The 144,179-nt window shown below is 49.2% G+C and overlaps 4 protein-coding genes across 4 annotated transcripts; 2 read left to right on the top strand and 2 right to left on the bottom strand.

Annotated features, from left to right (window-relative positions):
* Positions 1–43,145: 43,145 nt before the first annotated feature.
* LOC122373422 (glycine receptor subunit alphaZ1-like) lies at positions 43,146–117,392 on the top strand. Its single transcript, XM_043351448.1, has 11 exons — positions 43,146–43,216; positions 63,029–63,555; positions 67,725–67,778; positions 69,044–69,135; positions 69,823–69,890; positions 71,506–71,732; positions 78,941–79,023; positions 80,729–80,860; positions 109,101–109,330; positions 109,755–109,931; positions 115,973–117,392. Exons 2-11 carry the CDS (start codon positions 63,053–63,055, stop codon positions 116,330–116,332), a joined length of 1,926 nt encoding a protein of 641 aa, XP_043207383.1. The 5' UTR covers positions 43,146–43,216; positions 63,029–63,052; the 3' UTR covers positions 116,333–117,392.
* On the bottom strand, positions 83,587–88,901 carry LOC122373421. The gene is made up of 3 exons (XM_043351447.1): positions 86,058–88,901; positions 85,694–85,862; positions 83,587–85,318 (listed from the first exon to the last, which is right to left on the bottom strand). Exons 1-3 carry the CDS (start codon positions 88,698–88,700, stop codon positions 84,219–84,221), a joined length of 3,912 nt encoding a protein of 1,303 aa, XP_043207382.1. The 5' UTR covers positions 88,701–88,901; the 3' UTR covers positions 83,587–84,218.
* Positions 117,393–123,725: 6,333 nt separating the features above from the next.
* Positions 123,726–126,281, top strand: LOC122373420. The gene is made up of 4 exons (XM_043351445.1): positions 123,726–124,014; positions 124,422–124,559; positions 125,046–125,398; positions 125,677–126,281. Exons 1-4 carry the CDS (start codon positions 123,939–123,941, stop codon positions 125,929–125,931), a joined length of 822 nt encoding a protein of 273 aa, XP_043207380.1. The 5' UTR covers positions 123,726–123,938; the 3' UTR covers positions 125,932–126,281.
* Positions 126,282–129,164: 2,883 nt separating this feature from the next.
* LOC122373423 (glycine receptor subunit alpha-4-like) lies at positions 129,165–130,727 on the bottom strand. The gene is made up of 2 exons (XM_043351449.1): positions 130,549–130,727; positions 129,165–129,993 (listed from the first exon to the last, which is right to left on the bottom strand). The coding sequence occupies exons 1-2, from the start codon at positions 130,714–130,716 to the stop codon at positions 129,751–129,753; spliced, it is 411 nt and encodes a 136-aa protein (XP_043207384.1). The 5' UTR covers positions 130,717–130,727; the 3' UTR covers positions 129,165–129,750.
* Between the last annotated feature and the right edge of the window lie 13,452 nt (positions 130,728–144,179).

Here is a 144,179-nt window from a genome sequence, read left to right as displayed (position 1 = left end):
GGGGGGAGGGGGCTATTTTTTGCCCCCCTCGTATCTCCGAAACTACTGGACGGATCCGCAAAATTCAAACGGCGTTCGAAAGGCCTGTCAAATTTGTCGAAGGAAACAAAATTTCATTGACCTCGGGGTCACTGATGACGTCACAGGTCAGGTCAAAGATGAAATGTTTCACCGTTCTGTAACGTGGCGCCCCTCGTGCTTCTCGGTGTTGGTGAAGCAGACTTGGCTTCGAAGAAAACGCAGATGTCAGTTGTTCTTCTATTCAGCCAAGCAGGGGACACGCTAGCATTACGACCCGGTGGATCTTGCGCCGCCCTAGGACAGAGGTCTTGATGGTACAGTGCCTCGGTCCGAACTGAACTAACCTACCTTGCGACAGTCAGCTTTTATACGCGCGGGTCACGTTGCTGGCCTCGTGACTTCTTTGTGCGTACAGTGGGTCTATTTAAGATCTCCAGAGCCACCACGTGGCGCTACGGTCGGGGTAGGGCGAGTCCAAATCCCGAGGGAAGTGAGGTCACCGGTCATTGTGGGGGAAGGAGGGAGGGGGAGTGACGCGGTATCACGGCGCATGGGGCGTGCGTAGCACCGGGAGTGGGCCGCCCAGGGCCGCCCGCCACTGCGCCGAGGCTGAGGGGAGGGGATGATGGTTGCGGGTGCGTTCACTCCAGTATGGTGGTATGTCCTGTTCATGTGGAACCGGCAAGAACGCGACTGAAGGGAATCATTATCTCAAACAAACGGGCAAGCCAGAGGCAGCGTCAGTTCCAGCCAAAATCTTGAACAATGATAATTGAAACAATCTAGGACGTATTCATAGCATGCAACTTTTCAGTCGATAGTTGTATGATGCTTTTCATGATGCATGATGAGGCTTTTCTAAACTGTTATTTGAGTTAGATATTTTTCATTTGGCACGTTCAGTTTTGGTGGGTTTTATCGGGTCGAAAAGAATCAGAAAAGAAAAAAAGAGTTGAAATGGCCCCAGACAAATGACCAAGAATATTTTCAAAAAAAAAATGAAACTTAGCTATACGTTTATAAGCCATAATTTTGACTCTTGGGGAGGATATTGGGGAAAGATATTGGGGAAATATGTCATCGTGCTTAGCTGTGTTGCAGTAGAAGGAAAGGGTTTGGTTGTGTCTAGATAAAACCAGACCCGGGAGTGGGGCTCGAACTCACGACATCGCGTTCAGCTCACAGGTTACCCAACCTAAACGCTACGAGCACCTATCGCCCTGCGCAGCTTGCTCAGTGTTTCGGCTGAAGTTCGGCCAAAGTGTCTGACGTCTGTCAATGTCACGAGGCGAAACCCCAAGGTAAATGTCCGTCCCGGTAGCTCGGTCGGTAGAGCGTTGGACTCCATGTGCTATGTGGGAAGGCGCACGTCCGGTTGCAAAAGTCCGGGTTCGAAACACGACGTGTGCTTGACGTTTTTTAGCCTCCTGACGGGTATGGTTGTGGTTGGTGGCAGGCCGCTGCCAGGCGAAGTCAGCGAGGGGACCGGCCGTGCGCGGCTATGTGCGCACGTTAAAATTTGGACTCTAAACCACAGACCATTTTGCCATAGACTAAACCTCAAAACCATTAGTCTGCAATAGACCAGAATTGCTTGATCGGAGGGTAGATGGCAGGTTTCAACGCTTAATTAACACAGGCTCAGCTTAGCGGGGACTCATCGGGGCACCGTGCCCCCGTTTGATTTTGACATTTTAACATTAGCCCTATGGGCGTTGCATGGAAAGAATGGGACCAAAAGTCGGCAGTGCCCCCACTTCATTAAAGGTGTTCCGCCGCCACTGCTTGATTTGACCCTAAAGACGTCTTACCAGCAAAAAAAAAAATCACCTGCGTTATACCTAAATATTTGCCCAAGGGCAAGAAACGCCAGCCGGTCAAAAAACTGGCGAACGAATACGAGCTCTCTAGTGCTTGAATTATATTCAATGAAAATTTCAGGAGACATAAATAATCTTAATCCTTATAGCTAGGCGCTCGGATCATTCGCTAGCATTCCATTGCCAGCTGCATTATCAACGCCACATTTGCATTACTCTGGGTGCATCATAAGTAACACAGTAGGTGAACCGGCCACAGCAAAACCATGCCTCATTATCCATTCCTTCCAAGCTGCCAAGTTAACCGGCCACCCGGCCCACCACCGCGATATGGAACAACACTGGAGTGCGCCATTTGCCTACGGCAGTGCCCCACCGCGCCGGGGCTGTTTGACAGGTCACTCGCACCGTGACCTCGCCATCCCCCCCCTCCCCACCCACCTCCCCATCGGACCCAGCTCGGTAGTGACCTCTCCTTGAATTTGACATGGACTCGACTAAGGCTCAACGCCATCTAGTTACGTCTGGAGATCCTAATAAGATCCACTGTACATTGCTGATGCAATACCGTAGCCGCTTAACATAAACGCAACGCCGTCACTTATGCAAGAGGCGGATCTCGCCCGTCGTTGCACCAGTCGCGCACCATCAGTCTCCACGGATACTTTGCATACCCTTGTCACTGGTTGATAATAGCCAGATGTCCTGTGCTCGCTTTTTCCTATACAGATGTCACAGTCTGACGAGAGCCAACTACGAACCTGTCACAGAGTGATAAACCGTGTCGTATCGAGGGCTGGTCTCGGTGACAGTAGGTATGCGTCACTCGACTTGTTTACGAAAATAGCCAGATACAGGTGTCACAGTCTGACGAGAGCCAACTACGAACCTGTCACAGTGATAAACCGTGTCGTGTCGAGGGCTGGTCTCGGTGACAGTGGGTATGCGTCACTCGACTTGTTTATAGTTTCGGAGCGGGCTGGTCTCGGTGACAGCTGGTACGTGACTCGAATGTTTAGAGTTCGTGGCGCCGCGCACGGTCAGTGAGGCGAGCGATGGTTGAAAAAGTTAGGGGTGAGTACCGGGTCAGACGCTACAATACCTCCCCCCCTTATAAACAAAGCAATTTACGCGAAAATTGCGTCGAAACCGGAGCCTGAAGGGCACAGGATTAGCATAAAACAGACACCAGTAAACTTAATCTAACGCTAGGATAATATGTAGTAGAATACATCGAGTGTTGCATAAAACAGACGCCAGTAAACTTAATCTAACGCGAGGGTAACTACATTGAGAGAGTACATAAACAAAACACACGCGAAACGCTATCACGGTATCTAGCGCAAAACTATAATCTAAAACTTAACCTACCCGCATCTAGCGCAACTGGGCTAGACCACGTGCACACGGCGAAGGCCGAGGCACCTTGACCATGGCTGGAGGGCTGAGCCATGTCGGAAAGCAGCGATGGAAGAGCGGTAATTGTACCTCACACCAGAGGCGACAAAACAGTGGTCGGTCCAGTGCCCGGTGGCACGAACGCGACTCGGGTCAACGGTGAACTTGGAGCGGCACCTCGTTGCGGCGCTGCATCCTGGTTAACTGAATGCTCAAGCTCAAGCTGCTCAACAGGAACAGAGTCACTCTGTACGGACGAAACCATTGGCGGCGATTCCTGCAGCTCGAAGGTTGGCTCCGGGGGCTCTTGCGGGACAGTTCGGAATGTGCGGCGGGGAAAGTAGGTACCCCGTGAGGTGCAACAATGCTTAACGCAAAATGCTAGACAACAAAACGAGAGCACCCCACTGATGATCATCATGAGCATGGGACGTGAGAAAGCTGATGGGGAATCAATCGTGACCTGCTCCAGTGGTTGGGCTTCGATCGTGTTGAAGTATGAGTCGGCACGCATGCCATGAATATGCAAAGGAGGGAGCGACGAAAGATTGTAATGTGTGATGTTGGCAAGCGTGGCAGACCAGTGAGAGCGCCAGATGGGCAGCGAGGTGTTGTCGAACACGGACTCTGGCGTGAACTGGGGGAGTTCAAGGTGTGTTTCGCTAGCATAGTAGGGCGGAAGGTAAAAGGAGTCGCTCGAAGCAGCGCATTCCGGTTCGAGGGTTAGAATATCGATGGCACGAGTGAGGGATAAAGTGCGACTGAACGGGGTAGTCGAGGTAGAGCACATAATGGTGAGGCGTAGCGGTGGACGCGAAACAATGAGCCATTTGCCAGTGTTAAGATAATATGCTTTGGGAGAATCGTTGGACGGGAGGATGCGAGGAGAGCAGTAGCGTTGGGATTGTCGTCTGTCTTTTCGGAAGAGAGACACGACACAGGAGACCGAGCCAGCTGTGGAGTACGCTGGTTCGTGTAGGGAGCAAAAGGGTTGTTTGGCAAGTATACATGTTTCTATTTCGGACACTTCGGGTTGTATGTAGTGTTGTCTGTCCTCCGACATCAAGAGGTAACGGGGTTCATCAGGATAGTATGACAGGGACACGTTGTGCTCGTGCATGGGCACGTTGTATGGGAAGAAACGGTATACATCGAATGCATGGCGGGTATGCAGGAGTGGGATGTAAAAGAGGACATGATAGGTATCTCCGTCTTCGACAAGTTTGGTTTTAGCGATGCGAATAAATTCGCTGGGCTGATCAACTGGGTATGGTAGTTCAAAGTTGGAGGGGAGTTTCTTAGCTATCCGACGCAGGAGTTTTTGGAGGTCTCGTTTGGGAATGAGGTTTTTGTGAAGGATCCCTACCTGAGCCAAGGCAAATTGATGGGTCAAAGAGCTTAGCTCTGCGTACAAATATTGAACAGCCTGAGTTGCGCTGATAATGCTGTTGGTAAGTTCAAAAAGCTTGAATGACAGTCGGACATCGTCAGTGTCATTCTGGATTGAAGATATTGCGTCCGCATAGGCTGCGTTGAGGTGGCGAACTGCACTAGTAAGTGACTGGAGAGCTAAACGATTTTCTTTTACTGCTATTCTCGTGGAGTTCAGAACTTGTAGGGTACCGTTAAACTGATGTGCCATCGCCAAATTCTTCTGGTTTAAGAGGATCACGTTATTAGACAAGTGTTTAATTTCACTTTCGGTGGCTGTGCCAAACAGATAATTAAAGGCATTTCCTAATCCATCAATCAGACCGCGTTTTGCTCTACTTAATGGCTCATTGCCTATTTCAGGATTATCGGGTGTGTTCAACGGATGAAGGATGTCAAGGAATGTTCGTTTCAGTCCTGCTGTTTCACTATGGAGTTCTGTTAGGGCATCATGTAGGTGATTTACATACATGAGAAACATTACACGTTGGGTAGAATTATCTACTGATTGGTGTTCTCTGTTTGCTACCTCTGTGACTACTTTGACCAATTTGTCTAGGTTCGTTTGCGTGGAGTGAAGGTCTTCCGCATGCCTTTTGAATGGTGCGATGTTAATCGAAATTGTTATTGCCCAAGAGCTGTAGCTCGGATACGTTTTTCCTACTGGTATGAACAAATGACCGGGGTCGTTCGGGGTGGTGGTGGTTGTTACCACACTTACTGTCGTGAGCCAACCTAGGAGTGCGATCATCGCGGGTTGCCACATGGTTACGCCTGCAACGATAGAGAATGCATCATCAGCCAAAGCTGGGAAACATGAGTTCTATACAAAATATAAATAGCAACATATTTGATACCATCGAGTGCCAATTTCGGAACAGATCATAAGATTTGTCCTCTTTCACAACTGGTTGTTGGATCATGGCAACACTGGGGTTTGGTGTCTCGGTGGACACGCAATCCAAATCAAACTGGACTCGTGGTCTTTTGTCAGGGGTCCGCTCGGTCGATGGGTCACGTTGTCTCTTTGGTACGTACCGAGAAGTTGCATAACTAAAACCTTCTGGAGGAGGCTGAGTATCGACGGGGTCAGTGACCGGGCCCCGTGATCGTAGAGCATATCCATGCTGCAGCTGTCGTTCCTCCTGTGTACTCCTCTCTAACGATGGTGTCAGTTTACCGAAAGAGTGATGTTTTCCCCTAAGCCCCTGACGCCCCAGCTTCACTCTTTGTTTATCGAGTGTCCAATGGAAGCCTTACTGTGTTTAAAATTTCAGATGGCGGAGGCAGATCCCAGCGCGGAGGTAGCCGCGCTTCGAAGCGAGGTGGCTCAGCTACGAGCGGAGCTGGCCGCGGCCAAGGCGGAATGGGCCTGTCCCAGAAATGCAGCAGCGGCAGGGCCAAGCGAGCAACCAGCCGCCGACGAGGATGACATCCTCGGGCACCTTCTTCGTCCCGAGTCGCCGCTTCCGGACTGGGCTACAGGCGACGAAATAGACCGCCTGCTACAGGAGGCGACCCACGGCGGAAGCGCTATCTGGAGCGGAGCGGAAGAGGCGATGCGGGTGACCATCGCCCCCGGAAACCCGCTCGGGGGCGGGCTCGGACAGCAGGCGGCGGCGGGGGTCGGTCGATAAGGGCGACGGCCCCCGAGCCGTCATGGTCGTCCCGGGGTACCCGCTCGGAGGAGGGCGTGGAGGGCGGACGGCGGCAGGTGCGGTGACAGGATCGGCCGAGGATGGCACAGGCTCTGGAGTAGCTCCTGGCCACACGCAGTGCACGGTGCCGAGTGGCACGAGTCGCCGCGACGCGACCGGGGGGGCGTCGGGGTCGGTCGATTGGGCCGACGACCCTAGCGCAGCCCCGGGTCGCACACTGCATGTGATTTTGGGAGATTCCATCGCCCGGGACGCCCCATGGAGTGGTGGAGTCTTGTGCTTGGCGCGGGGTGGCAACACCTGGCGTCGGCAGGCAGACCGTCTAGAGAGAGACCTTGCGCGCTGGAAGGATGTCGCAGAGGCTGAGGGCCAGACCATGGGTTCTGTGCTGTTATGGCTCGGCAGCAACGACATGTACAAGAAGGACGGAGAACGGGTATCCGACCCAATGGACACCATCAAGGAGGTGCTCGAAGTCCTGGCCGAAAAGGACGTGATCATGATCGGACCCCTTCCACGAGCCTGCGACCGGGGGCGGCGGTGGGAAGACACAAGGGCGTACTGGTTCGAGAGGTCCCTAAAGCGTGCTCTCCCCAGCCGATGCCGCCTGTACAAGCCCGGCCACAGGCTAACCCACATGCTGCGGAGGCAGCGTGTCGTTGGAGACGGCACGCAAAGGGGACGGTCGCGTCATCCCATGGTACCGCCCAGACGGGGTCCATCTGACCCCAGAAGGCTACCGGAAGATAAGTGACCTGCTCCCACGGGGATACCTTGGAAGCGTTTAGGAGGACGGGACACCACCCCAGCAGCGGCACCACCACCACCACCACCACCAGCAGCAGCAGCAGCAGCAGCAGCAGCAGCAGCAGCAGCAGCAGCAGCAGCAGCGTAGCAGCGGTGGTAATGATGGGAGATGTTGTCATGAGTGCTGTGCGGTGGCTGCTCAGCGCGGGGAGAGTGTTGGAGTGATCTGGGGTTGCAGTGTGTTTTGTTTTGGAAGTTAACCGTTATGTTACTCAGGAGGGTCATAATAGTTTTCGCAACAAAAATGTACTGTCTTGCCGTGTATTGGCAGAACACACAAAGTCAAGACAGTTATTAGTAAAACGACATAACGCACAACAGCACCGCAGCCGAGCGTCCACCGCGAGCTCCGCACCAAGACTCCCTCGTCCCTGACCCCGGCCGCTCGGCCCTCCAAGGTCACCCGCCAGGCGGCAGCACTGACGGGTGACATAAGGCCACTAAATACTACATTTCCTCCTCCCCTACAACAAAAATAGTGACTTCATTTCACAGCTCATATTCGCCCGTGCCAGTAAAGTGCAAAGTAACTGAACTTCTAAGTACAGCAGACGCAAAAGCAGAACAACATCCGAGACCTCAGGCGATTATTACAGTACGACAACCGGTTAAGTATTGAATCCATAGTACACTGGAGCGCGAACAGCTCTTCCCGATCTCGTTGTCACTCCTGCGCCCGTCTCCGGCAGCCTTGGTCGGACGACACCAGACTCCTCCTCCGCCGTGCTCGTCTGCCCTTGCTGAAGGTTGGTTCGCGTCCGTCGCCCTCCAGTCCCTGTCGCCGTCCCAGTGTCAGGCTGCGTCGACGAGCGGCCGCTGGTCGTTTCGTCCGCCTCCAGGGCCGTCGGCGGCACGTCCAGCTGCTGCCCGTCCCGCCGGAGGTGACTGTCAGTTGTCTCTGGTTCCGGTCTCGCCTCCAGCCTGTCCTGCTCCTGCTGCTCCAGCCGGTCGCGGTCGCCAGACGACTCCAGCTCCGCGTCAGTCGGTCCCGTCCGGTCGGCTGCACCGTCCGGCTGCGCCGGCTCGCCTCTCCGGTCGTCGATCTCTGCTGGGCAGCTACCGGCGCTCCGCGTCAGGCGGTCAGCGTGGACGCGGGTGCCGTCATCCAGCAGATAGCTCGCTGGCCCCCGCTGCTGCACGATCCTTTTCGTCGCCGAAAACCGGAGCTGCCCCTTCCGCGCCTGCGGAGGAAGCCGGTGACGGACCTGGTCTCCCACAGAGAAGCTGGGCGTCTTGACTCCGTGGGAGCGTCTTGACTCCGTGACCCCATGTGAGCCATGGTCTAAACTGGGAATCGACTTCATCGGGCCAATGAGTGGAGGTCGACCCGGCCAGAGGTTTGCCGTCGTCGCTATCGACTACTATTCGAAATGGATCGAGGTGGGATTTTGCGAGCACCCAACATCAGAGGTGGTGATACAGTTTATGGAAAAGTTGGCGTGCCGGGAAGGGTACCCGAGAGAGATTGTATCTGACTGTGGGTCTGCATTTACGTCGGAACGATTCGCTTCTTACTTGCGGAATGTGGGTGTTGCCCATATCAAAGTGTCTCCCTACCACCCACAGTCATCAGGTCAAGTAGAGCGAGCCAACAAAACAGTGAAAGCGGCACTTCAGATAGCTGACCTGGAAAAGGCTGACCGGTCTCAATATCTGCAGATGTTCCTGTTCTCGTACCGGAGTACGGTGCAGGCGACCACTGGAAGGAGCCCGGCTGAGCTGCTTCACGGACGACCAATGAGGGGCAAACTCAGCGCGGCACTGGACGTCGGCGGACGTCATCCGGCGAGACCTGGTGACCTGCATGAGCACGTGAAGCGGAAACAAACCTACCAGAAGACGTACTTCGACCCGGCAGATGGGCTGTCTCGACTTCCATCATCAGTGCAGGAGGCGTCAGACGACGAACAGCTGGTGATTGCGGCCCTGACGGAGGAACGGGCCGCGGTGACCGGCGCGGAGCTGAGGGCGGCGTCACAGTCGGACCCGGTTCTCAGTAAGCTGAGGCAGCAGATACCGCGCCAGTGGCCCAGACGCTATGGTGAGTGCGTGCCAGATCTGACAGCCCTTTACCTGTTCCTCCACAGCCTGGTCCATGCCTGGCCACCAGTACAGGTCTCGCAGTCTTTGCTTTGTTCGGACGATGCCTTGGTGTCCTTCGTGTGCCAGTTCAACCAGTCTCGTCCGGAGCGCCGCAGGTACCAGGACTCGACCGCCACGCAGAATGACGTCATCTTCTACCGCCAGCTCGTCTCTGCAACGGAAGAAGGGCTGCAGTTCGGGCACGCACTCACCATAGCGTCTGGGCCACTGGCGCGGTATCTGCTGCCTCAGCTTACTGAGAACCGGGTCCGACTGTGACGCCGCCCTCAGCTCCGCGCCGGTCACCGCGGCCCGTTCCTCCGTCAGGGCCGCAATCACCAGCTGTTCGTCGTCTGACGCCTCCTGCACTGATGATGGAAGTCGAGACAGCCCATCTGCCGGGTTGATGCGCCCCTTGACGTGCTCCACTGTGAAAGAATATTCCATTAACCGACACGCCCAGCGAGATATGCGCATTCCTGCCCTGCCGATCCCACGTGATGTCATCAGGGTAGTCAGTGCCTGGTGATCGGTCCTCAAGACAAAGTCCCTGCCCCACAGATATCTGTGCCACTTCTCGATGGCCCAGACGCTGGCCAACGCTTCTCGTTCCGTGACACTATAGTTGCGTTGCGCAGTCGACAGCGTGCTGGATGCGAACGCAACCACTCTCTCACCCTCGGGGTGCATCTGCGTGAGCACCGCCCCGATGCCCACGTCACTGGCGTCTGTCGTCACCGCTGTGGAGAGGGTCGGGTCATACATGGCCAGGGCGGAGCTGCTCAGAATCGCTGCTCTGACGTCCTCGAACGCTTCGTTCATCTTCGGCGTCCACGCGAACGGCGGAGCGTTCTTCCTCAGGGGCTGCCGCAGCTCCTCCACCCTGGTGCTGTACCTGGGAATGAACCGACCGTAGAACCCAAACAATCCCAGGACTGCCTGCAGCTCCTTGACTGTACCTGGCGGCTTCATGTCTCTCAGGCCCTGCACACGGTCGGGGTTCACGGCGACACCCTCCCGGGACACTGAGAACCCCAGGAAGTCGATACGGCTCACCCCGAAGTGACACTTGTCCTTGTTCAAGGTCACATTGTACTCGCCGAGTCGTGCCATGACGTCACTCAGACGGCGGTCGTGCTCCTCCTTGGTCCGTCCCGACACGATGACGTCATCGAGGTAAACCTGAGCACCAGGTAACCCTCGCAGGATGGTCTCCATCATCTTCTGGAAGCAGCTGGGGAGTGATCGGAGACCAAAACAACACCTCAGATAGCGGAACACTCCCTCATGCGTTACAAACGCCGTCAACTGTCTGGACTCCTCATGAAGCAGCAGCTGGTGATAAGCAGCCTTCATATCGAGAGTCGAGAACACTTCAGCGCCAACCAAGTTGTCCAACATCTCCTGCATGTCAGGTAACGGGTAGCCACTGGTGCACACCGCCTTATTTACCACGCGCAAATCGACACATAGTCTCAGCTGACCTGATCGGCGCCTTGATACGACGATCGGAGAGATCCATGGCGACCCGTCGACCCTCTCGATGATCTGCTGCTTCTCGAGGTCTTGGAGGTGCTGCTTCACTTCCTCACGAATAGAGAACGGCAGCGGCCGGAGCTTCTGTTGAACGGGCACAGCACCGTCCCGTAGCTGTACTCTGTGGACAAAACCACGGATAGGTGGCAGCACACTCATAGCCTCATGACTCATAGGTGGCAGCACCACTGCGTTTGTCACTAACCTCTGTGTAGCGCTGTCCTGATCGTTGCCGGCCTCCACGTCACTGGATCGTCCCGGCTGCCGATCGACCTCATACACTGTGGAGCCGTGCCAGGTGGAGATGCAGAGACTCTTCTGGAGGTCCCTGCCGAGCAGTGGCGTGCCGCCGTCCACCACGTACAGGCGGCCCTGGCAGCTCCGCCCGTCCTCCGTCTCCACCGATGCTGTGATGACGCCCGTCACCACCAGCTGGCTGCCTCCGTACGCCCGGAGGTTCACTGTCGTGGGTAGCAGCGGCCTGTGGCTCAGCGCGGTCTCGTACAGCTGGCGAGGGATGATGGACACCGCCGCACCCGTGTCGACCAGCATCGTCACCCAGTTGCCGTCCAGCCGGACGTTAAACTGCAGAGCAGAGTCGTTTTGATTGACTGCCAGAACTTCCACTACGTCTGGCTCCACGGCTCTCACCTCCTTAGCAGGTTTCTGAGGGCACCGTACAGCGAAATGTCCAACAGTCCCACACCGTCGACACTTTTGGCCCTTGGCTGGACACCAGTCATCAGTAGACACGTGACCCCGGCGACCACAAGCATAGCAGAACTTGCCTTTTGTTTTGTCGATCGGCGGTCGTTGTGCTGGTGTCTTATCTCGCGCCGTGTAGGCCACCTCCAGCGGCTCGGTTGCCGCCGCCGCCCGGCTCGGCTGCCCGCCGTCATCTCCCCCGAACAGCCGCCGGCGCTCCACCGCCCGGTCGTCGGCCATGGCGATTGACTCCAGACGCTGCAGGGTCAGATGGTCCTCAGCGCACAGACGATTACGGAGATGGTCAGACGTGCATCCCTCGACAAACTGATCTCGAATCATCTCGTCTTCCAAGGCTCCAAATGCACAATATCTACTCTGCTCTCTTAATGTAGTTATGAACGAGGCAGTAGACTCCCCAGTCTTCTGCCGAAGCCTACGGAACTTGACTCTTTCTGACATGATATCCCGCGGCTTATCAAACAAATGCTGAAGGAGTGACAAACACTGTGCCATTCCCCCGTCTTCCGACTTCACCTGTACCCGGGAGTCCGTTCCCGAGTCCGTTCCTGTGCCGGTGTCACCTGGCAGCGGCGCGTCCTGAGGCTCCACCGCAGGCACCGCCGCAGGCACCGCCGCCGCCTCCGCCACCCGGTAGCGCCGCCGACCCTCCTGCCCGAGGCAGTGCAGCAGAAGCGCGCGCTGTCTGGCCTCATCCCACTGAGACCAGCCGATGGTCGTGGCGTACAGCTCAAAATCCGCATACCAAGCACTCCAAGGAACATTTCCAGCCGCGGCCGTGTCCATGAAGGGTCCCGGCGGACGAATCCCGTCCATGGTCGCCTCCGCTTGAGCGCACTCACTCGTCGCCAAAATGTACTGTCTTGCCGTGTATTGGCAGAACACACAAAGTCAAGACAGTTATTAGTAAAACGACATAACGCACAACAGCACCGCAGCCGAGCGTCCACCGCGAGCTCCGCACCAAGACTCCCTCGTCCCTGACCCCGGCCGCTCGGCCCTCCAAGGTCACCCGCCAGGCGGCAGCACTGACGGGTGACATAAGGCCACTAAATACTACAGCTCACCATTCTCCGGTAAGTATGGCGAGTTAACAGCGGGACTGGCGGTTATCGTCGAAGGTTGTAGCGGACCTTGTTGCTCTGCATTCTCTTCGTCCATTTGGGTTTCCACTTGTGGATTGGTGACGAGGGGTGTGTCCGGGAGTTCAACCGGTGTTGGCTCGTAACTTGCAAACCAATCTCGATCGCTGTAGGGAAGGCGAGCAGCGCGGAGAGGTTGTTGTCGAACTGGCTGTTCCTCCGGCATACTACTTACCTGAACAGGGCGTCTGATTGACTGATAAGACCTGTCCCATACATCGTTGGAATCCCTGATCCTCAAATTTTCTGAGTGCACTATTTTGGTTTTGCCCGTGATCATGTTCTTAATACAATAATTTTCAATTCCCAATTTGGAGATGACACGGTAGTGATTTTTCCATGGTAGTGATAGTTTAGACGAGTCACCTGGTGGTATCGAGGGGTCAAAATAGAATACCAGGTCACCGGGTTTAAAGTTAGAGGGGGTGGCTGAGCTGGCGATGAGTGACTTGTTGTGCTCCCTAGCCTGTTGGATGTTGCTAGCCACTTCTGTGTACGCGTTGTGTAAACGTTCAAACATGGCTGGCACGTACTCCTCTCCAGTATAGCGGTGACGAGGCTGAAGGAGTGTGTCAACAGGTAGTACAGGGTCACGGCCATACATAATGAAATACGGCGAGAATTTGGTTGATTCATTTTTGCTCATACGATACGCTCCTAAACATGGTTGTAATATCTCGTCCCACTTTGTCTGATCTTCACTGATTTGTTTTTGAATCATGTCATTCATGCAACGATGAAAGCGTTCGGTTTTCCCATTTGACTGTGGGTGATAGCTAGAAGTGTGGATCCTAGAAATGCCTAATTCTTTGTGAACTAAATCCACTAGTGCGTTGCAATATTCTGTACCTTGATCACTGATCACCAGGCGAGGGCATCCATGACGTGGAATGAATTGATCCAAAATGATACGTGCGATGGTATTTGCAGACTTGTCTGGGATGGCGTACGCCTCTGGCCATCCACTGAAATGATCCACAATCGTGCACACATATTTGTTTCCCTTTTCTGACACGGGAAAAGGTCCACACGTATCGATACCAATAATTTCCATTGGTGCTGAAGGCATAGGCATGTCCTGCATTGGTCGCCTTTCCTTCACCAGCTTTTTCCGTTGACAAATTTCGCATGACTGGACGTACTGTAAAACATCCTTCAAAACACTTGGCCAGTAGTATGACTTCAAGACTTTGTCTGTGGGGGCATTCCACGTCAAATCGAACAAAAATCGGCTGTTTTGCACCTTACCATCAGCGATTTCATTATAAATTTGTGAGCGAGTTCCTGTTTGGCCCCGGACATTACATTGATGTTTTTTGCACATTCTGACCACAGGTCTTCTAAATATAGGGCATCAAATTTTTACAAAATGTTGCATCTTTATATTTTTGAACGACCATAACTTTGGTTGTACTTGTTTGATTTGAATGAAATAAACCTTACTGTTTAGGTAATTTCTTAAGCATTTGTTTAGAATTGTACCTACTTAAATATATGACCTTGAAATTTGCTTAACTCTGTTCTTAAGCACAAATATTGAAATAGCAAAAAACACGTCACCTTCGATTTGGCTCATTTTCATATATTTTATTGCCTACCATATTCTTAACAACCTGTGAAAAAATTAGAGTGGGCCATGCATAAGTTTTGAAGAAAATGGCACATATGCAAACGTATGTTAGCACGCGCAGTGGAGGGGGAAGAGCGAAGTTCGCCCACCCCTCCTGTTTTTCGCCAATATCTCATAAGATTAATGCGAAATTAATTATGGCTTCCTGTCCAAAATTGAATTGGACATCTCATCGTGCAAGCAATAAGAAAATCGGTTCACAACTGTTCTAGTAATTGCGGTGTAAAGTGAACATCCTGTCGCCGCAGCGACGCGGCGACTCGGCAGCCGGCGCCCGACCGCTACGCGCCGCCTGAATTGTAGACTGTGCCGGGACGGAACGGAACGGTTCCGTCTTTACATCGCGCTCCCTACCGCTGATTACGTTCGATTCGCGTCAAATTTTGTGAGAAGACTAAAAAATGTACAGGCAATCTTATGGTGCAAGAATTTTGAAAATCGGTTGGTAAACAATTGAAATATGAACGTGTAAACACAAAATTGTGATTGCTGCGTTTTCCGCATCGGCCGAGCCCGCCTTGCAGCCGGCGACATGTTACACACATAAAAATATTAACACCGTTAGCGGTGTAATTGCACAGTACATATCTGAGCACTTGAGGAAAGTTAATTTAGTCCCTTCCCCGCTTAAATTACTCGCGCTTCTAAATGAACACCAGGAAGAAGGTAATAGAACACTGTTAGGAGGATTGGGTGTTTTGCTACATGTAGTAAAACACCCACCCCTCCTAACAGTGTTCTATTACCTTCTTCCTGGTGTTCATTTAGAAGCGCGAGTAATTTAAGCGGGGAAGGGACTAAATTAACTTTCCTCAAGTGCTCAGATATGTACTGTGCAATTACACCGCTAACGGTGTCAATATTTTTATGTGTGTACTCTAAGCAGGCCTTTAACTGCCATATTTATTATTGGATTAACTAGAAATTCCCCATACATACTAAAAATGTATGTTCTTTCGTATAGTGAAGATCAAAAGACGTGAAGATATCGTTGCGTGATAATGTTTTCGTTGAATTTACTTCATGATGCATTTCCACACGGCTCAAAATTCACCGCAAAATACAGTTTGCCTGAGACACTTTTACTATGGAACGTGAATGCTTGACTACGATGACTATGCATTTCCATTCTCGCAGAGTTTGGGATATCACTAATCAGCAATCATCCATTTCAGAAAGTGTACACAAGCATGTCTTGACTCTGTCTTTCAAGGTCACGCGCGGTTGCGTGATGTTGATGCATGAAAACGGCGTTTGCCGTGAAAGTTATGAATGGCCCACTCCAATTTTTTCACAGATGGTTAGGAACATTGTGACGGACATAATATGTAAAAATTACCCAAATCGAAGGTGACGTGTTTTTTGCTATTTAATTTTTTCTGTTTTAATTCAAGGTCAAAAGCATTTCAAGGTCACTTCAATTTATTTCTATAATTAAAAATCAAAGCCTTATCAATTGCCTATAAGACCCTGTTAATATCATTTTGATACCAGAAAAGGAACCAGAATTATAGCCATTTAAAAAATTGATGTGTGGCATTTTTCGCTATATTCGATGACCTATATCTCAGCGATACGTTATCAAATTTCGAAAATATTATACGTAACTCAGTTTTGAGCCATGCCCAGTCTGCCTACAAATTTTCAGAAAAATCGAAGGGGATGACGGATTTCGGTGTTTGATTTGACGTGGAATGCCCCTGTGGTCTTTTCAATGCCTAAATGACCACCGAGATACCCGTCGTGGGCTCCTTCCAAGACAGTTTTTCTCAGAATTAACGGAATGACAAGCTGCTTTTTAGCGAGGGGTCGTGTTTTTGTGCCTTTCTCCAGGTGGTATAATAAGCCATTTTCAACAAAGTACTGGGTATTTTGTGGTTTAGCTGCGTCATTTTCTAGTTGACCGAGGATATCCTGCAGTTCTTTGTCTTTCTTTTGAGCTTTTCGCAATGATTCCATACTAAAATTGTGATAGTCTAGTGGTTCAGGTTTTTCGTTGTCAATGGCAATCTCAGTACTTTCATGACTGGCGGCATTGTCTACCACATTTACATCAGCTTGACCTCCTTGCCAATCTAAGTGACAGTTGTCGTTTAATTCGCCGGCTACTGGGGTATGGTGGAGTCTAGAAAGCATGTCTGCGGCTGCATTTTTCGGACCAGAAATATACTCGATTTTACAAGCATATTCTCCAAGAATGATAGCCCATCTTTGAATGCGCGGATTTTTCATTTCACTTGTGAACAAATGCTTCAGAGGTTTGTGATCAGTATATACCGTGATGTCGGTTCCAATCAGAATAGGGCGTAATTTTTCCAAGCTATAAATGATAGCGAACGCCTCGCGTTCTATAGTGGGCCACTTCTGTTTTTGATCTGAAAATTGATGGGAGATGTATTGGATGACTCGATCCATGCCTTCTTGCTCTTGAACTAAAACAGCACCCATCGCATACTGTGATGCGTCGGTGTATAATTTGAAGGGTTTGGTGATGTCTGGAAACGCGAGAACTGGAGCTTGAAGCAAGGCTTCTTTCAATGTTTCAAACGCATTTTGGGCTTCGTCCGACCACTTGAAACGAGCGTTTTTCTTGGTGAGGGATGTCAATGGTCGTGCGATCTTACTGAAATTTTGTACATACTTGCGATAGTACGATGCCATTCCAAGAAAACTGCGAACTTCGCGGATATTTTCGGGCGCTTTGAGATTTTTCATGACCGCGACTTTTTCAGCATCCACTGAGATGCCTTGATCTGAAATGACATGACCTAAATAATTTAGTTCCTTTTTAATGAATTCGCATTTAGAGATTTTGAGTTTGAGGTTGGCCTTTCGTAGGCGATTCAGAACTTCCTGCAGATGCGTGATATGTTCTTCAAACGTTTCGCTAAAGACAATGATGTCATCAACAAACGCTAGGGCAAAATGACGAACGTCTCCTAGTACAGCATTCATGCAATTTTGAAAGATTGCAGGCGCTCCCGTAGTTCCAAATGGCATCTTGTTGAACTCATATACGCCTGATGCTGTTCCAAAAGCTGTCTTTTCTTTGTCTTCTTCTTTAATGGGAATCTGCCAAAAACCTTGTTTCATATCCAAACACGTCCGGAACTTAGATTTGCCTAGTGCATAAAAGATATCCTCTGCTGACGGTATACTAGCTGCGGGTCGCACTGTGATAGCATTGATTTTGCGAAAATCTACACAAAGTCTCATTGTTCCATCTTTCTTGGGGACCATGATAACTGGTGATAGCCAAGGAGAGTTACTTCGCCTGATTACGTTAGCTTTCAACATTTCCTGAATTTGGTCTTCCAAAATATCTCGGTAGGCTAGTGGCGGCCTACGTGGAGCTTGATATGAAGGTGGGTGATTTTGAGTGTTGATCGTCATTTCCGTTACGTTAGTAGTTGTTAATTCTGAATCTTTTTGCACAAACACATCTAGGTTCCTTTTCAAAAGTTCTGTGAGAGGTTCGCGTTGATCCTCCGGAATATGGTTCAGATTGAAAGTTGAAAGAATGTCTGAAGGACTTTCTTTTGGTTGTGACGACCCGGTTTCCTCATCTGATATTGTAGAGATGTTGGGTACTGGGTCCTGGGCTGTTGTAGCAGTTCCTAGCACTTGCCCTTTTCGGAAATGGACTTGTCTACCTGTTTCATTTACTATAACCCATGGGACATGGTTGCTTTTTGAAACTTTCACTAACGCATTGGGGAGCAGAAGACCTGGTTCGTTTTCGAAGCACGGTGATGAAACTAGTTGCGAGACCACAAAATTTTTGTCTGACTGCTTCCTTTTTGACATGAAGCACTTCACTTGTACCCCTGAACGTGGGAAGACGTCTACGTCCTCCGCCAGTCTCACAAGGTTGGTTTCTGGTTTGCTTGGATCTGGTTTTTGCTTCAACGGTTGCACGACTTTTCCCATTTTGAGGATTTGAGTTTCGAAATCAATGACAGCTTTGCGGGCTTTCAAAAAGTCTACGCCAAGGATCATATCATGCTTGAAATCTTTGACCACGATGAAGTCATGATACATTCTGACCTTGCCTAACGTAACACGGATTTTGACGCTTTCTGCTGCTTCTAATACATGTCCGGTTGCGGATCGAAGAGAGACATTGGGTGCGTTTTGGGAAGATTTGATAAGTTTTGGGTCGCATAACTCTAGGAATTCTTTGCTTACCAGGGAGAGTTGTGCACCAGTGTCCAAAAGAGTCCTAAATGGGTGTGTACCTATGTGAATGTCTATGTAGGGGCAATCCTGGCTTACCTGTAGTACTTGAATTTCCTGCTTTGTTTCTTGAGTTTTCTGTTTTGTCTCCCGAGGGTGAGGTTTTGCTAGTTTCCCTGCTGCTGACGGGGTGCTTCGTTGTCAGCCCTCCTTTTGCGACACATACGCTGGGTGTGTCCGGCTATTCCGCAGAAATAGCAGATGGGTCTGTCGTCGTCGGTCCAACGGTACTCTGGACGTTGTGACCGTCCATTAGGTCCTGCTACATTTCTGTTGGCGTTACGGGGTCGCTGCGGGGTCTGGAAACGTGGAGGCGTTTGCTGGTACTGTTGCCTTACCTGGGGCTGGACTTGAAACTGGTTAGCTGTCGGTGGTGGTGGACCTGTTGTTGGTATCGGTGGCCTCATCTGTGCTGAGATTTGGGCCATGAGGACGTCGGAGATGCGTTTAACGTCACTGTCCGTGAGTCTGCTGGTTTCTTTGGACACAATGTCGCAGTCCATGGTTTCTGGTTCCTGTACCGTCGAGTGATTTTTGAAGAGGGAGAGATGGTCCCTTACCTGTTGTTCGTGAATGGCTAGTTTGAAGGCGTCGTCTAAAGTTTTCGGCATCTTTCTCGCTACATTTTCTTGGATACGGCGATCACGGAGTCCGTTGATAAAAGCATTGGTCAGAGTTTCGATTACCTCTTTCTCCTCCAGTCGGTCTGAATAGGCCTGTTGTCCTAGCTTTTTGATCCTTTCGGCAAAGTCTGACACGGTCTCGTTTGTTTGTTGGACGGCAGTCTTAATCCTTTGTTTTGAACGGGGCGCGAGATTAAGGTGGGAATAGCGAGCGGTAAGAGCGTCTTTGAGCTGGGACCATGTCGTGCACTGTCTTTTGATATCGCGAAAGAAGTCATGAGCGGTGCCTTTCAGAGTGAGGGATGCGGCTTTTAGGATCCTAACGTCATCATGCTCTAATTCGTCACACACTTCTTCCATCATCGCTAACCATTTTGCGAAAGTATCGGCACTCGATCCATCAAATATGACTTTTCCGATGTCCAATGCATCTCTGATAGTTTGACTGTTTCCCAACCGCTGAACTGATCGTGCAAGCTCTACGAATGTTGCCTGTTCCATGTTGATATTTTGCTTGAACTTTTCTATATCTGACTTTGACAAAATTATTTCTGACTGAATTTTACGTTTTGTTGCTGTTGGTGTGAGGCACGTACCTGCTCTGTGGCGATCGGTGCTTTGCGACGGCGTCGTCTCCCTCACTGGCCGGTTCTCTCGGGGAATGGTGGAACTATAGCCACCGGTGTTGGCGGCTGTACAGTGGTACCCTCGCTGTCAGATACTATGACGTCGTCGATGTCGTAGTCGTCTCCGATGTCGGCTGCAGTGGAGTTGATCTCGATGTCTTCGTTGGTCGTCGTTGAATGGTCCTCAGGCTGGGCTTGTTGCGGTGCCCCGAGGCCTGTTTCGGTACGGTCCTCCTCCACCAGAGTGGCGCAGTTGAAGCGGCTGGGCCAGCGGTTGTTGACTGGCGGCTTTAGGGGCTGGTTGATGTTGGTACGTAGTTCCAGCCGGGTTACAGGGGCCTCGACGGATGCACGATATCCGTAGATTCTCGGTGAGGGTGGCGTGTTTGGAGGGCAGCGGATGGCGGCGTGCCGGTTGCTTTTGACCAGGTGGGTCAGGTACACTGCTCGCGACAAGAAGATGTGCTGCGATGGATGTCGTGGGCAACACCTCTCCAGGCAGTAGGTGCAAGAACAGCGATGGAAGCCGGGTGCTGATGTTGTCACCAGGTCACAACCGCAGTGGTGACAGTACCCGCAATCGAGGCACCTGTGCACGTCTGGGTGGTAGTGGCACTGGCACTCGTGGGTCTGGCTGAGGTGGTAGCGTCTCGCAAGGTACTGCTTGTGATAGTCGCAGACTTTAGCTGATGTTAGGTCTGGGCCTTGTAGTAAGTAGATCGATTGGATGATCGTATCCCAGCAAAGACACTGGCCGTTGGGGTTATCAATATCGTTGAATCCAGTTCCCAGGTTTGGTCTTCTAAGCCCGTTATTCGGCGGTGCTGGTAGCACGGGGATGGTAAAACGTACCTCAGGGCTGGGCGGCGGCAGTGACATCAAAGTCGTTGACGTCACTTGATCCGGGTCACGGCACCAATGTAACGTGGCGCCCCTCGTGCTTCTCGGTGTTGGTGAAGCAGACTTGGCTTCGAAGAAAACGCAGATGTCAGTTGTTCTTCTATTCAGCCAAGCAGGGGACACGCTAGCATTACGACCCGGTGGATCTTGCGCCGCCCTAGGACAGAGGTCTTGATGGTACAGTGCCTCGGTCCGAACTGAACTAACCTACCTTGCGACAGTCAGCTTTTATACGCGCGGGTCACGTTGCTGGCCTCGTGACTTCTTTGTGCGTACATTGCTGATGCAATACCGTAGCCGCTTAACATAAACGCAACGCCGTCACTTATGCAAGAGGCGGATCTCGCCCGTCGTTGCACCAGTCGCGCACCATCAGTCTCCACGGATACTTTGCATACCCTTGTCACTGGTTGATAATAGCCAGATGTCCTGTGCTCGCTTTTTCCTATACAGATGTCACAGTCTGACGAGAGCCAACTACGAACCTGTCACAGAGTGATAAACCGTGTCGTATCGAGGGCTGGTCTCGGTGACAGTAGGTATGCGTCACTCGACTTGTTTACGAAAATAGCCAGATACAGGTGTCACAGTCTGACGAGAGCCAACTACGAACCTGTCACAGTGATAAACCGTGTCGTGTCGAGGGCTGGTCTCGGTGACAGTGGGTATGCGTCACTCGACTTGTTTATAGTTTCGGAGCGGGCTGGTCTCGGTGACAGCTGGTACGTGACTCGAATGTTTAGAGTTCGTGGCGCCGCGCACGGTCAGTGAGGCGAGCGATGGTTGAAAAAGTTAGGGGTGAGTACCGGGTCAGACGCTACAGTTCACGGGTCTTCTAGGGAATGCGCTATAACACCGAGGAAAACGCATTTTGTCGAGAATCAGCGGTAGGGCGTCAGTTGCCTAGTAGATATGTTGCTATTAGAGGTCACTAGCAATACCAGGTCAGGTCACAGGTCAGGTCACCAAGGGTCACAGGTCAGGTCACATGAGCCCAACCTTACTAAGTTTGTGTGATACATGTTTTATGGCCAATTTTTCATTTCCAACTCAATGGTGTTGGTTATAAGACTATCAGGTACGGCTTAGGTCACTTTCTGGTGAAGTTCAGGTCAAGGTCAGGTCAAGGTCAGACCAAAAAAGGTCAAATTTTAAAGTTGATATTTTTGCATAAATTGGGTATTGATTCGATGCAGCTCGTCACGGGGAGTCTAACGGTGGTCTTTGTTTTGCGCTACGGGATCTAGAATTGCTAAAAATTGAGTTTGAAAATTTGACGTCATCAATTTTGAACAGTTTTTTCGCTATAACTTCGCCAAAAAAGGAGGTATCAATCTCAAATTTGGTATGTGGATGGAAGGCGGTAAGGACTATCACATTTATCACATATATTCTGTGGTAAGCATGTCCCAGTAGTGGCTTACGCTGATGACCTCCTAGTCATGTCGGGGAACGCACTTGACCTGCAAAAGCTATTGGATTCTGTCTCAGAACTCTCAGTTAGCTGGAGGCTCGAAGTTGTTAATCCGGTCCCGAGCGCAACCAAAAGTCACTGTTTCATTTTCGGTGCTGGTCTTTTAGCCCAGCGACCTGAGTGGCACTTATGCAACCAGTTGCTCACGTGTAAGGAATACACTGAGCACCTTGGTGTTCAGCTGCACCCGAATCTTCAGGGCCGAGTGCACGTAGATGCACGCGTGTTCCGTGGACGAGGCGCCTATTTCGGTCTCTCCCGAGCGGGTTTGTTCAGCTCGCAGCTCCCTGGCCCTGACAAAGCTTTCCTTTGGCGAGCCATAGTATCCCCGACCCTGTTATTTGGTTGTGCTCTGTGCCCTCTGGGACCCGCCGACATCTCTCGTCTCGAGTCCTGGCAAGCAGCAACAGTCAAAGCTGCCTTACGTTTGCCATCCAGAGCCCACCACACAGCTTTGCTCGCTGCTCTGCACATACCGAAGGTACAGGAGACTCTACGTCGCTCCATCATCGCGTGCTTCCGTGATGCGTTCCGCGAAAATCACCGCCTACGCCAAATTCTGGTTGCCAGCCTGGCCACTCTTGTTCTTGGGGATGCCTCATCGGGACACTGCGCGCCTATCGTTAGATTTATGTTCATCGTATGTGGGGCCAATATGAGTGTGCTTCTACAGGTTGCTGGAGGTCATATCCCACCTGAGATTATGTACACCCCAAGACCCCCCTGTGGAGTCACCGACTCGCTCAGTTGGCTCCTGGCTCAGAACACTGGGGAGGCATGGGCACTAATACAAATGATATTAGCGCCACCCATATGATAGTGTTATGTTGTTTTTGGTATGCCTATGTTTTGGTGTAGGTAGGTATGATTGTGCATAGGTATGTTTTCTGACGTATGTCTTGTGTGCATTGTGTATGTTTGTTATGCCCATGCTTGTCTTGTCTCTAGACGTAATACAATTGATGATGATGATGATGATGATTCCGGTTTTTGCGAAATTCAAAAAACTTTTTGGATTTTTCGATTAGTATATCCAAAAAATCTATTTTTTGATTTTTGGGGGTCAAAATCCAAAAATTTCAAAAATCCGAGATAGCAGTTTTGTAGCCCTGTCCAATCTACAGCTTTTATGTCTTTATCATTTTTCTGTATTTGCAAAGCTATAGGCCTGACAGCTTTTCCCGCGAAACCCTTTTTTGGGTCGAAAACGGCAGAACATGACGTCACTCTGACGTCATTTCCGGCCAACCTATCATAGCCTTTGGAAAAATTTTTGGTCACAATGTGTAAAATTGATGTCCGGGAGGGTACTGAAAGTTTGGTGACGATCGGCGCAGCGGTTCTGGAGATATATCGAAAAGTCTGGAGGGGGGGCAAAAAATAGCCCCCCCCACCAGGGCGCGGGTTAATGCCGGGTTCACACCGGATTCCGGACCGGCAAAATTCCGTCTGCCGGGCCGGAAAAATGGCCAATTCCGTGCCGGAAAATTGAAAACTGGTGTGAACCGGCAAATCTGGCAACTTCTTTTGACCGGTCCGGCAGGCCGGAGAGCCAGATTTTCCGGTCCGGCAAAAAGTTGAAATCATCTCAACTTTTGCCTTGCCGGATAGCCACCGTTTGTGATATGAAATTAAGGCACGAGGGAAATAATGTTATGTTTCAGCGCTACAGGACCAATTTAACCAACGGTGCCCTAATAGTCTCGCAATTTTTCACGAGAATATAAAATTCAAGCGTAAATTTGACGGCGTTTCTTTTTTATTTCAAAACATTTGCAATTGCATCTCAAACGGAGTGATAGCTACATTTCTGTTTTTGTATTTCACATGACTCATGGCATTTTCAAATTATAAATTAATTTCATTGGTTGGAAAATATCCATGACTTTATAATAAAAAAGATAAATGTTATAAGGAAGCGGTGAAAAGGGCGAATTTGTGGAACAACATTGCGGACGCGCTGGTTGTAGAAGGAGCGGAGCCAGTATCTGCAGAAGAGATTATCAAGCGCTGGAGCCGGCCGCAGGACAGGTAGCACAATGTACCTACGTATTGCTAACTTCCGTCGTCTACGAAGTGGAGCCAGCCGAGCAGATTCTGAAATCTACATTCTACAAGACGCGCTGACAACACTTCTCTGCCCTCGATGCCCTCCTACACAAGCACATAGCAGCTCGGGAGGGTGGAGGCAGTTTTGCCACTAAATCGCAAGTACATAGAAGATTCAGGAAATACGATGGTACTGAATGCCAAGGATATTATCCCGCGCCCTGCTGGGGTTGGGGGTGAGGGGGGGGATATTTGAACCCTCCCTGTGGTTTTTCGCGAATATCTAAAAAACGGCGGCTGTTTTTGGCACACCTTATCATGCATCTTTTCTGCACATGTAAAAATTGTAGACCAAGGTCACTTAAGGTCAGGTCACCAGGTCACTTCAAGTGACCTCACCTCATACAAAGTTTCAACGTCTTCCATATGCTACATCGAGCGACCGACCTCTTTGAAACTCTCAGCGATTGATAAGGGCAACAATATGTACACAATTTAAATAAATAACTATCTCGGAATTTTGATATCGGTGACCTAAGGTCAGGTCAATTTTGTGACCCCCCCCCCATTATAAGTCAATGGGAGAAAATTGATGCCAAGTTATGCGTTGGCCTGTTGTAAATCGTCGACATTCGACCTGAAAATCGGTGAAATTCGGCTTTCCATTACCTCTGTGACCTGACCTTTGATTTGACCAAAAAAAAGTGACCGAATTAATTTCGTCATTAATTTTGACACTCTTTCGAACGCCGCCTTCCTCGTATCGCTACGTGGCCCAGGAGCCGAGTTAAAAGGGGGATGTTAACCCGCGCACCGACGGGGGGGGGCGGATATCCGCCCCCCCCTGAGGTTTTTCGCGAATAGCGGGAAAACCGCGGCGCGTAGCGCCGCGAAATTTGGTATGACTATTCCCTTATCAATTTTACACATGGTGTGCAAGTTTGAACCTCCTACCTTTCAAGGTCAGGTCACCAGGTCACTTTGAATGACCCAACCTCAAGTCACTTTTTTGCAACTTTGTCACCGTGCCAGAGCTACAGTAGATGTCGGAGGCCTTTGAAAGTCGCAGGATGTTATTAGGTCATTAGTAGCTACAATTTGTATATCTCGGAATTTTGATATCGGTGACCTAAGGTCAGGTCAATTTCGCGACCTCCCCATTATAAGTCAATGGGGGAAAAATCAACTCCCTGTTTTTACCACTAAAACGGGTCGGAATGGCCCCATATACCATACATGACTTCATATACGATCAACCTTCACTACCTTGAGGTCTGTTTTGCTGTTGGGCAGCTGTGAGGTCATGTGACGTCATCAAAGGTCACCAAAGGTTTTTGGCCAATAACTCCGTACAGGAACAAGATACAGACGCGTGGATGGTCTCATTGTGTTCAGCTCGTCAAGACGCATCGAATGATATACATGATGACCTCGAGGTCACGTGACCTGAGGTCAACCTTTGACCTTGACCTTTCGAGGTCAACATATATATCATTCGATGCGGATTGACGAGAGGATCACGATGATGCCCTTAGTTTGTTCCTATCTTGACTAATTCGAAAGTTATTCGAGAAAAACTCTCTCCATATTTAGCGCCGCCATTTTGACTTTTTCGACCCCTGTGACGTCATCTTTGACCTGACCTGAAAATGACCTTAGTAAAAATTGTAGATCTTGACCGTGCGTATCCGATGCCGTTTACCGCTTGTCGCTATCTTGCTTCGTTCTCGAGATCTCAGGGGGGGGCGGTCATCCGCCCCCCCCCCGTCGGTACTAAGTTGGCGCAGACCCCCGTCGGTGCGCGGGTTAAACACCCTCACCAGCAAGGCGTGGAAATTTAGGATCCCCAGTGGGGCGCGGGTTATGGCAGTAGAGTTCAGTGACGGTCAGATGACCGATTTTGAGACCCAGCCATCTACATCAGCAAGCGTAATATCAAGCTCGCCGTCTCTAATGCGCCCTGCCCAGCCCTCAATTCCTCTTTGTTCGCAAGTGTTTTTAAACCAACAACAGCCAAAGCGCGATTGAAATTTATTTGTGTCTCTTTGTCGATACCCAGCCCGCATGCTGTAAATGTTAAATTGTATTAATCTTGCTAATATACCTACCAGTGAAGTATGGATGATTTTCGGTTGGGTGGAACTGCATCAGGGACTTATAAAGCCGTCACACAAGTATGTTCGATTTCAAAATAATTCGCGAGATTGCTTGGTACCACTTATCGTAGGGGAGAGTGGGGAAAGATGCCCAGGGTTTTACTTTGTCATATATTATTCGAAAATGACGATAGGAAAGCAAAAACTTGGAGTTTCAACAGAAGCCGACATCATTTTTCTCCAAAAATATCACAATTTCGTGCCTGAAATATGATAACTTTTTTTGCTATTAAGCATTTTCCTAAAGAAGTGAAAGGGGGCATCTTACCCCACAGGGTGGGAAAGACGCCCCCTGGCGTTGGGTAAGATGCCCCCTGCACTATAAGTGACATAAATGGGCACGTGAATCGCCTGAACGAATCAGTAGTCCCTTCGAACCTGCAGTAGACACCAAACGTCATCGAAGGGCCCTCAAAAGTAGTCGTAAGGGGCTTCAGAGGTCATCGTTAGGGCTAGCTTAGTTCAGCGCGGCCAAACAAGCCTCCGTGGTGGCGTTCGGAGACCGCTGTGGGGCCCTTATAGGTCTTCATGATGCTTGAGGGCCCTCGAGCCCATCGTGGGGACCTCAGATGCCTGCGCGGCCCGTGGAGCCAACGTGGGAGCCCTCAAAGGATGTCGTGAGGGGCCTTGGAGCCAATAATGGGGCCCACAGAGGCCGTCGTGAGGGCTCTCAGAGTCAGATGCCGCCCAAAAAGTCGCTGTGTGGGCCGAGAGACCGGCATGGGGAGCACCCGACCGTACTGGACTCTCAATAGTCCCAGATCGGCTTTTGTCTCTTATCACAAGTATGTAATAAATGATTTGACGGGCTGCTTGAAGGACAGCCTACGGATTTAGGGGGGCGTCTTTCCCCATCAGGACAGGGGGCATCTTACCCCAAGGTACCGAAGTAACATTAAATCAGTACAATTTGTTAGCCATAAAACTACACCCTGAAACAAACTGTTTGGGACACAGTACACGCATGTTAATGTATCACGACTATAGCAAGGGACGCAAAAATTATCTACCTTTTTTGATATTTACAATGTTTTGACACCAAAATATTTGTTGAAAGCAGCAAATAAAAAACATGCAATCACCAGCCAGCCGTTGCCCAACTGAGCTTCGCAAATTTTTGTGCAGTTAACAAGGCAGGCTTCCGCTTTACGCTAAGAACATAAATTTCCAGGTTCGATTCTTTGTTTCGCCGCTAGAGGGGGTGGGGCGTCTTTCCCACCCTGGGCATCTTACCCCACTCTCCCCTACTTGATGGTTGATGATTATGACATTTCCGGCTCGACTTTCCGGTTTTCCGGTTCTAGCGACTTTTTTGACATCTAGCGACAATTTCAACATTTTGGTGCCGGCCCGGCAGACGGAATTTTTCCGGACCGGAAAACCGGTGTGAACCCGGCTTAAGTGTTGAAGATGCGATCGATTTGTTCGTTCACAAGCCTGCCATTATCGTATAAAATGGCTTCATCGTAGATCGATTATTTTCTGAGATATAACCGGAAATGTAAAAGGGCAAATCCTGCCGCTTAATCTCGCGAGAGCCGTCTAATCGTTGCTGCAGCTCTAAAACACAAATTATGATAATGAAATCACTATCGTATTTAATCTTCTAAGGGGTTGCATCTGACATCATATTGACGAATAGTTACGCATCTGACATCATAGTTACGCATCGTATTGACGAACATTCCTCGTGGTGGCATTTGATAGTTATAGTTATAGATCCTAAATCTATGTAGACTCCTAAGCAGTTCACTTTTGTGTGTGTGTGAGTTTTGGTGAGCCTCCACGGCTGATAACTAGCTTTTCATCCACATGGCTTTGATTTTGTCATGGGACTAGTGACGTGACTCATAATAATATCAGCAATTCATTTTCATTAAAGTAAAGAAAACGGAATGGCACTAGGACTTTGGCCCTACTGAACACAAATCAAATAAAGGTCGTTGAATAAATAACAGTTTGATTATGAACCCCACCGAGCGTCAATACGGCAAACAAGAGAATGGAAAATAATACAAAACTGCTTTGATGCCTAGGAATGGGCGGACCCTGGTCAGAATAGCGACGCATTGTGTTATGTGTAGTGAATGTTGGATAGCGAACAAATGGCCGTTACTTTTTCAGGAACTTTTATTACATTTTGCTAGTGAATGCTTGCTTACTTTTCTTTGAAAATTCATGCACATTAAGCTAAGGACGCTTATCACGCCCGGCATCGGCGCAGGCAGCGAGCTTATGGCTCTCCGTCTCAGAAACGGTCATTGGTCATTAGAACGTTAAGCTGTTGCATTTAGGTGAACGGAAAAGTTACAAAGCTGCATATTATTTCTGTCGGCCAGATAGGTCTCATCATATTGCTTGGAAATCAGTACTTCAAAGCAGACAGTAGCTTTTCGCTTTACTGAAGACCGCAGGCACTGTATTCAGCATCTTACTGATGAAAATAGGTCTCCAGAAACCGACAACTCACCCACAAAATGCACGCACTTTCCCATTTCAGCCCATTCAAGAACCCCAAAATATCTTGAGGAGCGTCCATGGTGAAATTATCAGCTCTGGTGGCAATATATGGCACCCATGGGAGTTTGACGGCTCTTAGAAATCGGCGTCTTATCTGGCCGTTATATTGTCTAATGCTTTTCGGGCTCGTGGCGGGCTGAATTCGCTGCCGCCGGAGAAACCAACGGTCCATGAATCTTCGGAAGGGTTGGCCTGCTGGCGCTGTGAGAACTGATGGCCGCTGTTGAGCTCGGACGTGTCCGGCCTCGAAGACGGACACACAGAACGCTGACGGTAGGGGCGAGGACGCCGACGGAAACGGCGGCTTCTTCAGACAGAGACGCCACGTCGGGGATGGTGGGATGCCATTTCGTACACTCACTATCGTACACAACCGATTGTATTGACTTGGAATGGCTATCGCGTCGATGAAGCGGTAAATATCCCGCGAGTTGCTGGGGGGGGGGGGGGCGTTAAACGCCCCCACTTTTTTCGCCGGGCCATAGCATAAAAACGGCGCGCCGCAGGCGCGCCAAATTTTGGGTACCTGTAGGGAATTGATTGAAGTTTATTGTGACAAAGTTTCAAAAAAATAGGTTGGAAAATTTTTGAGATATCGAGGTTTTAGTGACGTCATGATTTCTGAGTTTTCGACCAAAAACGGCATATGTTCCAAAAATCATATAAAATCACAGAATAGACATACAGACATGCCGTTAACGCCATTAGACTGCCAATACCATGATCAATAAAATGGCTATCTTCGATTATTGATTATCGTTCCGCATTTTCCATAATCTTGAACTGAATCTTGGCAATTTTTCGTGACTACTTCACGACCATGATACATGCATTTCTTAAATTGAACTTTTTGAGCCAATCACGTACACATATGATAAAATGAATGTCACCATCGTGTTCTACGCCCCAAATTACCTATAAAACATGTGTCATAGGCTGCGAATATCAGTTTTGATTTTCGGGGATATGTGCCTACCCGGTTGACCTGACCTTGACCCTGACCTATGCTTGACCGACCCCGACATGGAGCTGACACTCTTGTAGGCCTTATATGATGGATTGTGCACCATTTGGACAGAGTTTATGACGAGAGGCGCCCATTGCGAAGTCCTGAAGTCCATGCTACTGAAAGCCCGATTTCAGGTGTTTGACCTGACCTTGACCCGACCTGTGACCTCAAAATTCAACTTTAAAGTAGGGGAGAGCGGGGTCAAATGTAACACGGGGCAATTGTAACAGTGTTAATAATTCATAAACTTACCAATAGAATGCGCTTATGTTAAGACCGAAAATGCGTAATTCTATACTGCCTTTCCCAACGAAGTTTGAAGCGAAAGTGCTGGGTATGTCGATGGCTGTGCACAGTAATGTGTTTTTGAGTGCATTTTATAAATTTTTATACCGTTATATTTGATTAGCTAATTCCCGCCATTGAAAAGATATCGACTTCAGACTTTGTGTAAGCGTTGGCAGGCTTGTTGTCCATAAATTGAAAGCATTAAATGCTGTACATGCAACATCTTTATGCGCCAGTTTCGTCTAAAATATGTCAAGGCGCGACGGGGAAAATTGTAACATTTTTGCAGGGGTCAAATGTAACAGGTTATAGGTCAGTGGCCATTATGTCAAAGTCGTCAAATTTTCAAGGGAGATGAAACATTGCTAGAATTAAGAGAGCTGTAAGTTTTGTCGCAATCGGCAGCTTTTTACGCGATTTATTTGCGAAAAATCGAGGGAAAGGAGGTCCATCCAACCCCTGTATAAGTGCGAGGTTTTAAGCCTATTTTCCTGAGAAGAACCGTCTCTACCAAGTCTGGGAAGATGAACAAGTGTTCAATACTTTTGTTAAATCAAAGTTTTGGGAAAAATTGTGTTGCTGTAGCCTGTAAATTAGCATGTTACAATTGTCCCCGGGTGGTGTTACTTTTGACCCCGTATCTAGGGTAAATTGTAACAGATGAATTGACTTTTTCGGACAACAATTTTGACCCAAAAAATAAGTTATTTCGGAAATGTTTTAACAGCATTTTAAAGACAAAACATCATAGTTTCTGAAAATAAAAGAAAGAGTTTTATAACTGCAAACGTGTTTGCACCAGATGATAAAATGCAAAAAAATGTTACAATTAACCCCGTTCTCCCCTACTCATCTGAAGCGTCTCGTCGCGCTCTTTCGTTTGCCGCCTGGTGCGTTTCGCTGCGCCTATTGGTTCTCGAGTTATCGGCTGGGGGCGTTTAACGCCCCCCCCCCAGCAAACGGTGGGTGGCGAAATACCCCAGCAACTGCCGGGATATGGGTCGTTCTTTCGATTATTAATTAAAACAAATAATTTTGCCGTTAACCCGCGCCCCGCTGGGGGTCCTGGATTTCCACGCCCTGCTGGGGGGGGGGGGTGTTTGAACACCCCCCTTGTAACTCGGCTCCTGGGCCACGTAGCGATACGCGGAAGGCGGCGTTCGAAAGAGCGTCAAAAATAATGACGAAATCACTTCGGTCAATTTTTTTGGTCAGGTCAAATGTCAGGTCACTAGAGGTCATTGAAGGCAAAATTTCGCCGATTTCCAGGTCGAATGTCGACAATTTCCAAGAAGCAAACGCATAACTCGGGAACCAATAGAGCTACAGCGCCGTAGAAAAACGCGTTCGATAGCCCTATTAACGCCCTTTCTGAGTAATTGTCTCAGATTTGACCTAACGTCAACGGTTTTGCCTGCAGGGGGCAGAAACTGCAAAAAAAGCCGATTTTTTTTTCGGAAACAGTTTTTCTGCAATAACTTTTGACCCAAGCCTTGTACGAGCTTACTTTCACCGGCATCGTGTTCCTCTCGTCAAGACGCATCGAATGAACTATAACTTGACCTTGAAAGGTCAACTTGAAAATTTGACCTCAGTTCAAGGTCATGACCTGACCGAAAAGGGTCATGTTGCATATCAGTCGATCCGTATCGTCGAGCTGAACACATCTAAGGCGTTTTCATCGCTCTAGCATGCCTCTATCAAAAGTTATTTGCGAAAAAACTGTTAGATACCATTCGTGACCTAAGATGACCTCAGGGCATAAACAAGGGTCACGGACACCATTTTCATGTTCAGTGTGTCTAAACCACTTGTAATTCAGTGTTTGGGAGTGTTTATAATGTCTTTCATCCAAAAGAGGCGCATTTCAATTTTCTCCCGTTGACTTATAATGGGGAGGTCGCAAAATTGACCTGACCTTAGGTCATCGATATCAAAATTCTGAGATATACATTTTGTACATGCTATTGCTCTTAGCAATCGCTGAAAGTTTCAAAGTGATCGGTCACTCGGTGTAGCTAGGAGAGACATTGAAACTTTTTATGAGGTGAGGTTATTCCAAGTGACCTGGTGACCTGACCTTGAATGACCTTGGTCTGAAATTTTCAGAAGATGTATAGAATTGATGTATGATAAGGTGTACCAAAAACGGCGGCGCTCCGCGCCGCCGTTCGTTGAGATATTCGCGAAAAACCACAAGGGGGGGGGGGGTGTTCAAACACCCCCCCCCCAGCAGGGCGCGGGTTAATTATGTAGGTACTCATTTACACATTACATGCACTGTTCTTAACCAAATCGTATTCACTTATAGTCGCCTTGTCAATTCCGGTGTTGCCCATAATCGCAGGAATTTCCAAACAATGCTCACATCAAATGGCAATCTTCGAGTGAACAAAAGCTCTCACTTTCGCTAGCTTCGTGCCTAGCCTTCTGAAACCCCAGTTTGAATAGCCTAGCAGATATAAAACCTCTCCGAGTTAATGGCGACCTCTGGCGTCCACGTGACTGGCACAGGAAGAGGAAATAGAGGCTGGGCGCCGTTTTCACCCTTGTCTTTCTGAATTCGCTGTCCGCCCCGCGACTATTGGCCTTCCGCTCACAGCCCCAGCGCTGCGCCATTGTTGCTGATTGCTGATTGTCTCGCACTGCGCACCCATGCTCGATTGGTATTCTGACGCCTGTCCGGTTGGCAGCCGCTCCTACCGGAGAGACTGGCTGCCGAGTCGACGGAAAAAGGAAACACTTAAAACGTCGGCTTCGATATGGCGGACCACGCCCGCTGCCAGCGGGTTCGGCTGCGTTTTGATTTACATCTCAAAATGGAGTTGATCTTCTGGTTTGATTCTATGGTTTGCTAAAACGACCTGCTGTAAATAGTTACGCTTCCAGAGCGTTGATGAAATGAATGTTTCTTATTTGTTTCTACATGGATTGAGGTTGCTCTTAAATATTCTAAATATGTTTTAAGCTTAGGATTTAAAATTTTAAAAGAAATAATGAACAATATACCTGAGAAAAGTTACAACGTTTTCCTAACCATAAGAATTATTGCAAAATAAAGGCTAAATTTGACATACAAATTACGGTAATTTTTGACGAAGAGATAAAAATGTTCGACCCTTTTTTGTCTTGCATCGGTGAGAAGCGGCATTGCTATTGCATTGTCGTTGCTGTGTAAGGTGCATACATCACACAATACATCACACTACATCACAATTCACGTGCATGCATATCTACATGTTTACATACATACATACATACATACATACATACATACATACATACATACATACTTTCTTACTTACAAACCTGCATACATACACAGTTCACATACATTTTTTTGTACATCATTACACAATTTAAAGAGGAACGCTTTTCTATAAGTTACTTCATATCTTTGTAAAACAATTCTTGGCAGAGTTTTCAAAGGCATGCCTATTGCCTCTGAAATACTGTCCCCGCATGATGTCATGACATCCGGGGGGGGGGGGGAGCGGCACGATTTTCATTCCATGGAAGTTAAAGCCTAAGGCCGGCTGTTCAGTGCTCATACCGTTATTCATCCTTATCCTGTAAGGGAATTCTGCAACACTGCTTCCATATTGAATGACAAGAGCCGACTTAGAAATGCTGTATGTTGCATGGTCTTCTTGCAGCACAGTTTTCCTATGAATTCTTTTGAAGTTCTATTTTATTTTTAATTAACGAAAGCGCATTCATGCCATTCCCTGCTGGTACAATATTTACATACTATCCTTATTATCACTTCTAAGCATAATTCATTTTTGCACATTGTTTCATATTTCGAGGCCCTACACAACTGCCGAACTAATGAAGGCGCAACATCCGCCGAGGGAATATAAGGAGAAATATACCATTCTCCTCCCATTCACCGACAAGATTAAAGCAACACGCCAACAACATCGGAATACCTTCACAAGTGGGAGCGCACAGTCGACCGGTAAACACTGTTCACTGTCAAAATGAAGATCACTGGAAGCAGCGTGGTGGAGTAAAGCCTCTCATCTGCTTCCTGGTATAGGCACTGGCACAGTGCGCACACATGTTTTTTTTTTAGAGAGAGAGAGAGAGAGAGAGAGAGAGAGAGAGAGAGAGAGAGAGAGAGAGAGAGAGAGAGAGAGAGAGAGAGAGAGAGAGAGAGAGGAGGGGGGGGAGAGGGAGGGAGGGAGGGAGGGAGATTGAGAGGGAGAGAGAGAAAAGAGAGGGAGAGAGAGAGAGAGAGGGAGAGAGAGGGAGGGAGGGAGGCAGAGGGAGGGAGGGAGGGAGGGAGATTGAGAGAGAGGAGAGAGAGATAGGGAGAGAGAGGAGAGAGAGATAGGGAGAGAGAGAGAGAGAGAGAGAAGAGAGAGAGGAGAGAGAGGAGAGAGAGAGAGGAGAGAGAGAGAGAGAGAGAGAGAGAGAGAGAGAGAGAGAGAGAGAGAGAGAGAGAGAGAGAGAGAGAGAGAGAGGGAGAGAGAGAGCCCTGCACTCGAAATTTACATGTGTCATCTGACGCTCAATTACCAGTTCTAACTATAAAGTCGTTCTTTATGATTGTTTATTTTTTCTTTCATGTCATGCTGCTACTCACTTCTCTCTTTCAATTAACTTACGGTGCCAGCTTCTCTTTGCCCTCTTTGGTACGCTCGATCGTTAGGACAGTTATTATTTTGCCAGTGTTTCTCGATCGTGGTCAAGTGCTTTGTCCCACAATATTTTCTTTGGTTATTACAGACCAGCACAAATGTACATTCAGATGGAAAGCAAGCAAAAAAAAAGCAGCATCAAATGATCAAGCGTTACCGGTAGAGCCTGAAAGGATGCTTATTAATTGACTTTTTTATAAATTACAGGTAAGTATTGAAAAGATCTCACTAATTCAAGTCTTCGGAGTCACGCTCAGCAATTTACACATGCATTTTCAGCCAGCCTTGCCCCGGCTGAATCAGTACGAGCAGACTCACATTCAGGTCCGTAAACAGCGTTTACAGTCAGTGGTCGAAGCGCATCTATCGATTGTGGACTCACGATGCGGGCGGCCGTTCTGCAGCACGATCTTCGTGACAAAACGTGTGAGGGAGGTGTAAGGAAAGTTCCGAAACAGCCTTCAAGTAAACCTTGCTTGTGCACAATGTTTACCTCGCTTTTTGTAAAGATCGCTCCATTGAACGTTGATCATTGACCAATGGCCCCGGACCAGCACTATTGAATGGTGAAAAGGAACGTAAGGCTCAAGACTCAATGCAGACTTGCAACCGTGTGCATCGGTACGTAAAGTAAAGCATTGGTTACGAGTACATATGGCTTATGTTGTAAATACTTACCAATGAGCGGAACAATTCGATGTCATAACTGAAGTCAACCACAGTCAAGGCTTTAACCTGCAAGCCTTTTAGCTATGCTGTTAATTACATTTCACGTCCGTTTTTTGATTCGGATACCTTTTATATCTTCAGCAATGAAGTCAAAAGCATTTATGTAGTCTTGTAGCCTATCACTTCATGGAAAGGAATAAAGACAGTCGTAGTTATAAGTTATGAACTTTTTCATCAGTTTTACAGGAAAAAAAAAAACAGTAACAACCAGACTAAAGACCGTATGCTCCGACTCGCCCTCCCACCACGCCGCCGCGATTATCCCCGCCCCTCTTCCTCTCCTCAGCTCTCTCCCCATCCTGTCGATAGCCGAGTTCAGTGCGGCGCGGCCGACAAGTCTGGCCAAATCAAATCGGCCGCGGCCGGCCAGATTGGCACCGATGACGTCTGGCCGTCGGCGGCGTCGCCTCCGCCGTCCACTCGGGGCCGACCGCATTGATCAGCGCCTCCGTCCTCCGTGATAATGACGCCTAATGTGGGCAGAGCGGTCGCGGCGGCCCGGCGCGGTGTCGTCTCCAGCCCCTCTACCCCCGCCGTCGGTCCCGGAGCTATCCTCCGGCCCCACCCTGGCGCTCTACCCCCGCTGCCGGCCCCGGCAGCTAACCTGGCGTTAGTCCAGCGGCCCCAGCTGAGACACGGCCATATGGTCTGTCCGTGTCCTAATACCGGCGACAGCGGGACACTCGGAGGCCCATCTGTACCCGGGATGGAGACGCCACTAGCCGCCGCCCAGATGGGACCGAACGATGGGACGCTCGGCTGCTCAGAGACGGCCCACATTTCACGTTCGGCGAGATACTCATGGCCTGTCAGCGGGGCTGATGGTGCACCTCGTGAATTCACTGGGCCACGAGATGCAGCGAACTTCAGCGCAGCTGCTTGTTAGGAGGCGCATGTACGGCGCGTTTTATCTTTCCCTGGACGCCAGATCGACGCGACTGCCCCCGAATGACACAGGGGCGGGCGCCGCGGGGCACTGCATCCCGTGATGGTCTGCTTCCTCCGGATAGACGATCGACCCAGCGGATATTGGCTAAGTGCGCCCGTCCGACTGGAGTCCCCCCCGCCGACCCGAGCGGCCGCTAGTTCAGTGGCTCGTCATTAGCAGTTGCCAACGATGCGCGCATGCCGGAGATAATGATAGCTGAGGCGGAGTGGCTGCGCCCACATCAGGGATCAGGGAGAGGGAGACATGCAGAGGCCGTCCTCAGCTTCTGGTGGCGCAGTAAGAAACTACAAACAAAAACAGCTGTAAAACGTGGCAATTGACAAAGCTCTTCTAAACGCCGATATAACAGACATTAGGCGAGTTAAGCGTTACAGAACATCTTCCCCATTCGTGTTCGGTGAGCCAGTTTACCTCCAGTCGTTTGTGTGCACCGCGGCAGCTAGCATTGCAGTCGTGTTCGGTGGGTCAGCCTATACCTTCAGTTGTGTACGGCGGGTCAGCCTATCTTCAGTCACGTTCAGTGGCTGGCGCACAATAAACCAGGGCTGCGGAGTCGATGGATTTACAGTGACTCCGACTCCGACTCCGACTCCAGCTTTCAAAAACCAACTCCGACTCCGACTCCGACTCCGGGCAGAAATGTCGACTCCGATCGACTCCAACTCCCGACTCCGACTCCGCACACCTGGCAGGGCTGCGGAGTCGACAGATTTTCGGTGACTCCGACTCCGACTCCAGCTGGGGTTTCCAATATCGACTCCGACTCCGACTCCGACTCCGACTCCGGTCACAGCTGTCGACTCCGACCGACTCCGACTCCGACTCCGACTCCGACTCCGCAGCCCTGCAATAAACCCTCGACCTGTGCTCCAACGTATTTTGAGCTCAGCTGCAAGACAGCCTGTAACTTCAAAACAGTCACTTCTTTACGTTCGCTGCTCACCAAAGTCAGGAAACACCACCAGTATCAATGAGCCAGAGCCGGTAGAGACGTAAGTATCATGCACGGTTTATCCCAATGACATCCAAAAGCGAACTCTGTCTGTTTTGCCAATAAGCAAAAGTTGCATGCAATGTTGTATGCGGCTGACGCACCAACTATCACATTCAAGCACTAAATAACTCTAAATGTCGAGGGATCTCACACATCCGTTTTCCGCTGAAAATCCATTATAAAGGCGGATGCTGTTACCTACCCTTTGATACGCAAAGCCGACGACAAATTTGTCTGATACACAGCTCAGTGCTCGGAAATTCAATCCTACGTCAGCAAATTGAATTGGACAACTGAAACCGACCACCTAAAAGCCACTGAAATTGGCTTACTTATACTGCACACAATGGAACCGGTTGACAATATATCGTCAGGAAATCACCGAGTAACCTAACTCTGACCAAAGATTACCGCGACTGGCTCGGGAGTACGAACTCCAGCGGATGACGCCGTCCGTGCCGCCCCACATTCCGAGCAGCGTCTCGTCAGCAGCTGTGCGCGCTGTCCATGACGACACGTCTCCGGCCGTGGCAGTGATGACCCGGCTCCGGGGGATGGACCCAGGGGCAGGGAGGGGGGGGGGCACGGGCCGTTTATCTATTCGCCTCAGGCAGCGGCGTGCGGTGCTACCGACCGGCTATAACTGCGCTCCAAGGGCCGATGAGGGCGCGTGGACCGAGCCCTGCGGGCAATCATCACCCACGGCTCACCAATAACCGGCCGGCTGGCCGCGCACGGACGGAACGGAGACGGAGACGGAGACGGAGACGGAGAGGGGGAGGGGAGGAGGCGGCAACGGGAACGGAGACGGAGACGGAGACGGAGAGGAGGAGGGGAGGAGGCGGAGACGTGAACGGAGATGGAGACTGAGATGGGGTGGAGGCGGAGACGGAGACGGAGACGGAGACGGAGACGGAGACCGGGAACGGAGACGGGACGGAGACGGAGACAGATATGGAACGGAGACGGAGACGGAGACGGAGGCGGAGACGGAGACCGGGGACGGAGACGGGACGGAGACGGAGACAGAGATGGGACGGAGATGGAGATGGAGACGGAGACGAATACAGAGGCGGAGACGGAGAGGGGAACGGAGACGGAGGCGGAGACGGAGATGGGACGTAGACGGGACGAACTAGTCGGAAGTGGGATGGAGACGGAGACGTAGATAGAGATAGAAATTGAGATGAAGATAGAGATGGAGATTGAGATTGAGATTGAGATGAAGATGAAGATGAAGATGAAGATGAAGATGAAGATGGAGATGGAGGTGGAGACTGAGACGGTGACGGAGACGATGACGGAGGCGGAGACGAAGGCGGCGACGGAGAAGGGAATGGAGACGGAGGCGGAGACGGGGATGGAGACAGAAACGGAGACAGAGGTGGGGTCGGAGACGTAGACGGGGACAGGGACGGAGACAGAGCTGGGGTCGGAGACGGAGACGCACGCGGAGACGGGAACGAGGACGGGCACGGGGAAAGGGAGGAGACGGAGGCGGATACTTAGTCTTGCTTTTTGGCTACTATTATCGTACTCCCAACTATTCCTTTTCTGGGAACGGAAAACAGTTAAATTAAAGACATCCCGACGCCAGAAGAATACTATGCATAAGTGAGCCGTTTGGTTGGGAACGAGAGACAGAGATTACTAAGAAAATAGGAAAAGGACGCTGTTACTTTCGGAGGATGGAGAAAGTCAACCGAATGTGGACGGCGCCATTCTAAATAAATACGGAGACGGATGCTCTATACGGAGACACAAACAGCACAGCACAGCCCACTTACAACAGAGGCTATAAAAATGCACGTTAGCTTAAGCAAATTGGAACGAAGAACTTTGAAAAGAAACAAACATCGGGATTTGGAGAAGAATGGGAAAGCCTGAAATAGGCAACAATAAGGCTAGAGTGCATTACCTGGAAGGATAGGAAAGAACATGTCAGCCTCGTACAGCAATGCCTGATCTATCCCAATTCGTTTAGACCGATTGCACAACTACATGAGTGACGCTGAACACGACTCTACCTTGACAAAGAAGACATTAGACAGGCAGTATGACTGGTGACAAAGACACCTGCAAAAACTAGCGACAATACGAGCTGCACGCACGCCACTCTTCTAGGTAGTCTGTGCCCACGGGAAACGAGCGTCTTTGGGCGAATCACCGACCTTGTTCTCCCCTCAGCAGTCCCGTGCTCTCCCCACCTCGATGTCCCTTTGCCCGTCCCGAGGGGTTAGCAGACCACACCAGGGCCGCGCCACAGCCGCCCGACCGATTCCCACCGGATGACCGCCAACGGCGTATCGACGAACGAGTAACGCGCGCAACGAGACCCTAATGAAATGAGAGGCGGCAAAAAGGATTTCCCAGGGAGGTGCTGGATAAATTTCTGCTGTCGGCGACGAGGCATATCACTTTCTCGCCTTTCCTTGTCAGTTCTTTTCTTACCTTGTTTTATACCTTAGCTGTCCTACCGCAATTATTTATTTTGGCTTTGGCTTTTCGTGTTTGTAATTCCCTTGTCCTTCCTCTCTCATCCCATTCCGCAGGACTATCCGCATGACACGAGCTCTAAAAATTGTCCCTTCACTGTAAAAAATATTGACTAGCCCCTCGTCAAATGATTCTCAACGCTAAATGTCGGGGGTACAGACTAGTTTTGCATCCTACTTTTGACACACGCTGCGAGCCCCTGGCTTGTTTTGTGTTTGTCAGATGACAGTTACCAGGTGTCGGTTAGTTTTTACCACGTCCCAAAAATATCTGGAGCGTTTCTGCCTTGTTTTGGAAGCAGGTCCTCGTTAATGCTGTGTATGATAACAAAGTACCTAGTAACAATAATAACGAAAAACAATGTCAAAACGAGGGCGGCTTGTTTAGTGACGATGGTCAAAAGAAGCATCGTCTTGTTCCTACTTAACGAATGAAGCTCAAACTAGGTCAAAACTAGGGGCCCAACTAGGCCCTAATCAACCCATAGTCAGTTGACCAGCAGATCCTACGCCGCCCAATCCAGTCATCGAATTTGCCAGCAAATTCGTTTGAAGACCATCATAATATTAAATATCGGTGGTCTTCAAACGAAATCCCTTACCAGTTTGATGACGAATTCATCCGGCCCATTCCAAAAACGCTCAAGATAAAATGAAAGTGTATTTCTGAAATAATGTGCTTTCTTGCAATGCACCTTTCGTATATCAAGCGAACCTTTCACTTCCAGCGCCCGTTTACAGTTATCAATCGAATCAGAAGCATGCACATACCTATCGATAGATCTGAACCTAAGAACACAGAAGACATTTTGTAGAGTACCTGTCTGAGCCTATGCAATGGAGCCCGTGAGCCACCCAACCGCAGCTGCCTCATGAACTTGATGATAGCTCTGAACCTCAGATTGGCCAGAGCTTGGCCGTCAATAACCAGCTTATTTATATCCACAGTTGTAGTGACTTAGGGTTTGGAATTTGCCAAACCTCAGTTTTGATTACCAAGAGAAGTTTTGTACTTCTTGCACTTGCCTTTTCTTCATAAATTTGGCGGAAATCGTCGTAGTGAAACTTCAGTGTTCCGTTAGCTGTCGGTTCTTGAGAGAGTTGGCCAGGCCGGACACCGGGGGCGGCTCCACAACTTTCGAAAAATTAAACCTAAGTCCTATTGCACTGCATGGAGAGCAATTCATTTAAAATCGCTCTTGTCCCCCCCCCCCCCTCGACAACTTTACAAACGTCTCTGCGCGATTTGGTTGAGAATAATGGCTTATGGCAAGTTATTGAATCAGAACGTCGATCACTGCAGGTCATATATCGGCAAGCAATTCTTCATAACTAGACACTGCACAAATGGAAACGATACAGGTTTGACCAGTGATAAACACTCGCACTTCACAGACGCTTGCACCCCCGACCGAACGCGGCACGGCACAGCGCAACTGGCGCCGGGAAGCCGGGAACGCATTATGTGAAGGATTCACAGGTGCGCAACTTTATTGCGAACAATAAAAACCTACCGCAAACGATTAAAAAAAAAGTTTTAGGTCAATCGGAAATACAAATGTATTGACTTATAGAAATAAAATTGTCATTCACCTTCCAAATAACCCAACAATTTATTTGCCGTAAAAGTGTCTGGAAATGGAAAGTTGTTAACATGATTCAGCAAGTAGGGAAACGCAGCAGCTACCTGGCGAATAATCTCAGGCTGGTTTAGTGACGAGTGCATTGCTACGGCTTGTTCCTCACCCTTCACAGATTACTATGACAAAACTACCCCTAGTATTTTGATCATCCTGAGGCTGGCTTTCACCTAATAATTTGATGAGGGTCTTCCTCGTCTCGGATTGAGGCGAAAACAAACGTCAAACAACCTTGATAGTTAATTCAGCACTTCAAAACAAAGGTACACCTAGGGTATCATTACAATACCGGATCATAACGATCTGGATAGTTCTCAGCCTGTAAGCTAACTAAGCGGTAACTGGTCAAGTGGTAGGTACCGGAAGCATTGACAACCTGGTGACTGTTTCGAGACCCTTGTTTTGACACATAGCTCGTCAATATTTTTTACAAAGAATTTGCTAATATTTAATTGCAGTTGAAATCAGACGCATTTAAAACTCATTTTGCCTGCAAAGTGCTGCGTTTTCAACCCATTGAAAAATGCTGCCGAGCATTGATCCCCAGGCTAGTGTAATTGCCTGCGGCTCCCTTTCACCTCGCAGATCATTTATATCGTGACTTTTGTTTTTGTCCACTACCCCTCTTGTTAGACGTTTTCACGACGGGCTGTCCGGCGAATGCATCTAATTTGACCAAATTTGCGCCTAATCTCTTTTACAGTGCAAATATCTTCATTTTATGAATTTATTTCAGTGTTTTAATCGATGACGCTCTCTGATAATATGACAAAGTAGGCATATAAGCAATAAGTGCAACCCTAGATGATAGCTACTAAGAGACACATTTGACCAAATCTGCACCCAGTCTGCACCAGATACGCACCAAATGTGTACCAGGTGGCCGTCGTGAAAACGGCTATTGGCTACTTTTTGCACCTTCCTCGTCTGATATTATCTAATTTCCATACCATCCGCCGCACGTCCTCCGATCCCCCTGCGCCATATCCTCTTCCCCTCTCTTCAGCTGTGTATGCATGCTAGTCTGCCCGGCGGCCCCGCCACCACCGTCGACCGGCTCGTGAGTGAGTCGGGTCGCGTCGCCTCCATTTGGCCGACGCCAGTCCTCATTACCTGACGACTGAGGCGGCCGGCCGGGCCCGCCGCGGCCTATTCTCACCGCCTTCGGTACTGCCAGGGCACACAACGGCTGCCCAGGGACGCACAACGCCGCCGACCTGCGAAAAACGAGATACATTTCCGCCACATTATAGCGACAGCTGGGTGATGTGTGCCGCTAAAAGCAAAGCTCATCATCTTGTTTTTTTGTTTCTTAGAAGAAAAAAATTGTTGGAGCTGACCAAAAAAGTGAAAAGCCGAGAGAAAGTCCAGCCCATCTGCTTCTCGTCTCTGCATTCCTTGCAGCAATATTTCACCCAACATGTCTAGTTTCGGCGGCTTTTTCTCGACTCGCAGCACCTGCGGAGAGCCGGGGCGGAGGGCGCGTGCGTGGCGCCGCCGGAAGCTCTGTCACTGTCGGCCCCGACGAACCGCCCCGGGCATCGTCGGGGCCGACGCAGACGGAGGAGGAGCGACGACAGTGCCGCCGCACCAGTGGTCAGTGGTCACCAGCGGGCGACAGACGGCCAAAGGTCAGTGCTCCTCTCGGTGGATTACTGATAGAGGGTATTTAGTAGTGACACATCTAGAGCGAATGGTGGACTTAAAACTGCCGTTTATGCAGCATAAATCTGCCTTACTTCATTATTTTCTGTGAATAGGGCTTCCGAACCCGTTTCTTGGGGCACTTAACCTGGCCTCAGAGGTCACCGGTTGACCCGAGACCTTTAAATTGGGTATAAGTCACTGCATCTTGTAACGGTGCAAACGGTCATTTTTTTTTTTTCGCGAGGCTCTTGCTCACAATTAGGGGCGAAATCTTGAGGGGGTCGTATGCCGGCACACTCCCTCGGCCGGGACTGGTTTAGAAAACCAATACAGACCAGGTCCGGCGGGGTCTGTACACCTTGGACCTCACACCTTGCCGCTGTGGGGCCCAAGAACCAGTGTGCTACAGGGTGACACAAAAAAAGCGGTCATCACCAAAATTCGAATAACTTCGGAAGTTTTATTCAGATCATCACCAAACTTCGGCCACTTTAGGTCACACCTATGTAGCAGACATCCACCAAGTTTCAAATCTTCACTACGAATACTTTTAGTACAGTGTGTGTTTTACGGAAGCTCCACAATGTGCTCCAGGTGAGCGCCCCGGCGCTGCAGGGCGTAGGCACACCTGCATCCGGCGGGCAAAGTTGCCGATAACCCGATAAGAATAACGTTTCAGGGGTAGCACACCCCCTGAGCACTGTCTCCAGAGGCCACTGCACTCTGTAAAGTGCACAGCCATCGGGTTATCGACAACTTTGCCCGCCGGATGCAAGTGTGCCTACGCCCTGCAGCGCCGTGGCGCTCACCTGGAGCACATTGTGGAGCGTCAGTAAAACACACACTGTACTAAAAGTATTCGTAGTGAAGACTTGAAACTTAGTGGATGTATGCTACATAGGTGTGACCTTAACCCTATTCCTGGCGGGCTCCGCCGGGACAAGAAACTGGCGGGGGGGGGGGGGCCGATTCGGCCCCCCCCTGAGATCTCGAGAACGAAGCAAGATAGCGACAAGCGATAAACGACATCGGATACGCACGGCCAAAATCTACAATTTTTACTAAGGTCATTTTCAGGTCAGGTCAAAGATGACGTCACAGGGGTCGAAAAAGTCAAAATGGCGGAGCTAGATATGGAGAGAGTTTTTCTCGAATAACTTTCGAATTAGTCAAGATAGGAACAAACTAAGGGCATCATCGTGATCCTCTCGTCAATCCGCATCGAATGATATATATGTTGACCTCGAAAGGTCAAGGTCAAAGGTTGACCTCAGGTCACGTGACCTCGAGGTCATCATGTATATCATTCGATGCGTCTTGACGAGCTGAACACAATGAGACCATCCACGCGTCTGTATCTTGTTCCTGTACGGAGTTATTGGCCAAAAACCTTTGGTGACCTTTGATGACGTCACATGACCTCACAGCTGCCCAACAGCAAAACAGACCTCAAGGTAGTGAAGGTTGATCGTATATGAAGTCATGTATGGTATATGGGGCCATTCCGACCCGTTTTAGTGGTAAAAACAGGGAGTTGATTTTTCCCCCATTGACTTATAATGGGGAGGTCGCGAAATTGACCTGACCTTAGGTCACCGATATCAAAATTCCGAGATATACAAATTGCACATACTGGTACCCTAACTAAACCCTGAAGAGAAGAAATTGATCGGTCAAAAACTCTAGCTCTGGCGTGATTGCAAACTTTTCTGAGGTAGCGTCACCAAACCGCCTCTGGTGACCTGACCTGAGGTCAGATCAACTCAAAATTTTCAGACATGTTGCGTAGAAGCCTTTTAGGAAAAGTCAGAAAATTTGAGCTTCCTAGCTCAACGCGTTTGGGAGATATAACCAAAAAACCTCAGGGGGGGCTCCTGAGGCCCCCCCCGCCAGGAATAGGGTTAAGTGGCCGAAGTTTGGTGATGCTCTGAATAAAACTTCCGAAGTTATTCGAAATTTGGTGATGACAGTTTTTTTGTGTCACCCTACTTTTTTAGGTCTGCGTGGGTCCCTTAGAGGCCGCAATGGGGCCCTCAGAGGCCGTCGTTAAGACCTTAGAGGCTTAAGAGGGGGCTCCATGTGTAGGCATGGTGCATCAGGGACTCCCCACCACACTCAAGCAATTAATGCCGGAAAGTAGCTATTTCAATGTATCCTGAGATATTTATGTGAAGTTCGGGTAAAAATGTTGCGATAAACGTGTCAGGATAATCATGAGCACAACAAACAGGCTCGGATAAACCTGAAAAGTGGGTATGCATGTAAATAATGTTTAAATGTTGGCAGTAACGAGCGCCAGCGATATACACACTGTCAGGGCATCTGTGAAAATAGTTCCGCTCAGTTTTCGGGCAAAAGCAGCATATGTTTTTAAAATCATATAGACACACAGAATAGAAGTACACACATGCCAAAAATGCCATTAGGCTGTGAAAGCCATGAAATATGTATATAGTTATAGTTTCGATATTTGGTTAGTGCTAATATTTTTAGAATTTTAAAACCCGCGCCGGGCCGGGGGTGTTTTAACACCCATTTGCGGTTTTCGCAGATATCTAAAAAACGGCGTTGCGGAGCTCCGCCGTTTTTAATACACCTGTTCATGCATCTTTTCCGCATATCTTGTGCTTATTTCAGATCCAAGGCTTTCAAGGTCAGGTCACCAGGTCACGTCAAGTAACCTAACCTCAGAAAAGGTTTGAATCCTCGTCATAGCTACACCGACTGAATGATCGCCCTGAAACTATCAGCGATCAAGTAACAGTATGTACAAAATGTATATCTCATCGGTGACCTAAGGTCAGGTCAATTTTGCGACCTCTCCATTATACTCGTAAGTTAATGGGAGAAAGTTGAAAAGAGACTCTTCTGGACGAACGTCATTTCAAACGCTCTCTAACATCGATTTACAGGTAAACTTGACAAATAGTAAGAAAATTAACCTCACTCTCATTCTATCTAAAAGTAAATTCCGGATTCGAAATAAAACAAACTTTTTGAGAAGCTTTCGGCATTGCGCCATCATCAGCTCTGGAGTTTTATTCGCAAACATTTGAGAAAATATGCATTCGGGCTGATAGTTGGCGCAATGCCGAAAGAGCTGATGATGGCGCAATGCCGAAAGCTTCTCAAAAAGTTTGTTTTATTTCGAATCCGGAATTTACTTTTAGATAGAATGAGAGTGAGGTTACGTTTTTCTCACAGACAATGACAATAGGTACAAAATCTGTGAGAAAAACTTGTTGGTTGTCTGTGAGAAAAACGAAATGTCTGACTCTTCTAATCTGAGAGTGAGGTTAATTTTCTTACTATTTGTTACAATGTCTCTCAAGTTAGCGTTGAAACATATTCAAGACTGTAAACTTGACAAGATCAATCGAAAAATAGCACCCGTGGTGACTTCTCCTTATGTCCCTGAGCTGAGGTCTTGAAAAGTCCAAAGCAGTTTTTGACAATAAATTTTGATAGAGACATACTAGAGCGACGGAAACACCTACGATGTGTTCAGCTCGACGATACGGATCGACTGATATGCAACATGACCCTTTCCAGTCAGGTCATGACCTTGACCTGAGGTTAAATTTTCAAAATGACCTTTCAAGGTCGAAGTATAGTTCATTCAACGCGTCTCGACGAGAGGAACACGATGCTGGCAAAATCAATACCGTTGTTCTCCTGCGCCAAACGTTATTACCGATAAACTTGTTCGTGAAAATTGCTATTTTCAGAGTTTTTGCCTTCTGGAGGCTAAATCGTTGATCTGAGGTCAAATCTGAGACAATGTTCAGAAAGGTCTGTAAAAAGGCTATCGAATGCGCTTTTCCGCGGAACTGTAGCTCTATTGGTTCCCGAGTTAGCCGTTGGCAGTTTCCAAAATTATTGAAATGGACTGGGCAATTTCTCGTTGAGGTTTCACGCTGAGGTGAAAAAAGCTGAAAACTGTCACTTACGCGATGGCTAGCTGTGAACAGCTTTTTGTACAATGTTCACCTTGGAACAGTATCACAATTGTCAATCTCTGCGCCGTTTTTTTTTTTTTGTCACTTCTGTACAAAGGTAGACATTTGAAAATGAGGCTAGAATTCAGTAAAAAGAAACTGGCTTTCTAAATGTCTGCCTCTTCTGAGAAATCCTTTCCTCCACCGTGACAAAGCATTGTCCACATTTATGCAACATGTACGCTGCTTTAATGCCACAATTTACAGTTAAGAGCCGTAAGTGGTTAATTAAGCACAGACTGGCAATCCCAGAACGCAGTAACATCCTTTATTGATCAGTTAAGCTACCTTATGAAGCGAGGTCGGCTGAATTTCGATGTAGTGCTGCTAATTAAGTAATCTCAGTCTGTCTCTAACAGGTAATCCTTTCATAGCATAGCAGCCGTCAGAGACACGCCGCCAGCTCGTCAGTTCTCTTTGATCAGAGATCAGCTGCAGAAATTGTGTTGTTCAGTCTTAGCTGGAATCAAATGTTCCGGCACGTATAGTAGATCGTACAAAGTGATATCATGTGGAACATTCACCGAAAACTCGATATGAAAATTCCGCGATAGATTTTCTTATTAGTTATTCCACTGCATGAATCGACTGATGAGAACTTTCAAGTGAGTTAGGTATATGTAATGTATGCACAGCCTAAAACCTTTTATTGATTGAAAGATTTATTTCAATTACGCAAACAAGTGCGATTATAACAATTTGGGTCTGTTTGGACTATAAATCACGTGTCTCGTGCAATACAAGTAAAGAGCATTAATTTGGCCTATTACTCTACATAGATCGATATTCTTACATCTTCTCTTTTTTTAGTAGCGTCTTCGCCCACGCCTTGCAGCCATATAGCTGATATCACGCACACCTATTGCTCAACGACTTAACTAAGCTTTACAACCCAATAGCTGGAGGGTTCTGAGTTAGCGTCGTGAATTAACCCGGCAGTTGCTGGGGTATTTCGCCACCCACCGTTTGCTGGGGGGGGGCGTTAAACGCCCCCAGCCGATAACTCGAGAACCAATAGGCGCAGCGAAACGCACGAGGCGGCAAACGAAAGAGCGCGACGAGACGCTTCGGATGAGTACTTTAAAGTTGAATTTTGAGGTCACAGGTCGGGTCAAGGTCAGGTCAAACACCTGAAATCGGGCTTTCAGTAGCATGGACTTCAGGACTTCGCAATGGGCGCCTCTCGCCATAAACTCTGTCAATACGGTGCACAATCCATCTTATAAGGCCTACAAGAGTGTTAGCTCCATGCAGGGGTCAGTCAAGCATAGGTCAGGGTCAAGGTCAGGTCAACCGGGTAGGCACATATCCCCGAAAATCAAAACTGATATTTGCAGCCTGTGACACATGTTTTATAGGTAATTTGGGGCGTAGAACACGATGGTGACATTCATTTTATTATATGTGTACGTTTTTGGCTCAAAAAGTTCAATTTAATAAATTCATGTATCATGGTCGTGAAGTAGTCACGAAAAATTGCCAAGATTCAGTTCAAGATTATGGAAAATGCGGAACGATAATCAATAATCGAAGATAGCCATTTGATTGACCATGGAATTGGCAGTCTAATGGCGTTTACGGCATGTCTGTTTGTTTATTCTGTGATTTTATATGATTTTTTGAACATATGCCGTTTTTGGTCGAAAACTCAGAAATCATGACGTCACTAAAACCTAGATATCTCAAAAATTTTCCAAACAATTTTTTTGAAACTTTGTCACAATAAACTTCAATCAATTCCCTACAGGTACCCAAAATTTGGCGCGCCTGCGGCGCGCCGTTTTTATGCTATGGCCCGGCGAAAAAAGTGGGGGCGTTTAACGCCCCCCCCCAGCAACTCGCGGGTTAAGGCCGCCTGCCGATTAAATCATAAATAAGGCAAAATTAAGCTACCGCTCGTTTTGAACTTCTATATTAAATTTTAGTCGCACGCTCCATTCATTCACCATGATCTGTTTTCTTCCGTTCCCCATCCATACTGATAATCCCTGAAGCCACACATCTCCTCACCTTCACATAAATTACTCCGGGCCAACATATGACCGCCGGCCTGCACGGCAAAATTATTCGGTCGCCAGTCTGTCCGGCGGCGTCCCCACCGCAGAACATCCGGGCTGCCGCGGCTCGTCTCCGGGTGGCTCCGGAGGCGGCTCCGGGTGGCTCCGGAGGCGGCTCCGGGCGGCTCCGGGCGGCGGCTGATACCGGCCCGGCGGCGGTGCCCGCCGCTGGCACGGGCCGGCGCGGCACTTGTCGTGTCATTGATCGTCCAGCCGGTTCACTGTGGTCGCCCCAGCACAGCGCCTGTGCCCGCCGGCGCACTTACCTTGCTCGCAGCGGCCGCCGCGGAGGGCTGACTTCAGTTGTTGCGTTGTGGGAGGGGAGGAGTCCACTCCTTGGATCCAGATGTGGGGATGTAGGGATATTGGGGACCGCTAGATATACGAAGGAAAGATGTGGGGTTATTTTATGGATGTTGAAATTGGAGGGAGGCCGGGAGAGGCCATTTTGAGGCCCTATTTCCACACGAATTTCAGAGACGTTTAAAATCATGTATGGATTGGACAAAGCGACAATCAGAGTTTCAAAGTTGACATCTTTCTCTAGATCGATAGTGTGGAAGAAGTAGAACATTCATAAGTTACAGCAGACAGCTTTGTTTATTTGTAATGAAGAATATGTATGTATTTATCATTGAGATTCTTGCTTACCCATAGATGGTAGGTATGGATCATAGAACCCAAAGAATATGAACAATGGTCTTCTTCGTCAGCGAAGTCATTTTTAGCAATGTAAAATCAATCATGGAAAATGGAATTTAACCAGAAAGAGAAATGTCTTTTATATTTATTTTCTAGGATGCTCTGACAGTGTAGACCTTTGATGCTCGTAAATTCTGCCTGAAAGTGTTGGCGATAGCTTCGCGAAATCTGACAAAGGCGCTTAGATACTGACTCTGCCTCCAATGCTCCTGAAGTTAGATGCCTAAAGTATACCCATAAACAAACAAAGCGTCTCATATATTTGGTACCCTCTGACAGCAACCCTGCTATCAACGAAAAAGTCCACTGTTGCCGATGCACTTACAATAGCGCATAAAGGCGCCATTGTGATGATTTTTCTCGGCGTTCCAGGGATTGAGCCAGCTGAGTCGAATAATGTTATCGCCTGTCGAGTGTGCTTCCTGAAATCTGAGAGCCGGGAGCAATTTAGCACGGTTTGAATAGTGTAATTGGGAACACACAGTCATATCAGCACATTTATTGCTTGCTATCGCTTTAATTAAGACAGCCTTTTATACCATTAGATATTTGCTTTTAATTAGCATTGGCAACATAAAGCAAAGCTGCGGAAGCTTGTTCTAGCTATAGGGGAGAGTGAGGCACACTCGTGCAAAAAAAATGGGTAAATCCATATATCTGTTCTTTGGTTGGTGCAAGGGTAAAATTGTTGAATGTAGCATAAAAAGGAGCTATTGCGGATATCTTTCCTCTTTAAAAGTTTTCCTTTAAAATTATCCTGTCTATTAGAAAAAATAGCTTTTAATAAATCTGAACGTTTGCACGAAACTGCCCCAGGTATGGGGCACTTTCGTGCAAGGGTGGGACACTTCCGTGCACCCTGCAAATTTCGAGGAATTACCGGGCATTAGCAAAAAATTACCGAAAGAAATTGGCAGGGGGCCATTTCACTCGATTCCCTTCAACAAGAATGTATTGCCCAACAAATGTAGACAGATTTGACTGGCCAACGAGAATGTGCCAACTGCCGGCCATCGACCTGCCCCGTGACCTCGCCAAGGTCGCGCGAATTACTTGTCACGACGTCGCAATCAGCCGAGACTGAATCAGGCGAGCGTCATAAGTGAAACCCACTACAGGTAAAGTCATAAATCGCAAAACCGGAAAAAATATGCACGAATGTGCCCCTAGGCAGTGCGTGCACCAACCTGCCCCACAACGGTATTTGTAATATATTTCAAAATTTCTTGTTGAAAAATGGCACTTTTGCAACACACAAGTTTGCAGCAGTTCGGTGAATAGAGTGAGCTTCTTCCCCGCCAATTTAAAAAAAAAAACTAAACCGCATTTCGGAGTCAGGATCACGAAAATAGATGCCATGGAGAAAGTTGGGAAAGTGCCCGAATAATTAATACAACTTTGTGTTTTTATCAAGCATGATAGCAGATAAAATGTTGTCTTCTGTACACGAATTGGGTGGCTATATTTTCGTAATTTACCTCGAGCTCGGGCAGTCACTCGTGTTCCCATAAACTGCTGAAAACGAATGTGCCCCATGCACGAAAGTGCCCTACTCTCCCCTATACCTGGTACTTACGATATGTTTATGTATCTAAAGATGCATGAAATAAAATTCGATGCGAAACTGGGTAACTGATTCTTGAAACTGATTCTTGAAAAAATTGCAGATATTTTGGCGATATTTTTGAAAAACCAATAGAAAGATAACACTTTTGCTTATTCCAAGTATTCCATTCATTGCAAAAAAGCTCATCAATAATTATCCGTCCATTCATTGATGAAGTAGAAAGGATCATATCAACGAAGGTAATCAGCATCAGCAGCATGAGCAGGTACGGCATACAGCATATAGGATTAGGATCCGGATCTTTGCATCGGCTTTCTAGCGGTCATTCAAAGTTTGCCTTATTTTCTCTAAAGACTGCTGAAAAAATCAGATACGATTGGAACATTCAATTTAACTTGAGGTATAAGAGTGATATGAGATACATTAAGTGAGACTGAAGAGTCATGTCTTAATAGTTAATACCCAGGTAAATGCTTAATTATAAGTCCCGGTACTCCGACTTGTATTGAAAAGTCTTCGATGGGGCACACATAGGTTTTAAACCTATGTGTGCCCCATCGAAGACTTTTCAATACAAGTCGGAGTACCGGGACTTATAATAACTTTTACCCACTACCCAGTGAAAGTCCGTTAAAACAATTTCAAATGAGATACATTAACTTCTATCGCAATACCTAAATCAGTATCTTACTTATTTCATTCATACTGAAATAGGTTTTTATGCCGTTTTTTATACATTAGACATGGTATAAGACTACTAAAAATGAACCAGCACGAAAGAGTGCACCTCCTAAAGCGCTTATTCAACGAAACTCATTCGGTTATAAATAAGAAATAGGTTCTAAAATATAAATAAGTTATAAAATATATAAATATAATATACAAATAAGTTATAATATATAAATAAGTTAAGAAATAAATACTCATTCGTACTTCCTCTAATATACTTATATACCTTCGATTGATAAATTTGTTCGGCACTTCTCCTTTACTTGGAAACATTATTTTGGACCTGACAACGTTGTATCATGTGTCTCGAAGTTGGTTGCGAGCTATGGGAAAGTGACATAAATTCTGAATACCAGCATGATATGTGACATTTACATTAGGATAGCAATGTTCCTTATCCGAGTCCATTACCCACTGCACAAAGCTGTCATAGCTGGTATTTCAATGGGCTTCCTCGAGACTTTATACACACGTTCGACAAATATGACCTGATCAGCTAGTATCATAAACTAAGGGAACAGTTACCTATCAAGTTACCTTGCTCTTCGCGAAGCTATTCGCGTAGCTCATGAATGGAGGAAGTTATTGAGCGTGCCAGCATGTCAGAACTGCTTACACATTATGGCACAGTGTCGCTGAGCAGAGAACGCTTATGCGAAAATGAAAGATCCAGTGAAATATTGTTGAATTATAAGTGATATCTTTTTAGAGAAATTTATGCAGGACAGACACACGCAATCAATCTACTTACATGCAATCCTTCTCAGCATATGCAAAGGGGTTAACCCGCGCACCGACGGGGGTCTGCGCCAACTTAGAAACGACGGGGGGAGGGGGCGGATGACCGCCCCCCCCCCGAGATTTCGAGAACGAAGCAAGATAGCGACAAGCGATAAGCGGCATGGGATACGCACGGACAAGGTCTACAATTTTTACAAAGGTCATTTTCAGATCAGGTCAAAGATGACGTCACAGGGGTCAAAAAAGTCAAAATGGCGGCGCTATATAGGGAGAGTTTTTCTCGAATAACTTTCGAACTAGTCAAGATAGGAACAAACTAAGGCATAATCGTGATCATCTCGTCAATCCGCATCGAATGATATATATGTTGACCTCGAAAGGTCAAGTTCAAAGGTTGACCTCAGGTCACGTGAACTCGAGGTCATCATGTATATCATTCGCCGATGCGTCTTGACGAGCTGAACACAATGAGACCATCTGCGTGGCTGTATCTTGCTCCTGTACGGAGTTATTGGCAAACAACCTTTGGTGACCTTTTATGACGTCACATTACCTTACAGCTGCCCAACAGCAAAACAGACCTCAAGGTAGTGAAGGTTGATCGTATATGAAGTCATGTATGGTTTATGGGGCCATTCCGACCCGTTTTAGTGGTAAAAACAGGGAGTTGATTTTTCCCCCATTGATTGGGAGGTCGAGAAATTGACCTGACCTTAGGTCATCGATATCCAAATTCCGAGATATACAAATTGTAGCTACTAATGACCTCATAACATCCTGCGACTTTCAAAGGCCTCCGACATCTACTGTATCTCTGGCACGGTGACAAAATTGCAAAAAATTGACTTGAGGCTTGGTCATTCAAAGTGACCTGGTGACCTGACCTTAAAAGTTAGGAGGTTCAAACTTGCACATCATGTGTAAAATTGATGAAAGAATAGTCGTATCAAATTTCTAGCGCCGCAGTATTCCCGCTATCTACGAAAAAACTCGGGATATCCGCCCCCCCCCCCCCCCCCGGCAGTGCGCGGGTTAAACTCTGACCATGAAATCACCTGGGAAATTTTAATCCAGCATATTTCGGAACATCTGCATGCTGAGAATAAGCAAACATGACAATGTTTGATACGATTAGAGCTGACAATATGAATAAGCCTGGGTAAGCACTAATCAGAGGACAGGATCTTGCAGCCACCAGTCCAACTAGCTCCTCGTCACAATAAATATTGATGCCTTGATAAGGCCCATAAAAGTACATTATGGCTGTCTATGGTAATTGGCTTTGGGGAGAAGGCATAAACTATGAATCATGGTCCAAAACAAACATACATACGCAATGAAGGCGAGAAAAAATGCAGAATTGATAAAAAACAAAATCGTCAGTAAAACAACAGCTTGCCTTACTGAATGCCGCCCACCATTCACCGCCCTCTTGCATTTTCCAGCTAACGATGTCATTATTTCTTTTTGATGAAACTTTCATAAGAAAACAACCCTATAAGCAGACATGTGCTTGGATCCGAGAGCTGGATCTATGATCTCAGTGGATCTCTCGACAAAATAGAGGGGTTGGATCTATGATCCGAGTGGATCTCTCGACAAAATTCAGGGGTTGGATCTATGATCCGAATGGATCTCTCGACAAAATTTAGGGGTCGGATCTATGATCTCTGTGGATCCAGCGGGCAAAAATTTGTGGAGGACCTATGATCTGTATGGATCTCACGACAACATGTAGCCAATGAAACCCTTATCCTACATAATTGTACACCTTACAGTGCAATACAATTGAGAATTATCACTTGTGGACATGGTTATTGGTTAAGACCACTTGTAATCATTAGGTATCATCATTAAATTTGAATTTAAATAAACAACGTTTGTACTAGGTACATTTAAAATAAACCAAGAACATGCATATTGCTACTTTTTGTGACCAATTGTAACTTTTTCATGACAGCACTGATGACAATCTTATCAACAAGCTACAGCCACTTTAACCCTATTCCTGGCGGGCTCCGCCGGGACAAGAAACTGGCGGGGGGGGGGGGGCCGATTCGGCCCCCCCTGAGATCTCGAGAACGAAGCAAGATAGCGACAAGCGGTAAACGGCATCGGATACGCACGGCCAAGATCTACAATTTTTACTGGGGTCATTTTCAGGTCAGGTCAAAGATGACGTCACAGGGGTCGAAAAAGTCAAAATGGCGGCACTAGATATGGAGAGAGTTTTTCTCGAATAACTTTCGAATTAGTCAAGATAGGAACAAACTAAGGGCATCATCGTGATCCTCTCGTCAATCCGCATCGAATGATATATATGTTGACCTCGAAAGGTCAAGGTCAAAGGTTGACCTCAGGTCACGTGACCTCGAGGTCATCATGTATATCATTCGATGCGTCTTGACGAGCTGAACACAATGAGACCATCCACGCGTCTGTATCTTGTTCCTGTACGGAGTTATTGGCCAAAAACCTTTGGTGACCTTTGATGACGTCACATGACCTCACAGCTGCCCAACAGCAAAACAGACCTCAAGGTAGTGAAGGTTGATCGTATATGAAGTCATGTATGGTATATGGGGCCATTCTGACCCGTTTTAGTGGTAAAAACAGGGAGTTGATTTTTCCCCCATTGACTTATAATGGGGAGGTCGCGAAATTGACCTGACCTTAGGTCACCGATATCAAAATTCCGAGATATATAAATTGCACATACTGGTACCCTAACTAAACCCTGAAGAGAAGAAATTGATCGGTCAAAAACTCTAGCTCTGGCGTGATTGCAAACTTTTCTGAGGTAGCGTCACCAAACCGCCTCTGGTGACCTGACCTGAGGTCAGATCAACTCAAAATTTTCAGACATGTTGCGTAGAAGCCTTTTAGGAAAAGTCAGAAAATTTGAGCTTCCTAGCTCAACGCGTTTGGGAGATATAACCAAAAAACCTCAGGGGGGGGGGCTCCTGAGGCCCCCCCCGCCAGGAATAGGGTTAATTCAATGAACAAACAGTACAGACAGATGCAGTGGCAGCAGGGCACTGCAGATTTTGATTTTGGTCCCATTCTTTCCATGCAACGCCAGTAGGGCTAATGTTAACCCTCGCATGTGTGCGGCGTTTTCCAGCTTCTAATGTGTAGGGGGGGGGGGTCGGTTGGACCCCCCCCTTGCCGTTTGGCCCCTGATCGAGCTAGAGCTTCGCGGAAAAAACGAGCGTGTTGCCCGTGACGAGAGGAAGCCGATGATACCCAATTTTAAGGTCCTAGGTCATTGGTTGACCTTCCAGGTCAGGTCAATGACCCAAAGTCGGGAAAATCGGGATCTGTTAGAAAGTCGTAAAGTGTGGCTGCTAAGGGGTTTTTCGGGGTGCTGATCACGAATATCGTGTTAGTTTTGATCACAGATGATGTCTTGAAGCATTTAGACCAGGTCGGGTCAGGTCAGGTCAGGTCAACCAGTAGGCGTCGTGACGGGTATTCGTAGTACGTGTCAACCGCCTCTGACAGCTTCGTAACATGTTACGAAGGCACCAAAACTACTTCGTAAATGTTCAAATGGTTGCTAAATTCGAATTCAGCTCCAAAAACTAGCCTAGAAACATGTAAAACTCAAAAAAGTGACCCGAGGTCACCCGAGGTCACCAAAGGTCAATGACCTGACCTGACCTTCAGGTGACCTTGACACACACGGGAGTAACATCAAATCACATGTTTGAACGTTTGAAACCACGAAAAGCTTGCAAACGCGCGGCTAGTGCGAGCCGACATACGCGAAATCGCGATTCCGGCCAAACATGGTCTCGGAAAAGAGGTCACAGGTCAAAGGTCATTAGGGTCAGGGTCATGAAATTTTCAGGGTAGGTGTAAAATTGATCAATGCGAGGGTACTGAAAGTTTCGTCGCGATCGGCCGCTTTTTACGCGAGTTATTCGCGAAAAACCATGGGGGGGGGTCCATCCGACCCCCCCCCCTACACATGCGAGGGTTAAAATGCCAAAATCTATGGGGGCACTGTACCCTGGTGCCACCCCCCCCCCCTGTTCTGCCGCCTATGGACAGATGTTAGGAAATCAAACCTGGAAGCCAAATAGGTCAGTTTTGTTCAAAATAATCCAGCAATCCACTTCTGCCAGGTATGAAATCCCAATCCAGAATGTTCGTATGAGCTATTAGTATGTGCAACACAATTTCGATTTAGTAAGAATAGCAACCAACCTCTAATACTTTCCTAATAAAATTACAAGTTCAAAAATGGCATCAACTTCTTCAGATTACCTACACGTGTGAGAGCCTCCCAAAAAAAAGACAAACGAAATTCATAGCTCACGTTTTGGAAATATGGTTTTATTACGTCATTATCGTTTGACCAATGAAAAATCTTAATTTGACCAAAACCGTAATGATTCCAAAAGATTCCCTGTAATAGGCCCTTTAAACTAATGACGTAAGATATTATTATTCTTTTGAAAAGTGAATAAAATAAAGATGCAAGGCTCACACCGCTCAGGCCCATGTAATACCGTTTCAACTTACGTTTACGTCATTAAATTCAACGCTTCAAAGATGATATTCACAAACAATCGTATCGTAAAATTATGTGAGGCAGAAAAAATGAACATTTTTTTAAAAAGAACTCCAGACTTTTGAAAATCCAGTTTTATTTTTTATTTATTTTCATTATACTCGAAGGTAGAACGCCTAACTCATTTGTTATTTGAAATGACGTCACGAATTCTATTTAGATACTGAATAATCATTTTACGGTAAATATCCAAGGCCATTACAATTGATATTTCGCTTCCCATCACCATCGTTTCCGCAGGCTGTTGAATATTTTTATACTTTTGTTTATATCTCAGTTTATTTTTTCAATAATTCTTTCAATAGATTGAACTACCTTTACCTAACCAAGCCACATGTGTCAGTATCATCTTTTATTGTTTATCAATCAATTTTGGTAGCTGGAAACTGGAAAGCCTCATGGTTGTCTAATGCAAGATTGTCTTATCAATATCATTATGTAGATTCTAACATAAATTGTGATGTGGTAGGTACCTAGTTATGTATTGTTCATTAGTCATTACTTTGACTTACCTCTATGTTAATTGTTAATGCAAACTTTTCTGTTGGTATGTGAACTGTGAACAATCTTCATGTCACTCAATTCTCTCAAGTTGTGTCCGTCATGAGCCTCCTTTATTTTGTATTCTGTATAATGTAACTGGATGCTTTTACTGATATGGCCTTTGTATAAGATTGTTTGTTTCTAACCATACTTTGGTATTCATAACTTCTTATGAAAGAAAGTTGTTCACATTTTGAGCACCTATGAGCTATGATCCCAATGGATCTCACGACAAAATTGGGGAGCCAGATCTATGATCCGAGTGGATCTAGCGACAAAATTGAAGAGTCAGATCTATGATCCCAGTAGATCTCTCGAAAAAATTGAGGGGCTGGATCTATGATCTGAATGGATCTCGGATCGGGATCCATGGGATCGGATCTCAGATTCATTTTTCCGGATCCAAGCACATGTCTGCCTATAAGTGATCAGGATTCAGACCATCAGCAAAATCGACTGAAAAATGTCAAAACATCCAGGCATGTAACAAAACAAAACACATGCATTTTCTCCAGCATCACGTTTTAGTATCAAGAAGGCACTAGCAAAAAAACAAAAACAAAAAAACCTGCAACCACTGCAACCACTTTCCCTCTGATCCCTGTGTGTGTGTGAGTGCGGGGGGGGGGGGGGGGGGGTTGGGTGGTGCAACTGCTGGTGCGCGATACCGGGTGCAGTCGTCGCACCAGTCACAGCGCACTGACCCGGTTCGCACCATTGGCGATCGCTGATGTAGCGCCGGCCGACACGTCAATGTATTTCCTCGCGCGGGCCGCTGATATTGCCGGCCCGGTGACGACGTGGCCCTCTGATATTGTGCCGTAGCCACCGGTTATTGCGTGGACGGAGAGTGATCTGCCCCGGCCGCCCGCCCCCGGCGCTGGGTGACCCCGGTCAGTACACACAACACATTTCCCCTTACTCATACCGTCCCTCTTCCTCTTTTCCTTCCTTCCTTTCCCGCTCCTCTCCTTTTCTGTGTTTATGTTCAATTGTTCATAGTCCAAGCAGCATGTGGTAAGGAGCATGTGGTCAATACGCAATCCCAGAACAGTGAACATCCAACGCAAAGTCGTCAAAAGCGTAATGATAAAAAGCGCCATGAAGAAGCACCTGTCGTGCTCAATGCAGTGCTTATTACCAGGAACTCGACACCTATTCAGAAGAAGCATTTTTTCTTGTCACAAAAAGTGGCGCCGCCCGTTGTGATTACGTTTTTGCCGTGGCGTGCTGCCCGCTGCCGTGTGGCGTCGGCCGCGGCTGGTACACGGCGCAGTGTCCGGCGGTGGGAGCAGAGACGTGCCGGCCAGCTGCGGCCCATCGTGGCGTCGGCACCGACCACGCCCCGTGGAGCCATCACCACCCAGAATAGAGGCCCGTAACGCCGCCGGGCCGGCCGGCCGCCGCTGATGGCCATTCAATAAGGCAGGCCGTGCGCCGTGGCGGGCTGCGACCGGCCGCCGATGGGGCGTTACGGCTCAAACCGGTCACCGCAGCGGGGCAGGGCACAGCTGCCGCCTTAGCACTCAATCGGGGTGAACCGATCCGCGACCGGTGTGAGGTTCGAGTTTCTCCAGCAGACGGAGATGAGGGCAACTAAGTTTTGGTCGACAAGTTGGCTACGTTTCCGGTCATTTAAACCCTCAGACCTTCCTCAAGATATTGGCTTTTACGGAGGAAGAAGTATGACACGCGATGTCGTGAATCTGTCATTGCTATTCTGAACAGCGTTGTCATTATTGCATCATAAACTAGTTTCAGTTCATATAGCCCGCGCCGAGTCTGGAGTTGGCTCCTGTCACAGGGTGCGTCAGAGTGGGATATGTAGGGTAGAGGCTTTCCATATTCTTGTTACTTTCCTTCTGGAATGCGCAGCAGAAAGAGCGGACCTTAGAAAGTTATAAAATCTAGAGGTAAAAAACAGTCTTTTAAAACATGCACAATGAAAAGAAAAAATGAGATTGAGGCTCTAATGGCGTTTTGGGTGATCTCTTGTAAAAAACAGTCTTTTAAAACATGCACAATGAAAAGAAAAAATGAGATTGAGGCTCTAATGGCGTTTTGGGTGATCTCTTGACATAAGTTCAATCAAGGCAATGCCGACAACGATGCTGGCAAAATGTTTTGTGCGGTTCAACGAAAAATGCATGGTTTGATTCTAGCAAGATACCATGAATTATTGCGCTTAGCTCATGATCAATCACGACGACAAAGAGTTTCCCTTTCATATGCACGGGTTGTTGCATAGACTCCATTCGTCGGTCGCTCATTTTTCTTTTAGATAGCACCTTGGCTTTGTGCGCCCATGCAGTTATGTGCTGTTTTCTATAGCATGAGCCCTCTTAGCAGACAGTTTTCCACCTCGCTCTTCCATCATTCACATTATCAAAGAGACGCGGTCTTGGTGTTCGGTCTCCAATGGCAGCCATTTTATTTCTGGAAGAGCAGCCCGTTACTGCTCAGGACGCGTGAAGAACAGACTGGCGTTTCCATGACAGTTGCCTGGCGGGCAGGCGTCACAGCGTCTTATCAGTCTGGTAATCATACGGCGGCTGTAATCGTCCGTGAGGCTATTGTGCCGCGACAACAATGGCGCACGTCGTCGCGCGGTGACAATGGTGGCGCGCCAGGATGACAGCCCGGGACAGAAAGGGGGAGGGGCGCCGCACGAAACGCGAGCACCGGAAGTGTATTCTTTGCAGAACATTTCGAGTCAGCCGCCTTAGCTGTCAGATTCAGGGAGCCTTATGAGCTCAGCGGATATGTGGATTTCCTTAGCTGTCATCCAGCATCTTTACGAATCTATTTTTGTAGTTGACTCGTGACCATGTAGTACTTTAGCAGTGAGCTGCAAAAATCATTTTATAAACCATTGTTACTACTTTGCGCGCTCTTCATTCCTTCGGTAGCCCATGACTATTTGTACTTACAATTATGTGCATTACGTGTTATCTCATCCATCACGCTGCCGACCTCTGCGTGTTTAGCCCTGATGAATGCAACATTATGGTGTCGGCGGGTCAATGAATTATTGGCCGGGGCGAGCACGCCAGCACCTGGCCCGTGTTTGCCCCAGCTGATGTATTGCCAAATAATGGTGCGAACGACGCATACCTACCGTAATTATTGACTGCTGCTGCAGCGTTACCCACGGCAGCGCCATTGATTCATTTGATTGTTAAATTTTGAACGTCTGATGGGCTCCAGCGCATAGTCGATCCAAGGTTCTGCTCAGGATCTCTTCTCTAGGACACCATCTCTACTGAACTTTGCTAAGGTCGTGACCGAAAGTTTATGTAGGCATTCCTAAGGGGAAGTAAGAACGAGAGGCAATACATACTACACAATATTTTAACTTTGTTGGGTTCTCAACTCACGTAAATACGGCGTAGCTGTTTCGAATGTCTACCGCCGAAGCAAACAATTACTGCGTAAACCTAGATAATGAAAATATGTTTTGATGTTACCACGAAGGAATTTGTTAAACGAACATAAATGACATTCTGCCACATGCTTATCATATAAGCTACCAACAGCTGAATTATCATTTGCTAGCTTTGTTTTCCTATTGAAACAATAACGGCGCTGGTCCCATAAAAGTTTCCTGAACTCCCGTCAGCTACAAGCTCCGGTGGAACCGCTATCTATAGTAAAGTTTGACTTTCTTGATATCCGCTAACTTTCTGAAATGTTGAAGATAGCAGGAATGCCCCCGACACCAAAGGCCAGCTCTACATCCGTCACATCTTTCGGAGTTTGAATAACATTCAAAAGTTGAACTGGCCCGGACCTTGAACGAGCGCCGACGCTGAAAGTTATTTTCGTCGCTAAGTAATGCATTGCTCAATGCTCATGTTAAGTGGTGAACAATTATTTTAACCATTTTAAACATACTTTTCAAATATTTCTATTGACGTACGATTGAAGATGGTCCTAGTGAAAATGTTTAGGGGAGAGTGGGGCAAAGCGGCCACCCGGGGCAAAGCGGCCACCCATCGTTTTAGCCCTTCATGACTGGCGTCAGTTCCAATTTATGGTTTCCAATTATACTTCTCTTCACGATCGTTCGAATGAGCCAGACCGGGGTTTCAGGCCCATCACCATTGTTCTGTGAAACACGGAAAAGCATTTCTTGCCAGGTTACCAACTATGTTTACAATTTTTAAATGTTATGTTATTCCATAACCGTTTGGAATTTTTATAAGCGTTCTTGTCCATGCATTGCATGGTTATCGTACATGTATTCTACCAATTTTAATGTTTTTTACCCCACTAATAGCTAAGCTGGAATATTTTTGTCTCGGACGGTATGCGCGGGGCAAAGTGGCCGGGGCAAAGTGGCCACCCCCCAATTGGCCATAAGTTGTTTCCATCTGGATAAAAAACATAATTTATATTCAAATGTGTCGTCATGCAATTATCTTGGCTAGTTTTCAGTTGCATGAGTTACCAAATAATGCAATTCAATGTTTATTTTAATGAAAATCCTTTCTTTGTTTACCTACGGGTGGAAGATGATAAAGTAAACATCCATCCTCGCTTAACCTTGTCACCATCAAATACCGTAGTCGTACACAAGACAACTATTTTGTTTCTCATATCGGGACTTGAGAAGACGCCGGTGGCCGCTTTGCCCCTGGGTATGGGGCAAAGTGGCCAATATGCATAGGTTTAAAGTTTTGTCAATATCTTTCATATGTGAACGCCTTTGGAAATAAAACGCAGTTGAAATAAAAGGCAACTTAATAGGGAGCACGTTGGTATAGAAAGAATCTTTCCAAGTTTAAAAATCAAGCGTTGGCATCGTGAGAAGCGTTAGGGTGGCCGCTTTGCCCCACTCTCCCCTACACCATCTGTAACCTTTTCTCCGTCTTTTTCAGTGGTGTTTACCAAGGGACGCTGCGATGCTGCTTTTTCTCCTGACGCTGACCCTGGCTCTGACTGCGGCATCCGTGGCGCCGGCTGCTCAGTATCCAACTCCTGGCACGGATCACTACGGCGCCCAGGGCCCGGAGCAGCCGCCATTTACGGACATGGAGCGCCCTCGAACACCAGTTTACCGCGAGCCGCCGCCGCCGTCATCGGTCTACAAAGAACCGGTGCCGCCGTCCAGGGGCGCAGAGACGCCATCCCTATATGAAGACGTGTCTCGTGGATCATCGATAGACGAGGACCTAGGATCCCCGATATCGGAGCATGACCACTTAGCTCTGCCGGCTGCCGAATATGGCGAGCCTGCGGCTCCGCTGGGTGAATACGATGGTAGCTGGCCGCCGCCGCCTGGCGAGCGACCCGCCGCTGGCGCTCTTCCGGAACAGGACACACACGTCGGCGAGGAGCCCGTGCCGCCCAGGGAGGATACGGAGTCGTCGGGGGGTGACGCCCATCCGCCAGAAAATGGAGACAGGTGAGCGCTCCGCTGCGAGGGGAGTGAAATTGTCGAGAGGAAAACTTTGGGTACTAATAGGACATAAACATCAGGGGAATGGATACATACAGTATGTCACAAATCGAGCATTCGTACGGTAGCGTAGGAAGCTAGTGCTTGAAAGAGTCACCGTCTTCCCGCCTCTGCTCAGAGCCTCGCCGCCTCAGCGTTTCACTGTTTGATGCTGTTCCGCAATACATCCGTGCGCTGCGGCACAGCCTATCCTGACTCGAATCAAGCGAGTGGCCCCCGTCGCGTGCTGTCTGTCGGCCCGAGTAGTTGGGAAAGTTTCCCGTGGGAACGTCCAGTTAAAATTCAGCAATCAGGCCGGCTAATCAGATTCCATCATCATATTCACAACTTTGGGTTGATGAGCCACACAAAGGTAAAATAAAACAATTTGTCTTAATCAGCGGTAGGCATCTGGCGTCAAAGCCTGCTACAGCCGCGCTCATCTGACCCTCATACTGGTAGACCTGGCAGAGGCACTGACCCAGCGGCTCACGGAGTTCATTAGATATTCATGAGATTGCTTGTGCGATCCAAGTTGGCGACAGTTTGTGTCTATTTTTTATTGTTCCTGGGGCTAGTGCAGCTGCGTTCTGCTGGCGTAGTGGCGTAGACAACAAGCTGGAGCTCCACGACAAGGACAGATAGTTTGAGATTAGGGACATTGTTTCCGAGTACAGCGGTTCAAGTAATATCCGCTCCTTGTGTCTCAGAGCTGACGCTTGTTTTGCATTTGTCATTCCTGACTGCCTGTGGCATAAGTAGGAGCTTGAAGCAACAGCTGGTGCTTCAGAATTCAGAGTTTCAATGCAGGATCTTTGAAACAAGGTTCTGCATAATTTGCCTTGCGATGGGGAACTTTTGTATTTTCGTTTGTAGTTTTTTTTTTAGTTTTGCATCGTTTGTAGCAAAACTTGTATGTGATAATATGCAATTTATTTCACAAACGGATGGTTAATTGTACTTTAAATTGTTTTTATTCATCCATTCAACAGCTTGGTATTATTTACGAACTTTGGCCGGTCTGTGACATGTTTACAAGGAGTTGTTCGCTCAAAAAGTATTTGGTCAGAAGACGGGCACTTCAGAGCTCTAGAAGTCCTGTTTTGCACAATCCCAACTGAAGCTTTAATTGGATAGGTTGGGGAAAAGCTATAGTTTAATGAAAGAATGTTGTCCTTTTCCGGAAAACGAAATCAGCTTTGTGTATTTTGACGTTCCACCACAACCATTGAGAAGCTCCACCTCAAAAGACAAAAAGTAACTGTTCGATGTAGGAGCTCTGGTTTTGCCGTAAGGGTTGTTTAGGCGTTGTACTGGGTGTTTTTAGTGAAGCAAAATAACTTTGCTCAGCCAACATCTTCATGAAAAACAGCGCGGAACATCCACAAAAAATAAAACATATAGGCATTCCTTTTTCCCTTGCAACGATCTGACCGCCACTTTGTTTTTAAGTACACACTACACATGCGTAGGTAGGAGTAGTCTGACCTTAATCCGTTTTCCTGCTTGGTAACCGTTGCGATGTGATTTAAGTGGTTGGCGTTCGTATGCCGGTCAGCGAAGTTCTCGGAAGACATTAGTGCAAGGGCACATTAGTAACAATAAAAGTTGAGCTGTCATTTCAGATAATTGGATAACATTCAGGTAAGGACCACCATTTTGAGCTGTTTCGGCAGTCTTTTTTGGTTCCTAATGGTCAATTAAAGACACCTGAATGACCATTAGCAAAACAAGCCTGCGGCTTAAACGCTTGATATGGCTAATTTATGGCTGAGTGCACGGTGGATTATGAAAACACGTATGTCGTATACCGCTCGTTCAAGAAAAAGTTGCATTAATTTCTTATGCAAAGGTTATCAAGAAACTTCAATAACTCAATTTAAAGTTGTCAAGTTCGGAAGCAAACAAGGTGCCTACTGCATCATCCTACGCACAAAGAATATTAGCGGGGCTAATGATTACCGGTAAGCTTCTTACCGGCGGCGACTTGTGTGTATGGTAATGCCAGAAAACTAATCCTCGACCTGGAGCTCTGTTTGCCGGGTCAGACCGCCGCGGTGCTCGGACAGACGTCGTGTCGGACGTGCGCCATTTCCTCCGTCGGTGCCGACGACCAGCTGCGTCGGTACCGACGACCAGCTCCTCGGCATCCTGCCGCCCCCGCCCCCGCCCCCGGCCCCGCCCGGGCTGCGGCCGCGGCCTGGCCGGCATTATGGCTGACCCAGTAACATGGCACTTATCAGCGGTCTTCACAATGGTTCCCGGACGGGCCGGCGTGCTCGTCGCTTTGTGTCCGCCCTGATGGGGTATCGGGGAGGGTCGTGATCGCGCCACTCAGCCCACTGCCCGGCCGGTCAGCCGGCGAGCCGGGCACTCATCTAAACAGACAGGCACTCATCCAGTCAGCCGGGCACTCATCCAGAGAACGATAGGGCGCGTTCATGGTCCAGGACGGTAGCTGGAAGATCATGCTGCTTACGAGTCAGACAGTTGTATTTTTTGTATTAAGGGTTTGTCAATCCCATGTAAACGGTGATAAATTCGTATAGCAAAAGTTAAAGCGATGGAATTCATAGCGCGGTTCCTGCGTAATAGCTGTAAACTTATCTGGCAGCTCAGTTAGCCGCGGTACTTGCCATCCAAATGGCCATCTCACGCGCCGATCTGGACCAATCACCGCTCCGATCGTCGCCCCACCAGGAACACTAGCAGTCGATTTGGCGGATCATATATCGAAGAGCGACCGACCAGATATATCGGGATGATCGGCGGCGGAGCAACCACCGCTGGTAGCCGGGTGGTTTTTGCGGCCAGCAGGTCTCCTCTGGAGCCACAAACAGTAGCGGCCGTCCAGATACGATCGATGGTCGGAGAGAGTGCCAGCTCGCGTGCCATTGACAGCCTGCACAGCGGCCCAGACAGCCTACAGACAGGCTACAAAACGGTGCCGTGCGCAAAAAACGGGGTGGAAGGGAGCGATTACCTACTCAAGAACAACTGAAGTGGAAATACGATGAAAATCCTGAAGTGTTATCGTCTGTAAAATGGAAGTGGAAGCTCCGTATAGGGCCTCAGCGTCGAGTGCGAGCCAGTTCAAACAACTGTTAATTCCAGAACACCATTCCTGGAACATCTTTCAAAACGAATCGCTGCATCCGCTTTCTTGCTTACATTCATTATATCTCCAGCTTTTGGTAATGGAGGTGGAGAGTTTACATTCACTGCACTCTACTCTGCAAGATTATATGCAAACTGGAATCTTTGCGAAGGATGGACGGATCCGACAAGGTAGACTTAACTACTTTGGCTGGGAGCCAGTTGAGCACCGGTTTATATTCAGGCTGAAACCTGTAGGAAGTGCCAGAGGATCAACCAGAGGCGAACAAAGCCAGTTTACTGCCTCAGCGCCCTGTTCGGCGGAAGCGCGCAGTTTCAGCATCAAAGTGAATCACTCGCTCCAGCTGGTATATGTCGGCCAGTCACGCAGGTGTATTAGCTTCACAGCCGAAAGGATGGACGCAGGGAAGACGTTGAGAGGAAAACCTACAAATTATTCATTTTTTCTGGTATGTTTTATCCGACTTTATGTTTAACCAGACATTCGCAGTTATATGTGAGCTGGGGTGTACGACCTTGTTCATTTTTTTCAGAGAACTGCCAGCGCGTGGCTCAATAACAGAAGCAGCTAATGCATGCATTTATACTGATTGATTAGCCACAACCACATGACAAAACCTACCATGTATTTAGTTGACCACACACTGTCCTGGCGTAACACCATACACCGCGGTCTACCGGTACAGCCAGAGGAGAGCAGATGGGGAGCAGCGTTATCAATATTGTAGCCTGTCGAACGATGGGGGTACCATATGGTGACACCAGAAGGTCGCATCAAAGATGTATCCATGGGGACCGATCGTGGGCCAATTACACTTTGATTAACCGGCCAGGCGCTGGGGCTGGCTGGATGGACGAGGGTAAAGGATGATATGAGAAAGGGATGGGGTCTTTCACAGTCGATATTTTTGCTAAAGACTAGCTTGCATACTATGGTGTTTTTTTTTGGGGGGGGGGGACATGTCCACACCCAGCCTCTAGTACTTAAATGTTGACATCTGCATCTTTCTGTTTTGCAGTGAAGATGAAAAATGTGTGATATGCAGGAAATCCGGCAACCTGAATCAGAACAGGTAAGAATACAATCCTATTTTATATATTGAGTCAAAATTACCCAATGAAACGATATCTGGTCGATCAGAACTTAACACGCGCACTGCAGCGGGTCTGAGCCGAACACGAACTGCAGGGGGGGGGGGGTTGAAAACAACCCCCCCTGAGATCTCGAAAACGGCGCAACGTAGCGACAAGCGGTAAACGGCGTTGGATAGGTTGAGATAAGATCTACAAGAAATACAAAAATCATTTTTGGGTCAGGTCAAAAACGAGGTCACCAGAGGTCACCGAAGACAAAATGTTACGATTTTCACAACAGGAATTTCGCGGTAGTTTTTCCTTAATAACTTGTCTTGCACACAAGACAGAGGATCGATTCGAACGCCATCGTTCTTAGCTCGTCAAGGCGCATCGAATGATATATAATATGACCTCGAAAGGTCAAGTTGAAAAATTGACCTCAGGTCAAGGTCATGACCTGACCGAAATAGGTCATGTTGCATATCATTCGATCCGCATTGACGAGAAAAACACGATAAACGTCGAACGGAGTCTCTATCTCTATTCAATCACAAGTTATTGAAGAAAAGCCGCTGGTGACCTCAGGTGACCTAAGATGACCTTGAGATCACCTTCCAAAGGTCATAAGTGATATGTTTCGGTGAAATCACCAACAGGGACCTGTAATACTATGATCCTGAGTGTATTGAAGTCATAGGATGGCATTCAGAGTAAGTTGAAATTTCTCCCATTGACTTATAATGGGCCGGTCGCAGAAATGACCTGACCTTAGGTCATCGATATAAAAATTCCGAGATATACAAGTTGTAGCTCGTGATGACTTTACTATTTCCTATGGGTTTCAAGATCATAACTCAACAACTGTGGGCTTGGTGGGATTGCAAACTTCGAAATTTACGTTTCGAGGTAGGGTCACTTGACCTGACCTGGTGACCTGACCATAGGTCACCTGGGGTCAAAATTTTTACTCAAGGTGTGCAAAAGTTGGGAGAACAGGTATGCAAAATTTGGCGGCGCTACGCGCCGCCGTTTTCTCGCGATTTGCGAAAAACCACAGGGGGGGTTGAAAACAACCCCCCTGCAGTGCGCGTGTTAAAAGTAATAATGAATCAGATGAAAAGTTTTTAGCATTTCCCTTACCTCATTTACGTCATATGTAGGCATGTGGATTTTGGAGTGTAGAGCAACCAGCGAACCATGGTTGCCCATGTATGCTATCCAAAACTGCATCCGATGATAACTGTTTCGGTTTCTTCTTCAGCGCTGAAGAGGAAGATTCGGTTCTCGTATTTGAAGATATTCTGCCGGAGCCCCCCAAGCAATACGATCGGATGGCACCTCCGAAAACAAAAGGTTATCGGTGGAAGGAAAACGTGCCTAATTTTGTGTGTGTTTTTTATTAGAAGTTATTTGCAGGTGCAGCACATTCTATTTTAAAAAAATGGTCAGTGCGGATAATAGAGCGCAAACCTTTGCTTATGTTTCAAAGGGAAACTTCAGAGGTATTTTATTTTTACATCATTATCGGCAATTTTTATGAAGGTTCACATAAAAGTTCAGCTAGTTTACCTCACTCGAAGCACAAAGCCATTATATAAGGCCAACATTATGGTTGTCTGACGTCTGTCTGTAATTGTGTTTCCCTGAATGAACCCAACTCTGGGTTCATTGCACACTGGTCATTTAGGTATAGTGCTGAAGCATCAATGGTGCTCTGCTGTCACTGAGCCGCAGCAAGAAGACAAGTTTATGTAAATATTATATGATCGTGGCCGTTGGTCTATTACCACTTGGACTAATAAATGCCACATACACACATCATTCCTGGAAAACATCATAATCAACAAACGTAATCGCATTCGCATGGGGATGCTTTAGTGCGAATGCAATTACATTTCTGCCTCAGTAATTTACTCTGCCAATTTCAACTGATCCTGATGTTGAATATTCAGCACTAATGCACGGTGGGGACCCTATTCTGTTGCCCTTCCAATCGGGAGTGATGTGATGGGGAATGTTTCAGAATGTCCTATTTTGCAGGCCATCCGACTGTCGTCTATTTCCACGTCACGGTGATGACTTTGGACTCCATCAACGAGGAGTCAATGGTGCGTAAACTATTGTTACTATGTTGATGTTTTCTGATTCATTCACTCATTGCTATACACAATCGGACGTTCCGCGACTGCAAAACCATCAATAAGGCGATGGATTCCTATTGATCTTTGGTATTGATATTGATATTAGTTGTATAAAAGCGATATCGATTTTGATTTATTTTGTATTTTAACCCGCGCCCCACTGGGGGGGGGGGCTATTTATAGCCCCCCTCCCGTTTTTCTGCAATAACTTCCAAACCGCTTGACGTATCGACGCCAAACTTTCAGTACCTTCGTCTGCATCAATTTGACACCTTGTGTCACAATTTTATGTTCGTAGCTGCCACAGTTCGGCCGGAAATGACGTCAGAGTGACGTCATGTTCGGCCGATTTCGACGCAAAACATTGAACCACGGCAATCGCTCCCAAGAGCTCAGTTTTTAAGCTAGATCCAATTTCTTTGCATGAAAGGACTCAGAATAGACTGCGCTATCAAACTGCTATCTCGGATTTTCGAAATTTTGAAAATTTCGAAAATTTGATATAATAAAATCCAAAATTTATATTTTTACATTTTTTTTCAAAAAGTTTTTGACTTTTCGAAAAAACCGGAATATATGTGATAGAACGCATTATCATGACTAACCCTAGCCTAGCAAGTTTTAGCTAAATATCTTCAAAAATGGCCAAGTTTTACGCATTATTGCAAAAAATTCACAATTATTAATCTTTCAAATCAATTTTTCAGCACGTATTTGACATCGTACGCCAATATAAATAGCACCATCGTGTTCCTGAGCTCAAACTGCATCCAATAGACACCTTTTTTGTTGAAAAATTTTAACTTCAAAATTTGACCTTTTTTGACCTGAAAGTGACCTGACCTAAGCTAAATTCGACTCAAAATGACCTCGAATGACACAGTCGACATCACATTCGAAATCTCTGGACTAAATGGACCATAAAACATGTGTCACGTGACCGACGCATGATATAATATTTTCGTGACCTGTGATGACCTGACCTTGACCTGAAAATCAAAGTACAAGTTTGGTACCCTCGGGGTATCTAGAGCATCTGTTCACGAGTGTGTGATCCAAAAATGAGCCTGATCTGCCTTGTAAGACGGCGGCCAGAGCCCAAAACGTGAACAAGCAAAATGCTAATAATTTTTACTTTGACCTGACCTGTGACGTCATCGGTGACCTCGAGGTCAATGAAATTAGGTTTCGCTCGACAGTTTTTCCGGGGCTATCAGACGCCATTTGAATTTTGACGATCGGCCCAGTAGTTTCGGAGTTAGGAGGGGGGGCTATGAATAGCCCCCCCCCCCCCAGTAGGGCGTGTTATACGCAGACCCCAGTGGGGCGCGGGTTAATTCCTCGTATTCTAGCGAAAATTGTGTTTTAACTGTGCCCATGACATAATGCCAAAATAATTGGATAACACCAAAAAGGCAAAAACTTGCATTTCTGGACCACACTGACAAAAACGTCCAGAGAATCAAATGCATCTAAATGTCCTTGTTCGACCCAATACCATCTTATAAATCACCCAGCTGTACCCTATCGTTGCTCTGCAATCAGCCACTTAAGAAGCTGACGCCTATCTGTTTGTCTTCAGACGTACGCGGCGGACATATTTTTCGCCCAGAGCTGGATGGAGCACCGCCTTCGGTTTCCGAGCAACATGAGCTCCGACTATCGGCTCCTGCCCGTCTCCTGGCTAAACAACATCTGGCAGCCCGACTCCTACTTCAAGAACGCCAAGCAGGTCACTTTCCAGGAGATGACGATCCCGAATCATTACATCTGGCTCCATCACGACAAAACCATCCTCTACATGGTCAAGTGAGTGAGGGATAACAAAAGAGACTGTAGAGATGTTTGAAATAACTCATTAGCTTTTTAAATGGTTTTGCTGGGGAATGTATGAGGCCTTATTTGATTGGTCTTTTAAATACTAATCAAACACAAAAATGTCTAAGAATTTTGATGAATAAGCATTCCTATAGACTCCTGATAACCCGGTCCAAAACATTTCAAAAACTTTTTATTTTCATTGGATGTTTCTAGTGTTGTTTGCTCATTTGTGTGACCATTCGTTACGGGATGATCCAAAAACACAGGAAATCAATAATGTAATGTCTACGGGCTGAGACCCCACCGACCACATGGGGGAGCTCATATGGATCTGTCATGTCGACTTCCATTGCATCTGCGGCTGATTCGTTATGCGCCAGGCGCGGCCATAGCGCGGGACGCGACGCCAGCGCCGCCTATCGGCAACGCCAGAGAACTAAGGTCGGTGAGAGCACGGATTTTGATGGGTGATAGCGCAGTGTGAAAAAATAGGAAAGTTACATGAAAATGTCGCTATGCTACGGTATAGTTCACCATCTGAGCGACATATTTATGTATTTTTTATCCATGGCGGATAAAAATTGGACCCGGGATCTGGCCATGGAAGAAAAAAATGTTGGTCAGTGTAAGCACGGATTTTCGTGGAAATGAGCACAGTGCACTGAGAAAAAAATTGACTCCATATGGGTCAAAACTCTTGAAAATGCTCCCCTGAAAACTCCTGAAAACCATCGATAACACCCTTTCCAGCAGAGTTATTGAGTGTGTTCTAGGGTAACTTTGAGCCTTCCTCATTTTGCGAAAGAGTTTTCAAGAGTTCTTAATGGATGACGAAATGACTCCATGTGTGACACTCCATAACTCTGTGACGCAGCTCTCCATTACTCCCGAAAAACTTTTCCCGAACGTTCCGACAGGAGTAAAAGGGGAGTTACGAAGGGGTTTCAGCATACGTCGCGCGAGGCTGCCGGTGGCCGCCATCTTTTGCGCGTGTAAGTAGTATACAGCACGTTGTGCGGGGCGGCGGGCGAGGTGTTAGTGAAGAACGTGTTGCCTTCGACGGACCTGACCTATACAGTGACGGATAATTGGACCTTTCTTTGGATTTAAAGGTAAGCTTAGCTGTATTTCTCATCATGCTTTTATAGTGCAAAGTGTTGTAATGCTGTGATGAGAACATATGGTAACCCCATGTTCTTGATGAGCTGGAATGGTCTCAGTAAGGGTAATTGATTTGTTTCGTTCCTGAGTGAGATAAAGATCGGAAACAGCATGCTCTGAGTTTCTAGGTATTGGCAAATATCATACATTATTTCCCTCGAATAAATTGGAAAGTAAGGATTACACAAGTTTTACACGTCATGGATCCTTTGTTATTGTCCGATTGTTTTAATATCCATGTCAATGACAATTATCAAATTTGAAGGGCTTTCAAAGCAGAGCCAGAAAATTAAACTATCTTGGCATAAAAGCCTTGATTTTCCTAGCCCCTATAACTTGCCCTTTAGACTTTCACTGAAACTTAACTTTATCAAAATTGTAGTCCATAAAAAGTATTCTAACTTTGCAATCTCTTGTTTTCATTATTTTGACATTATGTGCCGAAATGCAGTATCAGTGCCAACACGTCAGGTTGCGTGTGTCTCGTCTCGTCCATCTTGTCTCATCTGCCTACCTCTCAGTCTCCTCCCTGATTTCTTCCTTCCATCTTTCCTCGCTTCCTTCCTCACTCCCTCCTTCCTCTCCCCTCTCTCCCTTTCTTTCTCCCTCTCTCCCTCCCTCCCTCCCTCCCTCCCTTCCTTCCTTCCTTCCTTCCTTCCTTCCTTCCTTCCTTCCTTCCTTCCTTCCTTCCTTCCTTCCTTCCTTCCTTCCTTCCTTCCTTCCTTCCTTCCTTCCCTCCCTCCCTCCCTCCCTCCCTCCTTCCTTCCTTCCTTCCTTCCTTCCTTCCTTCCTTCCTTCCTTCCTTCCTTCCTTCCTTCCTTCCTTCCTTCCTTCCTTCATCCCTCCCCTCCTTCCCTCCCTCCCTCCTTCATTATTTCCCTCCTTCTCTTTTTTCTTTCTAACCCATTTCCTCCCCTCCCACGCAATGTTAAGTGTACGTATAATTTCATGGTTATTAACATTTTGCAGGGGATGAGCTGGAGAGCCTGCAGTGCATCCCGCAAGACACGTCGGAAGCCAACGGAGGCCCGCAAAATATCCATCCCACCATCGTGAAAGGAGAGCCGGACGAAGAAGACGCATTATTCGTCGAGGCCCAGGAGGTGGTAGCGGCACCACCAGACCAAGCATTCCTGCTGTGGTAGGCCGCCTTTTGGATTTTTTACATCAAAACTCGCGACCGTGTAGCATATGAAGTGAGATCCCCGGAGAGCGTGCCGCGGCGGGATGTCGGAAGCGTTTGTCAATTTTTCAAGCCTCCCACCGCCCCGGACTATGAATACACATTTCTTGAAATATATTTTTTATCTGTGCTTCGGTACACGAGCTTTGGGTGGTTACGCTATTCGTCCAATATTTATTTTCGGGGGGGGGGCTGGAGTGGAGTGATGGGAAGTTTGGGTGAGTTTGATGGGGACTAACTAGAGGTATACCATGAAGCTGTAAACGGAGTTTTGGGGAATAATGGAATGGAGTAATCAGGAGTAATTTTGAGGCAGTAAGAGAGTCATTGAGAGTAATGGAAGGGAGTTTCAGGGAGTATGTTGTTTGTTTTGATAGGATAAAGGAGAGAAATGAAGAGTTTTCTAAAACGGTAGGGAGAGTTACAGAGAGTTTCTCGAGGGAAGTTTTGGGGTGTAATGGAGAGTTTTGGAGGGGGTGTAATGAGGAGTACCACCTGGGAGTTTTGGGGTGTCGTTTTGGTGAACTCCCCCTGGGGGTGTCATGCGGAGTCAGGATTTTTCTCAGTGTGTGAGAAAATAGGGAAGTTACATAAAAATGTCGCTATACTACGTTGTAGTTCGCTATCTGAGCAACATATCTATGTATTTGTTATCCATGACGGATAAAAATTGGACCTGGGATCTGGCCATGGAAGAGAAAAATGTTGGTCAGCGTAAGCACGGATTTTCGTGGAAATGAGCACAATATGAAAAAATAGGGTAGTTACATAAAAATGTCGCTATACTACGCTGTAGATAACCATCTGAGCAACATATTTATGCATTTTTTATCCATAGCGGATAAAAATTGGACCTGGGATCTGGCCATGGAAGAAAAAAATACTGGTCAGTGTATGCACGGATTTTCGTGGAAACTAGCACAGTATGAAAAAATAGGCAGCTTACATAAAAATGTCGCTATACTACGCTGTAGCTCACTAACTGAGCAACACATCTCTGCACTTTTTATCCATAGGAGAGAAAAATTCGACCCGGGATCGGGACATGGAAGAAAAAAATATTTGCACCACCAAATGAAATTAAGATACATCACTCCCGTTATATTCGTATTGAGTCTTTCATGAAACAATTTCGCTATACTACGGCAAACAGCATGACCTCTCGCATATATTGAGACATATTTTGACAATGCAATGTAGGTATAATACAATTTGGAATGTTCATAAACATTTTATATTCTCCTGCCAAATCCCGGTGCCAATTCTCCCCGAATACCTATTGGTAAAAAATACGTCAGGGTAAACGCATATTACTGAATTTAATTGCATTATATCGCATTTTTCAGTTTATCATTAAGTCTCCACACAGGGACGTTTTCATCTGAAGTTTGGCCGCCGGAGCCACCGCGAGGCCTAGTTGCACGAGTAGCCGATAGTCGGCGCCACCGTCGCACTCGGCCGCAGCCAGTATACTGCCAAAAATGGAGCTATTATGATATCGCTCGTTGGTAACTAAGTGTGGCGTGCTTCATAAATGATCGCTGCATAGAGAAACAACCGTTTAATGAAGAAAATGACTTATATTTTACTCATAATAACAATCTGAACCCCAATGTCCGCTTCTATATGGAGTTTGGCGCATAACGTGTTGGCTGCGATATGTAACGTACCTAATCCATTATCTGACTATTGTCTGATGAGTGCAGTAATCACCAAATTGCACAGTATATGTAAGCCACAGCATTTCTTGGCATATTTATAGGTAAAAAATAAATTCATCACCAGCTGAAATACAGTCAAGCCCCAACTGTGCACTGAAAGAAAAAATGACACCCTGTACGGGGTATTGACGGTCATGTCAAAAATAACACCCGAGTGGGGTGTTTTGAGGGGAGTCGCTGAGCTATTAAAAATGGGGTGTTTGGCGTACACCCCAGGAGGGTTTCGACGCATAGTGGGGAGTCGCAGCCGCTAAAGGGGGGTCAGCGCCGGCCCACATGGGGTTCCGTTAGACTGCAGGTGACACCCCTCAAATTTCAGCCGAGCACCCCTTTTTGGTCCCTAAGCACCCGACATTGTGTCAAACTCCCAAATTAGGGTGTAAAATATAGCAGCTCAACTCCCCTATTTTTCTGATATAACTCCCCATATTGTTCCTGACCCCCACGCGGGGAACCGCGCGCCTTCAGCAGGGAATCTCTCAGAGAAGTTTCACTCCCCTAAACTTCCGAAAAACTCCCGGCGAGGATTAAATGTCCTTCGGATTGTTTGTTTGTTTTGTTGGGTTAGGCCCTTTCGGTCGACAAGACCATTGCAGAGCCGGAAGGATGATAGGAATTAGGGGGAGACATTGGTCTGGGCAGGCACCCTAGTGAGTCGCCGGGGCCGAGCCCGTCCAGAGGACAGGCCACCCAGCCCCAAGGCACTCACTGCACCCGGCTACGGGGTGCGCTCCCTCAGGAGCAGCGGTGCCGCTCCAAGGGAGCAGCCCGCATGAGATAAAGTTGCATGTCCAGCCCGGAGGAGGGTTGTGGCGTGGAGGAGAAAGATTTCAGTATCCTGAGGATAGAAGCACGGATATGTGAAATGTCCTTCGGAACGAGAATCTCAGACTATATTTATAACCGGGTGAGGAGTTACTCTTTCCGTTCGCGGCCTTGCGGCGCCCTGTAGTGTGCACGACCAACGTATGACACGGTAATCAGTCTAGATATCATCATGATATAGTTGGCCACTCTACGCTATGCACGCTTTTGCCTTAGCTCCAAACATGCACCAGCCATTCGTGAAAAACAGGTCCCGATTTTACCAACTTTAGTTTGCGCCATCTATCGGTAGGATTTGAAGCTGAAAACACGGGGTGTCACTCCAGGATAATGACACCCCAGAGGGGTTTCAACGGGGGTGTCTCAGCGACACTCCAATTTTTTGGCCTGCAATTTTTGGGGAGTTCGCTAGCCGAACCTCTCCCAAGGGGGTCATGTACATTTTTGCGGCGTCAAAAGGTAATGGGGCTCCCGTGTCGGGTGTCACAACACCCATGACATCCTAAAATCATGAAAACGGAGCCTAATTTAGGAGTATTTTGGAGTATGTGGTGTCAGATTGTAAGAAATGGGGTTCCCCGATTTTTTTCAGTGTGTGAGCAGTTTTGGCTCCAACCCTCCAGCTAACGACCTCTCCGTCAGTTGGGCAGATTCCGTGCCCAGGTCACGCAGGCGATCAGTGGAGGCTTTCAGGGTAGTGAGCCGTTTAAAAGCCGTGGGAGGCCTTCATAGGAAGGTATTAACGACACCATCGGCTCCTAAATGATGGATTTGGAGAAAGGCGAACTTTTAATCCTGTGCTAAGGGTGTCTGGGCCGAGATGGCAAGTTCAGGTATGATGTAGGTAACGTTTTTTATCTCTTCTATCACTACAGTCTCTTACCCTTTTGTGTTATTTGAATATAAGCATGGCTAAACATGCAAATAATCTGTAGTTTTTGTTTTGCATCAAGTCCCGCTCTCATTTACCTACATTGTCGTGCTTACAACTTTGTAATAAAACATGAAATAAGCAAGACAGAGTTGAGAGTAGTGTAAAACCGAAACCTGCCGCATCTAGTCCTCAGCGAAATCATTCCAATACGAAATAAACGTCTAAAAAGAGTTAACATGCTCGCCTCCCAAAAAACAACAAGAAATATTAGTTGTCGACCTAATTATTCCACAATCTCCCGTAGCAACTCAATTTCATCAGTGTTTTTTATTATTCTGAACTGATGATGGTACTGATGATGAAAAATAATGCTTTCATCAATCTCTGTTACAATGGTGATGGGTTCCTAGATTGAGGATTAATGAAACTCTTGCTAAAATACAGCCATTCTAGGTTATTAACTGGACATCACTTGCGAATAAAGTGGAAAGTGAGTAGCAGCGAAAAAATCAACCGTGATACGAGTTCATCTTAGGAGAACGCTTACTCATATCGTGGATGCAAACAGTGTTACAGTTGTTTACGAAATAGCAGAATTATACGCAGGAAACGGGTGCCATTTTGAGATCACTTGAACGTGGTTTAATTTGTTTTTAAATAAAAGCCTAGTTTAACGCAAGATTGGAGATTAGGTATTATGAAATAATATTGATCATGAACTGAATTGTCTACGGACCTTTTTCTTTAATCAATCACCACTGCAACTGACCTCCATGAACAAGCGGCATGTTTTTACGTCTCCTCACAAAGCTTGCTAAGCTGAGCGTGGTACTCATCGATTGAATCGACGTTCATGGATAGTGAAAATCATTTCTCAACTAACTACCTTTTTCGAAAATACATCCGAATCGATCGTCAAGTTTGTTTCGATTGGTCATTTCCCGTCTGATCATGTGGTGCTAATGCCAATCTAGCCGGTCCCAGACAGCGCTAACAAGGCTGGTAGACCGCCTTTCCGGGCGACAGCTCAGGCCGGCTTTCCATGAAGGCCCCGCGGTGCGGTAATGACCTTCCGGTGACGTATGTCGCGCATCAGCGCCCTGATTGGTCGAACGCTCAGCGATACTGACAGGGCAGCGGCCCGGCGTCGCACTGATTCGGACGAGCGAGACGCGACGAACGAGAATTGGATTGGCAATCATTTCATTTGCGTCGTTCATGTGTGCTTTTATGTTCACCCTTGTAATTCTTATAGTTCTCTAAGTTTTACCATATTTTTTTTTAGCATTGCCTGCACTTTTTATAAAAAAATGCAAGTGTCTACTCTACGGGCGATACCTAAGCATTGCGTTCCCGCTGTTGCGCATTTTGAGGTATCAAATAATTGAAACCTTGAGATGCGAAAACTGTGCATAATGTTTGCTTGTTCCAGGCTGACTCTGGTGTTGTCATGCGCGATGAACTTCAAGAGATACCCTCACGACACTCAGAAATGTGCGATGAAGATTGAGAGCAGTAAGTAGCAACTGCAGTGTGCCATTTTTGCTCCGGTGGGGATGGGGTGGGAGACGGGGATAGCGGTCTTAGTATTGTGAATGCTCGCTCCCCTTGGAACACATAAACATAGCACTGGCAAGTAACCTAGGATCAACAAAGTGCACGTTCTATAGCCAGTATCTGTATCTGAATGTGGGCACTGCATTCTGCAGCACCCAGTCTCTGCACCCTTCACCCAGTCTCCCTACACCCAGCCTCTCATGCTCGTACACCCAGCTTCCTTACACCCGGCGCCCCCCTGGCCGCCCGCGCGATGTCGTCACAGCGCGTCCGGCCTCGCCTTGTATGCTCCGGAGACGCGGCCGCTTGCTGGCGACAGTGATGCATGAGCGTGATTGGACGGGAGCGCCCGGGCGCCCCCACCTACACTCGGCGCGCACCCAGACACACAACCCTTTCTGAGCGCTCAGATAATTCACGAGTCATTACATCGCCCGCCGCGTCTCGGGGAGCTGATATCAGAGGTGTTGGTGCTGGTGGTGCTGGTGCCGGTGCTGGTAATGGTGATGTTGATGACGGTTGTGGTGGCGGTAGTGGTGATGGGTTTGGTGAAAGAGAGGCGGATCACAACGAGCGCATCGGGCTGATCTGTGCGATGTTCATGATAACTTCATACCTAGGGGAGAGTGGGGCACATTCGTGCAAAAAATGGATAAATCCGTATATCTGTTCTTTGGTTAGTGCAACGGCAAAATTGTTGATTGTAGTATGGAAAGGAACTATTGCAGATATTTTTCCTCTTAAAAGTTATCCTCTAAAATTATTGCTTCTTTTAGAAAAAAAAAATGGCTTTCAATAACTCAAAACATTTGCACGAAACTGCCCCACCTATGGGGCACATTCGTGCAAGGGATGGGGCACTTCCGTGCACCCTGCAAAGTTCGAGAAATTACTGGGCATTGCCAGAAATTTACCAAAGGAAATTGGCAGGGGGTCATTTCACTTGATTTCTTTCGACAAAAATGCATTGCACAACATATGTAGAAGGAATGGGCTGGCCAACAAGAATGTGCCAACTGCCGGCCTCCGTGACCTCGCCAAGTTCGCGTGAATTACTCGTCACGACGTCGCAAGCAGCCGAGACTGAGTCAGGCGAGCGTCATTAGTGAAACCTACTACAGATAAAGTCATAAATCGCAAAAACTATAAAAAAAATATGCACGTATGTGCCCCCAGGCAGTGCGTACACGAACCTGCCCCATAGCGTTATTTGTAATATATTTCAAAATTTCTTGTTGAAAAAATGACACTTTTACAACAAACAAGTTTGCAGCAATTCCGTGACTAGAGTGAGCTTCTTCGCCCCCAATTTTGAAAAGCTGAACCACATTTCCGAGTCAGGATCACGAAAATGGATGACATGAGAACAGTTTGGAAAGCTCACGAATATTACAAATTTGCGTTTTTATCAAGCATAACAGCAGGTACAGTGTTGTCTTCTACGGTGAACAAAGGGAGGCAATGATACACATATTTCCATAATTTACCTTGAGCTCGTGCAGTCACTCGTGTTCCCATAAACTGCTGAAAACGAATGCGCCCCATGCACGAATGTGCCCAACTCCCCTATACTGCCTGACACGTTTGATTTATTATGCCCCGCCCCGGCCTCGGATAGTGATTGGTGAAACTCCTCTGATTTGTATTGTCTCCTTTTCGCCAGTTTCATACACGACCGACGACCTGATTTTCGTCTGGGACCCGAAGGTTCCCCTGGTCGTGGACCATATAGAGCTTCCACAGCTCGACCTGGTGAAGAACACCACTGGAGACTGCACCCAGCAGTACGCCACAGGTCAGTCACCCCTGCAACCAGCAGTGCGACATAGGTCAGTCGCCCCTGCACCCAGCAGTACGCCACAGGTCAGTCGCCCCTGCACCCAGCAGTACGCCACAGGTCAGTCGCCCCTGCACCCAGCAGTACGCTGTACGCCACAGGTCAGTCACCCCTGCACCCAGCAGTACGCCACAGGTCAGTCACCCCTGCACCCAGCAGTACGCCACAGGTCAGTCGCCCCTGCACCCAGCAGTATGTATGTACATACGTCACAGGTTACTTCTGACCAAGCACCATGGCACAGACCAGAACAGACACAGAAGTATGTATGCTAACCCTGCGTCGGCCAGTGATAGGCACGGGTCAAGCATCTCTTCGCCAATCAGTGTGAAATGTGAATGGTCTAAGTGAGCAACAAGCACCCGTTTTCGACCTATGTGACATATTGAAATTATTTATCTGAATTCTGAGTTAGGTCCAAGATCACCTTATCTGAACTATTGCAAATGTGCAATTAGAGACCAATGCATTTACGTAGCAAAGAAAATAAGTTCTAGACTGTGCGCTAGAAGATAAATATTGCTAGACCTCTTTAGCAAAAGATAGGTTATCGCAATACAAAACATGTGGGTCCGCCGTTCCGAAAGTTAAAACAGCGAAACTCAATTCAATAAAGACCAAGTTTGAGAGCATCCATTTCTAATCTTGATTACGGACTGAGCGGTAAACAAGCCGGGAGCAGGGCACGATAAAGTTAAAATTCATTCAGGCACGCGTCGTTAATGGGAGCCGAGCTGGGGGCTGCGAATTCGATGAGCCCGGCTGTCGGAAGCAATCAGCCAGAGCTCCGGCGCCGGCAGTAAAGGTGTTTGCCGGCTTGTTTTTGGTGCGGTGGTGGGGGCGCACTGGCCCGGCTCCGTGAGCCTTCGCGCCGGGTAAAGGGCGCACAACTCGGGGAGACGCTCGCTAAGACGCAAACGCCCCTCCATAAAACGTCTGCAATATACTTTTATGGGAGCGCCTCCTGTAGCATGCAGGCAGCACTTCTGACCTTTATAAGGGTTTTCTGTTTAAAGCAATATCTCAGTTGATTATTGCACGAAAACAAAATCGTACTTCATCAACCGGCTTGTTAGCTTGATAGAAAGTGCACTATGATGTGAATGTACTAAAGGGCGAATAAGGATAATAATTCGTTATAAGCTTAAAATATGACTGTGCTGTTCGAATTGTGCATTATGTTACAAACATTTAAACCTATAACCAATCAACTCAGGTCACCAATATCATAACGATAACGTTGCGATGTGCGTAGCCTGTGACTTTATACCAGATTGCCGCCGACTGCGCGATCGCAGACGTCAGCAGCGGTGTCGCCTTTCTTTGATATTAGAGCCGCCCCGCCATTCGGTCTAAAGCCAGTGAAAGACCGACTGCTATTGAATGCCGAAATGTGAAGCAACTGGCGGCGAAAAACATTTACCGTGTTCAGTCGGCTTTACGAGCCGGGCTCATAGGTCGTTTGCGAGCGGGGTGCCACCTGAGTGGTAACGGCTGATAAAGGGGACCCGCCACCTCCCGCCGAGCTAAACTGCTGCCATATTTCTGTGGCTATTCATTTCGATTATTCAGCGGACGTGAGTGTTTTCGCTCATACAAAATTGTTGACGTAAAAAGTTTTGCATCGTAGTTCTTTTGGTTCGGCAGATCAAAACATAAAACATATAATAACTTGCGTAACATTTTGAATCAACTTTTTCAATGTAACCAAACATCGTATTGAGGTCTAAAAATGTACAAAAAGTTTGTCGTGCCAAGGCGGCAGCCTTTATTTATCAATAGTTTAGCATGTTGTTGACTAGAGGTAAAGATTCATGAAGTTTCGCCTGAATGGCTTGAAATTATCAATTTGAGATGCATAATCGCCGTTTTCAAGACGGTTATCTGGCACACATTAGCCGCTTTCACGACGGGCTATCCGGGGAATGCACCTGATTTGACCAAATCTGCACCTAATTTCTTTTACAGCAAATATCTTCATTTTGGCCGTTTTCACGACGGAATAGCAGGCATCTATTTAATCCCCATTTGATCCTTTGGTTCCTCAGGAATTTTAGTAGTTCTTTTTAGTAGGTTCCCCAGCTTTCGAATGAATGGTGCGTTAGTTTGCTATTTTTCTATTAAATATCACATCGATTTACTTTATCTAAGGATTTATCACTAATATCAACATAAAGCGTAAGCACAATTATAAAATTATGAAATTATTAAATACTAGTACAATAGTTAAAAAAAGATACTGAGTTGCCAGGCTACAAAGAATATATTCATTTATGGCGCACGACAGACATTTAGAAAGCAGCGCCCTGTTTTATTGCACGCTGCTAGCCGCTTCCATTGAGTTTTGCAGGCCGACGTCATTGGTCGTTACACGTATGATGTCACGCGACTTGTGGCCTGTCACGGCTCTTTAATGATCTCTACTAAATGAATGCAACAGTGGCCTTTTAAGTTGATCTCTGTGGCCATCTGTCTATGGAGCGACCAATATGAAAGTTGGGTGAATTTACCGGAGTTACATGACTATGAGCAAGCAAATGTGTATCAGGAATGGATTTAGGTGGAGAATTGCGCTGGACCATGAGTGCTCGAACGCTCCCAATTCCACGCCGGTTTGGCTTTGGAGCCGAGACAGACGATGCGGGTCAAGGTCACCGCTGGGGTTGTAGCCGTTCGCCGTCTTCATTCACCGTCAAAACATGTAGCCGTTCCACGCCTGTATTCACCGTCCACCTTCCACCGAGCCCCGCAACCGACTCCCCGCGCCGCCCGCCGCCCGACCCGCCGAGCGGCCCGCACCGCCCCAGGGCAGGCCGGCCGCCCGGCGAGCCGAGGCGCCGCCAGCTCGCGGCCGGCCACCCGAGCACACAAGCGAGATGCAAATTCCAATACCACACGTCCACATCTCCCCCCTTTAGCATCTCGCCCACATCAAAACACAAGGATCACCGCTATGACCAAAACACAAGAATCACCGTTATAACAGCATAACAGCGCCAATTCACATAACCTCTTCCAACACGTCATTACGCTCACGCTGATACAAAACGCCTATGCCATATACCAAAACACAACACAACTTGAGGACGAGCTCGGCCACCGTGACGATGAAGGCGGTCGTCTGCTTCATCGATTATACGGTGGGGTGACGCGTCACGTCCACCGCGCACGCGGAGAAACCAACAGGCGCGTGCTCGACAACCAGTCGAAGAGCACGTCAGAGGGAGGCAGCAGCAGCTGGATCAGCTGGGTCGGCTACTGCCGGCAGCACAAGAAAAACAACAAAACAAAAACAAGAAGAATCACACACGACATTCTAACTATAGCCCCACCTATCTGGCGCTTCTCTGACACGGCCCGACCGCCTGGGTATCTCCCGGCCCACGTCATCAAACCTCACAGTCCGCTTAGCCGCTGAGGTCGCGCGAGTCCTCTGTTGAGGAGCGCTAGCCGGTGGGCGGGAGACAGCCAGCTGAGCGCCGTCGTTCTTGGGAGGAGGCGTCGTCTGTTGGGCACTGCTGCTCACACGAGGAGGAGGCGTCGTCTGTTGGGCACTGCTGCTCACACGAGGAGGCGTCGTTTGCTGGGACCGATCCTGGGCCCGACGAGTGTTCTTCAAGATGCCTGGAAGACGCCGCTCGCCCGCTGAGCCAACAGAAGTCAGCACCCCACCGGCCGGTAGAGGAGGGTGCATGCTGCAGCCTCTGCCCTCTCCATCTTCTCGCACCTCCTCGAGCCGGCGCAGGTAGGACGGTGCAGTTATCCACGGGCGAAGCTGCGTGTGATGCGCCCTCAGCTCGGCTCCGGTGTCCCTCTCCAGAGTGTAGGTGACGTCATTGCTGTTCCGAGACTTCACCTTGAAGGGACCGTCGAATCGCTGCTCGAACTTGCCAGTCAGCAGGTTACCAGGTCGCTGCGTTTCCCGCTTAACCAGCTGGCCCACTTCGAATGGCGCGAAGCTCGGGTTTCCAGGCCGCCAGCAGCTCTGTCGCTCCACCGATACCAGCGGAACGCTGACGCCACCGTGCTTCTGCTTCAGCAGAAAATCTGCTGGAGAGTCACCAAGCTGAGAGTGGCTGGTCCCGTTGTAGGTCGCCATGGCCTTCGGAAGATGTAGGTCCCAGTCTCCAGGCTTGTCGGCAGACAACATGCGAAGCTCCTGACTCAGGGTGCGGTTCAGCCGCTCGACAGCTCCGTTGCCCTGCGGTCTGTAGGGTGTAGAGAATGTCTGCTGGATCCCCCACCTCCTCAGCACCTCTTGAAGCTCCGGACCCACGAACTCGCCACCATTGTCCGTCAGAAGTCGCGCAGGCCTGCGCAGAAGAACTGGCAGGACTCGCTGTTCCAGGGCGACTGCAACCGCAGCAGACGTCTTCCTCCTTACTGGTACCGCCACCGCCCACTTGGAGAAGTGATCTACAACCACAAGACATCCAATGAAGCCACGTGGGGTGCGAGGGAACATCACAAGATCAGCAGCAGCCAGCTCAAAAGGTGCTCGACTCTGAAGGCGCTGAACAGGTGCAGCGATCCTCTGAGGGGACGATTTATACAGCTGACATTGACGGCAACTTCGGGCAACATCGGCTACAACCTTGTTCAATCCTGGACAGAACACCTGGCTGGCGATCAGATCGAACAACTTGTCCCTGCCAATGTGAGCCATCCCCTGGTGAGCTGCGGTTACAAGTTCCGCCAGCCAGAGCTTGGAAATGACAGGTAGGTCCCCATACTTGCTGTGACGGTACATCAACAAGTCATTGCTGACAAACAGATCATTGAGATGCTTACCGAAATGTTCCAGTTCTCTGGGCAATTCTTGTTCTGTCAGCTTCTGCCGAACATGGCTAGTGAGCTCATGAAGAAGACGATCCTGGTGTTGGTGTTCTCGGACAGAGGCGATGTCTGGGATTCGCTCTCGGCTGTCAGGCAGAAGAACGTCTTCAGCGTCACTGCATTCCTGCGAGGACGTCACCAGAGTCAGACCGGTTGCAGTGTTCTTGAAATCACAGTGACCGCTCATGGCGTGCTCCCCATAAACACTGCTTATCAGCCGCCTTCCAAAATCCAACTCGACACAAGCAGACGTAAGGAAGTTTGCACCCAGCAACACACAGTGGCCGAACGAGTTATCTGAATCAATCAGCAGACGTACCGTTTGTGGGTCCCCGTCCCCAGGTAAGGCCACGTCTGCTTCGAGATAGCCGGTGCAGTTGGTGAGTCCTCCGATGCCTCGAACTGATACAGCGCTGGGAATCACATCCGCCTCCCTGGTGCCGATCAGCTCCAACGCTGCGCGGCTGACCATGGACACAGCTGCTCCGCTGTCGAGAAGGGCACAGACTGGTCTGTCATTCACGTATACGGTCGCAGCGCATGAAGCGCTGGACTGATGATCACAGAGAGGGTGTACAAGCAGACCGTCCTCAGGCGAACCACCCTCTTCAGTCGCACACATTGTGACACGTTCTGGCAGTTTGACTCTACACATCATTTGTGATCTCACCTGTTCTTGGATGTGAGCCACGAGGACGGTGTTCTGTGTCTGGAAGTTCTTGTTCTCCTTCAGCAAGTTGAAGTGGACTCCTCCCAGACACTGGAGATGAAGAGCTTGACCAGCCACTTCCTCCCCGTCTGGACCGGTGAAGATCATGGGATGATGGCCACCGAAGTGGACGATGACCCGTACCCTCATCAGAGTAGCGAACACCGCCACCATCTCAACAGACAACGGCTGACCTGGGACCTTCATGCTTTTGAGTGTTTGTCGTGCGCGTCGATCCAACTTCATCTTGAACCTGCCCGGTGCTTTCATCACTTCGCCCACCAGCAGTTCTCGGAGCAGGTGGTTCTGTGCAGGCCGGCGGTCATTCTCCTCCATCCAGTGGCACAGGCAGTCGATCAGTGCATCACCTCCTCCCTCAGCTCTGTAGTACAGATCCAGACCAACTGGCAACTGGCGACAGACAGCCGGGAGCTCCGTCGGCAGTGGGTGAGCACGAGAGAACATATCTGCGGCGATGTTGGATGACCCTGGCACATAGCAGATCGTGAAGTCGAACTCCGAGAGCTCCTCCATCGTCCTGGCGATCCGACTGTTGACAAGATGCATGCTGTGCATGTACACCAGTGCCTGGTGATCCGTGCAGACTCTAAATGACACGCCACCGAGGAATGGCTTGAAGGCCTTGACGACACCCCAACGGAGAGCTGCGAGTTCCAGTTCGGTGACTGAGTAATTCTGCTGTGAGCGAGAGAAGGTCATTGAGGCAAACCCGATGTGACGAGTTTCTCCGTCTTGTTCCTGAGTCAGACAGGCCCCCGCCCCAACCTGAGACGCGTCTGTCCAAAGAGTGAGAGGCTGCGCGTCCTCTGTGTAGTCGGGGAAGGCCAGCGTGACTTCCTCCTCCATTACCTGCTTCAGTTTCTCGAAGGCGTCAGTCATCTGGTCCGTCCACGTAATGACTGTGGGGCCTGGCTGGCCTGTCAGGTCCGTCAGGGGCTTGCTGATGCTGGAACAGTGGCGCACGAACTTCCTCTGGAAGTTGATCACCCCCAGGAACTGTCGGAGCTGCTTCACGGTCTGAGGGCGTGGCAGACTGCGCACCTTCTTGATGTATTCTGGTGATCTACGCAGACCTCGCTCACTGATGACGTGGCCGAGGAAGGGTACTTCTGGCTGGAACCAGACACACTTCTTGGCATTCAGCTTGATGCCCTGCGACTCGAGTGCCAGGAGCACGTCGTCCACGAGCTGAAGATGCTTCTCAAAGTTCTTCTCCATCAGGAGCAGGTCGTCCAAGTAGATGACGAGGTTTCGCCTGGAGAACCCCTGCAGCACCGTCTGCATCTCTCGCTGGAATGCTGCTGGAGCATTCTTCAAGCCGAACGGTAACCTGCGGAACCTCCAGTGCTGCCGTGCTGTCGAGAAGGCGGTGTAGTCCTTTGATGACTCCTCCAAGGGCACTTGGTAGTAGCCCTTGGCCAGGTCCAGCGTGGTGAAGAACTTCATGCCGTGGGCGCTGTACACTGAGTCCGTGACGTCGGCCATCGGGAAGCGGGTGGCCACCGTCTGCTTGTTGAGTCGACGGTAGTCAATACATAGCCGTAGAGATCCGTCCTTCTTCCGTACTGGCACAACGGGCGCCGACCACGCAGAGTCGCATCTCTCTATGATGCCCAGACGCTCCAGATCCAGGCACTGGCGCTCGATTTCCTCTGCTGCTGGCGGCGACATCCTCCTGGGCGGTACGTAAACCGGCGTGTCGTCCTTCAAGACGATCCTGTGTGCAGTCAGGGACGTGCGCAGTGGATCAGAAGCAGAACTGCTGAATACTGCTGCGTGACGCTGAAATAGATCGTCTACAGCAGCGCGCTGCGACACCGTCAGTCCCGGAACCTCTGTTGATGACAGCGTCACGTCACAGCTCTCCTCTTCACTCACTGAGAACACGTCACATGGCTGCTCCAAGTCCTTGCTGGCGTCTGCAGCAGTAGCAAGGTAACCCACAACCTCACCACGGCGAATACGGACAGCCATCCGACCACGGTTGCAGGCGAGAACTCGGGGCTGACTGTCACACGCCAGTCCAGGAACAAGACTGACATCAAGACCAGGCTGTGCTTCAAACAGAAGATGACGCTGGCTGATCGTACACTCTGAACAGCGCGGCTGCTCGGGAACGGTGTAGGGCACAGCAACTGAGCACCCTGGGGCGATATCAACATCTTCTGCTGCTCGGCAAGGAATGTCAGCAACAAAAATCATACACTCAGGCTGCTGGAGGTTCAATGGCATGTAAACCGTCCAATGGGAACCATCAGAATTGCGTCCAGAAACCGATCTTCGGGCGACGTCCACACACAAGCCCAGCCGCTCCAGCGTGTCACGGCCAACAATGACATCTGTGGGCGACTCCGCGTCAGACAACACCAGACAGTCGGTCAGCTCCAGGTGCACTCCATGCAGATTCAGGTCGACTGTCGCAACTCCCAGTGGCTCAACGACACAACCCCCAATGGCACGCACCCGAGCAGCACTTCTGGCAAGCAAGACACCATCAGATACAACATGACTGGCGACGAGAGTCCGTGAGGAGCCGGAGTCAATGATGACATCAGCTGATCGCCCTGAAACTATGGCACGGGAACGAAGGAGGTGCTCCGGCTCAAGAGCGGACGCAAACACCGAATCCAGCTCTGAGCCGGTCGACACAGGTGCTCCTGATGAACGGCCAGACACAACAGACTCGGTGGAGACAGGGCTCGAGTCGGTCACCACGTCCTGCCCTGATGGAGACGTGGGACCCGCTAGTTTCCCGGAGAAGGCGAACGATCATCACGAACACGTGAACCAGTTGAACGGGAACCATCCCTGTGTCTCTCTGACCCATTTCTGCGCCGTCTTCGGGTCCCTCGACCATACCCTGACCTTCTCCCCCCAGGGGGGTCCGGAGATGGCACTTGCTGACTCGGGCCTGAACTCGCTCTCTGATTCTCCACTGGAGATCTATGACGGGAGCGAGGGGCACTCTGCGATCTCTGACGCGAACGGGGCACGTTACAATCGCGCATATAATGCCCAGGGCGGCCACAAGAAAAACAGAGATCCTGTTTCCGACGACACTCACGCTCAACATGTCCAAAGCGGCCGCAGAAGAAGCAGCGAAGCAGTGGGCGTCGATCGCCAGTCGCTGAAGAGTTAGACGAGGAATGCTCTCGTTGATGAGGTTGTTGGACGCGCTGTTGTTCCTCGCTGCTCGTCGTATGTCTCCGGCGCCGGGCGGCTGCGGCTGGAGACACCATCCTCCTCTGCTGTGACCGTGATGAACGGCTCCTGTTCGCTTGCTCGGCTGTATAGAAGAGAGATGGATCGGCGTTAGACACCACTTCCTCATCCAGCCTCTCACGCTCCAACAGGGACAGCAGGTTTTGCCGCGTCAGGGTTATGCCATGAATCTCGCGTGTATAGTGAATCTGTCGGCGTAGGTAGTCAGCAGCACGATGCGGCAGGTTGTCAAGCAAGTGCTGACGCAACTCCTGAGACGTTTGTATGTCCTGATCGGGATACGCATCGTTATACACAGAGGCCACTCTGAGCGCGAACAGTGCCAGTGACTCACCCTGGTTCCTCCTACACGACCGAAAACGATCGCGTGCCGAGCAGTTACCAGAGAGCTCCTGCCGCTTCATCCAGTCGAGCATCCGACGTTTCACCGTCTGGTAGGGGTTGAAGACGTCCCCGCAGGCCACAAAGACATCAAGAATCTGTCCTGAAAGCTTGGATTTCAGCAACGGCAGAGCCTGGTCAAGACTTCCTGCGTACACATTCTCACAGTGCTCTTCAAATCGATCGAGATAGTGAGCGAGGGACTGCCTGCCACCCAAAGAAAAACTGGCCAGCTCATGAACCTGCTGTACAACAAAGCGAGTCGATGGTACAGAGTCGGTATTGGGCGGCACGAACCGAGTCTGGGAGCGATTCGGCGTGAACTGAGGCACATTCTCATCCGGACACACGGGCATACACAGTGTTAGAGGCTGACCTGTTAGTCCGTCGGCTGCAGCACCGGATAATGCAGCCGGAGCCGGGGTTCCCCGGTTGTCCGCAGACTCGGGAACAGGCACCCCGGCCGTACCGGGCGCCGCTGCCGCTGATGTTAGCGACAGCTCCAGGCGCCGGCTCAGGTCACGTATGGACTGCTGTTGCTCAGTGATGCGCTGAAGAGCAGTCGCCAGCTGTTCCCTCAGCTCATGAAGTTCCTCCGCGCGATTGCTGTCATTTTCGGCGTCCGACATGGTGGCGACTGGCGAGCCCGCGGAGCGGCAGAGCGCGGCACAGGCCCGACGTAAGCGGCGCGTTCTGGTGCAGACTGGACGCGGCGCGGCGCAGGCTCAGCGTGGAGCGGCACGGCACGGCCAAACGTGACGCGGTGCGGCGCAGGCTTGATGTGGAGTGGCGCGGCGCGGCGCAGGCTCGACGTGGAGAGGCGCGGCGCGGCCAAATGTGGCGTGGCGCGGCGCAGACCTAACGTGGCGCGGCGCGGCGCAGGCTCGACGTGGAGAGGCGCGGCGCGGCCAAACGTGGCACGGCGCGGCGCAAGCTCGACGTGGAGAGGCGTGGCGCGGCCAAACGTGGCGCGGAGCGGTGTAGCCTCGACGTGGAGAGGCGCGGCGCGGCCAACGTAGCGCGGCGCGGCGCAGGCTTGACGTGGAGTGGCGCGGCGCGGCCAAATGTGGCGTGGCGCGGCGCGGCGCAGGCTCGACGTGGAGAGGCGCGGCGCGGCCAAACGTGGCGCGGCGCGGCGCAGGCTCAGCCTCGACGACGAGAGGCGCGGCGCGGCCAAACGTGGCGCGGCGCGGAGCAGGCTCGACGTGGAGCGGCGCGGCGCAGACCCAACGTGGCGCGGATAATGTAGAGCTCAGTACGTGAGCGCGAGTACTTGCTGGGCGCCGACTTGCTGGCTTGCTAGGCGTCAACTTGCTGGCTTGCTAGACACCGACTCTCGACTCGCGACGCAGCGACTCCAGCCCAGACTCGCAACGCAGACTCACAACGCTGAATCTCAACACCGAATCACAGCGTGGAATCACAGCGCGGAATCACAGCGTGGAATCACAGCGCGGTGGAATCACAGGCACGTACTTCATGTGAACTTGCTAGGCTTTTAGACGAGCCCCCAAAATATGTAGCCGTTCGCCGTCTTCATTCACCGTCAAAACATGTAGCCGTTCCACGCCTGTATTCACCGTCCACCTTCCACCGAGCCCCGCAACCGACTCCCCGCGCCGCCCGCCGCCCGACCCGCCGAGCGGCCCGCACCGCCCCAGGGCAGGCCGGCCGCCCGGCGAGCCGAGGCGCCGCCAGCTCGCGGCCGGCCACCCGAGCACACAAGCGAGATGCAAATTCCAATACCACACGTCCACAGGGTAACGGTGGATTGGCTGCGCCCGAGCACCCGTAACGCGGCACAATTCTCCATCTATGGATTTTCCTATTCGCTCAGCATTGTGATAGGCGTTCGTAATAGCATTTACTCTGCTCATGTACCTATCCCCGGTTATTTAAAAGAAGTTTTTTTGTGGGGGAATATCACGGCTTTAGGTACTCGGTGGCCCTTTTCACGACTTTCAAAGAATGCTCCGATAACTAAACACCGCACAGACCTACTGCATTAGTGAATCTGACAGAAGGTCTGTGGAATTACATCCCCCCTCACCACACCCCTAAAAACTCATCCAGTGTCCAAAACCACTTTTATCGACTCGCCAAAAAAAAAAAAAAACACACACACACACACACACACACACACACACACCCTTACACATACACACGCAAAGCATGGGGCATGTCAGCTCTCAGTTCATTTATCATTGTCTTTACCATGGTTCAATTGCATTGCGCGATTTAAAGCACGTGAGTGCCTATAAAGTATATATGTAGAAAATAATATCTACAGCAAAACATCCAAAATTACAAAGGCTACAATGCTTAAAAAGTAGGTTCATCAAGGAAGCCCATTTTTACTTGCGTTGTGTTCCCAACCATGCGATTCCAACGCGGGCTATTCGCAACGTCTGTTAAGGCACGTTAACAGCTGACAAGCCGCCACCGCTGCCACTTATTCATAGATGGTTGATATCGCAGCTTGGGCGTCAGCTGTTGTGATGGGGCACGTTTTCCCTTCCCTTCATTTGGTATCACCCCCCGGTCATATGGAAGCACAGAAACAATAAACAGTTCCATGGTCGCCGCCATTGTGTTTCGAAGGTAATCCGCCGCTCCCGATAAATCGCCGCGACAGTGCTAAATTAACCACCGGAATCGACCATAACATGGCGCGGTCGGTCGGTTTCGTAATCTTTTATTAACCCGCGCACCGACGGGGGTCTGCGCCAACTTAGTACCGACGGGGGGGGGGGCGGATGACCGCCCCCCCCCTGAGATCTCGAGAACGAAGCAAGATAGCGACAAGCGGTAAACGGCATCGGATACGCACGGTCAAGATCTACAATTTTTACTAAGGTCATTTTCAGGTCAGGTCAAAGATGACGTCACAGGGGTCGAAAAAGTCAAAATGGCGGCGCTAAATATGGAGAGAGTTTTTCTCGAATAACTTTCGAATTAGTCAAGATAGGAACAAACTAAGGGCATCATCGTGATCCTCTCGTCAATCCGCATCGAATGATATATATGTTGACCTCGAAAGGTCAAGGTCAAAGGTTGACCTCAGGTCACGTGACCTCGAGGTCATCATGTATATCATTCGATGCGTCTTGACGAGCTGAACACAATGAGACCATCCACGCGTCTGTATCTTGTTCCTGTACGGAGTTATTGGCCAAAAACCTTTGGTGACCTTTGATGACGTCACATGACCTCACAGCTGCCCAACAGCAAAACAGACCTCAAGGTAGTGAAGGTTGATCGTATATGAAGTCATGTATGGTATATGGGGCCATTCCGACCCGTTTTAGTGGTAAAAACAGGGAGTTGATTTTTCCCCCATTGACTTATAATGGGGAGGTCGCGAAATTGACCTGACCTTAGGTCACCGATATCAAAATTCCGAGATATACAAATTGTAGCTACTAATGACCTAATAACATCCTGCGACTTTCAAAGGCCTCCGACATCTACTGTAGCTCTGGCACGGTGACAAAGTTGCAAAAAAGTGACTTGAGGTTGGGTCATTCAAAGTGACCTGGTGACCTGACCTTGAAAGGTAGGAGGTTCAAACTTGCACACCATGTGTAAAATTGATAAGGGAATAGTCATACCAAATTTCGCGGCGCTACGCGCCGCGGTTTTCCTGCTATTCGCGAAAAACCTCAGGGGGGGGCGGATATCCGCCCCCCCCCCGTCGGTGCGCGGGTTAACTTTTCGCTGACGGCCGCGACTAACCGTACTCGTTGTGCCTGTCGTGTGTAAATATCTGTGCGGCGCGCGCGTCCAAGATGGCGGGCGGCGATGAGGCGCAGTCGGCCGCCGCCGCTGAGAAGCCGTCTGAGATGGAGCTGCTTCGGGGCATGCTGCAGCAGCAATTGGAGCTGGCTGCAGCGGCAGCGCGACGTGAGGAGCGGATGGCCGCGCTGATGGAGCGGGTGCTTCCCGGCCCGACGGCCGTGCAGGACGCCACGGCACCCGCCCAGACAGCTGCGGGGCCCGATTCCGGCGCCCGGCCGCGTGCACGAATGCCCGCCGCCGGCACGCCCACGCCCCGGCTGGCGGCTACCGCTACCCTCAAGGAGTTTGAGGCCTGGAAAGAGAAGTTCTCCGGCTACTGCCTCCTCACCGGCGTCCACGATCTCACCGAGGCTGAGCAGCGGGCCGCCCTGCTCGCCGTTCTCGACGACGACTGGGCCCGCGTGGTTCGGTTCGGCCTGCCCATTCCGGCCGAGGCGTCCATGGCCGATGTGATCACCGCCATGCACGCCCACCTTCGGCGGCAGCGGAACGTGGTGATCGACCGCTGCGAATTTAACATGCGGATGCAGGAGCCAGGCGAGTCAGTGGACGATTTTATCTGCGCCCTGAAGGAGATAGCGTCCTGCTGTGATTTTTGCCCGAACTGCACCGATGATCGGTTCCGAGACCATCTGGTGGTGGGCACCAGTGATGACGAGGCCAGACGCCGCATGCTGGAGCTGCCCGATCTGACCTTCCAGATGGCCGCCGACCTGTGCCGGGCGTCTGAGAGCGCCCGTCTCAACAGCTCGGCGATCCGTGGCCCGGGCGAGCCGTCTCTGCGCCGTCTCTCCGAGTACCGGCGACAGCGCGGTCGGCCGAGCGGCGCGGACTCGCGCCCGGCCGACCAGACCCGGCGGTGTGACCGCTGCGGTGCCGCGCAGCACACGGACGGTCGTGCCTGCCCCGCCCTGGGTCGCACCTGCCACCGATGCCACGAACGGGACCACTTTTCCTCGGTCTGCCGGCGTGCCGCGGGCACTGATGAGCGGCGCCGGCAGACGCCTAGTTCCGAGCGCAGCCACCAGGGACAGGACTGGCGCCACCGTAGCGCGAGCAGCCGCCGCCAGGGGAGGGGCCGGCGCCACCGTAGCGCAAGCGGCCGCCGCCGTGACAGCACGGCTGCCGACGCGTCACACCGGCAGGTTTCGGTGCTGGCAGCGAATACGACCACGAGAGACACGGCGAATCGGCAGCAGTCAGCGCCGCCGGCGGCCCGGACGCCGGGCGCGCGCCTCAACAGTGTGACGGCCCACCGGTCGCCGCAGGTACGGCTACAGCTGCACCTACCAAACGGAGTCAGGCGGTCGACCGTATGGACGCCCGACACCGGCGCTGAGATATCAGCCCTCTCACTGCAACAAGCCGAGTCCATGGGAGTGAGCAGAGCGGACCTCACGCCCTCCACGGCTGTGCTGTGGGCCGCCGACAGCCGCCGGCTGGACTGTGTGGGCACGTGCGCCCTCACCCTGCAGCTCGGTGACGTCATACAGACCGTGCAGGTGTCTGTTCTGCGAGCACTGCACTCACCACTGCTGTCGTGGCACGATTGTATCGGCCTGGGAATTCTGCCGGCGAGCTTCCCGCGGCAGATTTGTCAGCGCGGCTCGGCAGCCGAGACTGGGACGGACGGTGGGGCACCGGAGCCGCCGCCGCCCGGTGAGCCGCCCGAGGCCCCCGCCGCCGGCAGCCAGCCCTCACTACGGCGCTGCAGCGGCACGACGGCGGCACCTGAGGAGACCCGGGACCTAAGCCGCGTCTCTGCCGCCGACCGGCCGGCCGCCAGCTCGGCCGGCGCCGACCCGACCGGGCGGCCGCCGCCGCCCGGCCCTACGGGCGCGCCGCCGCCCGGCCGCGCGCACGGCCCGGCCGCCGGTGGCACCCCCTCCGCACAGCAGCGGCGGGCAGACTTCGACGAACTGAAAGCCGAGTTCCCGAGGGTCTTCGATACGAAGTCGACCCTGCGGAAGATGACGGGGGAGCCGATGAAGATCGAGCTGACGGACGACGCCGTCCCTCACGCTGTGACCACCGCCCGGAATATCCCGTTCTGTTGGCGAGAGGACGTGCGACTACAGCTCGACGAGCTGATGGAAAAGGACATCATCGAGCCGGTGGAGCACCCCACCGACTGGTGTCATCCGATTGTTCCGGTGGCCAAACGGTCGTCAGACGGCACAGTGTCCGGCTGCCGGCTGACCGTGGACTTCACTAAGCTAAACCGGTTCGTGAAGCGACCGACGTACCCGGTCCGCTCGCCTCAAGATGCAGTGGCCTCCGTCTCACCCGGCGCTGCATACTTCACCAAGCTGGACAGCAAGGCGGGGTACCACCAGGTCCCCATCCGGCCTGAAGACAGAGACCTGACGTGTTTCATCACGCCGTGGGGCCGCTACCGGTACCTGAGGGCCCCAATGGGAATCGTCAGCTCTGGCGACGTATACAACCAGCGCGGTGACGCCGCGCTCGGCGACATCCCGCGCACGTGCAAGGTCGTGGACGACGTCCTGGCCTATGATGCTGACTACGCCGCCCACCTGCAGCACGTGCGGCAGATCCTGAAGAGATGTGACCAGCACGGCATCACACTCAACCCGGACAAGTGTCAGTTCGCGGAAGATGAAGTGGAATTCTGCGGCTTCCGCATCAATTCAGCTGGCTATACCGCCGACGGCAAAAAAGTTCGTGCCATCCAGGCCTTCCCCAGGCCCGGCAACATCACCGACCTACGGTCGTTCCTCGGCCTGGTGACCCAGCTCGGCGCCTTCTCCCCAGAGGTCGCCGCCGCCGCCGAGCCGCTGAGACAGCTGCTGCGGCCGCGGAACGCGTGGCTGTGGACGCCAGCGCACGAGCAGGCGTTCAGCGCGGTGAAGATGGCACTCACGTCGCCTCCCGTGCTCGACTTCTTCGACCCTCGCCGCCGCACAGTCCTCGAGACTGACGCCGCTCGCTCCGGTGGCCTGGGCTACTGCCTGCTGCAGCAAGACGCCGCCGGCCGGTGGCGACTGATCCAGTGCGGCTCACGCTTCCTATCGGACGCCGAGTCGCGGTACGCCGTGATCGAGCTGGAGCTGCTGGCCCTGGCCTGGGCCTGCAAGAAATGCAGCATCTATCTCAGCGGGATGCAGCGGTTTGAAGTCCTGACCGATCACCGGCCGCTCATCCCGATCCTCAACAGTAAGAGCCTCGCGGAGATCGAAAATCCGCGGCTCCAGCGGCTACGTGAGCGGCTGGCGCCGTTCAACCTGCTCGCCACCTGGCGGCAAGGCAAGCTACACGCCATCCCGGACGCGCTGTCGCGCGCGCCGGTGGATGACCCGGCGCCTGAGGACGAGGAAGCCGAGAGGGACGCCAGCCATCAACTCGCCAGCGTGCTCTCACGGCTGGCCACCGACGGGGCGGACGACGGTCCCAGCCCGTTCAAAGACGCGGCGCTCACAGAGGTGCGCGCCGCCGCCGCCGCCGATCCGGAGCTCATCGCACTCACCGATCTGATCCTGAACGGGTTTCCAGAGCACCGGTCACAGCTGGACCCGCGCCTCCGACCGTACTGGGGAGTTCGGGACCGGCTGGCCGTGGACGACGGCCTAGTGGTGTGCGGCCAGCGGCTCGTGATACCGCCCAGTCTGCGGCGCGCCACGCTCGAGCGCCTGCACGCCAGTCACCAGGGCGTCGAGCGCACCAAACGCCGCGCGCGGCAGGTAGTCTACTGGCCGTTTCTGGACAGTGACATTGCGAACCATGTCGGTGCGTGCCCGGCCTGCCAGCGGTACCTGCCCAATCAGCAGAAGGAGCCGCTGATGCCGGAAAAGACGCCGTCACGTGTGTTTGAGGCTGTCTCCGCCGACTACTTCGCCTGGGCCGGCCGCACGTTCCTGGTGTACGCGGACCGGCTGTCCGGGTGGCCGTTTGTGTCGCACGTGGCCGGCGAGGCGACTGCCAGAGACCTGGTCTGCAGCCTGCGCCAGATGTTCGCGGCCACCGGCGTGCCCACCACCCTCCGGACAGACGGTGGACCCCAGTTCACCGCCCGGCTCACCCGAGAGTTTCTGCGCCGCTGGGGAGTGGAGCACCAGATCTCCACACCGCACTACCCGCAATCAAACGGACACGCTGAGGCGGCGGTCAAGGCCGCCAAACGGCTCATCCAGAAGGCGACCAGCAGCGGTGAGCTCGACACGGACGCCTACGCGCAGGGGCTGCTGGAACTGCGCAACACGCCGCGCGCCGACGGCCGCTCTCCGGCTCAGGTCCTGTTCGGCCACCCGCTGAGATCGGCAGTGCCGGCGCACCACCGGGCCTTCGCCGACTGCTGGCAGCGGGCGGCGGACGACTGTGACGCCAGAGCCGCGGCGCAGCAACAGAAAACAGCCGAGCGGTACGACGCGACAGCCCGACAGCACAGCGCGCTCACCATGGGTCAGCGCGTGCTCGTCCAAGACCCGCGGTCGGGGCTGTGGGACCGCGTCGGCGTCATCACGGCAGTCGGACAGCGGCGCGACTACCTGGTCCGGCTGCCCAGTGGCCGAGTCTACTGGCGGAACCGGCGCTATCTGCGACCCCAGAGATCTCTCATCTCGGAGGGCGCCGCCACACTTGCACCCGGGCGCCGGCAGCAGCCCGCTCCGAGCTCGGCACCCGACGGCACGGAGGAGACCGCCGCCGCTGCGCCGGCGGGCGGACAGCCGGCACCACCGGTGCTGCGGAACAGCGCCGACGACCCCAGCTCAGTGCGCCGTGGGACGCGCCGCCGTCGCCGTCCGGCCCGACTGACCGTGCGCTGGGCGGACCAGACGTACGACTGAGTTCGTGCGTCCACACCGTGTGTGGTGTACATTTTTGTTTATGTGTTAGACGCAATGCGTATTTTGTACCGAGGCATGCGTCTTGAGGGGGGGTGTTGTGATGGGGCACGTTTTCCCTTCCCTTCATTTGGTATCACCCCCCGGTCATATGGAAGCACAGAAACAATAAACAGTTCCATGGTCGCCGCCATTGTGTTTCGAAGGTAATCCGCCGCTCCCGATAAATCGCCGCGACAGTGCTAAATTAACCACCGGAATCGACCATAACATCAGCAGCGCGGCCCACAACGCGTCGGCGCCAGCGCACGCAGCTGTTGGCACTCGGCAGCCGGTGTTGCGACTTAACGGCCGGCCGGCCCCATGAAGGAGAAGCTCTTGGTGAAGCTTTGTGATCGCCTCATAGCCGCCTTGGATGTCATCTTTCTTGGCAGATCCATCCGTTCAGATGGTACGGTGCAGTCTGGATAAAGGACGAAGTCCAACGCCGCTAACCCCGCGACCGCCACCCCACAACGTGGCCGCAGACCGAACGGGCGTGAGGGCCGTAAGGGCCACCCCGCCATCCGGTATAGGTGGCTGAGCAGCCGGGCGCAGCGGCGCCTGGGCGGCGGCCGCGCTGAGATGAAGTCCCAAACCGCCATGTCGCCATCACCGCCATCACCATTGCTGCAGCTTTTCCCAACCGCCTCAATCGCCGCCGTTTTGCCAGCAGTCGCGCCGCGGAATGGCAGAAGCTCCAGAGTAGCCTCCAGCGCCCCTCTCCGCACGTGTGCAGGTGCACTGCGGCCGCCGGGTCCGACGTCCAGGCAGAACATATTTCCATGCTGCTCCGACGGTGGGCTGGTCTTGTTTGGGCGTTCCTCCACTGTCACGTCGGTCACGCCTGCCCCGGCCAGGGCGCAGAGGCCGACGTGTCACCATCCGGTTGCAGTCCTCAGTCGGGTCGCAACGTGTACCTCTTCCGCAGCGTGGAGCGCGCTCCCGCTGGGCAGCGATATGCAGCCAAAAATAGCATGCGGGCGGCCAGCGCTGCGCCGGACAGCGGACCCATGCCGGGGGTATGCCGGTCTCGGCCATTAGCGGGGTCGTCGGGGCCGAGGCTGTACATACAGCTGGTGACCGCGTGAGCCGCCAATCGAAGCTCACGGCTTATAAGCTCGACGCGGGCATCACACGCCGTCCCGATGGGAGCTCCACGACGCCGCCGCGAACTCCAGCGCGGCTCGCAGCGCGAAGACCAGTACGGACGGCCGGGGCAAACGGCGTGCGGGAGTCGCAGGCGACGTTCTGCGGACAGAAAGGGTTGGGCATAAGCTGGTCGGCAGGACACTCTTGAGCCGAGCCTTTGATGTAATTACAGATGATCCAGAAGCATGCACAAAAATTCATGACACACTATTCTCATTTATGTATTTGCTACATATGATATGATATACCAGCTCATGATCAGTGACGCATTCTGGGCAATATGTTCTAAAGTGAAGTAACTGAAGTTACAGCTTAAAAGCTTAAAAAACAGCTTAAAAAACACACACACACATTCGATAGCTTATGAGAATAACATGCCTTGTGTGCTTAATGCAGGAAAATATTTTTTTCACTTTTTTAGAAACAGCAAAAGAGTTGTCAACAAGCCATGTCAACTATCTAAACAATTTTTATGGAAACTGCTCTAGCTAGCTTAAAGTTCCACAACGTTTCCGGAGCACCGTACCCAAACTCAGTTCATGTTACAAGAAAAAACAGTAATAATGCCTCCTAATTTTGAATGAAATATAGGTATGAGTAATTTGATTTGGAAAGCAACAAATTTCCGCACATCATTTTAGCAAAATTACTATTTTCTTCAGCCATCAGGTTACACAAAACTATAGTAAACTTTATGATCTAGTTTACACAAAACCAAAGCCCCGATTTTAACCCGCGCACCGACGGGGGGGGCGGATATCCGCCCCCCCCTGAGGTTTTTCGCGAATAGCGGGAAAACCGCGGCGCGTAGCGCCGCGAAATTTGGTATGACTATTCCCTTATCAATTTTACACATGGTGTGCAAGTTTGAACCTCCTACCTTTCAAGGTCAGGTCACCAGGTCACTTTGAATGACCCAACCTCAAGTCACTTTTTTGCAACTTTGTCACCGTGCCAGAGCTACAGTAGATGTCGGAGGCCTTTGAAAGTCGCAGGATGTTATTAGGTCATTAGTAGCTACAATTTGTATATCTCGGAATTTTGATATCGGTGACCTAAGGTCAGGTCAATTTCGCGACCTCCCCATTATAAGTCAATGGGGGAAAAATCAACTCCCTGTTTTTACCACTAAAACGGGTCGGAATGGCCCCATATACCATACATGACTTCATATACGATCAACCTTCACTACCTTGAGGTCTGTTTTGCTGTTGGGCAGCTGTGAGGTCATGTGACGTCATCAAAGGTCACCAAAGGTTTTTGGCCAATAACTCCGTACAGGAACAAGATACAGACGCGTGGATGGTCTCATTGTGTTCAGCTCGTCAAGACGCATCGAATGATATACATGATGACCTCGAGGTCACGTGACCTGAGGTCAACCTTTGACCTTGACCTTTCGAGGTCAACATATATATCATTCGATGCGGATTGACGAGAGGATCACGATGATGCCCTTAGTTTGTTCCTATCTTGACTAATTCGAAAGTTATTCGAGAAAAACTCTCTCCATATTTAGCGCCGCCATTTTGACTTTTTCGACCCGTGTGACGTCATCTTTGACCTGACCTGAAAATGACCTTAGTAAAAATTGTAGATCTTGACCGTGCGTATCCGATGCCGTTTACCGCTTGTCGCTATCTTGCTTCGTTCTCGAGATCTCAGGGGGGGGCGGTCATCCGCCCCCCCCCCGTCGGTACTAAGTTGGCGCAGACCCCCGTCGGTGCGCGGGTTAACAAATGTAGATAAAATTTAAACAATTTTAAAAAATGTATCGTGGAGAAAATGAAAAGTGTAGATTTGTAAAGCCGGGATATTTCAATTTCACGGATTAGGCACTTAAAGAAATATCTTCACCTTTCTTTGAGCCACCAGCCTTCACCCAAGTTTTACACGAATGTAGTGAAGCAGACAATGTGGCAACTCAAAATTGTGATGGTTTGAGATAATTATGACGGTAAAAGAAAAAGCAACACAAGGTTCCTTACCCTCGTTTTTTTCACATGGGTTCAGATGAGGCTTCAACTGTTGCCGACCTGAGGAGCTATAGGGACTTGAGCTTTCCAAAACTCAATTTCTAAGGGCACTGAGCAGTGTTTGGCTTTCACACGAATGCGATAGTAAGTTATATGAAGTTGACAAAGCAAGCAAAGCAAAGCATGATGCCCCGCGCGTCCGCCCGCGACCACGCCCCGCGTCCGACTCCCGACCGCCGCGTGACCCGAGGCGCCCGGCGGTCACGTGACCTACCGGCCGGGACTGCAAACGGCCTTCACCACCATTCTTGTATGACGTCATATCCTACTGAGGTGCTGATTGGTCGGAATTAGATACCTGAAGGTAATTATCTGCCGTAGTTATTTTTGTTTCATTGTTTTGCGTGTTTTCTTATATGAAATGTAATTAAAAAAATTGTCATATTTTAATCACCATTAAAACATAACTGAATAGGTATAAAAGAGAACTCGATATATACTTTCCTTGTTTTTAAGAATTCCGGAATTAGATACCCGAGGGAGCAAAGAGGGAGCAAGTTGCCACGCTGATTTAATACCTCATAGTCGAAAGGTGGGCTACTAGAACCAAAAATTGCTGTGTTTGTAAATAAATAAGTGATTTGAGGGCAAAAAATGCCCGGATTTAAACTTCTAAAATTATTTTGAACATAAAATATTTCAGTTTGAGGGATGTTAAGGCCTCTAAGGGTAGGTACTTTTTAGGTATCAAATAAGTTCCTCTGCGAAAGTTCCGTCGTGAAAACGGCCAATATATAATAAATATATAATGGCCGTTTTCACGACGGAACTTTCGCAGAGGAACTTATTTAATACCTAAAAAGTACCTACCCTTTGAGGCCTTAACATCCCTCAAACTGAAATATTTTATGTTCAAAATAATTTTAGAAGTTTAAATCCGGGCATTTTTTGCCCTCAAATCACTTATTTATTTACAAACACAGCAATTTTTGGTTCTAGTAGCCCACCTTTCGACTATGAGGTATCAAATCAGCGTGGCAACTTTACTCCCTCGGGTATCTAATTCCGGAATTCTTAAAAACAAGGAAAGTATATATCGAGCTTTCTTTTATGCGTATTGAGTTATGTTTTAATGGTGATTAAAATATGGCAAATTTTTTAATTACATTTCACATAAGAAAAACACGCAAAACAATGAAACAAAAATAACTACGGTGGAAATAACCAATCAGCACCTCAGTAGGATATGACGTCATACAAGAATGGTGTTGAAGGCCGTTTGCAGTCCCGGCCGGTAGGTCACGTGACCGCCGGGAGCCTCGGGTCACGCGGCGGTCGGGAGTCGGACGCGGGACGTGGTCGCGGGTGGACGCGCGGGGCATCATGCTTTGCTTTGCTTGCTTTAACTTAATATAACTTACGATCGCATACGTGTGAAACCCAAACACTGCTCAGTGCCCTTAGAAATTGAGTTTTGGAAAGCTCAAGTCCCTATAGCTCCTCAGGTCGGCAACAGTTGAAGCCTCATCTGGACTAGTGAAAAAAGCGAGGGTAAGGAACCTTTTGTTGCTTTTTCTTTTACCGTTATAATTATCTCAAACCATCACAATTTTGAGTTGCCACATTGTCTGGTTCACTACATTCGTGTAAAACTTGGTGAAGGCTGGTGGCTCAAAGAAAGGTGAAGATATTTCTTTAAGTGCCTAATCCGTGAAATATCCCGGCTTTACAAATCTACACTTTTCATTTTTTCCACGATACATTTTTTAAAATTGTTAAAATTTATTCAACATTTGTTAAAAGGGGCTTTGGTTTGGTGTAAACTAGATCATAAAGTTTACTATAGTTTTGTGCAAAACCTGGTGGCTGAAGAAAATAGTAATTTTGCTAAAATGATGTGCGGAAATTTGTTGCTTTCCAATTTCCAAATCAAATTACTCATACCTATATTTCATTCAAAATTAGGAGGCATTATTACTGTTTTTTCTTGCAACATGAACTGAGTTTGGGTGCAGTGCTCCGGAAACGTTGTGGAACTTTAAGCTAGCTAGAGCAGTTTCCATAAAAATTGTTTAGATAGTTGACATGGCATGTTGACAACGGTTTTGCTGTTTCTAAAAAAGTGAAAAATATTTTCCTGCATTAAACAGACAAGGCATGTTATTCTCATAAGCTATCGAATGTGTGTGCGTGTGTGTGTTTTTTTAAGCTGTCAATTGTAACTTCAGTTACTTCACTTTAGAACATATTGCCCAGAATGCGTCACTGATCATGAGCTGGTATATCATATCATATGTAGCAAATACATAAATGGGAATAGTGTGTCATGAATTTTTGTGCATGCTTCTGGATCATCTGTAATTACATCAAAGGCTCGGCTCAAGAGTGTCCTGCCGACCAGCTTATGCCCAACCCTTTCTGTCCGCAGAACGTCTTCCGTCGCCTGCGACTCCCGCACGCCGTTTGCGCCCCGGCCGTCCGTACCGGTCTTCGCGCTGCGAGCCGCGCTGCTGGAGTTCGCGGCGGCGTCGTGGAGCTCCCATCGGGACAACGTGTGATGCCCGCGTCGAGCTTATAAGCCGTGAGCTTCGATTGGCGGCTCACGCGGTCACCAGCTGTATGTACAGCCTCGGCCCCGACGACCCCGCTAATGGCCGAGACCGGCATACCCCCTGCATGGGTCCGCTGTCCGGCGCAGCGCTGGCCGCCCGCATGTTACGTTTGGCTGTATCGCTGCCCAGCGGGAGCGCGCTCCACGCTGCGGTAGAGGCACACGTTGCGACCCGACTGAGGACCGCAACCGGATGGTGAGACGTCGGCCTCTGCGCCCTGGCCGGGGTAGGCGTGACCGACGTCACAGTGGAGGAACACCCAAACAAGACCAGCCCACCGTCGGAGCAGCATGGAAATATCATGTTCTGCCTGGACGTCGGACCCGGCGGCCGCAGAGCACCTGCACACGTGCGGAGAGGGGCGCTGGAGGCGCGGCTTCTGACATCCCGCGGCGCGGCTGCTGGCAATACCTGACAACGGCGGCAATGGAGGCGGTTGGGAACAGCTGCAGCAATGGTGATGGCGGTGATGGCGACATGGCGGTTTGGGACTTCATCTCAGCGCGGCCGCCGCCCAGCTGCTCAGCCACCTACCGGATGGCGGGGTGGCCCTTACGGCCCTCACGCCCGTTCGGTCTGCGGCCACGTTCTGGGGTGGCCGTCGCGGGGTTAGCGGCGTTGGACTTCGTCCTTTATCCAGACTGCACCGTACCATCTGAACGGATGGATCTGCCAAGAAAGATGACATCCAAGGCGGCTATGAGGCGATCACAAAGCTTCAGCAAGAGCTTCTCCTTCATGGGGCCGGCCGGCCGTTAAGTCGCAACACCGGCTGCCGAGTGCCAACAGCTGCGTGCGCTGGCGCCGACGCGTTGTGGGCCGCGCTGCTGACGCTCAAGCTGCGATATCAACCATCTATGAATAAGTGGCAGCGGTGGCGGCTTGTCAGTTGTTAACGTGCCTTTGCAGACGTTGTGAATAGCCCGCGTTGGAATCGCATGGTTGGCAACACCACGCAAGCTAAAATGGGCTTCCTTGATGAACCTACTTTTTAAGCATTGTAGCCTTTGTAATTTTTGATGTTTTGCTGTAGGTATTATTTTCTACATATATACTATATAGGCACTCACGTGCTTTGAATCGCGCAATGCAATTGAACCATGGTAAAGACAATGATAAATGAACTGAGAGCTGACATGCCCCATGCTTTGTGTGAGTGTGTGTGTGTGTTTTTTTGGCGAGTCGATAAAAGTGGTTTTGGACACTGGATGAGTTTTTAGGGGTGTGGTGAGGGGGAATGTAATTCCACAGACCTTTTGTCAGATTCACCAATGCAGTAGGTCTGTGCGGTATTTAGATATCGGAGCATTCTTTGAAAGTCGTGAATAGGGCAACTGAGAACCTACCTATAGCCGTGATATCCCCTCACAAAAACTTCTTTTAAATAACCGGGGATAAGTACATAAGCAGAGTAATTGCTATTACGAACACCTAGGTATCACAATGCTGAGCGAATAGGAAAATCTATAGATGGAGAATTGTGCCGCGTTACGGGTGCTCGGGCGCAGCCAATCCAGCGTTACCCCAGCGGTGACCTTGACCCGCATCGTCTGTCTCGGCTCCAAAGCCAAATCGGCGTGGAATTAGGAGCGCTCGAGCACTCATGGTCCAGCGCAATTCTCCACCTGAATCCATTCCTGATACACATTTGCTTGCTCATAGTCATGTAACCCCGGTAAATTCATCTAACTTTCATATTGGTCGCTCCATAGACAGATGGCCACAGATATCAACTTAAAAGGCCATTGTTGCATTCATTTAGTGGAGATCATTAAAGAGCCGTGATAGGCCACAAGTCGCGTGACATCATACGTGTAACAACCAATGACGTCGGCCTGCAAAACCCAATGGAAGCGGCTAGCAGCGTGCAATAAAACAGGGCGCTGCTTTCTAAATGTCTGTCGTGCGCCATAAATGAATATATCTTTTGTAGTGTGGCAACTCAGTATCTTTTTTTAACTATTGTACTAGTATTTAATAATTTCATAATTTTATAATTGTGCTTACGCTTTATGTTGATGTTAGTGATAAATCCTTAGATAAAGTAAATCGATGTGATATTTAATAGAAAAATAGCAAACTAACGCGCCATTCATTCGAAAGCTGGTAAACCTACTAAAAAGAACTACTAAAATTCCTGAGGAACCAAAGGATTATATTGGTATCAAATAGATGCCTGCTATTCCGTCGTGAAAACGGCCAATATATAAAAAATGAAGAGAAAGTCACCTGCACTTTCCCTCAGACACGACTGATATCAGCCGGCCTACAGGCAATTCCAGATGTTTTGAAACGCCAAACAAATTAAGGGTGAAAGAAAGCGGAGCAAAGAAAGCGTGATTGACGACAAAATGAAGCCAACACGAACAGCCACGAGTTGACTTCACACAGCCAGTCAACTGACTCTAAAATTAAGAACTGAGCTGCACTGAATAGCGGATCAAAGGATTCATAGACTTGGTGAGCTTTACAAGGGCAGGGCCCTGACATTGCAAAATAGACTCAGTTAATGCGTACCTACGTACTAGGGTTGTCCCGTGCAGGCATACACTGGTCTATGCGAAGCGAGGTGTTTCATATTTCACCAAACAATTATTTCTTTGATATATGAACATTGCGAGAATGCACGGATAAACTGAAACACAGCTGCGAAGCACGCTCGTTTAATTTGTTTCAAATAACCGGCACAATTTCGATCCTCCATAGATAATCGTAACATTGTAATTTTCATAAGTCATCAACACATATTCCACCATCAATAAAGCTAATCAGTCTTCACTTTTGCAGTCATAAAAACACTTTTTTATAATCAACGTTCTGCTTATGCCTACATTAGTGAATAACGTTTCAAATGTGCTGCCGCAAAACATATGGTCGTTTTTACCGAGAAACCGTTTCAACTTTTCAACGAAGTGGGTCGTGGCAAAGACCAAAGACGTCTCGCTTCTGCTCATTTACGGAGTTTCATGCTAAATGATATCACAGAGCGTGAAAATTAAATTGGAGCGAATGCCAACGAAGCCCCTAGCTAACTTATTTGGCCCAGATAATTACGTTGAATAGGTCATTTGTCAATATGCTGCTGTCAACAGAAGCAGAGCTAATATTTGCTGGCTCCAAGCAGTCGATACGAGTCGAAATCGAAGTTGGGGTCGGGATGGAATCGGGGATGGGGGTTGATAAAACGAGGGTGGGGCGTTTGAGGGAGCAGACCAGCGACGCTCGATTCAGAGACGGTCCCCTGAGTTCTGCCGCCGGGCATTTCCGTGACGCCGTCGGTCAGTGTCGCTGTGACCAGCACCCGTGACGCCATCGTCGACGCCTATCGTCCTCGATGGCCAACAGAAGACGACGATCCCTCATCAGAGCGCCACCACCGACCGAGCCGTGCACCGTCAGGGCTAACTAGCACCGCCCAGAGTCGATCAACGCTAACTGGGACCCGATGAGGCCAATCTGGGCCGCGCCGTCCAACACCCACTGGTTCATCTGACCGCGGCGCTCAACACCCACTGGTTCATCTGACCGCGCGGCGCCAGCAGCGATGACGCCTGGGCGACCGACGGAGCGGCGGGCGGGGAGCGGCGGTGGGCGGGGTCGGATGGGGCGGCAGCAGGCCTGTCGGTAATGGTGCAGAACGGCGTCACCTGACGAGGCTGGGAGGGCAGAGCGGTGGAGCGGCGGGCAGAGGGACGGAGGAGACCACCGGGAGCGTCCGATGCGACTATGGTGCAGACTAGCCCCCTGGGGATCCGCAGTACCGGGCGAATTTCATCGACCCGGTGACAGGCGCGCCGTGCAGGCACTCCAATGCCGCTCACATGTGTCGCTGAAGAAAGGCCAGTAATTTCTCCCGCGGCTTCCGTAGCACTCAGTGTCAGATAAATCCGGTGCGACTTTAATCACCGCGCTGCAGCCAGGAGCAAAACAAACGGCTTGAGCACGGCCGAGAGGTTAAATATATGGAGGCTAATCGAGCCGCCCCCTGTCTGCAGCAGATGGGGTAGGAGATAATTAACACTGCATAAACCATCAGCCAAACAGCTTGGCTAGGCACTCGAGAGGAGTGCTTCACAGGGTCACCTTAGATGACGGAATGGTGATAACATACAACCTCAATGCTTGCCGTATCACATAAAAAAGAGTCGTCGTGATTTTATATGACAGGCATTTCCAAAAATTCTTCTGGTTTTATAGCTTGTCTGCTTTTTCGAGTCATTTAATGAGATCCACGGTTTCCTCATAATTCTGATGGGACTGTCAAACCTCTAATGGGAAAGCGATAAGAACGGTGAATATTATTGCTATATTGACATCTCTTCCACAGTCAGTCAGCATCATTGTTCCACTTCCTTCCTTTGTTCCTAACGCAGCGCAACTGCTGATATAGAAAATCAAATCAAATCAAGATAATGTATTGCATGCATTTTATCATTTGCTGTGCTTTACGATGCGATGCTGCAGTTGCAGTTGCAATGAAATATGTAGCTTTTATTCAAGAACGGCAAACATTTAATTGCTTACACAGCTGAAACAATTTTGCCACGGGCGCTAACAGATCTATCAAAGTACAAGAAACAAAAACAGGCGTAAGCCCTCGGAGCAAGCCTGAGTTGTTTACTCCCCTAACATGCCGTTCCTCCATTCCAGGAAACTTCACCTGCGTGCAGGTCGTCTTCACGTTCAAGCGGCGGCTGGGCTACTACCTCTTCCACACGTACATCCCGACGTGTCTGATCGTCATCATGTCTTGGATCTCGTTCTGGGTGCGCCCGGAGGCTGTGCCGGCCCGTGTCACTCTCGGAGTGACCTCTCTACTCACCCTGACCACGCAGCACTCGAATTCACAGAAGGCCCTGCCGCCCGTCTCCTATATCAAGGTTAGTGTCGCTGAATGCAGACGAATGTGCTAACTGAAGAAGGTCGAATAACAGAGCCGGGCTGACGGGATGCGAACCACGAGACGGCGCATCTTCCATTTTACATAGCGTGTCGGGAGGTGGACGCATGAGCACGCACCAGGGATTTGTCATTGTGGTTTCTTCATGACTGCTGGTCAATGGGTGACCTAAAATTGGCTCATACCTGGTATATAAATGCCGGCTAAGCCGCTCAGCTTATGATGATCTTGATAAAAATATTGCAATATGTATTTATTTGAATATTCAAATATGATTGAACATTCGTTACTTGAAGTTGTCTAAAGCGTCTCATAACAGTCATAAGTAAAAATTGAATGTAAGTTATCCTGTTTGCCTTCCTCCTGACCAACCCAAAAATAATGCGTCCCGTTCCGTTTCTCAGGCGATCGACATTTTCATGTCGTCGTGTCTGGTGTTCGTGTTTCTCTCTCTGATCGAGTACGCCCTGGTGAACATCATCCTGGGCGACATCGTCGACTCGGAGGAGGCCCTGGCCAAGCACGCAGGAGGAGTGCGCTCCTCCGTGTTCGCGCACACCAGCAAACTGCTCTACAAAAACGTGAGTACTCTGGAAACTGGTCTGCAAAAGTATTAGCCCGCACCAAATCAATAATAAGCTGCTGAGATTTATTGCTAGTGACGCACTGTTGGCTGTGTTTAGCTTGTTATTTTCTTGTATGTACGTTTTGCAAATGCCACGGGAGGTCTTGCCGATGCTGGTTTGATGAAAATTGCTGTTTCATGTAATCTGCTTTGTTGAATTTTTCTTTGCAGTCGACGCATTTCGGCGTCAGCTGCATTCTGGCACAATGTCCCGCATACTAACGCGCAGTAGAGTTACAGTGAATTGAACTTATGAAGATGTTTATGTCTGTTTATCTTTTGGCTTAGATGATAGATCCATTTATAACGTTATCCACAACACGGCAATGTTTCTAAGCAATTTGTTATCATTGCTGCAATATACTCCACATGTCTGCATGCTAATATTACCCGCGAATTGCATCATCATTCTGGTGGTATCAGTGTCCAGTTCTACGACCAAAGACCCACCCCGGTGCGGTCCAGCGGAAATTACAGGCCAGGTATCATGGCCTCACTCAGTGTCTACACGACCTTTGGCCAGATGTTCAGCTCCATGTAAATTGAATAATTTATCTTGCGGCATGTACATTTCCAGGGCAATGAACACTGACAGCGTATTTGCCGTGATGTTCGACATTCGTTGGAGCTAAAGAAAGACACCCGGCTGTCAGCACGACGTTGAAATAAGTATAAATGTCGCTATAATGAAAGGATTTCACCCTGTTTGCTCTATTGATCAAATTTGGGCTGGTGGAAAACAGCGAAGAGGAAAACTCACGCAATGAAAATTTATCAAGTTTTTGAGTTTTCTGCGAATAATGATATAGAAGTTGCGTCGACTGCAAAGAAAAATTCAACAAAGCAGATTACATGAAACAGCAGTTTTCATCAAACCAGCATAGAAGCTCTAGAAGTTCATTTATTGACTAAATGCATCCTTGCCAACACGCGCTTCTTGAAGATGCAACTTTGTCGTTCACCGAACTTGCTAAAACAGTTATGTTCTCGCTGATTAATGCTGTAATATTGCATGTGTCCAATTCTTGTCGCATTTTTAAAAGAAGCTTTGCAAAAAAATATGGTGTGCCGTTACGCATCTCATATTCGAACTGAGATTATGAGAACATAACATTCGCGATGATATGAGGTCTTCATGGTGTTGAAGAGAACTCTTTCTATTTTTCATGGTGTTACTGTAAAAAATTACGGCCAGTCACCAGGTTAACGGCGTTCCCTGGAACCTAATTTGATTGTAATTGAGGTTGTTCAGTGAGCGTCGCTAGCAAGATTAGTGACGGACGTAAAATGAACATGAATATGAGCTCGAGCATTCGTGGAATCGGAGTAAACAGCTGTTAACGTCACTAGCCAGTGTTTACTGGCACCTACGGTCGCATCCTGCCCATTCCCTATTGTCTTAACTAAGCAGGCTTCACGTCAGCCGAACTGAAACTGTCGTCTGCCAGTAAATCACCTGAAAGATGTGACCGTAACAGTTGCTATATATCAACGGTTTGCTATACAATCAACTAATCCTGTCAGAGGAGAGGTCCAGCTGTTTACCTATGTTGACCATTGATGACCATTTAATCAACTGCGTACTACAATAAATAAATCCTACCTGACCTTATTTATCGAGTAAAGTCTAGATCTTACCATCGAACAATCGAGGTCCGCATCCATGAATTACAGGTCTGCGCCTCACCCATCTACAATCCTTTCCGGCCCCCACACCACACCAATACCCCGTGTACCAATACCACCACAACCCCCCCCCCCCCCCGCCTAGTTATCCATGAGCGGTGAGCGCGGTCTGTTCTCGTCTCCACCCTCTCCGCCTGGTCGCCGCTAGGCAGCCCGAGCCGGCCTATCGACCAGTGTATCATCCGGGCGGAGGTGGTCGGCGCACCACCGCACAGTGTGGCCGAACACCAGTTTAGCGCGAATTTAATCCCAGCGCCGCTCGGATCCACTGAAAACGGTTCCCTGGTTCCAAAACTGACATTCACCCCTCGCCGGACCCATTTGATTTTCAAAATACGCGCCGGCCGAAAGGGGGGGGGGCGTATACGACCCCCGTCGCTGTTTCGCCCCTGCTGGAGCTAGAGCCTCGCGGAAAAAGACGAGCCTGTGCGCCGTTACGAGACACATCGACTGGTATCCGATTTTAAGGTCTCAGGTTAACCTGTGACCTCTGAGGTCAGGTCAAGTGCCCCAAGGTACGGATTCGTTTTTTATTAATAACTTCGCGAAAAAATGCCGCACAGCCGCAATTTTGGCATCATTGTGTTCGCCTTGCTCAGATGCGTCGAATGGTGTACTTTTTCTTCGGCTAAAGTAAACTTAAGGTGTTGACCTCGGGTCAAGGTCAGGTCAGAGCCCCCCAGATCACGAAGTTGGTCGAAGGAGGTCATGTAGCATATCATTCGATTCAGCGGGTCTTCCGGAGTCCATTGGTGGATTTCCCGACTCGCTAGCTCAATTTGATCGGGAGTTATTGACGAAAAAACTCTAATTACCCTAGTGACGCCATAAATGACGTCACGTAAGGCCAACAATGCAAAAGTGAAGCATCGTACCTTGCAAGAAGTGCATGAAATAACGATTTCGTGTGCTTGACATTGTTTATTAGGCTGGAGCCTGTCCGGCCGCGCCACCCCCGACCTTGGTCAGGTCACGCCGGACGGCCGACTAGACATGTTCAAAGCTGAATTGACGGCAAATAGGCAAAAACTGGCAGCGGAAACTTACTCGCTTATGTTCAGAAAGGTGCGGAGAGTTCAGCCATGCCCTATTCGTCATATCCATTTTTATCCATTTTGACATTTTTCAACTTCTTTATGCAATACTATCGCGAGAACGATACACATGCAGGGCTCCTGTTCTAACTCATTAAACTCAAAAACCATTCATTGAAAAGCTACCATGATAGTAGAAACAGCTTCATCATGAATTGTGTTATCCGGTGATATGCTATTTTCTCATATATCTTCTCGAAACTTCCGTAAAATTTACATTCAAAACTGGACATATTTATCAGTATCATAGCCCGATTTCAGGAACCGGAGCGTTGGTCTACTTTCGGCAGGGATATACGTCCTCAAATGGTAAAGTGGCTTAAAAATAAGGTTCTATCCGATAACTTCAGACAATTTCCTACCCATTGATAGGTATAAATAACAGTTTATCGTAAGTCGGGTTTTTGATTAAATTCGCGCTAATCTGGTATTCGGCAAGACCGTGCACCGCGCCGACCGACCGACCCGCCCCGACCGCGCCGGCCGAGCGCCGACTTCAAACAGCCGGAGAAGAGGTGGGCGATTAGCGAGGAGAGCGGAGAGACAGACGGATCAGTAGTGGTCTGTCGCCGACGGGTACTGTGAGGCTGGGTCAAGGATGGGATCATGAATTTTGAGTTATGTCGCAGGGAAAAGGAGGGTCATATCGGTCCTTGGAAGATAAAAAAGAGAGAGGAAATTCGAAGTGATATGAAGACCATGCCTGTCGAGGAGTTCAAGCTACTCGTATGTTAACAATACGTACGCTTTAGCAACCAATTACCGTGCCTACATATGTCGTAGGTCTTATGTCCATTTTAATTAACTATTTTGAAGAGCAACGACTTTATTGTTATAGAAAATAAAAATAAAACAACTCGTAAAAGCAGCTGAAATGACAGTAATCACAACAACGCAAGCAAGTTAGCATAAGAACTTTGCCCAACCGAAGATGGGCTTGAGATGAGGACAGTGTATCGACGGTTGAGTAGTTTTTGCAGCTATGCCTTTTAGCATATCACGCGCTACTACCTGTGTTAATGTGCCCATATCGCCCATTCAGTGCAATTACGACGGGTCGTCTCTGCGGCACGTCCGCCCAACAGCAGCTCGGTCCCAGAGGTAACGCTAGATCAGCGGGCAAACAGTCTCCCGGCGGGCCAGCGGCATCCAATCAGGTTAGGGGCCGCCTGCGGTGTCATCGCTGACCTCAGCCAACTCTCGGCTCGTGTAGACAGTAGCAGCCGCACGTCGAGCGATCCCCCGCGCTCACAGACGGAGAAAAGCGGCCAATAAACGCCCAGCGGCAGCCTCATGCATGAGCGAACTCGGTTTCCTCTAGAGAGTACAATTATAGGTTTTCGTTAATGGTATTTCCATCGACTGCATTTGTGGTGCTCTGGGAGCCGTAAAGAGCATTGTAATGCGGGGAACTCGCCACTATTATTATGCAATATAAATCCAGGTGCAATCTCATCAATGATTAGGGCAAATCGCGCGCCGAATAACAGATTACGTAACGACAGTGATGAACAGTAAACACGCCGCACGCTCCAGATACTTTAAATAGGTATGTAAATTATAAACAGGCCTTCCCGGACTTGCCAGGTGAAATATTTTCGTTTTTGTGCGTCACCTGACCGTTTGAGCCCCATCTGGCGGGCGGCAGAGGTGGCGGATCGCCGGCTGAATTGAATTGTCCTCGGTTCCAGCGGGCCGCCGCTGTTATTACCGGGGCTAATTGAATTGTAGGCGCTGGTAGCCGGCGGTCAGACACCTGATGAGCCCCGACTCGACCTGGACGCGCCGCCGGCTCGGCTCAGCACGTTTGGAATTCCGTTAGTGTCGGCTCGTCTCGCCAGCTAACGCAATTTCCCGGATTAAATTTCCTTTGCGCGGAATTGAGCCGTCCTGACCGCCCCGCCATCACGGCGATCTGTTGCATTGACAACAGGTGCTTCAGAGACGGCTTAGAATGCCGCGAGCTGGACGAAGCAGCGCTGGAATAATCTCTCCCGCAAGTCGTCAGGAAGCTGGATTTAGATTGCAAGACGGCGCCGGCCGGACCTTCCAGCACCTGGCACGGAACCTTTAGGGCGCACTGCTGGAAATTGGACTGCCCCTCCGCGCCGCACCGGAGCGCTGTTGGAATGACGGGGCTGACAGTGGGGCGGATGGTATCGCCGCGATTCTGCTGTTGGCAATCACGGGGGAGGAAGGGAAGGCGGTCCCAATGTGACGGTAACATGTCCACTCTCAGCCTGCCAGCTATCAGGAACGGGATAGGGAGAGAGAGAGAGAGAGAGAGAGAGAGAGAGAGAGAGAGAGAGAGAGAGAGAGAGAGAGAGAGAGAGGAGAGGAGAGGAGAGAGAGAGAGAGAGAGAGAGAGAGAGAGAGAGAGAGAGAGAGAGAGAGAGAGAGAGAGAGAGAGAGAGAGAGAGAGAGAGAGAGAGAGAGAAAAGGAGAGGAGAAGAGAGGAAAAAGAAGTCAATTAAAGAAATAAGGAAATTAAGAAGCAAACAAACAAATCTAAAAGAAACGAGAACATGAGAAAAAAATGAAAGAATGCTGGAAAATTGAGAAAGAATCAAGGTTTCCATACCTTTTCGTCAGAATACGCGGTTGCGTGTCTGTTGTACTTACGTAGGTACACATTCCTGCGTCTATCCATGCGTGCGGAGATCAATCTGGCACTAGCACTCTGACTGATTGGAAAATGGCTGCATAATGAGAATAAAAAACTATTATGACGCATTTGCGATGTGAGTATCACTATGTAAGATCCTCGTGGTGCTTTTCACCTGTAAGTGTAAGCTTATCATGCCTGGGAGTCCGATTGATTGCCACTCATATGTCATGGGTGCCTCAGTTGTATTTGATCTTTAACTATCCCAAGTTTTGTGATCCTCTGAGTTCCCGTGCTCCTGAGCTCATAACTGACCCATGCGAACTGCTTCAGCCCTTGGACCTAAGCCCTGTGACCTGCCTGAGCCCCTGCCGGACCCCTGTGACTTGCCTGAGCCCCTTTCTGACCCATTTGAACTATGTGTCCCTGTGTCTAGCCCATGTGACCTGCCTCAGTCCCTTCACTTGACCACTATGACCTGCTTGAGTCCCTTCCTGACTCACTTGACCCGTCTTAGTCCCTGTGCCTAATCCACTTGACCTAGCTCAGACCTCTACCTACCTCCTGGGACCTGCCTCAGCTCATATACCTGACCTTTGTGCCCTATTTCAGGAGACCCGCGCCGGCCCGGTCCAGATCAGCTCCTCCTGCCCGCGGCACGGCCACCTGGTGGAGGACAGCTCAGAGAATGGTTCCGTCCGTCACCGCTGCGGCGCCACCGGCACCAAGTGCCCGGCCGCGGTGGCCGGCGCCGGGGCCGCGGCCGGAGGGAGCAGCGGCACCTCACCCGCAGGTGTGACGGTGACCAAGTCGTGTCAGCAGAAGGCGCGCTACATGGAGCGCCGTGAGCGAGCGCTGTTCGTGGACAAGGTGTCGCGAGTGGTGTTCCCGACATCGTTCCTGCTACTGAACGCCATCTACTGGCTGGTTTATACCATCGAGTGGGAGGATGTGATCGAAGAGTACGCGTAAACTCTGACATGGTGCAGAGAATCGCTCGAAGGATCATACGAGGGGATATGTTGTAAACTGTGCTAAGGGAGTCGGAGAGTGCCGTGCCGAAAATCGCCTGACTGGAGGAAATTAGTGTGAATGATATTGTAATATCCTTGGACGCTCAATCCGCATCGCGCACATCAATGAACAAATGAAGCAGTGACTGACAGAAGTCAGTGCTTCATCAACGGACTTCAGATGGCTATGTGCCGTCGGTCGCAGATAACTCTTATTGATAACCGGTTATTGGTAATGTGCCACTTATTATTAGAGGAGTCTGATTCACAAGAGTGAGCTAGTGATTGATATGATCTCAGTCATCATTGACAAGAAATAGTGCACCTTCAGTGGCAGGCACAGTGTCAGTGCCCTGAATGAATCACTATCGGATGATGAATTGTGGCAAAGACAGTGGTGTCACATACTGACAGTGATTAGTGCGTGACCTACACCTGCTTTGCTTGTGACAACTGGTGTATGTCAAGACATTGAACCAAAGGCCCTGTATGCTCGAACGGTGCCAGCTCGATCTCGAATGCTCACGCTGAGGCGTTTGGTGCTCCCGTGTTGTGCATATGCTCATGATGTTTTTTTGTTTGTTGTACCCCAAAATATTTTTGTATATATGCACCTTAATCGTTCAGAATGGTGGCGATATGTGTGGTAGTGAAATGGGCATTGGTGTGCTCTGGCCTCTGGTAATTTGTAAAAGACGCCACTTGATGCATGAACGTACATATCACGTACTCGTTTTTGTCTTTAGTTTTGTGTCAAAGTGTGAGCTGATGTATTTTGAGTTTTAGCAATTTATGTCAAAAAGCTACGTTCTTTACATTTAAATAAAAAAGGTGAGCAGCACACCTATAGATAAGAGACCATGGCCTGTTTTGTAACCAAAGTCCTTTATCTTTTTAACGATCCTGTGTGCATAGCGGCGAGGACATTGACTAATTTTAAAGTGCAATACAAGATATATGTATGATGAAAGTAACATCGAAGTAAGTTTATCGGAATATAGCTCAGAGGCGTCATCCAAATAAGGTAGTATTGTATTGTATTGTATTTACATTTAAGAGCGATCCACATACAAAGTGCGTGGCGATTACTGCTCAGAATCCGTATCCGCGGTTGCTAATCTAATCATTCAAAACAGTTGCACATTCACTCACGTCAAAACTAGGACAAAACACTCTCAGGACAGCCTCATCGCTTTTACCCACCCCTATCCTATTGGTCAGCGACGATGTGCTGATTCATCGTCCACGATTGCGGCTTTAACAGCGCGGGCGAAGCGGGCGGGAGGCAGCTGCGACAGGTGAGGTGGCAGGCTGTTCAGCAGAGCTGCAGCTCGATAGCCAAACCGCCGCTTGCCCGTTTCCAGCCGTGGACGGGGAAGATGGAAGAAGTGATCTTGTCTGGATGGTCTCTCGCGGATAGCGCTATTAGCGACGAACAGGGCTGCTAGTTGCTCAGGTTCACGGCGCTGTATGACCTTGTGTGCGATGACAAGGGTGTGGAAATCGGACATACCGCGCGGGGACAACCACCCGAGTTTTGTTCGCAGGTCGGAGACATGGTCAAATTTACGGCGGCCGAAAATAACTCTAGCGGCGAAGTTAAGAATTTTTTGGAGTCGATCGAAATTTTTTTGGGACCCATTACCATAAACTGAAAGGCAGTACTGGATACGCGATACAACGAGTGCCGTCACGAGCGTTCGAATGATGCCATCTGGGAGACAGTGGCGCGCATGTGAAAGACCAATCAACAGTCCCGTACACCGGCGGCAGAGTTCAGAGACGTGTGCGTCCCATGACATAGTGCTGTCAAAAGTGACGCCAAGGTTCCCGACTTGTGCGCACGGTTGCAACGCTGCGTTGCGGAATGGTACTCTAAAGTCTGGTAATTTACGAAGATTTTGACGAGTGCCAAATACAATAAGCTGTGTTTTACTTGCGTTCACTTTGAGGGCGTTAGCGCAAAACCAGTCGTTGAGAGACGCGAGCGAGTCCTCCATGCGCGAGATGAGAACTTCGAGGTCCCGAGCTGGACCGCTAACCAATACTTGAGTGTCATCGGCATACTGAAACACTTTTGCGTCGCCCGCGTATAGCGATAAGTTGTTAGAGAAAATGGTGAAAAGAAGCGGCCCTAACGCAGAGCCCTGGAAGACACCCATGGTATTAGAAAGAGGCCTAGACAGCACTCTACGTCCGGATACATCTTTCAAAGACACGCTCTGAGTGTGTCCATGTAGATAGGTGGCGAACCAGGAAATTTCAATGCCGTGTAACATCAGTTTTTGCATCAGAAGATCGTGGTCAATCACGTCGAAACATTTACTGAGATCGAGAAGGCATAGCATTGACAAATCCCCCCTATCAGTGGCGGCCAGGATGTGTTCAGTGACAGACAGCAACGCGGTTTCCGTGGAGTGCCGGGGGCGGAAGCCGTGCTGGGAGGATGCCAGAAGGTGATTATGGGAGAGGTAGGCGTAGAGCTGCTGATGGACAATGCGTTCAACTACTTTCATGATTACAGGAACTAGGGAAATGGGTCGGAAGTTTGCGGGGTCTGAAGGGTTACCAGACTTGAACAGAGGGTGAACTATGGAATGTTTCCATGAATCGGGGATGTCAGATTGGATTAAGCAGGTATTAATAATATGCAGGATGACACCACCAATAGCGGGGAATCCGAATTTCAGCATGCGGACACACACGTTATCGGAGCCGCAGGCACTCGAGTTACGCATGCTGAAAATAATCCGCTCGAGCTCCCCCAGTGTTATCTCACGAAGTTGAAAACTGCATGCGCCGACACGGGTGAGACGCACATCCAAATCGGTGGGAGTGTTTTGGGCTCGGATCTCGTCAGCGACACGAGGACCGACAGATACAAAAAATGAATTTAAATCATCGGCAGATAGATCGGGCTGGACGTCTGGGCCGTCCTTCTTCGCGGCTACCACTGACCTGATGCACTGCCAAACTTTGTTGGGGCCCCGCTCCCCAATTTCTCTCCGTATCTCTATTCGCCTGTCTCGACGCACTGCCGCCCGGACTGAGCGGTTTAGGTCTCTGTATTCGCTCGAGTTGCGGCCTAGATGGCGAAGCGCAGCGCGACGTTGAGACATGAGGTTACGGGTGGCGGCGGAGACGGGAGGAGCGGTCGGGTTACGGATAGACACACGCTTGATTGGGGCATGGGCATCAAAAACAGGTACGAAGAACGACAAGAAAGCATGCCACTTGTCACTGACAGTTTCGGCAGAGAAGACATAATCCCAGTCGACATCGAGTAAGTCGTGATACAGTGCAGGGTGATCTAGGCGCTTAAAAGAGCGAGATGAGATAACGGCGGGCTTTTGACGCACTTTCGGCACATTGACAATCACGTCGATGATTTTATGGGGACTGAAGTGACAATAATTAACGCTGGTGTCACACACAAGTTCGCGTTTGTTAACAATACATACATCCAATAGAGAGCCGGAGGTAAAAGTTGGATTTGTTACTAGTTGATCTAAAGAATAATTCGATAAGAAGCTGATCAGATGTTGAGACGCGCGGAAATTCGGCCCCTTCAATAGGTCACAGTTGAGGTCCCCGCAGAGAACGAACGGAACTCTGGGGTAATCGATGAGGACCCGCTGCAGCTGGGCCTCGAGGTCCGTGAAGTCGGCGAGCAGGGCAGCCTCAGAGTGTCGGGGTGGCCGATAAAGGGAGCAGATGATTATCTGTTGGCCCTTGTCCAGCTTCAGCAGCGCCCACTGCGACTCCAGCTTGCTTTCGGAGCTCCCGCTGCCGGGGATCTTCAGTGTCATTGACGTCAAACTGTTTTTAGTGATGATGGCTACGCCGCCATAACCGCTGCCATCTGGGCGGTCCACACGACTGAGCGAGTAGCCCGGAATGACCAGGAGGCGTTTCGGGGTAGACGGACGTAGCCAGGTCTCGGAAAGCACCATTACGTCGTAGTTGCGGCGAGCGAGTTCGCAGGTCAGCTCTTGAAGTTTGGGTTTGATACTTTGAATATTTAGGGCGCCGATCAGCAATTTGGGCGGGTCGGTCGGCCGGCTGGACTGGAGAGTCCTCGATGCGGGGCGGGGTCCACATGCCGCTTCCGCAGGGCTGAGGGGGCGTGATCGATTAAGACAGCGGATGAGAAACGCGGGAAGACTGCGCCGGATAGTCTCGGCTACTTCACGAGTGGTGTCGTTGCTTAGTCGGTCACGCACCGCCATCAGATGTGCCCGGTCGTATGCACGTCTGGCAGATTCAGCAGTGTGATCGTCCCGTCGGTGGTCGCTGGCCGGTGTTTGGCACTCTACACGGCGAGACCCGTTCGGGGCCCCAGTGCCGGAAGCAGTCCCAGACAGTCATAAGTATTGACATAAGTATATATCATAAGTATAGTATTGACCCAGACAGTCATAAGCACATTGCACATCTTTCTCAAGCAATACAAAAGAGGAAAGACGATGGTGTTTGTCCTCTAGAATAACTATCGTTCGTTAATTAATAGGTGATTGATGCGGTTGAAGTTAATGTCAAGGTTTGACTGTCCAGACATTCGGCAATCAAAATTCAAACAAGGAGTACCTACCTAACTTCTCAGATGAAATTCCTACATGACTTGAACAATATTTGTATGTTCCATCAAGTTGCTATTTAGTTGAATTTGCTAACGTATAAAGGAAGAAAACGTTTTTGCGCCTTCTCTGCCCGTAACCGAAACTGTGTATCAACAAAGTGAGTGTAACGTTTTAATTATGACGTGCAACATTGTTTTATACGAGCTATATAAACTTGAAAATGGTTTGTGCTTAGATGATTGGATCATTTTAAACTATATATCACATTATGGATTTGTAGACGTGTGCTTCTAACAGACCATCGAAATCGAAAGTGTGGCGCAGATTCCCCCCCCCCCCCCACAAAAAAATAATGTCCAAATTGCTATTGCTTCTGGTTACAATTAGCAAAGCAGAATCGATGACTGTGTCCGAAACACGATAGCTATGCATCGAACATGTGGACTGAGTGCTTGCGCCTTTGTTTGTGTCATGTGCACTTCTTTTCTTATGTCTGCCAAAGCGCATTCGAATTTAAACGGTGACCGTTCGGCATGAAATAAATATAATATAGCACAAAACATTTACTTTTGCTACTACCTTCCTTTTTGCGTCGTCCCGGTGGTTCTTATTTGAGGCGTAAGTATATGAACACTATACACTGAACATAATGTTATCTACGTATATCAGTGGTCGGCAGGTCCTCCGGGGTCGTGCCCCCTTTTTTGGCGCCAGGCAGGGCCATTACCCCCACCTACCAGACCCCATTGGTGATACAACCAAGGTTACTGAAATTCCATACTTTTCCGTGACTCTTTGGGTACCATATCTGCGAGAAACCGCAGGCCCCCTCCCCTGCGGTTTCTCGCAAATATCTCAAAAACGTTGGCACGGAGCGCCACCATTTTGGAACATTTTATCATACATCGTTTCTGCACATGTTGTGAATATTTCAGACCACAGTCACTCAAGGTCAGGTCACCAGATCACGTCAAGTGACCTCACCTCAGTAAAGACTGCAACGCCTGCTTTAGCTTCATTGAGTGACAGATCTCTTTCAAACTTTCAGGAATTGATAAAGGCAACAACATGTACAAAATTTGTATCTCGGAGATTTGATGTCGGTGACCAAAGTTCAGGTCAATTTCACGCCCTCTCCCATTATCAATGGGAGTGGGCGCAAAGTCAATGGTAGAAAATTGAAAGGCGCCTCTTTTGGACCAGTGTCATTCCTAACACTGCAGTGACACTCTTATTTACAAGTAAACATGACCGCTGAACCGGAAAATTGCACCCGTAACCCTACTGTATGTCCCTGAGGTCATTTCAGGTCATGAATGGTATCTAACAGCTATTCGCTAATAACTTTTGATAAAGGCATCCCAGAGCGATGGAAATGCCGTAGATGTGTTCAGCTCGACGATACGGATCGACTGATGTGCAACAAAACCTTCGATGCTTCTCGACGGGAGGATCACGATGCTGATAAAAGTGAGCTCTTGCAAGTTTTGAGTGAAAAGTTATTTAAGAAAAACTATCAGCAAGCAACGTACATTTTGGCAGTTTTTGTCTCCTGCAGGCTAAACTATCTTCGGTTGAATCTGAGGGCAGGCATCAGAAAAAAACGTTAAGAGAGCTATCGAATGCGTTTTTCCGCAGCGCTGTAGCTCTATCCTTTCCTGAGCTATAGGCCAGTTTGTCGAAAATTGTCAAAGGTTGACCTGGAAATTGGCGAAATTTTACGTTCAATGACCTCTGGCGACCTGACCTTTGATTTGACCTAAAAGGTGACCATAGTTTTTTCTTCATCATTTCTTACGCTCTTTCGATCGCCGACTACGGCGTTTCGCTAGTGACCCAGGACCCAAGTTAATAGGGGGTGTTCAACCTCCATCTCCAGCAGGGCGTGGAAATCCAGGAGCCCCAGCGGGGCGCGGGTTAACCCCCATACGTATAGGGGTAGCGGGTATTTTTCGAGAATAGATCACGTTAAAAGGGTCGGATCACGGAAAAAAACTGTACCATCGAGCCGATCATTTTTATCTGTCCTGAAAATGGCATGACCTTAACCCGAATAACCGTTGATTTGTGAGATCTTTCTTGAGATCATGGCAGGCCACAAAATCTCACCTCAAGAAGTTACAGCAGGACCCGATTAACTCGGCAGTTGTTATTGACCTATGGAAGGTCACCCAATGATCAACGACCTTTAAATTGGGTAGCAGCGGCTGCTTATCTTCACGGGCAACACGCTCAATTTTTCTGCAAAGCTCCAGCTCAGAGACCGAGATGCTCAGGTCAGGGTGCAATGGACGACTCCTCTCCCTTGCGTTAGTGACTGTGAAAACGCCAATAGACGAGCGCCGGCTAGTACATACATGACACTGACAGTTACTTTCCACGACTGTACGGCATGGTGAGCAGCTACATGAAAATTGGCATGCGCCAGCTAATCAGTTCATGCTTTGTGCGTTTGACCTCGACTAATCTTTGAATCCTTTGGCACAACAGTTGCGATGCTTGTCCCATCAAGGGAGCCATTAATTCTAAAAAAGATGAGGCTTTCTCAGAGGCCCTCATTACCCCCCGCCGAAGGGCGTCATTACCCCCAAAGGGGGCATGCCCCACCATTTGCCGACCCCTGACGTATATGATGCAACGTTTCGCGTGCATTTGAGGCACTTCTCAAAATCACTATTCGCCCCATCGAGGAAGCAGAGCCTTGAGCTTGGCGCCAAACGCCGAGGCACGAGGTATTTTGTATAACCTGTCACGTGCACAACTCTTTGTGAGACAAATAAATAAAGAGTTACTTATTGACAATTTGGCAAGCTAGAAAATGCAGAAAATGGGTCTGGTGGAAGCGGACTGCTGCAAATATTTAGGGACCACTCGACTAGCAGTAGTTATTCGTCGATAGTCTTGAAGTGCAAACGATTGTCTTTACAAAAATGTAGACAGACCCGCAGTTTGAATTATACAGTAGTTGAATACCAGCAGTTCAAGATGAAGCGAAGTGATGTTTGTTTAACACTTTGCGCGCTATGGATACAGGCGCTAATTCCACTGCCAGTAACAGAAGGTAAGTTCACAAAGGGAAAAATGCCATGGCTCGTACGCTCCAACAACTCAATTTTGTCTAGCTACTTTCATTACACAACGTTATTAGGAGCCAAAAGCAAGCATAAGTTACAAGTAGCACAAATCGTTTGCATACACTGCATTTTCAATCAATTAAAACCATTTTGTGACAATGATAGTAAAAATATACGTTAAAAGTTTTGCTTCGGCTTATCTTGTAGCGGGATGTTCCTTTGCAAATTACGTGACCTTCGTTATGCTCGTATTGTCGGGGAATATGCCCTTTGTCACGGTAGGTTTGTCATTGTAAGGGGGCTGAACAGTGAACTTGAAAAGATAATTAATTCTGTTACTTGTTTAGCATCAGGATTTAGTACCTACTAATAAAATATTAATATTTTATTGCAGGCTTGTCATGCTTTACCTGTAGCAGCAAGACCAACGAAGGCTGCAAGAACGAAGACCTGAAAAGTGGACACCGGAACAATCTTTTCTCCGAAACATGCCCCGGAACTGATGCTGTTTGCATCAAACAATCTATTGAAGGTGAGTTAGATCGTGACTAAAGACAAGGAAAGATTAAGCCTTTTATCGTGTTTTATTTTAAAAGTTAGGGAACTCTGAGGATGGGTGCTTCACTTCATAAACGATTAAACGAACCGTGCTAGTTTGGTTTATTAAATTGAACATTTTTCGGTCTGTTGAGGAAGTTTGTCACGGCCTTTGAACGGCCTTTGGGTAAGAGGTTTGGAAAGAAACATCGGACTAGGTTGTGAGTAGTCTGTAGACAATCAAGTCGTGCATCGTCGGCAGTTGAGCCCATCCTGTCTGGAACGGAGTGTCCTGCGGGTGGAACAGGCCTCTCAGTCACTCAAATAGTCAAGGCAGATGGGCCCCTGCGCCCTGCGACCTCCATTGCCTGTTTGGTTGGATGCTGGTCATCCCGGAACATAAGCCTTTTGTACGGGGAATAAGGGATGCATACGTGATGATACATAGTACCACCATAACACACCGACTAATGTCTTTCAGTCAAACACTACTACGAGGAGCACTACAACCGGGCCGAGCTCAAGAAATACTACACAGCGATGGACGAGGCTGCCGAGTGTCATGGAATCGGACATAAGCCTCACACCGCCGTAACCGGCGCCCCTGGCGACAACGAGACAAGCACTAGTTCAGACGACACCCACCAGGATGTCACTGCTGCTCCGGACTCGGCGCCCGACTCCGGAGCTCCCGCCGCTGACGCTGGTGATTCAGCTGGAGAGGACGGTGGCGAGGCGGCCCCGGCAGCAGGAGATGCTGCGGCCGACCCAGCTGGAGATGCTGCAGCTGCCCCTGCCGGACGACGGCGACGTGCTGTGGCTACCAACTGTCCGGTGAGGAGGCTGAAACTTCATAAACCTTCTCGATAAGTAAATAATCCCGACAGGCGTCAAGCTCATGACTATAATTGTCTCATGCATGACACGTCCCTTGTTTCGTATTAAAGTATTCAAGGTCTTGAAGTTCCAGCTGTACTGTGTGCGTTTTTAGGCGACTGCTAGCTTCACTTGTGGACTGTGTCCCACAGCGTAAGGCTATTTTCCGTTTTGCTTGTGTGAATTGAGAGAGGCAGGTCTAACGTCCCTTCCTCATCAGAGCTCGTTCTTTCTAGAAATACCCGAAGGCGTTTCCGGAGCCGGAGGCTCTGGTGGAGCGGTCCGACCAGCGCTGGATCTACTCGTGCGGCAACCGCTCCGAGTGGCACCACGTCAAGGTCGGTCACTGCCACCGGCACACCGATGGCATCCTGGAGGAATCCATCTGCATCTGTGCTGAGGATTTGTGCAACGGGGCCACGGCTCGGCAGGCCGTGCCGTTCCTGGTGCTGGCAGTGGCCCTGGTTCATCTGCAGCGAATGATCGGCTGAGGGAACCAAGTGCCACTTCAGTGGAGATAGGAAACGTCGTTGTGATGCTTGGGACGGCGGCAGCATTGCCTGAGGGTTGGGTAGGAGATGGAGGGTCGGGTTGGCCAAGTTGGGTTAATGGGGGAATTATAGGATGAGGATTGGTCTGTGTTGATTTCCTTGGGATTGATAAAGATGGACGTAGGCTGTGAACAAAAGCAATGCTCGTCAACTTGATGTTAGAGACAAAATGTAGGTAGAGAGACGTCAGCAATTTGATGTCTATAGGAATCGGAATGTGTTTTTAAACTGTGCATGCTTTGACATGGCAGGGAAATAAAATTGAAACACAATATATGTTCAGCATCCTGTCAAAGTTTGTGAGGCTAGGACCGAAACTGCCATTTTACATTCACTAAGGTACTGGATTCATGAGATGTCATACCCACTCTTGAGCTGGCCTGACCAGACATACAATGTACCGTTGTCAAGTATACGATAATCAGTACTTTATCATTTCTTTATTAATGTGCACACTTCATGCCATTTCTACAGTAACCATGACAATCGTATTCATTTTACCGTAACCGTGTTCCATACACATGCATTCTCAAGGCAAACTCGTTTGCAAAAAGCAGCAATTATTCCTGTCAGCTCAGCTTCCACTTCTTACGTCATTTCACAAACGGGTAGTCATTCGAAGATAAAGCAATGTACATATACATACTGCGCTTGACACGCATTAATATGCCATTACACACAATGCATCATTCGCAGTAGTAACAATATGGATTGTTTTCATAACATAAACGGCACAACTGAAATGATTAGACTGAGAGATAAATTGTATGTGGATATTCACTATTCGCCTAAAGTGTTTTTATAAGCAAAAATTTCTTTCAACGAAACCAATAGTCTTTTATGATTACAGCCGATATCATATACAGCCGATATCAAGTTGGAATTGGTCGACACACAAAAAGCAAGTAAAACAAACATTTAGAAGACCATTCTAATTATTTTCACTTCCGTTAAAAAAAAAATGAACACTGGTTTGTTTCCGTCCTGCTCGTGGGAAGTGATCTCCCCCAGTTATTTTGTTAAGCATTATATAGGGCGCCAACAACACAGATCGGCAACGAGAAACAAATATTTTTTGAACATATTACGCAATACAATGCACAGTGTACATGTACATAGCCCAAAGTATCCAATAATTACGAAGGTTGGTATAACAATCAAATTGCAATCAAAATGCCACATTTACAGACCACTTGTTCTAAACTCGCACATACTTTCCACATTTATTCCACACTATTCCACGTCAATCTTGAAATGCAATGCAAATCACTGAAGGAACTTAGCTCTACCTTAATGACAAACCATCCAGTTCAGTAATTTGCCTCTCATTCCGATAGGCATTGCATTGCTTTATAGGTAATATACGTCTACGGTTGACTATCATCTCTATAAATACAGATGTTGAGCAGAAGCATAGCAATACTCTCACAATCCTCACCAGAAGTTACGCGTGAGATGGCGACCGCAACCACACTGATGTGCAATGATTTTGGAACGATGAAACTATTTGCAATGCAAGTTACACTGATGAGTGATACGTAATGTGTTCAATGTTGATATAAAAAATGGTAAATGAGACAAAGCATATGTGGTAGCTAAGAAGTTCTGGAAAAACAGTATGCGAAGATAAGCAAAACTAAAAATGCTCGAGGGTACAGGGAAACTTATAAAACGTTACGTTCGATATTTTTTGCAGAATCAACGGTTTTACAGAACAAAAAGCAGTTAGAAATAAAAATTAATTCTGAAGTGCTTACGAGTGAAAACCTATCATTAAGGGTAGCAGGAGCATTTGTTTTTTAGCCGTCAAATCATGAAACTCAATCGACTGACACTATATTTTCTATACTCAAAAGTCGACACATTTGTAGGATACGTTTACCTCATGTTTTGATTTTACAATCGAGGCTAACTGTTAAATTGACCACATAATGCCTCCGTTAGTATCTCGAGGAATATAAACAAGTAAAATCACGATGATTGCGATGCAGAACCGGACGAGTTTTAAAATGTCTTGAAAGTTTGCTTATCAAATTAAGAAGTACTTTTAGGTACTAAAGCATGCTTCAAGATATCTAATGGAAGAAGAACAAGAATTTATATATAAAAAAATCGGAACAAAAGGGCAGGTGTACCGTATTCTTATAAATGAGATCACCTCCACTTCGATCAGCAAACAAGTGAGCAGGCTGCAGCATCAAAGAACATTAACCCGCGCACCGACGGGGGGGGGGGCGGATATCCGCCCCCCTGAGGTTTTTCGCGAATAGCGGGAAAACCGCGGCGCGTAGCGCCGCGAAATTTGGTATGACTATTCCCTTATCAATTTTACACATGGTGTGCAAGTTTGAACCTCCTACCTTTCAAGGTCAGGTCACCAGGTCACTTTGAATGACCCAACCTCAAGTCACTTTTTTGCAACTTTGTCACCGTGCCAGAGCTACAGTAGATGTCGGAGGCCTTTGAAAGTCGCAGGATGTTATTAGGTCATTAGTAGCTACAATTTGTATATCTCGGAATTTTGATATCGGTGACCTAAGGTCAGGTCAATTTCGCGACCTCCCCATTATAAGTCAATGGGGGAAAAATCAACTCCCTGTTTTTACCACTAAAACGGGTCGGAATGGCCCCATATACCATACATGACTTCATATACGATCAACCTTCACTACCTTGAGGTCTGTTTTGCTGTTGGGCAGCTGTGAGGTCATGTGACGTCATCAAAGGTCACCAAAGGTTTTTGGCCAATAACTCCGTACAGGAACAAGATACAGACGCGTGGATGGTCTCATTGTGTTCAGCTCGTCAAGACGCATCGAATGATATACATGATGACCTCGAGGTCACGTGACCTGAGGTCAACCTTTGACCTTGACCTTTCGAGGTCAACATATGTATCATTCGATGCGGATTGACGAGAGGATCACGATGATGCCCTTAGTTTGTTCCTATCTTGACTAATTCGAAAGTTATTCGAGAAAAACTCTCTCCATATTTAGCGCCGCCATTTTGGCTTTTTCGACCCCTGTGACGTCATCTTTGACCTGACCTGAAAATGACCTTAGTAAAAATTGTAGATCTTGACCGTGCGTATCCGATGCCGTTTACCGCTTGTCGCTATCTTGCTTCGTTCTCGAGATCTCAGGGGGGGGCGGTCATCCGCCCCCCCCCCGTCGGTACTAAGTTGGCGCAGACCCCCGTCGGTGCGCGGGTTAAAGTCACCACCATTCCACGAGACAGCATAAGCAGTAGCATGACTAGCTACAAATAGAGGTAGATGTTAGAGATGTTGCTACTAAAAAGAACTACATGTCAGTGCTTGCATGTCAACAATATTTTAAAGCGGAGGAGGAATGTGTTTCTTCTCATTACCATATTCAACATTCCATATAAGGATGTGTTTTACGCACTCATCCTATAATCGGGCATGTGAGATAACGAACTTTGCACTTCACTAAAAATAGTAACACTTCGCGAAATGAGCGCACCATTTCAAGCATGTCTTCAAAGCCCAGGATGCCGCTGCACCCAGGCTTCCCAGCTCCCCACTGTCGTATAATTCATTGCACTGCACGTCGCCAACCTATGCCGTTCGACACAGACAACGCAGCGCTCCTTGTCTATATCTCACTCAATTATGTAGGTCCACCGGCGGTGTCCTTTTCCAACATTTCACGACACATCACGAGCATATCGTTTCTCTCGACCGTCCTGTCGGCTCCTCACGTCACCCCTTCGCCTGTTCTGTTCCGCACTGTATCAGACCTGCTGCGGTCCATTGAAATAGAACACCACCCAGTACACGGTGTTCAGTACCACAAACGACAAAGGGAAGAACACGCGCGAGAACCGGTCCACCAGGATGGCCCGGTGCCGCTGCTCCTGTGACGTGTCGCGCAGAAACGCCGACGGCTGCGGCAGCGCCGCCGAAAAGATGGCCCCGTTGTGCAGGGAGGCGGCGTCGCGTGGCCCGTCGCTCATCGGCAGGCCCTCGCCATCCGTCTGCGGCAGCGCCCAACGGTCAGACCGAAATCGACGCGCGATTGTCGGGAACGACGGGCGTGGTGTACGGAACGGGCGGGGTGGGGGCGGCCGAATGACTGTCTTAGAGTTTAGCAAGAGCCCGTCCGTGATGAGTAACATTGGTAAGGGGGATAGGCAATGAATATGACCCAAATTTGTCCACGAAATTAAACATAAGTGAGCATACGTCCAAAATGACTGATTTTTTTTTTCGCTTGGAACGTCCATAACATTGTTCGACGCCCGCCACAAAAATAAGAAGTAAAAATAATACCTTATGATAATAAGAAATAAGTAAAAATAAATAAAAATAACAAAATACTAAGACACCCGTTACCCAAGGCACAACATCCGTCAACATTCGCCCACAAGTCATTCCTCATTCATTCCGCACTGTTACCCCACCCAACAACCCTTAGAATGTCCAGTTATTATGGCTATCCGCGGCGCGCTTCCACTTTGATTTCCCCAGGCGATGGGTGACCGCCGGCGGGTCAGCCGTCCCCTGGGGATATACTGTGCCGCCGCACCCACCTTGATGCCGCCGGGCGCGCGGCGCCGGCGCACTGTCAGTCTCCGTCGCACCGAACGGATGCTGCGCCGCACCAGGGACTCGTCAGCGTCCACCAGGTCACCCATGATGACGTTCACCATGGCGTACTCCATCAGCGAGAGGAACACGAACACAGTGCACGCGTTCATGAACACGTCCACCGCCTGAGGGAGACGGAGGAAAGTGCTCAGATGTGGGTATCCGATATCCGAAGGTTGGGACTTTTCAATTAGACAATCACTATTCTTTAGAATTGTGATTTTCTATTGAAAATCCCAACCTGAGCTACCTCTCTAGGGGGGTGTTTAGCGTTTCGGCCGCGATTTAGGACATTTTGATTCCGAGAAAAACGGCACGGTAGAATTTTTTGCCATTTTCAGCGTTTGGTCCCGTATCGGGGAGCTACCGGCTGGCATCGGTCGCTTGAAATATAATTAACCCGTTTTGGGGTAATCGGCACGTGCATTTTCCCATAGGGTTAACATGGGGGAAAATTGGAAATTCGATTTGCGAAAAATTTCGTCAATTATATTTGCTGATATTTTTAGGATCGGATCTCGGCCTGCCACCTCACCTTTTGATGTTAATTATTTAAAAATCATAGGGTACAATTTCGGGTAATCTTGACGGACAGTTACCCCATGTTGAGCCTATGGCATTATCGAAAAATTATTTTCAAATCGATTTTGCCAAAAATTTCCACGTTAGATTTTGAAAATGTTCCAATATGTTGTGCCCCGGGGTGTCGGCTACCACGTGGTATGGGTCAGATATGGGGCGATTGAAAAGCACGTGCCACGTGCAAACGTGTTTGATGGGGTAACCTCCGGGAAAATCCGACATTGGCCAGCTTGGGGCCCTATGGCTCCGAAACCACTCCACCTAGCGACACCAAATCAACGCAGCCGGTGAGCAGATGAGTCCAGCTTGTTGCACCAGCGGTCACGTGGCGCACGTGCTATTGCACGTGCCGTGGCACGGGGTCAATTTTTGTTCTTAAATGCACCAACATTGTGAAATGCAATGAATGGGGGAAATAGCCGTCAGGTCGTCAGTTTTTATGATAGGGTCGATCTGAAAACGGGTATAGGCACAGAATGAAGGGGGCTAAAAAACTGCTATCTCGGATTTTTTGTAAAATGAAAAATTTAAAATTCTGGGAAAATTATATATTCGAAAGGTGAAATTTCCCTAAATTTTCCCGTTTTTCGAGTTTAGCCGTCCACTGTTCAGAGACGGTGACACCGGCCGGGGTCATTTTTTACATGCTGATGGCCACGTCGATGGGTCATCACGTGGCGTGAACGGTGAAGCAATCAGAGGTCCGGCACGTGCCACGTGGCCACGTGTTTGAGTCGCGTACCTCCCAGATTACCGTGTGTTTGCCGATTTGTGGCCTTATAGCACGAAAACAGCACCAGCCAGGAAGCCTGAAATGGCACAATCGGTGAGGGGACAAGTCCTGCTTGCACTACCGGTGGTCACGTGGCACACGTGCGAAGATGGGCACCTTCGTGGCGGAGATATTTTATAGTGAAATATTCAAATGTACATAACTTTGTCAGTTTAAGTCCGATTGGGCTAGAATTTGGTGGCTGGATGCATTGTTAAGCGGCAGGAACAAGTGCGCCACGTTTGTTGCAGTGCGCCACGTTTGTCTCAAAGCGCCATTTTTGCCGCAAATCGCAGAATGTGCGTATCTTTGTCGAACATGGGACGATTAGGATGCGCTGTGATTGAGGTATGGCTGCCTTAACGGCAGATATGAATGCATCACATTTGCCGCAAGGCGTCATATTTGTCTTAATGCGTCAGTGTTTGCGTTTTGCCCACGGCGGGCGTTTTTTGCGGCGGTGTTTGAGTTTTTCGGGGTTTGCGTTTGACGGCGGGCGGCCGTTTTTGCGTTTTTGGCGGTGTTTGCGTTTGGCGGCGGGCGGCCGTTTTTTGCGGCTTTTTGCGGTTGGCGGCGGGCGGGCGTGCGTTGTGGGCGTTTTTTGCGGCGGTGTTTGCGTTTTTTTGCGGTTTTTGTGTTTGGCGGCACGCGGGCGGGCGATGCGGGTGTTTTTGCTGTTTGCGTTTGGCGGCGGGCGGCCGTTTTAGCGGCGGTTTGCGGCGGGCGGCCGTTTTTTTTGCGGCGTTTTGCGGTTGCCGGCGGCCCGCCGTTATTTGCGGTTAGCGGCGGGCGGCGGGCGGTCGTTTTTTTGCGGCGTTTAGCGGTTTGCGTCGGGCGGCCGTTTTTGCGGCGTTTTGCGGTTCGCGGCTGCGGCCGTTTTTTTGCGGCGTTTCGCGGTTGGCGGCGGGCGATGCGGGCGTTTTTTTGCGGCGGCGGTTTTGCGTTTTTTGCGGTGTTTGTGTTTTGCGGCGGACGCGCGTTTTTTTTGCGGCATTTTGTGCGTTTTTTCTGCGGTTTTCGGCGGGCGGGCGATTGTTTTTTGCGAAGTTTGCGTTGGCGTTTTATGCGTGCGTTTTGCGCGTTTTGCGGTGTTTGCGTTTGGCGGCGGGCGGGCGGTTTTTCACGATTAAAGTCCCAACCTTCGGATCCGCAGTGCTGTTCGACAAGCGCTGCCCGGGCCTATCCGAAGGTTGGGACTTTTCAATTAGACAATCACTATTCTTTAGAATTGTGATTTTCTATTGAAAATCCCAACCTGAGCTACCTCTCTAGGGGGGTGTTTAGCGTTTCGGCCGCGATTTAGGACATTTTGATTCCGAGAAAAACGGCTCGGTAGATTTTCTTGCCATTTTCAGCGTTTGGTCCCGTATCGGGGAGCTACCTTGTGGCAAAGTTACAAAAAATATAATTGACACGTTTCGGGGTAATCGGCACGTGCATTTTCCCATAGGGTTAACATGGGGAAAAATTGGAAATTCGATTTGCGAAAAATTTCGTCAATTATATTTGCTGATATTTTTAGGGTCGGATCTAGGGCTGGCACCTCAACTTTTGGTGTTAATTATTTAAAAATCATAGGATACAATTTCGGGTAATCTTGACGGACAGTTACCCCATGCTGAGCCTATGGCGATTTCAAAAAATTATTTTCAAATCAATTTTGCCAAAAATTTCCACGTTAGATTTTGAAAAAGTTCCAATATGTTGTGCACCGGGGTGTCGGCTACCACGTGGTATGGGTCAGATATGGGGCGATTGAAAAGCACGTGCCACGTGCAAACGTGTTTGATGGGGTAACCTCCGGGAAAATCCGACATTGGCCAACTTGGGGTCCTATGGCGTGAAAACCACTCCACTTAGCGACACCAAATCAACGCAGCCGGTGAGCAGATGAGTCCAGCTTGTCGCACTAGTGGTCACGTGGCGCACGTGCTATTGCACGTGCCTTGGCACGGGGCCAATTTTGGTGCTTAAATATACTAGCACTGTGAAATGCAAGGAATGGGGGAAATAGCCGCCCGGCCGACAGATTTTATGATAGGGTCGATCTGAAAACGGGTGTAGGCACACAATGAAGGGGGCTAAAAAACTGCTATCTCGGATTTTTTGTAAAATGAAAAATTCAAAATTCTGGGGAAATTATATATTCAAAAGGTGAAATTTCCCTAAATTTTCCCGTTTTTGGACTTAAGCCGTCCACTGTTCAGGGACGGTGACACCGGCCGGGGTCATCTTTTAATGCTGATGGCCACGTCGATGGGTCATCACGTGGTGTGAGCGGTGAAGCTATCAAAGGTCCGGCACGTGCCACGTGGCCACGTGTTTGAGTCGCGTACCTCCCAGATTATCGTGTGTTTGCCGACTTGTGGCCTTATAGCACGAAAACAGCACAAGCCAGGAACACTGAAATGGTGCAATCAGTGAGGGGACAAGTCCTGCTTGCACCACCAGTGGTCACGTGGCACACGTGCAAATCTGGGCACCTCCGTTGCGGAGATATTTTATAGTGAAATGTTCAAATGTACATAACTTTGTAAGTTTAAGTCCGATTGGGCTAGAATTTGGTGGGTGGATGAATTGTTAAGCGACATGAACGAATGCGCCATGTTTGTTGCAGTGCGCCACGTTTGTCTCAAAGCGCCATTTTTGCCGCAAAGCGCAGAATGTGCGTAACTTTGTCGAACATTGGACGATTAGGATGCGCTGTAATTAAGGGATAGCTGCTTAAACGGCAGATATGAATGCACCACATTTGCCGCAGGGCGCCATATTTGTCTTAATGCGTCAGTGTTTGCGTTTTGCCTACGGCGGGCTTTTTTTGCGGCGGTGTTTGCGTTTTTTTCGGGGTTTGCGTTTGACGGCGGGCGGCCGTTTTTGCGTTTTTGGCGGTGGTTGCGTTTGGCGGCGGGCGGCCGTTTTTTGCGGCGTTTTGCGGTTGGCGGCGTGCGTGCGGGCGTTTTTTGCGGCAGTGTTTGCGTTTTTTGCGGTTTTTGTGTTTGGCGGCGGGCGGGCGGGCGATGCGGGTGTTTTTGCTGTTTGCGTTTGGCGGCGGGCGGCCGTTTTAGCGGCGGTTTGCGGCGGGCGACCGTTTTTTGCGGCGTTTTGCGGTTTGCGGCGTATCCGAAGGTTGGGACTTTTCAATTAAGACAAATCACTATTCTTTAGAATTGTGATTTTCTATTGAAAATCCCAACCTGAGCTACCTCTCTAGGGGGGTGTTTAGCGTTTCTGCCGCGATTTGGGTCATTTTGATCGCCGCCGAAACGGCTCGGTAGATTTTCTTGCCATTTTCAGCGTTTGGTCCCGTGTGGGGGAGCTACCGGCTGGTACCGGTCGCTTGAAATATAATTAACCCGTTTTGGGGTAATCGGCACGTGCATTTTCCCATAGGGTTAACATGGGGAAAAATTAAAAATGCGATTTGCGCAAAATCTGTTCAGTAATATTTGTCCACTTTTTTAGGGTCAGTTCTTGGGCTGGCACCTCACCTTCTGGGGGTAATTATTTAAAAATCATAGGGTACAGTTTCGGGTAATCGTGACGGACAGTTACCCCATGTTGAGCCTATGGCGATTTCGAAAAATTATTTTCAAATCGATTTTGCAAAAAATTTCCACGTTAGATTTTGAAAATGTTCCAATATGTTGTGCCCCGGGGTGTCGGCTACCACATGGTATGGGTCAGATATGGGGCGATTGAAAAGCACGTGCCACGTGCAAACGTGTTTGATGGGGTAACCTCCGGGAAAATCCGACATTGTCCAACTGGGGGTCCTATGGCGCGGAAACGACTTCATCTAGCGACACCAAATCAATGCAGCCGGTGAGCAGATGAGTCCAGCTTGTCGCACCAGTGGTCACGTGGCGCACGTGCTATTGCACGTGCCGTGGCACGGGGTCAATTTTTGTTCTTAAATACACCAACATTGTGAAATGCAAGGAATGGGGGAAATAGCCGTCAGGCCGTCAGTTTTTATGATAGAGTCGATCTGAAAACGGGTGTAGACACAGAATGAACGGCGCTAAAAAACTGCTATCTCGGATTTTTTGTAAAACGAAAAATTTAAAATTCTAGGGAAATTATATATTAGAAAGGTGAAATTTCCCTAAATTTTCCCGTTTTTCAAGTTTAGCCGTCCACTGTTCAGTGACGATGACACCGGCCGGGGTCATCTTTTACATGCTAATGGCCACGTCGATGGGTCATCACGTGGCGTGAACGGTGAAGCTGTCAGAGGTCCGGCACGTGCCACGTGGCCACGTGTTTGAGTCACGTACCTCCCAGATTATCGTGTGTTTGCCGACTTGTGGCCTTATAGCACGAAAACAGCACCAGTCAGGAAGCCTGAAAGGGCACAATCGGTGAGGGGACAAGTCCTGCTTGTACCACCGGTGGTCACGTGGCACACGTGTTCAGCTGGGCTCCTCCTTTGCGGAGATATTTTATCGTGAAATATTCAAATGTACATAACTTTGTAAGTTTAAGTCCGATTGGGCTAGAATTTGGTGGGTGGATGAATTCTTAAGCGACATGAACGAATGCGCCATATTTGTTGCAGTGCGCCACGTTTGTCTCAAAGCGCCATTTTTGCCACAAAGTGCAGAATGTGCGTAACTTTGTCGAACATTGGACGATTAGGATGCGCTGTAATTAAGGGATGGCTGCTTAAACGGCAGATATGAATGCACCACATTTGCCGCAGGTCGCCATATTTGTCTTAATGCGTCAGTGTTTGCGTTTTGCCTACGGCGGGCGTTTTTGCGGCGTTGTTTGCGTTTGGCGGCGGGCGGCCGTTTTTGCGTTTTTTGCGGTGTTTTCGTTTGGCGGCGGGCGGCCGTTTTTTGCGGCGTTTTACGGTTGGCGGCGGGCGGGCGTGCGTTGCGTGCGTTTTTTTTGCGGCGGTGTTTGCGTTTTTTGCGTTTTTTTGTGCTTGGCGGCGGGCGGGCGGGCGATGCGGGTGTTTTGCAGTGTTTGCGTTTGGCGGCGGGCGGCCGTTTTAGCGGCGGTTTGCGGCGGGCGGCCTTTTTTGCGGCGTTTTGCGGTTTGCGGCGGGCGGACGTTTTTTGCGGCGTTTTGCGGTTTGCGGCGGGCGGCCGTTTTTGCGGCCTTTCGCGGTTGGCGGCGGGTGATGCGGGCTTTTTTGCGGCGGCGGGGTTTGCGTTCTTTTGCGGTGTTCGCGTTTTGCGGCGAACGGGCGTTTTTTTGGCGTTTGGTGTGCGTGCGATGCGGGCGGTTTTGATTTTTTTGCTGCGTTTTTTTGCGGTTTTCGGCGGGCGGGCGATTTTTTGCGCCATTTGCGTTGGCGTTTTGGCGTCCGTTTTGCGCGTTTTGCGGTTTTGCGTTTTGCGGCGGGCGGGCGGTTTTTCACAATTAAAGTCCCAACCTTCGGATCCGCAGTGCTGTTCGACAAGCGCTGCCCGGGCCTATCCGAAGGTTGGGACTTTTCAATTAAGAACAATCACTATTCTTTAGAATTGTGATTTTCTATTGAAAATCCCAACCTGAGCTACCTCTCTAGGGGGGTGTTTAGCGTTTCTGCCGCGATTTGGGTCATTTTGATCGCCGCCGAAACGGCTCGGTAGATTTTCTTGCCATTTTCAGCGTTTGGTCCCGTGTGGGGGAGCTACCGGCTGGTACCGGTCGCTTGAAATATAATTAACCCGTTTTGGGGTAATCGGCACGTGCATTTTCCCATAGGGTTAACATGGGGAAAAATTAAAAATGCGATTTGCGCAAAATCTGTTCAGTAATATTTGTCCACTTTTTTAGGGTCAGTTCTTGGGCTGGCACCTCACCTTCTGGGGGTAATTATTTAAAAATCATAGGGTACAGTTTCGGGTAATCGTGACGGACAGTTACCCCATGTTGAGCCTATGGCGATTTCGAAAAATTATTTTCAAATCGATTTTGCAAAAAATTTCCACGTTAGATTTTGAAAATGTTCCAATATGTTGTGCCCCGGGGTGTCGGCTACCACATGGTATGGGTCAGATATGGGGCGATTGAAAAGCACGTGCCACGTGCAAACGTGTTTGATGGGGTAACCTCCGGGAAAATCCGACATTGTCCAACTGGGGGTCCTATGGCGCGGAAACGACTTCATCTAGCGACACCAAATCAATGCAGCCGGTGAGCAGATGAGTCCAGCTTGTCGCACCAGTGGTCACGTGGCGCACGTGCTATTGCACGTGCCGTGGCACGGGGTCAATTTTTGTTCTTAAATACACCAACATTGTGAAATGCAAGGAATGGGGGAAATAGCCGTCAGGCCGTCAGTTTTTATGATAGAGTCGATCTGAAAACGGGTGTAGACACAGAATGAACGGCGCTAAAAAACTGCTATCTCGGATTTTTTGTAAAACGAAAAATTTAAAATTCTAGGGAAATTATATATTAGAAAGGTGAAATTTCCCTAAATTTTCCCGTTTTTCAAGTTTAGCCGTCCACTGTTCAGTGACGATGACACCGGCCGGGGTCATCTTTTACATGCTAATGGCCACGTCGATGGGTCATCACGTGGCGTGAACGGTGAAGCTGTCAGAGGTCCGGCACGTGCCACGTGGCCACGTGTTTGAGTCACGTACCTCCCAGATTATCGTGTGTTTGCCGACTTGTGGCCTTATAGCACGAAAACAGCACCAGTCAGGAAGCCTGAAAGGGCACAATCGGTGAGGGGACAAGTCCTGCTTGTACCACCGGTGGTCACGTGGCACACGTGTTCAGCTGGGCTCCTCCTTTGCGGAGATATTTTATCGTGAAATATTCAAATGTACATAACTTTGTAAGTTTAAGTCCGATTGGGCTAGAATTTGGTGGGTGGATGAATTCTTAAGCGACATGAACGAATGCGCCATATTTGTTGCAGTGCGCCACGTTTGTCTCAAAGCGCCATTTTTGCCACAAAGTGCAGAATGTGCGTAACTTTGTCGAACATTGGACGATTAGGATGCGCTGTAATTAAGGGATGGCTGCTTAAACGGCAGATATGAATGCACCACATTTGCCGCAGGTCGCCATATTTGTCTTAATGCGTCAGTGTTTGCGTTTTGCCTACGGCGGGCGTTTTTGCGGCGTTGTTTGCGTTTGGCGGCGGGCGGCCGTTTTTGCGTTTTTTGCGGTGTTTTCGTTTGGCGGCGGGCGGCCGTTTTTTGCGGCGTTTTACGGTTGGCGGCGGGCGGGCGTGCGTTGCGTGCGTTTTTTTTGCGGCGGTGTTTGCGTTTTTTGCGTTTTTTTGTGCTTGGCGGCGGGCGGGCGGGCGATGCGGGTGTTTTGCAGTGTTTGCGTTTGGCGGCGGGCGGCCGTTTTAGCGGCGGTTTGCGGCGGGCGGCCTTTTTTGCGGCGTTTTGCGGTTTGCGGCGGGCGGACGTTTTTTGCGGCGTTTTGCGGTTTGCGGCGGGCGGCCGTTTTTGCGGCCTTTCGCGGTTGGCGGCGGGTGATGCGGGCTTTTTTGCGGCGGCGGGGTTTGCGTTCTTTTGCGGTGTTCGCGTTTTGCGGCGAACGGGCGTTTTTTTGGCGTTTGGTGTGCGTGCGATGCGGGCGGTTTTGATTTTTTTGCTGCGTTTTTTTGCGGTTTTCGGCGGGCGGGCGATTTTTTGCGCCATTTGCGTTGGCGTTTTGGCGTCCGTTTTGCGCGTTTTGCGGTTTTGCGTTTTGCGGCGGGCGGGCGGTTTTTCACAATTAAAGTCCCAACCTTCGGATCCGCAGTGCTGTTCGACAAGCGCTGCCCGGGCCTATCCGAAGGTTGGGACTTTTCAATTAAGAACAATCACTATTCTTTAGAATTGTGATTTTCTATTGAAAATCCCAACCTGAGCTACCTCTCTAGGGGGGTGTTTAGCGTTTCTGCCGCGATTTGGGTCATTTTGATCGCCGCCGAAACGGCTCGGTAGATTTTCTTGCCATTTTCAGCGTTTGGTCCCGTGTGGGGGAGCTACCGGCTGGTACCGGTCGCTTGAAATATAATTAACCCGTTTTGGGGTAATCGGCACGTGCATTTTCCCATAGGGTTAACATGGGGAAAAATTAAAAATGCGATTTGCGCAAAATCTGTTCAGTAATATTTGTCCACTTTTTTAGGGTCAGTTCTTGGGCTGGCACCTCACCTTCTGGGGGTAATTATTTAAAAATCATAGGGTACAGTTTCGGGTAATCGTGACGGACAGTTACCCCATGTTGAGCCTATGGCGATTTCGAAAAATTATTTTCAAATCGATTTTGCAAAAAATTTCCACGTTAGATTTTGAAAATGTTCCAATATGTTGTGCCCCGGGGTGTCGGCTACCACATGGTATGGGTCAGATATGGGGCGATTGAAAAGCACGTGCCACGTGCAAACGTGTTTGATGGGGTAACCTCCGGGAAAATCCGACATTGTCCAACTGGGGGTCCTATGGCGCGGAAACGACTTCATCTAGCGACACCAAATCAATGCAGCCGGTGAGCAGATGAGTCCAGCTTGTCGCACCAGTGGTCACGTGGCGCACGTGCTATTGCACGTGCCGTGGCACGGGGTCAATTTTTGTTCTTAAATACACCAACATTGTGAAATGCAAGGAATGGGGGAAATAGCCGTCAGGCCGTCAGTTTTTATGATAGAGTCGATCTGAAAACGGGTGTAGACACAGAATGAACGGCGCTAAAAAACTGCTATCTCGGATTTTTTGTAAAACGAAAAATTTAAAATTCTAGGGAAATTATATATTAGAAAGGTGAAATTTCCCTAAATTTTCCCGTTTTTCAAGTTTAGCCGTCCACTGTTCAGTGACGATGACACCGGCCGGGGTCATCTTTTACATGCTAATGGCCACGTCGATGGGTCATCACGTGGCGTGAACGGTGAAGCTGTCAGAGGTCCGGCACGTGCCACGTGGCCACGTGTTTGAGTCACGTACCTCCCAGATTATCGTGTGTTTGCCGACTTGTGGCCTTATAGCACGAAAACAGCACCAGTCAGGAAGCCTGAAAGGGCACAATCGGTGAGGGGACAAGTCCTGCTTGTACCACCGGTGGTCACGTGGCACACGTGTTCAGCTGGGCTCCTCCTTTGCGGAGATATTTTATCGTGAAATATTCAAATGTCCATAACTTTCTCAAATATGGTCCGATTGGGTTCAAATTTGGTGGGTGGCTGCATTGTTAAGCGTCAATGACAACTGAGCCGCGTTTGATGCACCGCGCCACATTTGTCATTATGCGCCATAATCGCCCGAAATCGCAAAATGTTTGTAACTTTGTCAAACATGATCCGATTTGGATTCAATTTTGGGGACGGATGCACAACACATACAAAGGACTGCCCTTGCCGCAATGCGCCACAATTGTAACAGTGCGCCATTTATGCCGCAAAACGCACCAGTCCACAACTTTGCCAAATAGGGGCAACACTATTCGACCGCCACCCTTGCAGCATTCTATAACTCAGGAACCACTGGACCGATCGGGATGAACGAAACACCATTCGAATTAGGGGATACGATTTTGTCAGCCGTTTCGATGATGATGACCTCAAGTGACCTGCACCTGGGTAACCTCAAAAGGTCAACTTGGCATTAGCCGTTTTCACGACGGGCTATCCGGCGAGTGCACCTTATTTGACCAAATCTGCACGTAATCTCTGGTGCAGCAAATATCTTCATTTTATGAATTTATAATTTTAATCGATGATACTCTCTGATATGACAAAGCAGGCCTAGGTATAAGTAATTATTGCAACCCTAGCTGATAGCTACTAAGAGATACACTGAACCTAATTTGACCAAATCTGCACCTAATCTGCACCAAATGTGTATCAGATGGCCGTCGTGAAAACGGCTATTGACGCGCCTATTGCAGCCATTCTATAACTCAGGAACTACTGGGCCGATCGAGACGAAAACGCCACCAGTCGACTCAGCGTATGCGATTTCATCAGCCGTTTCGAAAATGGTGATCTCAGCCTCTCAGGTGACCTCGGTGACCTTGGGAGGTCACATGACCGTTGTCGCCTATGGCAGCCATTCTATAACTCAGGAACTACTGGGCCGATCGATGCTTGCATGATGCTGCGTGATGCTGCGTGATTGTCGTATCAAAGAGCCCTCAGCAGGCCGCAAAGGGCTCTCAACTGACGTCAAACGGCCCTACGAAGGCCTCAAAGGACTCTTAGTTGGTGTCAGAGGGCCCCCAGCAGGTGTCAGAGGACCCTCAGCTGACATCAAATGGCCCTCAGCTGGCGTCAAATGGCGGTCAGAAGGCCTTAAAGGTAGTGTGCCACCTTTGAAAGATTTCCCATTTTATTTTTCCTAGGATAAGAAGCTTCTGTTTTTACCTAATATCGTAAAAAAAATCAAAAATGGGCCTGGAATAGTGCCTTTTTCGCCTAAAAGTTTTTCGGTTTTTAGATATGTATAACAACTGTAGTGGGCTCACCTGCAAACAGGCGTCGGGCAACAATCGCGAATGCGGCGCACTTGTGACAATAAGCAAAGGTCATTATAGTGTTACGACCATACGACGTACGGGAATGAGTTATCAGCTGTCTAATCGTAGACAACACAATGTCGAGCCTTAAACTGTAAGCCCGTATTGGTATTGTTTCTTTTATTTGGCTGTCGAACATTATTTATGGTTTGAAATATGATTTTATGTAAAATAATTGATATGAAAAAGCCGTCTTATAAGTTATGACCCCATTTCACCACACGCAAGTGGCAGAAATGACAATGATCAGCTGACGCATTTTTCTTGGCCGAAGTCAGAGCGCGCGGCCCGACGCACCACGCGTATTTGGAAATTCCGACCTCGACGAGCATCAGAAGCCACCTAACAGGCGTGTTCGAAACCGCAGGAGATGATGATGAACGGGTTTATCGAAACTTGATTGGATGAGCATATCGATAATAGCGATTTCAGTGTGTGCATTTATTGTTCATAGTGGTGTGAAATGTGGTTGGGGTACGACCGACAACCCGTCGGGGCGAATTTCGCACTGGGGTACTCAAAATTTGAAGAATTTAAGACGTTTCCATGAGTTTTGAAGGTATGGATAAGTTCTAAAAATCCGGTTCTCCTTATCTGGGCCATTAACTCCATACGGTCCAAGAAAGCTGGCACACTACCTTTAAAGGGCCATCAGCTAGGGCCAAAGCACCCTCAGCTGACGTCAAACGGCCCTACGAAGGCCTCAAAGGACTCTTAGTTGGTGTCAGAGGGCCCCCAGCAGGTGTCAGAGGACCCTCAGCGGACATCAAATGGCCCTCAGCTGGCGTCAAATGGCGGTCAGAAGGCTTAAAGGGCCATCAGCTAGGGCCAAAGCACCCTCAGCTGACGTCAAATGGCCCTCAGAGGACCTCAAAGGGCTCTCGCCTGGCATTAAATGGCTCTCAGAAGGCCTCAAAGGGCCCTCAGATCTTAGGGCCCTTTGAGGGCTTCTTCGTTGTGACAGTGCTGCTTTGTCGGTAAGGTGCGCAGTCGCCGTGGGTCCCTCGCTCGCCGCCGTGACAGCGGCGGGACAGGGACGGGACAGCGAAAGGTTGGTGATCGGGGCCGCCGTATGCCCTGGTACGGTCTTCCTGAATATCTGTTACGACTGTTACTAGGAAAGTGAGCATGCCGCCTGAAAATTGTGTCTTTGTAGTTTGTGGAATACAAGTGAGAAGAAAAAACTTTCAGTCTCTGGTCTGTGATCTCGCCACGTATCATTGTAATGACTTTTCATGTCGATGTGCCTAAATAAATACGCGAATTGGCATGAAAATGGGGCGCTGCCCCGCTCATACACATCCGGGCAAACCCGTGACTAGCCTCCGCTTCTAGCAGCCGGGATCGGTCGGCCGGCCGGCAGTCAGGCGATGCCCGGGCTGATTTCCGAGGGTCCCTTGCATTCACGCTTATTAACCCGCGACCGCCTGGGGGGGGGTCGGATTCAACTCCCCCCCCCTCCGTTTTTCTTGAATAACTCATGAACCGCTTACACTATCAACCTGAAACTTGGCATACCTTCTCCTCCATCAATTTGACGTCTCTTGTGTAATTTTTAAGATTTTTTTTCTACAACTTTTTTAGATATATCGAATTTAGCGATGTAACTCTATAGATGGCCTTGGATGTAACTACATGGCGTTTCCACTCAAAAGGTGGTAAATGTTTAAAAATAGCCAAAAATCAAGGTTTTAATCAAATTGTAAATTAGGGACATGAATAGACGCAGCTCAACGAGTTTTAAAATAGGTATCTCGGATT

The sequence above is a fragment of the Amphibalanus amphitrite genome, unplaced genomic scaffold (genome assembly GCF_019059575.1).
Source record: "Amphibalanus amphitrite isolate SeventyFive unplaced genomic scaffold, NRLGWU_Aamphi_draft 001493F_arrow, whole genome shotgun sequence".
Taxonomy (NCBI): Eukaryota; Metazoa; Arthropoda; class Thecostraca; order Balanomorpha; family Balanidae; genus Amphibalanus; species Amphibalanus amphitrite.
Note: the sequence above shows the minus strand (reverse complement) of the source record. Positions and strands in the feature narration are given on the sequence as shown.

Bases quoted from the DNA above. Each gene is read 5' to 3' on its own strand.
- LOC122373422 (XM_043351448.1), top strand. From the start codon at position 63,053: ATGCTGCTTTTTCTCCTGACGCTGACCCTGGCTCTGACTGCGGCATCC. The intron at 69,891-71,505 runs GTGCGTAAACTA...GTTTGTCTTCAG, and splicing joins CCATCAACGAGGAGTCAATG to ACGTACGCGGCGGACATATT. The intron at 71,733-78,940 runs GTGAGTGAGGGA...TGCTTGTTCCAG, and splicing joins ACCATCCTCTACATGGTCAA to GCTGACTCTGGTGTTGTCAT.
- LOC122373421 (XM_043351447.1), bottom strand. From the start codon at position 88,700: ATGCCATTGAACCTCCAGCAGCCTGAGTGTATGATTTTTGTTGCTGAC. The intron at 85,863-86,057 runs GTACGTCTGCTG...ACGTCCTCGCAG, and splicing joins GGGACGGGGACCCACAAACG to GAATGCAGTGACGCTGAAGA. The intron at 85,319-85,693 runs GTAAGCATCTCA...TTGTGGTTGTAG, and splicing joins CAGAGAACTGGAACATTTCG to ATCACTTCTCCAAGTGGGCG.
- LOC122373420 (XM_043351445.1), top strand. From the start codon at position 123,939: ATGAAGCGAAGTGATGTTTGTTTAACACTTTGCGCGCTATGGATACAG. The intron at 124,015-124,421 runs GTAAGTTCACAA...ATTTTATTGCAG, and splicing joins TCCACTGCCAGTAACAGAAG to GCTTGTCATGCTTTACCTGT. The intron at 124,560-125,045 runs GTGAGTTAGATC...AATGTCTTTCAG, and splicing joins CATCAAACAATCTATTGAAG to TCAAACACTACTACGAGGAG.
- LOC122373423 (XM_043351449.1), bottom strand. From the start codon at position 130,716: ATGAACGCGTGCACTGTGTTCGTGTTCCTCTCGCTGATGGAGTACGCC. The intron at 129,994-130,548 runs GTGGGTGCGGCG...GCGCTGCCGCAG, and splicing joins GCGCGCCCGGCGGCATCAAG to ACGGATGGCGAGGGCCTGCC.